A 144,179-nucleotide genomic window follows, 5' to 3' on the forward strand; every position below is an offset into this window, starting at 1 on the left:
ATAAGTGAGACTCTACTGTATTGCCGTTGCCATTCAAATACTTGAATATTTGTATTTTAAAATTATTTATAACTATAGAATGAATGCAGTTTGACCCCACTGGGATTGTGATAGCCCAGTGCTATGGAATCAGGGTCTTTACAGTCCAAAGGACAACTTCAAGGAGCCCTAGCAGTTCAAACTGGATTCATTCCACAGTGTATAGATCAAGCATGGGCAAACTTGAGCCCTCCAGGTGTTTTGGACTTCAACTCCCACCATTCCTAACAGCCTACCGGCTGTTAGGAATGGTGGGAGTTGAAGTCCAAAACACCTGGAGGGAAGGCCCAAGTTTGCCCATGCTTGGTATAGATGCACCCTGAGAGGCAAGCCCTCACAGCTGGGCAAAGGGTGTGTGTGTGTGTGTGTGTGTGTGTGTGTGTGTGTGTGTGTGTGGTGGCAAGGCGGAGCTGGAGGCGCAGTTCCCTCCCTCGCTTCCCTTTGAGCCGGGAGAAGTGCCTCCTGCCTCCAGAGCTGGGCAAAGGGGCCACGGGGCCACGGAGGAGAGCAGAGCAGAGCAGAGGCAGAAGGGCAGCCAGGGCTCCTCCGGGCTTGCTCGGCCTCCTCTGCCCTCCTGCTCCGAGGCGCGCTCCCACCTGCGGGCTTCTCCCATGTGCGGCCATGCGGACAGCGCTCCCGTCCCGGCTCTGCGCCGCCGGGCTCCTGCTCCTCTCCGCCGGCGCCTTTCTTTGCACAGGTAACGCTTTGACTCGAGTTGGTGCTGCTCCTGGCCCCTTGGAGAGACAGGCATCGGCGCCCGGCCCGGAGCATTCGCTCTCTGCATATGCTCAGAGGCAGCCCCTCCTTTGGCCAACACAAAAGTCTTATGTCCCCCTCCTCCTCTTCCTCTTCGTCCCCCTTCTTTTCCTCCTCCTCCTCCACCTCCTTTTCCATTTCTTCCTTTCCGGCCTCTTCCTCTTTTTCTTCCTCCTCTTCCTCATCCTTCTCCATTTCTTCCTCTTCCCCTTCTTCCTCTTCCTCCTCCTCTTTTTCTAGTTCTTCCTCCTCCCCTTTTTCCTCCTCTTTCTGCTCCTCTTTTTCTACTTCTTCCTCCTCCCGCTCTTCCTTCTCTTCTTCCTGCTCCTCTTTTTCTACTTTTTATCCTTTTTTTCTACTTCTTCCTCTTTCTCCTCTTCCTGCTCCTCTTCCTCTCTTCTTCTTCTCCTTCTTCTTCTTCTTCCTCTTCTTCTTCTTCTTCCTCCTCCTCCTCCTCATCCTCCTCTTTTTCCTCCTTTCTTCTTCCTCTACTTCCTTCTCTTTTTCTACTTTTTCCTATTGTTTCCCTTCTCTTCCTCCTCTTCCTTCTCCTCCTCCTTCTCTTTTTCTGCTTCTTCCTCTTCCTCCTCTTTTTCTTCCTCTTCCTCTTTTTCTACTTCTTCTTCCTCTTTTTCCTTTCTTCTTCGTCCTCCTCATCCTTCTCTTTTTCTTCTTCCTCCTCTTCCTCTTTTTTCTTCTTCCTCCTCCTCTTTTTTCTTCTTCCTCCTCTTCCTTTTCCTCCTTTCCTCTTCTTCCTTCTCTTTTTCTACTTCTTCCTCCTCCTCTTCCTCTTTTTTCTTCTCCTCCTCTTCCCCCTCCTCTTCCTCTTTTTTCTTCTTCCTCCTCCTCTTCCTTCTCTTTTTCTACTTCTTCCTCTTCCTTCCCTTCCTCCTCCTATGGCTCCTCCTCCTCTTCCTTCTCCTCTTTCTCTTTCTCTGCTTCTTCCTTTTCCTCCTCTTTTTCTTCCTTTTCCTCCTCCTTTTCCTGCTCTTCCTCTTTTTTCTTCTTCGTCCTCTTCTTTTTCCTCCTCCTCCTCCTCTTCCTTGTCCTTTTCTACTTCTTCCTCTTTTTTCCCTTCCTCCTCCTCCTCCTCCTCTTTTTCTACTTCTTTGTCTTCCTCTTCCTCCTCCTCTTCCTCTTCTTCTTGCAGTAGACTCAGTTAACTGTAACTCAAGCAACTAGAACTCCCAAGCAAGCGGCACAAAGCCGAATGCATTTTTTAAAATAAAAAATCCCCTCTTTTTACAATACGTTAATTTAAATTTGTCTTTATTTGCATTCAGTTCCTGTATTTCAATATTAATATCACGTTAATACAGAGTTTATGCTATGGTATAGCACAGGGCATAGTGTTATTTTCTCTTTTTAATAGTACAGTAGAGTCTCACTTATCCAACCTTCGCTTATCTAACATTCTGTATTATCCAACACAGTCTGCCTTTGTTTTTGTAGACAATGTTTTCAATACATTGCGATGTTTTGATGCACAATTCTTAAATACAGTAATTACTACATATTGTATTGAACCGCTTTTTCTGTCAGTTTGTTGTAAAACATGATGATGTTTTTGTTGCTTAATTTTTAAAATCATAATTTGATGTTTAATTGGCTTTTCCTTAATCCCTCCTTATTATCCAACATTTTCGCTTATCCAACATTCTGCCGGCCTGTTTATGCTGGATAAGTGAAACTCTACTGTAACTCTCAAACAATCAGAAGCTACATTTATCCGGCAACTAGCAACCACATGGGTGCTGGTGATCTTAGAACCTATTGCTCTGTTGTTGTTGTTGTTATATTGATTTATATCCTGCTTTCCTGTCTTAAAAAGACTCATGTGGGGGAACTCCATATGCAGTTTGACAGCACTTTAAAAGTCATGGCTTCATGCTATGGAATCCTGGGAGTTGAAGTTTGGTGTAGCATCAGCACTCTTTGGCAGAGAAAACCCGGTGAAACTATTAACTCCCATGATTTCATGGAACTGAGCCATGGCATTTAAAGTGCTGTCAAACATCATGAATTCTACACTGTAGATGCTCCTACATCACAAAAGAGAAATAAGTACAGGACTGGCCAGGGGGGCATTTATACTATAGAATGAATTGCGTTTGATATCACTACAATCACTATGGCTCAATGCTATGGTGTCATGGGAGTTGTAGTTTTGCCAGGTCTTGAGCCTTCTCTGCCAAAGAGTGTTGGTCTCTCACTAATCTACAGTCCCTAGAATTCCATAGCATTGAGTCCCAACAGTTCAAGTGGTGCCAAACTGCATTCGTTCTGCAAGAAAAGTTCAGGATTCTCAAGGTATTGTTGGTAAGTAAACTCTCTCTGACAACGGCACAACTTTCCGTATTGAGGAACCAATCCAGATTGGATCCTGATGAAATTCATGTAAATATAAACTCAGGGCGGCGGCAGTTTACAGCTTTGAGGGCAAAGGACAGCCGCAGTTGGCAGCAGAAAGAGTTTTTTTTTTTAAAAAAGGACCTTTTGCAAAGCTATTCAATGCTAATCGAGGTGATCAATTGAAACATTCACACTTGCGTCCAACAGACAAGAGTTCTTTCTCTCACCCTGGAGATTATTCCAGAGATATATAAACCCCATTTGCCTAGTTTCCAACAGACCTCAAAACCTCTGAGGATGCCTGCTGTAGATGTGGGTGAAACGTCAGGAGAGAATGCTTCTGGAATATGATCATACAGCCTGGAAAACTCACAGCAACCCAGACCTGTCTTTGATTTCAAAACTGCTCCATAGCTGCTTTCAATGCTAGGGGTTACATCCCCAGGTACATCTACACTGCAGGATGAATGCAGTTTGACACCCTTTTGATTTCTATGAACCAATGCTATGGAATCCTAAAGCTGGTAGTTTAGTGAGGATACAACTCTGAGGATACCCAGGCATTGCGGCAGGGCAGTTAATGTGTCAAACTGCATTCATTCTACAGTGCAGAGGTGTGCAGAGCAAGGTGTTGGCTCTTGCTAAGTGGTAATGATGCACTGCATATTTTTAGAGATTGTGAAGGCTATTACTGCTTCACATTGGAATCAAAAGCATAATTTGGAACAACCCCCCCCCCCCCAAAGTGTTAGATTTCCTGCTTTATTAAAAAGCAATAAGACTATGTGTGAAAGGATGGGCTGATTGGTCTGGTGGAAGTGAATTTGGTTCTCTAGTGCCAGTGGCAGTCAGGCGGCTGAAAGAAAATGGGATATGTGTGGGTCTGTGTGAACAAAAAGTTTCTTATAGGGCACTTATAAAGTATATTGAAAATATACATGTGAGGCCGTAGTGATCTATCTTAGAAGAGAGCTTTTTAAAATCATCTCAGAAGTGACTTGAGAACATACTGCAAGTCGCTTCTGGTGTGAGAGAATTGGCCGTCTACAGAGACGTTGCCCTGGGAATGCCTGGATGTGTTACCATCCTGATGAGAGGCTTCTCTCATGTCTCTGCAAGCTAGAGCTGACAGACAGGAGCTCACCCCGTCTCGTGGATTTGAACCGGCAACGTTCAGGTCAGCAGTCCAGCTGGCACAAGGGTCTAACCTACTGTGCCATCGCAGCTCCATAGAAGAAAGCTGTCTAAGGAGATAGAAACCAGCATAGTGTAGTGATTTGAATGTTGGAATAGGACCCGGAAAGAAACTCAGAGGAGGACTTTGGGCAAGTCAAACTCTCTCAGCCTCTGATGAAGGCAAGGGAAACCCTATCAAGAAATAGGAAAATCCTAGGATAAGTCAGAATCAAGGCACATAACAACATCAATAAAGGACACAGAATGTCAGATCAATAGGTAAAGGTAAAGGTTTCCCCTGACGTTAAGTCCAGTCGTGACCGACTCTGGGGGTTGGTGCTCATCTCCATGTCTAAGCCGAAGAGCTGGCGTTGTCCGTAGACACCTCCAAGGTCATGTGGCTGGCATGACTGCATGGAGCCCCATTACCTTCCACTGGAGCATTACCTATTGATCTACTCACATTTGCATGTTTTCAAACTGCTAGGTTGGCAGGAGCTGGGGCTAACAGCGGGTGCTCATTCCGCTCCCGGGATTTGAACCTGGGACTTTTTGTTCTGCAAGTTCAGCAGCTCAGCGCTTTAACACACTGTGCCACCATAGAGCAAATGCAGTGAATGCATATTTTTTGTATTGTAGTGAATGTGTATGCTTCTTGTAATGCAGATGAAATAACTCAGCCAAGGCTCTGCCAGGAGCGAAATCACCTCTTCCCTTGGTATCACTGGAAAATTTCCTTGAAATGAAATTAACAACTTTGTAGAAACAAACCCATCTTCTTCCAAGCTTGGCAGAAGTTGCAAGATATTGCACATAATTAATTTTACTGCCTTACCTCCAATCCTGCTTATGCTCACTGCATCTAGAAGGCTATTATTGTGGATATGTTTTTATTGTATTTTATATGCCTTTGATTTTATATGTTCATATGTTTTAAATGTACCTTGTTGTATTTTGTGGTTTATTTTGATCTTGGTCCCCATGTGAGCTGCCTCGAGTCCCTTCAGGGAGATGGAGCAGGATACAAGAATAAAGTGATGATGATGATGATGATGATTATTATTATTATTATTATTGGCAGTAGTTCCCAACCTTTGGTCTGCAAGGTGTCTAAGACTTCAATTCCCAGAAGCCTCAGCCAGTTTGGCCAACTGTCAGGAATTTTGGGAGCTGAAGTCCAAAGATTGGGTCAAAGATTGGGAACCACTCATGATGTATGTATGGAAGTGAATTATGTACAGTCATTGGAGTGACAGTGGTTTATGGACAGGCATGGGGTGTGTGTTGGTGGGTACACATGCTTCTGTGCCACATTATCCAAAGGCTAGTCCTCCTTGAAGGATCAGTTCCTCCTAGATCTCTTCTGCTTCAAGCAGCCACTTCTGTTCTCTTATTACTTGGTCTGGTTCTCTATTCATGGCCCTTGTATAAAATTGGACAACACATGCTACAGCTAAGTGATTGTATATTGGTTACGGCATGCTTTCAAAGTCACTTCTGATATATGGGAACTGTAAAATGATCATATCACAGGCAAGATTTATTCAGAGGGGGTTGCCTTTCTCTGAGGCTAAGAGTTTGTGACTTGTCCAAGGCCATTCAGCCCCCTTCCACACAGCTGTATAAAATCCACATTGAACTGGATTATATGGCAATGTGGACTCAGATAATCCAGTTCAAAGCAGATATTGTGGATTATTTGCCTTTTTTCATGTCAGGAGCGATTTGGGAAACTTCAAGTCGCTTCTCACACCAGAAGCGACTGGCAGTTTCTCAAGTCGCCCCTGACACACACAAAAAATCTGCCTTGATATTCTGGGTTATATGGCTGTGTGAAAGGACCCTCAGTGGATTTCCACGGCCAAGTAGGAATTCAAACTCTGGTCTCCAGAGTCATAGTTCAGTGCTCAAACACTTCACCAGACTGACTCCCCATGACTCCATATATCATTTTTTAATCACTGTTGGTTTCTGTGCATTAAGATAACTTTTATTCTGTGCTATGGCCCCTTCCACACAGCTGTATAAAATCTGCATTGAATTGGATTATATGGCAGTATGGACTCAAGATACTCCAGCTCAAAGCAAATATTGTAGATTATCTGCCTTGATATTCTGGTTTATATGGCTGTGTAGAAGGGCCCCAAGAAACAAATCTGTATCCTGTAATAGATCATATAAATTTGTATTGTTATTTTATTTACCATATTTATATCCCACCTCAACCCCTGGTGGGGCTCAAGGCAGCTTACAAATGGCACTACATAGTAGTGCCTACAACATAAAACATAAAAAGTTACATTAAGATTAAAATAAGCATACATACAAACATATTTAAATACAATCCAATGTTAAAACATAGCATCCAAAGACTAGGTTTAAAACCGATCCAGAGTCAACTGCACGATTTCAAGTAAATTTATTGCCCAACTAGAAAATCTGTAGATTTTTCCTTATTTTGCATAAGTGTTGGGAACACTGGCTTCTGGAGATTTCACTAAGTATTTTCCCACTTTGAGGTCTACTGAGTCTGTTGTCTGTCTGTTCTGCCTATCTCAGTGGTTCCCAACCTTTTTTTGACCAGAACCCATTTGACCAGAAATCACTTTGACCAGTGCCCACTTGACTGGGACCACTCTCTAACATTAGTACCAAAAGGGTTACGAATCAGTTTTTGGTCAACTTTAGATTCGGTTTGGTTATTTGTGGTGCCGATTCAGAAAATTGCATTGGATAGACCACATCAGTTTCATCTGTGCTGACGATCGTGCCATCACCGCCCAAGCAGGGAGCTTTGAAATGGTTAAACAGAAGCTCTCCGAAGCTTTAGGTGCTCTTACTGCCTATTATAGGGAAAATCAGCTGATCCCTAATCTATCTAAAACACAGATGTGTGCTTTCCACCTTAAGAACAGACAAGCATCTCGAGCTCTGAGGATTACCTGGGAAGGAATCCCACTGGAGCATTGCAGCACACCAAAATACTTGGGAGTTACCCTGGACCGTTACAAGAAGCACTACATTACTACCAAGTAAAAAGTGGGCTCTAGAAAAAAGTTCGTACAAAAGCTGACTGGCACAACCTGGGGATCACAACCTGACACAATGAAGACATCTGCCCTTGTGCTTTGCTACTCTGCTGCTGAATACGCATGCCCAGTGTGGAATACATCTCACCACGTTAAACAGTGGATGTGGCTTTTAATGAGACATGCCGCATTATCACTGGATGTCTACGTCCTACACCAAAGGAGAAATTATATTGCTTAGCCAGTATTGCACCACCTGACATCCGCCGGGAAGTAGCAGCCAGCAATGAAAGGACCAAGGCATTGACATCTCCGGCCCACCCCCTGTTCGGATATCAGCCAGCATGTCAACACCTTAAATCAAGAAATGACTTTCTAAGATCTACAGAGATACTTGTAGATCTTAGAAAGTGGCAGGCTAAAACCCGGAACCTTAATCAGTGGCCGACGCCAGATGAGAGACTTTCCCCTGGGCACACAGAAGGCTGGGCAACTTGGAAGGCGCTGACCAGACTGTGCTCTGGCACCACTGTCAGAGTAATTTACACAGCGCAGCAGCAGTTGAATGGAGTCAGTGGAACAGAGAACGAAGAGACATCAGAGACGATGGTAAAACTATATATAAGTTTTACTGAAAGCAGTAATAAAGACAAATAGACTTGCAGACAATGGACACAGGACTTGACTCTCAGCAGATAGCACCCGACTCAACTCATAAAAGAACAGAACAGAACTGATGCAATCAGCAATGCGCACACACTTGTGTCTGGACACTCCCTGGTTCCAGCCACACATCAAGGACATCACAGCTTCTTAGTAATTAACTCTTTCCAGACTATGTTACACTCTGGATGATGCAATCAGTATGCAATACAGGCAAGACACACATTTCATTTAAACACTGCCAATACACAAACCCCACATTAACAACCACGAGATGCAGAGCCAACCTTAAGAAATGGGGCTACAAAGTGGAGTCCACCACATGTGACTGTGGAGAAGAGCAAACCACAGACTACCTACTGCAATGCATTCTGAGCCCTGCTACATGCACAATGGAGGACCTTCTAACAGCAGCACCAGAGGCACTCCAAGCTACTGGGCAAAAGACATATAGTATTAATGCCATTTTTTTTCTTTCTTAAAAAAAATCTCTATGTTTGCAAATCCATTACAACTTGTACCCTCGGTTTGCTTCTGACATGAGAAATAAACAAACCACATTGTTTCTCATGCAGAACATATGCTATTCAGTAGTCACCATCTGCTTGCCCACTTAAAACCATATTTAATAATCTAGAGTTGATGTGGTCTGTGAAAAGGAGCGGAAATAAAATAAATAAATAAAGATTGGATTTTTGTTTTCGCGGCCCACAGGTTGGGAACCACTGGTCTATCCCTATCTATCTATCCATTTATCATCCTGCCTTTCTCCCGATGTGGAAGCTTGCCTTCTCACCTTTTAAAAAAATATGGCAGCTGACATCTGCAGAAGTATGGTATCTTTCCCCTAGTTCAATATTTCACACTTCTGTGGGGACGACAAACCATTAAGCTGCGATGAATGGTCCGGGTGTTTCTGTGGCCAAAGGTTGTCATGCAACGTAGACAACCTTTGCATTGCCATTCACAGTTAAAGTAAGAACACCAGACTCAATTACATTGCTTCTAAATTTATATCCTAGCTGCCTCATTGAGAAAAGTTTGAGACAGGGCCACGTGGCTCAATTTTTGGAGAGAAATTTTATGGATACACTTGGGCAAGTGTTTGTATATGAGTGAGCTCTGAGCTTCAAGTTAGACTGGGGGGTGTCTCTTGAGAAATCATTGCGCTGGCAAAGGACTGCCTCCTCTTGCCGTTGCTTAGCTTCATTCGGCATGTTCAAATTCTAATCTTCTTAAACAAAAGGTGCTACATAAAGGCCAGAAAGCATGTTTGCCTGTGAATGTACGTGACGAGCCTGTGTCCTACAGAGAGTTATTGCATAATTCAGCGGGGTCGCTAAGCCTGACTTTTTTCTCACTCACAGCTCACCTGGACTCATTCATAATATTTCCCATTACAATGTGTTTTAACATTTTTATCTTTAACAAACATATAATCCATGCATCCCCCCTATCCTTTCTTTAACATATTGTCCCTGTAGCTTTGACAGCTGTTTGTGGCTGCTGTGCCTTCATTATTGTTTCTCAGAGATGTTAAGAAGCTTAATGCACTTAATTATTATCAATGAATATATAATAGAACTAGGTCAATTAGGTTTTAGTGGTAATAATCAGGCAAAAGCTATTAAGTGGACTAGGCCAGTCCCAAGTTGTTATCATATTAGTGTCTTGGGCAGAAAACACAAGTTCATTTAACTTTACCTCATATGGAGTAAAAACAGTATGAGTTAGAAGTTACTATTTGAAGGGGTTTATTTTGTAGGAAATGCAGGGTATTAATTATTTGGAAAAAAAGAAGGAAAGCAGGAAGGATGGATAAATAAATGAACAGAGATGGCATCTTTTTAAACACACACATATACTCAGGGATGATTCATTGGACACAGAGATAACCCAATGTTGTGTTATAACAACAACAACAACAACTTTGTGTTGTCGAAGGCTTTCATGGCTGGGATCACAGGGTTGTTGTATGTTTTCCTCATATGGAGTAAAAACAGTATGAGTTAGAAGTTACTATTTGAAGGGGTTTATTTTATAGGAAATGCAGGGTACAGTAGAGTCTCACTTATCCAACGTAAACGGGCCGGCAGAACGTTGGATAAGTGAATATGTTGGATAATAAGGAGAGTTAACGATGCATGTCTTATTTCAATATACATAATACCAAAAGTAACTAATGCTTAAACGACATTTTAAACGATACTTTGGAATGTAATGTAACTAACATTTTGTTAATTGTTGGAATGTAATAAAATTGTTGGAATGTAATAAAATTGTTAGAATGTAATAAAATTAAAAAATTAATTTAAAAAAACCTGGAAAAAAATAAGGAGAGTTTAAGGAAAAGCCTATTAAACATCAAATTAGGTTATGATTTTACAAATTAAGCACCTGTCAGGACCCAGGCTGCAGAGCACCAATAACCATACACAGAGGCCAGAATCTATCTAATATCTTTATTGAGGAAATATATAAAGTTAATAAAAGCAAGTGTAGGAAATAGTTCAGAAGTAGACCTTTCAGGAAAGGTCAAAATTAGTCCAAGAAAACAATGTCCAATATGAAATATTAAGGTCCAAAGTTGTAATCCAATAACCGAAACACTCACTTTGCCAAGCAAAGTGAGGGGCGATGACAAGGTCCTTTAGTCCATGGAGCTTAATGCAAGGCTAGGAAGCAAACTAGATTCTTGGCAAACAAGGCTTGATTCAAGGCAACAAGAAGCGAGGAGCAAGAACAGGGTCCGTGGCAAAATCCGTGGCGAGGTCCGGGGAACAAGGCAGGGCTGGAATGAGAGCAAGGTCCTGGAAACTGGAGTAGCGTAGTCCACACACAATCTACTCCCGAAGCTGACGAATTGACTCCGCAAGGAATCCTTGTGGCCAAGCATCTATATAGGATCTTGTTTTCCCGCCAAAGCAGACTTTCTCTGGGGAACAAGAACCGAAACCTAAACTGTCCAGATGCAGGACTCCTTAAACTTTCCCAAGGGAATCAGACTTAATCATCTAATTGTCTGGCAGCTATCCGGGCGCTTCGGCGAGTCGCCTCCCGCGCGTGTCTATCTTGATTATAATAAAGGCGGCGAGAAAATGGGGGAGATTTCTCCTCAAGGCTTGTTTGTGTGACTTCTTGTGGGCAAACATCCTGCAGCTGCAAGGGCTCCAAAACTGGCAAAAACGGTGGGAAACCCAAGTTTTCCTCTTCATCTGTCACAACAGTACTAGGAACGGGACTACATGGCCCATAAGTCATCACAGCACCAAAACATCATGTTATACAACAAATTTGACATAAAAGGTAGTTCAATATGCATTAATGCTATGTAGTAATTACAGTATTTACGAAGTTAGCATCAAAATATCATGATGTATTGAAAACATTGACTACAAAAATGCGTTGGATAATCCAGAACGTTGGATAAGTGAGACTCTACTGTATTAATTATTTGGAAAAAAAGAAGGAAGGCAGGAAGGATGGATAAGTAAATGAACAGAGATGGCATCTTTTTAAACACACACATATACTCAGGGATGATTCATTGGACACAGACATAACCCAATGTTGTGTTATAACAACAACAACAACAACTTTGTGTTGTCGAAGGCTTTCATGGCTGGGATCACTGGGTTGTTGTATGTTTTCCGGGCTGTATGGCCATGTTCTAGAAGTATTCTCTCTTGACATTTCACCCACATCTATGGCAGGCATCCTCAGAGGTTTACTAAGCAAGGAAGGTTTATATATATCTGTGGAAAGTCCAGGGTGAGAGAAGAACTCTTTGTCAATTGGAGGCCAGTGTGAATGTTGTAGTTAATCACCTTTATTAGCATTGAATAGCTTCATCTCCTGGCTTTTTCCTGCCTGGGGGCATCCTTTTTTCGGAGTTCGTTAGCTGCCCCTGGTTCCCATGTCTGGAACTCCTCTTTATTCTTATATCCCGTCCCATCTCCCCAAATTGACTCGGGGCGATTTATATGGGAATCAAGCCCTAAAAACACAATGATGCATAGCATAGAATTACATTCCAAAATTAATACATAAAATATATAAAAACATTGAACATCATAATTCAATAATCCAACAACTAATCAGTGCCATGGACATATTCAGAATTGGGGAGAGGGATAAAATCTGTGTATAGTAGGAATAAAAGCCATTGCTAAGGAGAGGCATAAATCAGTGCAAAGCTATAGGTGAGGTAGAGATGTGCCGATTTAATCGAAAGCACATCGGAATAGCCAGGTTCTCAAGTTTTTCCGGATAGAGTCCAATGTGGGGAGTTCCAGAGCAAGGAGGCCACAATTGAGAAGGCCATTTTATGTTCCATTTTCTCACAAAACTCCCTTGGAGTCCCAGTGGTGCAATGGTTTAAACCCTTGTCCTGGCAGGACTGCTGACTGAAAGGTCGGTGGTTCGAATCCAGGGAGTGGGGTGAGCTCCCGTCCGTCAGCTCTAGCTCCCCATGCAGGGAGATGAGAGAAGCCTTCCATAGGATGGTAGAACATCAAACATCCAGGTGTCCCCTGGGTAACATCACTGCGGACAGCCAATTCTCTCACACCAGAAACGACTTGCAGTTTCTCAAGTCGTTCCTGACACACACACATACACAAACCAGAACTCCCTAGAACTTGTGGGAGAAAGTGTAACTTACTTGCTCTAGCTTTTTCCCATCTCACCTCCTGAACTCCTTTCCAGAGTGCTACTGAATATGCTCATGTTCCCCCAGCTATTTAGAGATACCCAGAAAGTAGATGCGGGAAGAGAAAAGGCAAGGCATCGGTAGCAAACAATCTTTCTGCCTCTCATAAACTGATAGATTTGAATAGCTTGGAAATGCCTACAGCTTGGAAATACTCTTGAAAAAGTGAATATGTTAGTGGGTTGCTGTGGTTTTTCTGGCCTGTATGGCCATATTCCAGAAGCATTCTCTCCTGATGTTTCACCCACATCTATGGCAGGCATCCTCAGAGGTTGTGAGGTCTGTTGGAAACTAGGCAAGTGGGGTTTATATAGCTGGTACAAAACATAACAGAGGCAGTGGAGGTGTAAATGAAACTTGGGGTGAGTGGCAGGCTCTTTTTTTCTCTGTGTACTCTTTATGCCCCCACACTACAGCACTTTAGAAAAGAATGAAAAACGTGGCTGTTTCAGCAGGCTTTGCATACTGTTTAGACAATTGTGAATCTAATTGCCATTATAATAGCACCTTACCTTGTTTAAGGTAATACAGTTGAGATGCTGAACTGCTGTATGGATCTTTCAATTATGGCTACGACCATATTTTATTGTCTCTACTTAATTGAGGTTGCTTTTATTAATTTTATATGTCGATTTTTTTCTATTGTGTTCTGAGTGATATATTGTCGTATTGTATTGTACATGTTATGGCACTATTATGTGTCATTGTGCAACCTGCCCCGAGTCCCTATGGGAGATGGAGGCGGGGTATAAAAAAGGCTTATTATTATTATTATTATTATTATTATTATTATTATTATTATTATTATGCTTTCTCTCCCTCTTTCTGGCTCTGTTTTCTGAGGTGGACTGTTTATCTCTCTCTCTCTCTGTGTGTGTTTTCTGTGAGATCCAGGACCATAACCAGAAAAAAAATTCGAGGGGGGTGGTTGAAACTTTTTTATTGAATCATGAAGAGTAGTTCTATAATGCAAAATAATTTAGAAATCAGGCTCCATCAATAAACTTAAGTGGAAACTCAAGACAGATAAACTTCAGTAGACACTCATGGGGATTTGGTTAACCAGTTAAAATTCATGAGTAAACCAGATTGTTTTTAAAACCTGAAAAATTTCGGGGGGGGGGGGGGGGTAGGGGTTCAACCTACAGGGCTACAGCCCTAGTGAGATCTATGACAGAATGGGGGCCAGGGCAGCTCAAGACTAGGCTGGGGAGAGCTGATCTCTCCCAAATATAACCTGGAAAAATTGGACCACCAAGACTCTTGTATAGATGAGCTTCCTGGGAATTAATCTGTCAGAGGTATACTTCATGATCATGCATCAAGAAATACTAAGGCAAGAACTGATGTTGAGCTCTCAAAGAATAATGAAGGGTGCCCTATGCAGTTTGTGAGTAAACTACACTCATCACATGGAGAGTGATCTGGGGACACATTGTAGCTTGTCCAATGGCCAGGGATTCTGAGAGCTGAAGTCCAAAACATCTGGACAGCCAGAAGTTTGGCACCACTGTCCTGAGCAATCTGGCCGTTATTTTTGTATGGACATGAATTACATAGGAGTGTTTTCTAGGTATCTCCCAAAGGGAGTGAATTCTACATTTTTTTTTAGAATTTGCTGTTGCCAAATCTAGAAATTGTGGTGCTGGTGCTTTTTGTTGTTACATTACCCAACTATAATGCCACCTGCCAGTTTTGCAGGCACCCTCTTTTATTTAGTGTCTATCCCCTATTGCAATGAACTTCAAACAGAAATTGTAATTGGCTCCTAAGCTTTTGTTCTGATTTCATATTTTGCGCTCTTGGGATGTATGGTGCTTTAAATATATGAAGTGTAATAACTTTTGTGTAATGCTCTTTCATTGCAAGCAGCGACATTTTTAATTCAGTACTTCTGTTCAGTTTATGCATACTTGACAGGCAACTTGACAGCACATACATATATACTTATATTCATTTGAGAGCCAATTCATGTTATTACCAGCCCTGTGGGAAACTGTCTTATACTACATCAAACTAGTGGTCCACTATGATGAATAATAATACAGCGTTCCCTCACTACTTTGCGGTTCGCTTTTTCCGGATTCGCTGTTATGTGGTTTTTCAATAAACTCTAAAATAATATTATAAATCATAAGAAATAACAATTTACAGCCTAAGGAAGAAAGGAAGGAAGAAGCCAAAGGGAGAGAAAAGGAGCCCAAGTGGCAACGGGAGGAGAAGGAGGTGATTTATCAACACATGATTGGTTGATAAAGACTTAAAATAGTGTATAACTACGAAAATAACGTATAAATATATAGTGTTCCTACTTTGCGGATTTTCACTTATTGCAGGTGGTCCTGGAACCTAACCTCCGCGGTAAGTGAGGGAACACTGTAATATTATTGATAATAATAATATTTATTATTTTATGTGCGTTAAAGCGCTGAGCTGCTGAACTTGTGGACCAAAAGGTCCCAGGTTCAAATCCCGGGAGCGGAATGAGCGCCCGCTGTTAGCCCCAGCTTCTGCCAACCTAGCAGTCCAAAAAAATGCAAATGTGAGTAGATCAATAGGTACCGCTTCTATGGGAAGGTAACGGCGCTCCATGCAGTCATGTCGGCCACATGACCTTGGAGGTGTCTACGGACAACGCCGGCTCTTCGTCTTAGAAATGGAGATGAGCACCTACCCCCAGAGTCGGTCACGACTGGACTTAACATCAGGGGAAACCTTTACCTTTTTACTATGTCAAGTCATGTCAACTATGGTTTCTCCTTATCTACCACTTTATCTTCTTTTTGCCCTATTTTTAAAAAATAGTCATGCCAGTGAATTTGTCATCTTCTGTGGCCAAAGCATGATCTTTCCTGCTGAACTATATCCTCTCCCCTGGTGCTAGGACTCTACCTAAAAATCCTGTACTTGTTGGCTCCTCTCCATGTTAAGTAGTCCCATGTTAAGATCCTTTTCACACTACACAATTATAGTGCTATGATCCCATTATTACCATAGTTCTGTCCTATGGAATCCTCAAATATGCAGTGTATGAAGGGACATTTAGAATTCGCAGCCAAAGAGCTGCAATGGTGCCTCACTAGATTGCAAATCCATAGGATGTTAGAGGCATTTAGTGTGGAATCATAGTACCATACATGAAAGGGCACGAAGATTAAGGTTTCTGTATGTATTGTGGAAAACCTAGGCTGTATGAAGTATAGCCCCCGATGGCGCAGCGGATTAAACCACTGAGCTGCTGAACACGCTGAATGAAAGGTTGGCGGTTCGAAACCGGGGAGCGGGGTGAGCTCCCGCTGTTAGCCCCAGCTTCTGCCAACCTAGCAATTTGAAAACATGCAAATGTGAGTAGATCAATAGGTACCACTTCTGCGGGAAGGTAAGGGCGCTCCATGGAGTCATACCGGCCACATGACCTTGGAGGTGTCTACAGACAACGCCGGCTCTTTGACTTAGAAACAGAGATGAGCACCAACCCCTAGAGTCAGACATGACTAGACTTAATGTCAGGGGGAAATCTTTACCTTCACCTATGAAGCATTGCTCTTCCTCCATGGAAGGGAAGGATCCAGTGTAAGTGGGTTGGTATGATCTCTTTTTCTTGCTGCAAACCCCTTTAAAGCAGCAGGCAGGGGGAAAATAAGATGTTCAGTCTAAAAGACCCCAATCCCATGAGTTTCTACAACTTTCCCCAATCTTCTGTTCAATCAGCAGGAAGGGTCTTTGGGTGGAAATTGTAGGTTTTACAACCTGCAATTACAAAACAATTGTACAAAACAATTACAAAATTGTAATTGTGTTGAAATCTATGTATGATTGAATTTTGAACAGAAAGATGCTGGAAACTGTGGTCGGCCCATTTTCTGTTCCAGTGTTTGTCTGTATAAAATTTTAACAAGTACAGTAGAGTCTCACTTATCAAACATTAGCTTAACCAACGTTCTGGATTATCCAATGCATTTTTGTAGTCAACGTTTTCAATACATTGTGATATTTTGGTGCTAAATTCGTAAATACAGTAATTACTACGAAGCATTACTGCGTATTGAACTACTTTTTCTGTCAAATTTGTTGTATAACATGATGTTTTGGTGCTTAATTTGTAAAATCATAACCTAATTTGGTGTTTAATAAGCTTCTCCTTAATCTCTTCTTATTATCCAACATATTTGCTTATCCAATGTTCTGCCGGCCCGTTTATGTTGTATAAGTGAGACTCCACTGTAATACACATTTAAACGGCACTCCATGCAGTCATGCCGGCCACATGACCTTGGAGGAGTCTATGGACAATGCTGGCTCTTCAGCTTAGAAATGGAGATGAGCACCAACCCCCAGAGTCGGACATGGCTAGACTTAATGTCAGGGGAAAACCTTTACCTTTACCTAATACACATTTATGTACTTGAATGTTACAAAGATATAGAATCATAAAGCTGGAAGACGCCACAGGGACCATCACGTCCAATACTATGTTAAGCAGGAATATTCCGTCAAAGCACTTCAGCCTCTATTTAAAAACCTTCCTAGATGGAGACTCCACCACACCGCAAAGCACATTGAGCCGAACAACTCTATCCACAAGAAAGTTTTTTTTCTAATGTTTTAGTGGAAAGTCTTTTTCTGTAGTTTGAATCCATTGCTCCATGTCCCTGGCTTCAAAGCAGCAGAAAACAAGCTTGCCTCATCTTCAGTATGACGTCTTTTCAGATATTTAAACAGAGCTGTCATGTCACCTCTTAATCATCTCTTTCCCATGCTAAATATGCCCAGCTTACTTTAAAGCCAGATGAAGAATCATGAAAAAGCTTGGTCATATCAAAGGCTTGATTTTGTCTTTGCCTTTTCTTTAATTGACCCCAAGTATACTGTTCCTTTGAGATTATTTAAAATGTTGCTAAACGTTCCAAGTTCTCCTCAAGGATATATATAATTTCTAATTATAGAATTCTTTTGTTACAGAGCAGTTATGACGGCAAATGTGTAGTTCATAAAATTTCAGATCAAAAACACTACCCACTATTTCAGCTTGCTTTCATGAACAGATAAATGATTAACCAGCTGTAGTTCAAAGGATTTTTAAATGCAGGTGGTGGTGCAGCGGATTAAACCGCTGAGCTGCTGGACTTGCTGACCGAAAGGTCCGTGGTTTGAATCTGGGGAGCGGGGTGAGCTCCCGTTGTTAGCCCCAGCTTCTGCCAACCTAGCAGTTCGAAAACATGCAAATGTGAGTAGATCAATAGGTACTGCTTCAGCAGGAAGGTAATGGCGCTACTTGTAGTCATGCCAGCTACATGACCTTGGAGGTGTCTACGGAGAACACTGGCTTAGAAATGGAGATGAGCACCAACTCCCAGAGTCGGACAGAACTAGACTTAATGCCAGAGGAAAACCTTTACCTTTTAAATATATTATAAACTAAAATGTTACAATGTATTTAGTTAGGCAAATATTTTCCTATAGAGGAATTTACAGAGAATAGCCCTATTAGTAGCTAAGAGCCTGAGATCATAAGAGGAACCTGGCTGAACTAGACAAAAGTATTTTTCAACATTTTTTAACATGCACACAGTAGAGAATTAGAGGCCAATGGGAAACTCACATGTAGGACATGGCGGCTATATAATCTAAGAGTAATCTGCTGGGAAAAGGGAAATGTGAGGGATAGTAAATTGATCTGTTTGGAAATGTGAGAGATACGTAATAATCTTGCAAGCAGACTAATGAAACTGGCAAGGCAGAAGCTGAACAACAACCAGCCCCACTCCTACACAGAGTGCCTTGGGAAAAAAGGATTAGCATTCTTTGTCAAACATATAAAAATAGCTGTACTTGCAATAAATTGTGCAAAATAAAAGATATGGTCTAATGCAGGAGATGCAGAGAAGACAAAATGGCAATAGGTGATGTAGCAATTTGCACATTTGTATGAAGTCAGCAATTGTGCAAATTCACAATTGGTATAGACACACAAGTTTACTAACTCTATCTAGCCGTGATGTCATTAAGACTGGTGTCAAGCAATGCGGTAAGTGATGATGGACCTCCCATTCCAGACCATATCATATCACAATATTGTAGCTAAAATACCAAAAGACACTGTAAAAAAAAGCGGCAATAAAAACAATAGCATGCACTTGAAGCACAGGCAGGTAAAACCACATGATTTAAAGTGTCATTGTAACTGGGTAATAATGGTAACTGACTAGATTGCATGTGCTTTAGAAGGTTCAAAAAGTAAATTAGAGTTTTACCTTTGTACGTATATTGATACAATACATATATGCTGGGTTTATGAAACAGGTTTTTGTGGCTATATCTTACTACAGCGGTGGTTCTCAACTTGTGGTGTTTTTGGCCTTCAACTCCCAGAAATCCTAACAGCTGGTAAACTGCTGGGATTTCTGAAAGGTGTAGGCCAGAAACATCTGGGGACTTCAGGCTGAGAACCACTGTAAGGTAAAGGTTTCTCCTGACATTAAGTCCAGTCATGTCTGACTCTGGGGGTTGGTGCACATCTCCATTTCTAAGCCAAAGAGCCGGCGTTGTCCATAGACACCTCCAAGTTCATGTGGCCGGCATGACTGCATGGAGCGCCCTTACCTTCCCACCGGAGCAGTACCTATTGATCTACTCACATTGGCATGTTTTCGAACTGCTAGGTTGGCAGAAGCTGGAGCAACAGCGGGCGCTCACTCCGCTCCCGGAATTTGAACCTGGGACCTTTCGATCTGCAAGTTCAGCAGCTCAGTGCTTTAACACACTTCGCCACCGAGGCTCCTATAGTAGTAGTACAGAACCACTGTACTACAGGGTAATGTCTTACGGCAGCTAAAATGTGGCACAAAAGTTTTACAGATGATCATTTTAATGTCACACCCTCTGATAGGGCCACCTGCTGCAGTTGCTATCTAGCAAATGACACGGGTATCAAACATAAGGTCATAGGTACTATACTGAGGACTCTGCTAAACTGTCCATCCCACATGGCATACAAGTTATTGAACTATCATGACTAGAATGTCATCTAGGACAAAGGGTCAGATTCCGCAAGCAATACTACAGTGCAGTAAGTATTTAAGAGGTTCAATTTCTGTTTTGCTCACTGACTTTGTACAAGGGATGGACAGGGCTGAGAGTGTAGTTTACTGATTGATAACTGGCAAATAGAGGGGGAAAATGTGGAGGCAGTGACAGACTTTGTATTTCTAAGTGCTAAGATTACTTCGGAGGCAGACTGCAGCCAGGAAATCAGAAGACGTTTACTTCTTGGGAGGAGAGCAATGACCAATCTCAATAAAATAGTGAAGGGTAGAGACATCACACTGGCAACGAAGGTCCTCATAGTTAAAGCAATGGTATTCCCCGTAGTAACCTATGGATGTGAGAGCTGGAACATAAGGAAGGCTGAGCGAAGGAAGATAGACTCTGTGGTGGAGGCTCCTTCTTTGGAGGTTTTTAAGCAGAGGCTGGATGGCCATCTGTCGGGGGTGCTTTGAATGAGATTTTCCTGCTTCTTGCAGGGGGTTGGACTGGATGGCCTGTGAGGTCTCTTCCAACTCTACGATTATATGATTCTATGATTCTACTTTTGAACTGTGGTGTTGGAGGAAAATTCTGAGTGTGCCTTGGACCACAAGAAGATCCAACCAGTCCACACTCTAGGAAATAATGCCCGACTGCTCACTGGAGGGAAGGATACTAGAGGCAAAGATTAAATACTTCGGCCACATAATGAGAAGACAGGAAAGCTTGGAGAAGAGAATGATTCTGGAGAAAATGGAAGGAGAAAGAAAAAAGGGCCTACCAAGGGCAAGATGGATGGATGGCATCCTTGAAGTGACCTTGAAAGAGCTGAGGATGGCAACGGCTGACAGGCAGCTCTGGCGTGGGCTGGTCCATGAGGTCACAAAGAGTCGGAAGTGACTGCACGAATAAACAACAAACAAGACATAACATGGCAGGTTGATTGTATAAATAGTTCGATGTAATTTTCAGATGGGACTGATGTTTTTTAAACACACACACATTCCCACTGTTATTTTACAGAGGGACACTTGGCTGCCAGGTTCGAGAGCGCAGATGAGCTCCCTCTATCAGCTCCAGCTCCATGCGGGGACATGAGAGAAGCCTCCCACAAGGATGGTAAAAACATCAAAAAAACATCCGGGCAATTTTCATTTTTCTGACCCGCCGGGTTTGGAAAATGATGAAATTTTCCAGAAAAAGTGACCTCTGCCAAATCTGGAAAACTTGCCAAATTTTCATTTTTCTGACCCGCCGGGTTTGGAAAATGATGAAATTTTCCAGAAAAAGTGACCTCTGCCAAATCTGGAAAACTTGCCAAGTTTTCATTTTTCTGACCCCTGGGCAACGTCCTTGCAGACGGCCAATTCTCTCACACCAGAAGCAACTCAGGTTGCTCCTGACACAAAAAAAAATAAAAATAAAAATAAAATTGGCTGCTCATCGCTCACCATAGATGTCTATTACCATCTGCTTGTGAAGGGCCAGCAGAAAGTCACAAGTCTTGCCCCGTCTTTCAGATGGTAGAATCAGCATGCTCTGTTTGTCTTGGTAGACTTTCTTTGGTTTATATTTGTTCAGCAAAGCTGTATTACAGTAGAGTCTCACTTATCCAAGCTAAACGGGCCTCCAGGACCTTGGATAGGCGAATATCTTGGATAATAAGGAGGAATTAAGTAAAAGCCTATTAAACATCAAATTAGGTTATGATTTTACAAATTAAGCACCAAAACATCATGTTATACAACAAATTTGACAGAAAAAGTAGTTCAATACACAGTAATGTTATGTTGTAATTACTGTATTTACGAATTTAGCACCAAAATATCACGATATATTGAAAACATTGACTACAAAAATGTATTGGATAATCCAGAACCTTGGATAAGCAAGTCTTGGATAAGTGAGACTCTACTGTATTGAGAAACTATTATTTAAGATTTGAGACTTCTGTAGCCTCTGTAGCCAATCTGAAAGTTACATTATCTGCAGAAGTGTTTGAATCACATGGAAATTAGATTTGCAAAACCCTTGTATAATCAATTCTATACAAGATAAGACAAACAAGGAACATAAAAAACTGCAATTTTGTCTCAATGTTTTGTAGCTGTACTTTAATGTGCTAATATAGTAAAACATTTTTTTGATATTTTTGTTTAATATGAACTAGGTAAACATGCTAAATTGTAAACAACATGGAAATAGGCTTGAGTCATTTTATAAGTGGCTAAAACGGAGAAAAATAAATGTTTATCTCAACCACTAAATCATGGTATAGAAAAATGTAGTAAACAAGCACATGATCATTGCTGCCTTACTCTGACAGGTCATTTCAAAGTCCATTAAACTTATCTGCTGACCTCCTGGGGAAAGCCAAGCAAATATCTTTGGATTGAAGATCACTTCTAAGTTTAAGGCTTAAATAGCATGCTGCTGACTTTTACAAGAAAAATATGCATTTTCTATCTCTTTTCAGAAACCTTTTTATTTCTATAACAAAATCAAAGAGAGCACAGAGAAAATAAACAGATAAAATAAAATAAAATAGTGTTGTTTTTTTCCATGCACTGCAAGTGACGTCTTGTATGTCTGCATTTGGCCAGATAAATAAGGGCCCTTCCAGACAGGCCCTATATCCCAGGATCTGATCCCGGATGATCTGTTTATCCCAGGTTATCAGGCAGTGGGGACTCATATATTCCAGTTTAAAGAAGATAATCTGGGATCAGATCCTGGGATTAAGGGCAGTGTGGAAGGGCCCTTGGATTGCAAGACTGGAAGGTGGAAGGAACTGGCAAAACCACTCCTGAATATTTCTTGCTTGAAGGTCACCAAAGATGAGTATTTTCTGTTGGTCATGGGGGTTCTGTGTGGGAAGCTTGGCCCAATTCTATCCTTGGTGGGATTCAAAGGACTTTTTGATTGTAGGTGAATTATAAATCCCAGCAACTACAACTCCCAATTGTCAAAATCTATTTTCCCCAAACTCCACCAGTGTTCACATTTGGGCATATAGGGGTATTTGTGCCAAGTTTGGTCCAGATCCATCATTGTTTGAGTCCACAGTGCTCTCTGGATGTAGGTGAACTACAATCTCAAAACTCAAGGTCAATGTCCATCAGGGCTGTAGCCAAGGGGGGGGGTGGTGGTGGTGGTGGTGGTGGTGGTGGTGTTGTTAGGGGTTCAACATCCCCCCCAAATCTTTCAGATTTTTTTTAAAAAACTGCTTTATTCATGAATTTTAACTGGTTAACCAAATACCATGAGTGTCCACTGAAATTTATCTGTCTTGAGTGTCCATTGAAGTTTATCGATGGAGCCTGATTTATAAAATTATGGAACTGCCTTTCATGATTTGCTAAAAAATGTTTCACCCCCCCCCTTCGAATTTTATTTCTGACTATGGTCTTGATGCCCATCAAACCTTTCCAGTATTTTCTGTTGGTCGTGGTCATGCCAAGTTTGGTTCAGTTCCATCGTTGGTGGAGTTCAGAATGCTCTTTGATTGTAGGTTAACTATAAATCCTAGGAACTACAACTCCCAAATGACAAAAATCAATCTCCCCCCCCCCCCCCCAAACCCCACCAGTATTCAAATTGGGGCATATTGGCTATTTGTGCCAAATTTAGTCCAGCGAATGAAAATATATCCTGCATATCAGATATTAACATTACAATTCATAACCGTAACAAAATGACAGTTATGAAGTAGCAGCAAAAATAATTTGATGGTTGGGGGTCACCACAACATGAGAAACTAACTGTATTAAGGGGTCACAGCATTAGGAAGGTTCAGAACCACTGATTTAAGTGGATTATAAATAAAGTTCTAAACATCTTCAGCCTGATCTGGAACTTTATTTTTTGTTGTTCAGGACTTTTCAATTTTCTGTTCTAATAACTCAAGCAACATGGACTAGGTTCAGACAAATTTGTTTTGCTTCCCATTGTTTTTTTTAAACAAATTCTTAATTATCTTTTCAGGTCTAACATGTGTGTGCCAATTGTGTGAAAAAACAAACTTCACATGTGAAACAGAGGGAGCCTGTTGGGCTTCAGTCATGCTAACAAATGGTCGGCAAGAGGTAACCAAGGCATGTGTGACCCTACCGGAACTGAAAGCACAAATCTTCTGCCACAGTTCTAAAAACATCACCAGGACAGAATGCTGCTATACTGATTTCTGCAATAACATCACCATTCACTTGCCCACAGGTAAGAACGGCAGGGAAATGCAAGGAAATTTACTGTGACTCTAAGATCTTATTATACTGCAATTCTCTTTAGCCATAACTAACATCAGGCCCCTGGTGGTGGCGCAGTGTTAAAGCGCTGAGCTGCTGAACCTACCAAATCCGGGGGACTCCTGAAAAAACAGATCAGGACCCCCACTAAAATCCAGGACACCAAAACGGATAGCGGTTTTTCCGGATTGCACAAGCCACTTCCTAATGTTAATGTTTAGATAGAACCTCATTTCTTCTATTTTGAGTCCAATGTGCATATATTTAGCTGCCATATGTGTGGACGCACTACTCAAGAATTGATTGTGTTACTTTAGTTTGGAGTGTAACCCATACAAAATCAAAGAGTCTGGCATTGGTAAGTCCAAACTGGAGCCCCTGATGGCTTAGTGGACTAAAGCCTCATGACTTGAAGGTTGGGTTGCTGACCTGAAAGCTGCCAGGTTCGAATCCCACTTGGGGAGAGTGCGGATGAGCTCCCTTTATCAGCTCCAGCTCCATGCGGGGACATGAGAGAAGCCTCCCACAAGGATGGTAAAAACATCAAAAAAACATCTGGGCGTTCCCTGGGCAACGTACTTGCAGACGGTCAATTCTTTCACTCCAGAAGTGACTCAAGTTGCTCCTGACAAGAAAAAAAGTCCAAACTAGAGTAGCTTCTCAGTCACTATTCACTTTTTAGGTGCTATTGGTAGACTCTGAGGTTCTATTAAAATTAAATCTGCAGGTCCAGCCACTGTTAATGTGTCTGTATTGCAAGAGGGCTTCATGTTTCTCATCCTCTCTCACTGCCATATGAAGACCCCAGTGGCAAAGATGTAATGCAAAGCAAGTTTACACCTGCTTTACTTCAGAGTAAGTCCTATTGGACTATAAGTAGGCATTGCCTTGGGCAGATGGATTTCGCATGATAAAGACTTCTTTATTTTGAAGTTTGTGCAGTTGCCAACCAGCCTTAGCTCATGCCACACAGAAGCTAGTCTGCCCAGAACATGGAAAATGTATGTACTTGTTAGACAAGTATGTCAGAGTCCCCTAGTTAATCTCACTGTTGTCCTTGGGAGTTGAGGGGTTCTGGGAGTTGTAGTTCAGAAAGTGTCTTTTCCACGATTTGACAACTTCTAACCATGTTGCATTGCCTACAAAATCTCTGGTTGTTTGATTATCATACTGTGTTGATTTTACTGTTAATGTTTAATACTTTTTGGCTTCTTGTTTCCACTTTGGGCTCTTGCTTGATGACAAGGGAATAAATTTGTCAGTTTTTATTTTCATTTGAGAAGTACAAGGTCTGTAAGCTGCCTTGAATTTTGGCAGACAGCATTTAGACATATCAGGCCACAGGGGTTATAAAGTGGATTGGATTTCAAATAGCGTTTATTTAATGCTGGATTATGTTTTTCCTATTGGATAAGCATAGCCTAAAGTCAATGTTCAGTGTAATCAGACAGAAGGTGAAGGAAAGGAGGATTGTTTACCTGACAAACAGTGTATTGGCCAAGCCGTGTAGCTGGATGCATGAATCCCCACCATAGATTAGCATGAATTAGAGAATTGGAAATGCCAGTTCTGTAGTTTCTGTCAACGTTTTACGAGGGTTGAATGAAAAGTAATGCCTCTACCTTTGTTACTTGGTTTTGGATGGGAATATTTTAATAAATCAAATGCAGAAATAATCCCTAGAATGTGCTCTTTAACTACCACTATTCACTTTTCCACATAATCACCAGACAATTGGATACATTTCTGCCAACAATGAACAAGTTTTCTGAAGCTGTCACGGAAGAAGTCAACACTCTGTTTCCTCAACCAGCATCTCACAGTACCCATCGTGCACAGATCTTCCGATAGCCGAGCAAAGCAATAATGTGACCCACACGTCCTTGTGAAATGCCAATTATGCTTGAAATTTCTCCCTGAGTGATATGACGATCGTCCTGAATCAATCTGTCAACCTTTTGCTTGTGAAACTCAGTGGTTGCTGTCACAGGACGTCCAACTCTTTGTTTGTCACGCAAGTCAGATGTTACCAACTCAACATCTTTAAACTTACTCGCCCAACGACACACAGTACTCACATCAACACAATCACCATAAACAGCTTGCATTCTCTGATGAATCTCTTTCGGGGTGACACCTTCTGCTGTCAAGAATTCAATGACTGCATGTTGCTTAAGTCGCATTGACCGACTGTCTGCATAGGGTTGTATACTTCACACTTTAACAACACAACCGTTCAATGCTAAGGCTTCCTGCCAAATGGAACTATAGAGGAGAGTCTACTGAACAAGCCAGTACCTGCTGCATACCTGCACTGCCATCTGTTGAGGAGTTACGAAGGTGGAGGCATTACTTTTCATTCCACCCTCATAAAAGGCTAAAAATAAATAATTTTACCAAAAAATCACTCTCAAAAACTGAATCTATTTATATACAAGGCACAGTGCATTAAAGCGCTGAGCTGCTGAACTTGCGGACCAAAAGGTGCCAGGTTCAAATCCCGGGAGCGGAATGAGCGCCTGCTGTTAGCCCCAGCTCCTGCCAACCTAGCAGTTCGAAAACATGCAAATGTGAGTAGATGAATAGGTACCGCTCCGGCGGGAAGGTAACAGCGCTCCATGCAGTCATGCCGGACACATGACCTTGGAGATGTCTACGGACAACGCCGGCTCTTCGGCTTAGAAATGGAGATGAGCACCAACCCACAGAGTCGGTCACGACTGAACTTATTGTCAGGGGAAAACCTTTACCTTTACCTAGGTGCTGGAATAGGAACCCATTGTGAAGGCAGTGACAAGAAACAGAGCATATAAACTTCTACCCATTGCCCGTCTCTTGTTTAAATAAGAGGGAAAAAAGGAAGCCTTCCCTCTTTCCTCACCTTTTTTGCACAAGAGAGGAGTAATTGGGTGCCTCTAATCTGCTGAGCCCTTGATGGCGCAGCGGATTAAACCGCTGAGCTGCTGAACTTTCTGAACGAAAGGTTGGCACTTCGAATCCGGGGAGTGGGGTCAGCTCCTGCTGTTAGTTCCAGCTTCTGCCAACCTAGCAGTTTAGAAACATGAAAATGTGAGTAGATCAATAGGTACTGCTCTGGCGGGACGGTAATGGTGCTCCATGCAGTCAAGGAGGTGTCTACTGACAATGCCGGCTCTTCGGCTTAGAAATGGAGATGAGCACCAATCCCCAGACTAGACTTAATATCAGGGGAAAACCTTTACTTTTTCACTATTGCCTTCACAATGAGTTCATATTCCAGCACTGACCTATATACAATTAGATTCAGGTTTTTGAAGATATCAAATGATATAACTCAGTGAGAATGTATATCACAGGTCAGAAGAAATAGCACTAAGAGTTCTAGATGTCACACTGGTATGGTTGACATGAAGTGCCAAGGAAACTTTTTGAGAGAAAGAAGACTTCCCCTAGAAATTGAAAGTTTGAGTTGAATAAATCAAATGAAAAGGAACACAGACTTGAACAAGGAAATGCACGTGAACAAATTGGGAGATTTAGAGGAGCCCATTGCAAACAACACAAACAAAACATAATCCTTTATGTTTAGTAATCCTTATGTACATGGATCCTTTATGTTTTGATAAACAGGAAACTGGCTAGGAGACAACTAGACCATTAGGAGTTCAAAGAATACTAAAGGAGACTAAAGAGATTACACAGAAGCTGTACTAATTGTATCTGTCTTCATTGCAGAAGACATGGTGCATCAGCCTGTGTTAAGGAAGGTAAGGTAAAGGTTTTCCCCTGACATTAAGTCTAATTGTGTCCGACTCTGGGGGTTGGTGCTCATCTCAATTTCTAAGCCAAATATCTGGCGTTGTCTGTAAATGCCTCCAAGGCCATGTGGCCGGCATGACTGCATGGAGCACTGCTACCTTCCCGCCAGAGCGGTACCTATTGATCTACTCACTTTTGCATGTTTTCAACTGCTAGGTTGGCAGAAGCTGGAGCTAACAGCGGGAGCTCACCCCACCCCCGGGTTTGAACCGGCAACCTTTCAATCAGCAAGTTCAGCAGCTCAGCGGTTTAACCCGCTGCACCATCGGGGGCTCCTTAAGGGAGTGGTTATGAAAAAATGAAGTAAAAGGGGATTGCAACAGATTAAGCGATATACTTTATTAACAAATTGAACATTGAACAAATAATGGGGTCCAGATGGTATCTGCCTTGGTAAAAATGTGAAATTCACAGACCTTCAAGTAGCATGTGCCAAAATTGTCCTGTGTGCCAGAGAAGTGAATAGTAATCAATGTAAAGCTAAGCTTCACAATATGTTTAATATCCGCACTAGGAAAAATTGTGGAAAGCCACATTTTCAGGCAGATAGAAGGACAAGTTCTTCTGGAAAAAAAAAACTCCAGGAGGTTTAAGAAGCCGAGGGTGACTCAGGCCCCTTCCGCACAGCTGAATAAAAGCCCACATTATCTGCTTTGAACTGGAATATATGGCAGTGTGGATTCAGATATCCCAGTTCAAATTAGATATTGTGGGATTTTCTGCCTTGATATTCTGGGTTATATAGCTGTGTGGAACGGCTCCAAGTGGACACTATTTAAGGACTTTCAAAAATCTATGGAGTTTTAAAGGGCTTTTGATCAAAGTCCCTCACCAAAGACTGTCCTGAACAAATGCCAGAGTTATATGATAATGGGTTTTTGTTAGGCTTGATAGCTGTTTAAAGAACAGCAAGTGAAGAGCAAGCATGGAAAATCAGTGTAATAAGCAGTGTAAACAGTTGGACAATGCACGGATTGGTGCATTTTAATATATTCCTACATTATCTGGAATTTACTGTGAGCTATGAAGTGGCTGAGTGTGGTGACAGGAGCAAATAGTTTAGGATAAATCTGATAGGGTAGTGCAGTGGTTAGAGGTCCTGATTAAAGAGCAAGACATCAATTGTTTCTGGTGTATCTGCACTGTAGAATTAATGGAGTTTTAGTCCACTTTAACTGGTGGAGTGGGATGTCCTCCCAAGTGGGCTCAGGCAAAAACAAGCTGCTGCAAACTCTCTGTTCTTCCTCATTAATAACTTTTGTCATCTTGACCACACTGGTGTTGCTTAACCACACGTGCCTTGGTTTCCATCAGTGAAATATTGGGAGGGTATGCAATTAGTCATGAATCTAGCTTTGTGAGCATCGTAATTATAACACAAGGGGAAAGATGTCTCTGCAAAGCAGTGGTTCCTCAACCTTTGAGCCTCCTGGTGTTTTGGACTTCAGCTCCTGCAATTCCTAAGAGCTGGTAAGCAGGCTGGGATTTCTGGGAGTTGACGTCCAAAACACCTGGAGTTCCAAAGATTGGGAACCACTGCTGTAAAGTAAGAATAGACAACCTATGGCTTTTGACCTGATTTCAAAAGCCCCTTGGCAAGTGAACAGTTTGGAAATCTTGTAAGAATTATTTTCCCTTTTCCAAAGCGCTCAGAAAGAAGAGCAGAAGTCGGAGTCAGGAAGGAAAGCTGGAGAAAGAGGGTAACAAAATAAGTGAGAATACGGGTGGTACCATCCACAAAGGACATGTGGCCATTTCCTCTTGTCACAAAAAAGTCATTCCAAAAGTAGCCTTTCATCTCAGCTGAGGGAAAGTGTGGTAGTAAATATTTAGCTTCTGGAAAAGTTGCAAAGGATATAACGTGAAGCACCTAAATCTGGAAGTGCAAATGAAACCTGCTAAACTCAATTCAAAGTAAGTGTGCTTAAGTCTGGGATAAATCTGGCTTCAAATGAATGCACTAGTGGGTTGCATAGTGATCTTTCCAGCATCAAAATTTCTTATGTTAAAGTAATACTAGAATTGATGATGATCTAATCCAACAGAAGGAGCCCCCAGTGGAGCAGCAGGTTCAACTGCTGAGTTGCTGAACTTGCGGACCGAAAGGTTGGCGGTTCGAATACGGGGAGCGAGGTGAGCTCCCGCTGTTAGCCCCAGCTTCTGCCAACCTAGCAGTTAGAAAACATGCAAATGTGAGTAGATCAATAGGTACCAATCCAGCGGGAAGGTAACGGCACTCCATGCAGTCATGTTGGCCACATGACCTAAGAGGTGTTTACAGACAATGCTGACTCGTCGGCGTAGAAATGGAGATGAGCACCAGTCCCCAGAGTTGGACACAACTAGACTTAATGTCAGGGGAAAACCTTTACCTTTACTTTACCTTATAATCCAACAGACCTGAAATGTATGATGACTCCAAATGAGTAACCCAGAAGTAGATGAGCATTTAACAAGACTCTTTTTTTTTTGCAACCCCTCAGTGCTACCCTTTCCCAAATTTGTTTTAAAAGAAGAGTGATTATTTCCATGCTTCTGGAGGCTTCATGGGGTTTTACATGGAGAGATTTTTGTGGCAGCGATCACTTTCAGTATACCCAGGCAAAACCACTATATACCCCAAAATCCAAACCAAAAATCTACCATTTCCAGAAATGTGGGGCATTATTTCCTCAATTAAATCTTACTTGGATTACTACGATGCACTCCCTTTAAAAGGCTCATCCACTTCAGATGGCCCAAGAATTGCAATCAGATATTAACTTGAGATAGCTATGGGACCTATCTACTCTCTCTGATGTTTTGTGCTTGTCTTAATGTTTGTCTATCACCTTGGGTCCCATTATTGGAAAAAAGGAGTGTAAATAAAAACAAATATATATTATAATAATTGAAGTGCATCTCCAATCAAAGCACACACGTCTGGTTGATTAGAACAAATTGCATGTGACCCCCATGCCAAAATAATGAATAACAGCTTAGCTTCCTTTAGTATTGTTCAATAAAATATGCCAGTCTCTTCTGGTGGTCTCTCAAGGCAAAGTGTTAGCTTAAAGTGCAACCTGCTGCTTTTGCTGCTGTATATGTTGCAGGAGAAATAGCTCCACATGTCCCCAGTATGTTATACAAGCTATTCTGAGTAGGTATATTCTGAGAACCCTACCCACAACCGTTCTCCTTTTACAACACAATGCTGTGCATGTATATCCAGAAGTACGTTCTGTGGACTTAAGTGGGGTTATTCCAAGGCAAATGGGTATAGGGTTGCACTGTAAGATATTTCACGTACTGTATGATCAGTTTCCAGTGCTGTGGGTTCTGCAGTTTGGTAGTAATGCAAAGTAGTTTAGCATTGAAACTGTAAGAAGGTTTGAGAGGATGACTGTACCATGTCAGCAAAATTACTAGTGATTGTGCTTAGGAAATATTGAAGGATGCATGACACAAGGCTGGCAAGATGACTACTTTTGAGAGTCTATTTTGTCATTTTTAAATTGGCCACATTTTAAGTTTGTCGGAGAATGTAACCCACATTGTTGGAGCCTCCAATAGCATAGTGGACTAAAGCCTCGTGACTTGAAGGTTGGGTTGCTGATCTGAAAGCTGCCAGGTTTGAATCCCACCCGGGGAGAGCACAGATGAGCTCCCTCTATCAGCTCCAGCTCCATGCGGGGACATGAGAGAAGCCTCCCACAAGGATGGTAAAAACATCAGAACATCCGGGCGTCCCCTGGGCAACGTCCTTGCAGACGGCCAATTCTCTCACTCCAGAAGCGACTCAAGTTGCTCCTGACATGAACCCCCCCCCCCCACACACACACATTGTTCTATTCCTTTTAGGGAGATACCTTGATATGGCTTTGTGTGACGGCACCCTTTATTTTCAAATGCATATCTTGTGATGCCTTCTGATCCACAGAGGAGCCATTACTTCATGGCAGAGGATGCTTTTGTCTTGCGTGTTGAAAGCCACAAACAAAAACTTTAGTATCTCTACAATTAAATATATATTTTTTAAAGATTTTCAAGTATTTTAAAAACTACATCAGCTCACAAGACAGTTGCCAGTCAAATACAGTTGGAACACATGGGTTGTTGGTCTTAGACATGGTACAAAGGAGCTTCCTCGAATTAATGAGAGGATTTATTTGCTGGTGGGATGCATGACAATGAGTTAAAATCAGGTGTACTTCCTACCATTCTCTAAAGCACTCCCTTCTATTTTGCTGTGTTATACTATGCTGGTGGTGGCACAGTGTGTTAAAGCGCTGAGCTGCTGAAATTGCAGACCGAAAGGTCCCAGGTTCAAATCCCGGGAGCGGAATGAGCACCCACTGTTAGCCCCAGCTCCTGCCAACCTAGCAGTTAGAAAACATGCCAATGTGAGTAGATCAATAGGTACCGCTCCGGCGGGAAGGTAACGGTGCTCCATGTAGTCATGCCGGCCACATGACCTTGGAGGTGTCTACGGACAACGCCTGCTCTTCGGCTTAGAAATTGAGTTGAGCACCAACCCCCAGAGTCAGACATGACTGGACTTAATGTCAAGGGAAACCTTTACCTTTACCTATAACTATGCTGATTTTCAGTAGGAATTGGTATTTACCAATATAACAGCTGGGATATCATTTTGTGGACTATAAATGCTTGTGTTATCAGCTAAGGATGTCCAATATACTCTCGAGATTCCATGAATGATGGATACATCTGTTTATTCTGGTTTTGATGCAGCAGGTCAACAGAAATGTGACAGTAATGCTGGTTTAAGGTTTTTATTTGTCACAGCAAGTTTGATTACTGCCCGTTAAGCAAATCTATCATTATTTGTTCTTGGAAATCTGTCTTTCTGGACCCGCTTTTGTAGTCAAATTGTATGGATTTCATTCCGTGTTGATCCTAATGGAGCGCCCCCTCCCCAAAGTGTAAACAGGATTTCCTCAATCTGATTAGAATAATGAGATGATTAGATGTGTAGCAAACTGTTGCCCTTCTCTCTGGTTTAGTGTTAATATGTTTTGAATTAGATCTTAGAAAAGCTTGAGGAGTCTGACTAGCTGCTTACAGTCACACGGGGAGTGAAGAGATGGGAGTCTAAAACTTGCTGTTATGGCTGCCTTCACCAAGTAAGATGATACACAAAACTTACTCCTCCATTAAAGAACTCTGATGTCTTCTGCTTCCAGAATAATGCTCAGCAGCAAGAGGGATGAGGATTTCTTTCCCCATTGCATCAAACCACCATATTGGGCTGGTGCAGAGCCAAGCACATTTTATATAGGTGACATGTAAGAACCATGCTTCCACTGGTGACATTTTAAAAACTGGACAGTGTTGTGCTTTAATTTCTAACTGTGGACCAAGAGAAGTTTGTTTGCATCATTATATCACAATGTGGAAGTAATAATTAAACACTGAGGTGTAGAGTTGGCCCTCCACAATTGCGGGTTCAGCTTTTGCTGATTTGATTATTGATGGATTTCTTTAATATATTCTCACTAGGAATCTTTTGCAGTGGAAGTTGATCATAGAGTTGCAATGGAAGACCTGGGGATTCCTGAAGAGGAAGCCTCGCTAGAGTCTTAATAGAGCAGAGCTTCTAAAACAGCATTTCTTAACCTGGGGGTCGGGACAACTGGGAGGGGGGTTGCGAGGGGGGTGTCTGATGAGTCACCAAATACCATCAGAAAACACATATTTCTGATGGTCTTAGGAACCCCTTTGGCAGAGAAGGGTGAAGATCTCTACACCTGTCTTTTTCTTCAAGGTCTACTTTCCCCAAACTCCACCAGTGTTCAGATTTGGGCATATTGAGTATTTGTGCCAAGTTTGGTCCAGATCCATCATTGTTCGAGTCCACAGTGCTCTCTGATGTAGGTGAACTAAAACTCAAAAACTCAAGGTCAATGCCCACCAAAACCTTCCAGTATTTTCTGTTGGTTATTGTGCCAGTTCAGTGTGCCAAGTTTGGTTCAATTTCATCGTTGGTGGAGTTCAGAATGCTCTTTGATTTTAGGTGAACTATACTCCCAAATATCAAGGTTTATTTTTCCCAAACTCCACCAGTGTTCAGATTTGGGCATATTGATTATTTGTGCCAAGTTTGGTCCAGATCCATCATTGTTTAAGTCCACAGTGCTCTCTGATGTAGGTGAACTAAAACTCAAAAACTCAAAGCCAATGCCCACCAAACCTTTCCAGTATTTTCTGTTGTTCATGGGAGTTCTGTGTGCCAAGTTTGTTTCAGTTCCATCGTTGGTGAAGTTCAGAATGCTCTTTGATTGTATGTGTGCTACAAATACCAGCAACTACAACTCCCAAATGACAAAATCAATCCCCACCAGTATTCAGTTTTGGGGATATCAGGTATTCAAAATTTGGCCAGTGAATGAAAATACATTCTGCATGTCAGATATTTACATTACCATTCATAACAGTAGCAAAATTGCAGTTATGAAGTAGCAATGAAAATAATTTTATGGTTGGGGGTCAGCACAACATGAGGAACTGTGTTAAGGGGTCATGGCATTAGGAAGGTTGAGAACCACTGTTCTAAAACTTTTTCCACTTACAATCCTTTTCTGCCTGAGAATTTTTTACATGATCTCAGATATATAGATATCTATAAAAATACAACATTTACTAATAATAAATCAACATTTTCATATCTTGCTGGACAAACTGATTTTCCTTTTGTGGAGTATAGCTGAAGCATTTTCTGTTCACTGTAAACACTTCACATTTTTGCTAACAGATTTGTGTAAATGGGTGACATTCAGGAACTTTTCAGTGCTGTCAATTTTTTTGTGATACTAACATTGAGCTAAGAAGACCTCATTTGGGGTTGGGGCCCATAGTTTAGTGACCTCACCCACGCTAAGGTGCCTGTCTTATGCTGGTTCCTCTCTTTTTTTGCCATGGAGCCCATTACACGATGTACATCTAACGGTGGGGCTCTGTAGCAAAAAGGGAGAGGAAGCGGCATACACTGCCGCTGCAGCAACATGCGAAATCTAAGCAATGCCTCAGGTAAAAGTGAATTTATTCGAGAATGAAGCATGTAAACCCTGCTTTGTCCCGAATTCATTTCATACCCCATTAGATCTGGACCTTCCTGAAAAGCCCAGGTCTAAAGAGGTATAGGGCCTGTGGGGACTCACCCACAGGTACCGTGTTTCCCCGAAAATAAGACAGTGTCTTATATTAATTTTTGCTCCCAAAGATGCTCTAGGTCTTATTTTCAGGGGATGTCTTATTTTTCCATGAAGAAGAATTCACATTTATTGTTGAACAAAAAATATATGAACATTTATTATATACTGTACAGTAGTTGTCATCACAAACCAGCATAACCAGACAAACTCTGAATCCTATCAAGAATTTCTTATTACTTAAATGTATATTTAAATGTATAATTATGTATATTTTAATGGATATTCTTAATTTTATTGTAATTTTTAATCTTGATGGATTTTTAAATTTGATGACAACTGTTTTTAATGTGTATGTTTATATTGTAAGCCGCCCTGAGTCCCCTGATGGGTGAGAAGGGCGGGGTAGAAGTGATGTAATAAATAAAATAATAAATAAATTACTACCATTATTTCCATGTATATGGTACATACATTTATTGATCCTGCATGCTCTGGTGTTCTGTTTGGCAGGCATGCTTCCAAACAAAACCTTTGCTAGGTCTTACTTTCGGGGGAGGCCTTATATTTAGCAATTCAGCAAAACCTCTACTAGGTCTTATTTTCTGGGGATGTCTTATTTTAGGGGAAACAGGGTAGTTCCATGAGTCACCATTTCCTATTTCCCACCTCACTTCTTCAATCTTCCAAAAGCCCGAAGAAGCAAAATGACACCCTCCAACCCCCCCTCCCCACAAGCTCTTAAAAGAAAAAATAATTTAGTGGGCCACAATGAAGATACTACTAGAGTCCTTCTGGGGGTAGAAATGATGCACCAGGAGACAAGAGAGTTATTTTATGCCAGATGTTAGGGATTCCTCTTCTTCAGAAGAGGAAGGGGAGCAGGAAAATGTTCATGAATCTGAGGGTGAGTTGGAATCTGAGGAGGAGACTTTGCTAATACCCTCATTTCAGGAGAGGTAAAAGTCAACAGAGCAGAGATGTCGTTCAGCTAGATTAGCTGCCAGAAATGCAGCTGAGTAATTAGGAACTGCCCTAGCAGCTGTGAGGGGACTCAGGGCTATAAAGCAGAATCAGGTGCAGCCCGCTCTTGCAGGTAACAAACTGACTCTAATGCCTTCGCTCTCCTGGTGCCTGCTTCGAATCTGCATCTGGATTTATTTCTGTTTCTTTGTCTGAAGTAAGACTGCTGTTTGATTTGGGAGTTTATCAGAGACTAAGAACTGTGCTTGCCCTATGACTTCCTTGCTTCCTTTTGCATTATTCCACTGAGTGTGCTGTACTTTTATGTTTTGCTGAAGTAAAGCAGTTTTCATTTACTTACCACAGTGTTTTAAGGCTGTTCTTGAAAGACAAAACAGGACACCAGGAGACCGAGGGAACCGTTTTTGGGCACATATTTGATTGCTGTCTGGAGGGGCCCTTATGACCTCATCAGACGGCAACCGGTTCATAGAGGGGCATGAGGAACCTGGCGCCCCATGCTCGCCTCGCCCAGCTTAAGCTGATGGTGGGAAGCATGAGCGCACATCTTCCCCCCTTGCATTTTGATGGCAACATGGGAACCCTCCTGCATTGGTCTGGCAGTGGCATGCACCAGCTCCATCCTCCTTCACCCACGGAGCTGCATCGGCATCATCAGAAGGGAGCTGGCCGGCTAAATTGGCGCATGCTGCTGAATTTAGCCCCATGTAAAGAGCCCCCCCCCAAGTGACACAGCAGGTTAAACCGCTGAGCTGCTGATATTGCTGACCGAAAGTTTGGCAGGTTCGAATCTGGGGAGCACAGTGAGCTCCCTCTTTTAGGCCCAGCTTCTGCCAACATAGCAGTTTGAAAATATGCAAATGTGAGTAGATCAATAGGTACCATTCTGGCAGGAAGGTAATGGCACTTCATGCAGTCATGCTGGCCACATGACCTTGAAGGTGTTTTGGAGCCAGCTCTTTGGCTTAGAAATGGAAATGATCACCAACCGCCAGACACGACTAGACTTAATGTTGGGAAACCTTTACCTTTACTAAAGAGGTCATAAGTCTTAGGACACAGTGGGACTTAATTCTCAGCAAACTTGCATCTGCTTGCATTGCTGGTTTAGTGAACTTCTCGAGGCAAGCTCAGGGCCTCCTTTAACATATGCATGTTAAAAGCAGTTTTATATACTAATGTGTGTTTCCCCCTACTAATTACAGAGAAATTACTGCTGCTGTGCATTGTACCATGTTTTTGAATTATTATTTTGAATTGCTTAGCAACTAAATAACATCATTGTCCACTATTGAAAAAATGGTCTTCATTAGGAGAGCACAGTCAATGCTTTATGTAGTATTTTGAATCCACCAGGCACTTCTCAGATTGTTGAATTGATTGCAAATTAATTTTTGAAAAGCCTCTATTTTTGAACCAGAAATAACGGGATGGTTTTAAATCCAGAGCTGCAAAACCTGTCTTGTTTAGTGATGTCCATTAGTGGCTTCAATTGATGAAATAGAGATTGATTTTATATTTCCGATAAAAGAAACATAGTGATGATGGCACAATGTTGAGTCTCATTTTGGTATGACTTGAATCGTACCATATCTCTTAGTAGCAATGCACTATTAATGTTTTCTTTGCATTTCCAATAGAGTTCATGAGTTTATGCTCCTCACATTTTGGTGCCTCTGATGACCTGCCTCTGTGTCAGGGTACAGGCTTAAAAATAAACTTTGTGTTCAGTAGGCAGAAAGTTGTTTTTCAGGACTTTCTTGTGTTTTCTTCTTCTCTCCAGACAGAGCCATCAAACTCTTGATCAAATTCCCAGGAGACTAATGTCTGACATCTTACCTACTTACTTGGAAATGTATTCAATAAAAACCAGTGGTCTATGTTTCCAAGTACAAGCACTGGGATGTAAGGAAAGAGCAACGGTCAGATTTCTAATGTGAAATGTAGTCCTCATTGGTCCAACATTTGAGGATACTCTGATCATGGTTAAGACTTAAAATGAGATCTGTCGGATCAGACCAAAGTTGTTTTTTGGCTAACAGCATGCTTCATATCATAATAATGCCATAGAGAGCCATGAAAGATTGTCGCAGACACTAGTTTATGGTGGTTTTGTTCCAATTGGGGACTACATGTTTGACCCCTGGCAGTTTTGCTATATTGTATGTGTTGGTTTTTTTTTAGGACGGGGACAGGGATCTCCAATACTCTTTAGAATCTGTATCAAGCTACTAGGTATGGCCATTATCTGTTTGGGGAGACATGCTGTTTGTATGCTTAATGACATTCAGCTGTATTTTCCCTTTATTTCTCAATCAAGAGAGGCCTTGCATGACCCAGGCTGGGATCCAAATGAGTATTTGTTCTGATTGAGAAAGCTTGTCAGTGGATCTAAGAGGATATAGTTTCCCTCCCCACACAGTCTATGTATGCTTACAGTTGGATGCTCTCCTTGTTCTTTCCCCCCAACAATTGACTGTATTTTTAGAAACTGCCCTGAAGGGTATCCCAACCTTCCAGAACCAATACAGAGGACACGTGGGATTGCTTCCTTCTAGATCCACTGTTGGGCTTAGTCAATTAATTCAAATACCCACTTGAGGCTTAGTTCTTCAGTGAGTATTGGTTCAGTGATGGGCTGGATGAGAAGAAATATGTCAAAGCAAAGTAGTAGAGCAGACACTGGGTATGTGGGTTGGAGGTTTACTGAATCTCCCTGGATCAACAATCTTGTCATTTGGAGGTGTTCCAGTATCAAGGAGAGGGGGAGAAAGAGATGTTCCTGAACTTACCATGGAAGCAGAAAACCATGGATAATAGTGGACCCCAAAATGCTGTAAATAAATTTCCACAGTAATTCTGAAGAGGCAGATCAATTGGTGGTACAAAATAAGACAAATGCAACCACATAGACTCCCAGCCATATTTATTTATTTATTTATTTACAGCATTTATATTCCGCCCTTCTCACCCCGAAGGGGACTCAGGGCAGATCACATTACACATATAGGCAAACATTCAATGCCTTTTAACGTAGAACAAAGACAAGACAAACATAGGCTCCGAGCGGGCCTCGAATTCATGACCTCCTGGTCAGAGTGATTCATTGCAGCTGGTTGCAGCTGGCTTGCTCTCCAGCCTGCGACACAGCCCGGGCCCTATAATAGCCATATGCCTATTAGAGCAAGAAAACCACAAAGAATGGTCATCATGGCTAAGCAGACTCGGCCACACTGTCGGTAAGTTAGGTTTTGCCCCTCTCGAGCTAATAAATAAATTTGGGGCTAAAGTGTGCTCAATTGTTTACCAAAGAGCCCTTGACATTGCTGCACAAAATGATCTTATGATCATAGCGTAAGCTAAAGCCACTCCATACCTGGCTAAATTTAAATGCAAGGTGGGCATAGAAACCTACCTATTTTTTACACTTCCTCTATATATTAGAAAACTTTTTACCCAGGCTAGATTCGAGCAACTCGACATTAAGTCTAAGCTAGGTAGACATCAGAATATCTCCTATATGAAGAGAACCTGTGGGTGCCGTGAGGTCAATGCAGAAGTGGAGGACTCAGAACACTTTTTCTTAAAATGCCCCTATTACAACAAGATTCAATCTTTCTATTTAGAGCCTCTGCTGGAGAACCATACTCATTTAGAGAATAAGGAGAAATTGAACACCCTTTTACAGGGTTCAGATAAAAACACTATTTTAAAACTGACCCTTTTTACGCAAAAAGCGCTGCCCATCCGCAAAAAGATGGAAGCGGACAGCTGTGATATTAATGCCAGTCACAAAATCCAAATTTAAAATTTACTATGGACAAGCCACTAGTTTTACTTACCCTTGCCCCCGCTTAAAAATAAAAAAAGATTATTTATTTATTTATTTATTTACATTATTTATATTCCGTCCTTCTCACCCCGAAGGGGACTCAGGGCGGATCACATTATATACATATAGGGCAAACATTCAATGCCCATATACACATAGAACCGAGACAGAGACAGATGCAGAGGCTATTTAACCTTCTCCTGAGGGGATGTTCGATTCTGGCCACAGGGGGGAGCAGCTGCTTCATCATCCACTGTGACAGCACTTCCTCATTCCAACATCGTAAATTAGTTAAATTTGCCTCCCCACTTTATAAGTGGTACCTTATTTCCTACTTGATAGATGCAACTATCTTTCGGGTTGCTAGGTCAGCAACGAGCAGGGGCTATTATTTATTTTTTAATTGAAAGGTGCTTACCCCGCCATGGACTGGCCTCGAACTCATGACCTCATGGTCAGAGTGATTTATTGCTGCAGGCTGCTCACCAGCCTGCGCCACAGCCTGCCCCAGTGGACTCTATTGAAATGAATGACTTCTGCTGGAAGTTACTATTTTTCTCTTGAGACGTAGAACTTATAAATGACTGTTTGTTCACTGATGCGTCTATGAACCATAATAAAAATTGTTGTTGTTATTGTTGTATTTTTTCATGTATTTTGTACTTCAAATAAGATATGTTCAGTGTGCATAGGAATTCATTCATTTTTTTTCAAACTATGGTCTGTTCCCCCCCCCCCCCCCCCAACAGTCCGAGGGACCGTGAACTGGCACTCTGTTTAAAAACTTTGAGATCCCCTGATCTACACTGTAGAATTATTGCAGTTTGATAGCATTTTACATGTACACTGTTCCCTCACTTATCGCAGGGGTTATGTTCCAGGAAAATCCGCAAAGTAGGGACACTATATTTATTTTAATATTTATACATTATTTTAGTAGTTATACACTATTTTAAGACTTTATCAACCAATTGTGTGTTGATAAATCGCCTCCTTCTCCTCCAGTTGCTACTTGGGCTTCTTTTCTCTCCCTTTGGCTTCTCCTTCCTCTCTTCCTTAGGCTGTAAATTGTAATTTTTTAATGATTTATTATATTCTTTTAGAGTTTATTAAAAAACCGCAAAACAGCGAATCCGGGAAAAGCGAACTGCGAAGTAGTGAAGAAACACTGTAATGGCTTTTGTTGGAGCTTGGTCCCTGCTAGCACCCTTTCCCTATAGGGGTAAGAATATGAGTGCAAACAAAAGCCAAGCTCCAACAAAACACAACAAAACAAAACATTAAAATCAAACAATTGAGGGAAAGTGTGGATCACTTTTTTCATGTCAGGAGCGACTTGAGAAACTGCAAGTCGCTTCTGCTGTGAGAGAACTGGTCGTCTGCAAGGACATTGCCCAGGGGATGCCCGGATGTTTGACGTTTTGCGATCCTTGTGGGAAACTTCTGTTATGTCCCCGCATGGGGAGCTAGAGCTGACAGAGGGAGCTCATCTGTGCTCTCCCCGGATTCAAACCGGCTACCTTCAGGTCAGCAACCCAACCTTCAAGTTAGTAGTCCAGCCAGCACAAGGGCTTAACCTATTGCACCTCCATGGGCTCCAGTGTGGGAAATGTTAGGCAATGTTGACGGACCCTACCGTAGAAAATTTTTAAAGCAGTTTCTCTAGGCATTTGCAAAGTTCTTTAGCACAAACCTATGGTAACCTCTGGGGAAGCATGCCACATAATCATCTTTTTTTCTCTTTTCTGATTCCTTCCTCCCTCCCTCCCTCCCTCCCTCCCTCCCTCCCTCCCTCTTTCTCTCTCTCTCTCTTTCTTTCTTTCTCTCGTTCTCCTTTTTTTCTTGTCACCCTCTCCCTCCGCCTTTCTCCCCCCCCACCACACATTGATGTAAAATATTAAAAGTAAATAAAAGTTATATTTTAAAAAAAGAATCAGCTGGATAACCTAGGAAACGCTTAAAGAGGATGTATTTTGTCAGATGCGGGTACTGGTTCTGTAGGTATGCGGGTGATACTGTAAATGGGATCTTAAGTGACGTCCAAGGTCAATTATTAGTTTAGGCTTATAACTTGACTGAACTTCTTCCTATATAAGGATATTTTTATTAAATTGCTGTAATGCTGTTGGATTGCTGTAATGATGTATATGGACCTATCCCTAAGTTGTTAGCTAGTATGGAATGTGGACCTTAGGTTACTGACATTTAGTTGCATGCGAGCAGCAGCAAAGATGCTGAATAAAAGGAGTAAGTGAAGGCTAGGATTTGATAGAAGGCACCATATGTGATAAAGTGGAAGACAAAGTTGACTTAAAAATCAGCTGAATCCAGGGAACAAATAGACTATGACTCTTGAATGGAATGAGAAATAGGATACTAGGGGTATCCTATTACTATGAAGAAGCACAACAGAAATAAGATGATGATCAGACAAAGGAAATTTAACTGAAAAGTGATATAGAACAAGAGCAAGACAATAGCTAAGGCAGTGGTTCTCATCCTGGGATCCCCAGATGTTTTTGGCTTACAACTCCTAGAAATCTCAGTCAGTTTAACAGCTGTTAGGATTTCTGGGAGTTGAAGGCCAAAAACATCTGGGGACCCCAGCTTGAGAACCACTGAGCTAAGGGACTATGCAGATGAATAAAAAAATATAAGACACCAAGATCATAGGAATCATTGGCATGAAGACAGGGAATATGATCTGAGATAAAGAAAATAACTCAGGGATCAAAATTAGGAATAAAAGTTGAAAATGGACCAGGTGGATGGTAAATGTCTGCATTCTGCAGGTGAAGAGGTAAAAAGGGCTTCACAGTACGGAAAAGCATATCCCCTAGCTTTAGTGACAAGCTGTGTTATGTTTTCAGTAGATTGCGTCATCTTTTTATGGCGATGTTGTGAACCACTTGGGCAAATAAGAAGTGGTATGCAAATATTTCTAATAAATAAACCAATTAATAATACCGAAGAGTGCTACTTGAGCACTCTGCCTGGTTACTCATTGCCTGAAGGCTCTTCTCCATCTGCTGCACTTTTCATTCATTTACTCTGTAACAGCTTGTTCTGCATCTGTTTTTGAAGCAGTGTGTATTAATAAAGCTGCCATAGCACCTTCCATTAAATAAAATAATAATAATAATAATATAATAATAATACCATATTAATAACGATACATTTAGTGTTACATGCATCTGTTTAAACTTAATATAGGCTAGAGCTTTGAATTAACTTGTTGATTAGCTGTCACATTACCAACACACTAGTTTTCCCTAGTGATTTCACCTAATTGAGGTTCCCCATTTAATGTTGAAGGTAAATATGCTTTAGAGAATTAGATAATTATTTGTATTTGTTAGGGCAGGATTTTCTCTTCTGTCATTTGTATTAAAATAGAAAGGTCTGAAACCTCAGGAAAAGAAATATTAGCACTGGAAAAGAAATATTCTGTTGAACAAAATAATCTGTGTACTTTCTTTGAAGAGATAGCAGGAGGGGATGGGCGAAAGAGAATTCTCTGTAGCCCAGAGTGAGGTATTTATTTATTTAATGCATATCCCTCCTTTCTCCCAGTATGGGGGTCCAAGGTGGCATACAACTTTTGAAAAACACATAATACAGTAGAGTCTCGCTTATCCAATGTAAACGGGCCGGCAGAATGTTGGATAAGCCAGGGGTCCCCAAACTTTTTAAACAGGGGGCTAGTTCACAATCCCTCGGACCATTGGAGGGCCAGACTATAGTTGGCCACCAAGCAACAATAATAATAATAATAATAATAATAATAATAATAATAATAATATCAGGACCTCAAGATCAAACTTCAAAGGCTCTGGCAGAAACCAGTGCAGGTGGTCCCGGTGGTGATTGGCACATTGGGTGCCTTGCCAAGAGATCTCAGCCGGCATTTGGAAACAATAGACATTGACAAAATCACGATCTGCCAACTGCAAAAGGCCACCCTACTGGGATCTGCACGCATCATCCGAAAATACATCACACAATCCTAGACACTTGGGAAGTGTTCGACTTGTGATTTTGTGATATGAAATCCAGCATATATATCTTGTTTGCTGTGTCATACAACATAATAATAATAATAATAATAATAATAATAATAATAATAATAATAATAATAGAGAAGAGGAGAACCCTTGGGTCATTTAGCCCAACCCCCTTCTGCCTTTGTGGCATGGGGGCACGATAAATGGCTTCGATGGGCCACATGTGGCCCCCGGGCCTTAGTTTGGGGACCCCTGGGATAAGCGAATATGTTGGATAATGAGGAGAGATTAAGGAAAAGCCTATTAAACATCAAATTAGGTTATGATTTTACAAATTAAGCACCAAAAAACCCATGTTATACAACAAATTTGACAGAAAAAGTAGTTCAATACACAGTAATGCTATGAATTGTATTTACGAATTTAGCACCAAAATATCACGATGTATTGAAAACATTGACTACAAAAATGCGTTGGATAATCCAGAACATTGGATAAGCGAGTGCTGGATAAGTGAGACTCTACTGTATAACAAAACAACTATCCAGACTATCTCATGGGGAAAATTTGGGGGCAGCCATAACCTATGTTTCTTCATTCTCCCATGGTGGTAATACAGGTTATCGAGCACCTGTGGTGATTGGAAGATATCAGATAAATGTAGTTTCTGGTTGCTTGAGGGTATCCAGCAGTTGAATCTCTTCCAGCAGCTCATTCAACAAGCATCTGAAGAAAAAGTCCTATCGTTGACAGTTGCCAGCCTGGTCCTGGCTGATTGAAGTAAATGCCACCCAGAAGACCTGAATGTAACAGAACAAATTATGCAGAGGGTGATCCTGTAGGAAACCTGGACCAAAATCATATAAGGCAGTGGTTATCAACCTGTGGATCCCCAGATGTTTTGGCCTTCAACTCTCAGAAATCTTAACAGCTTGTAAACTGGCTGCAATTTCTGAGAGTTGTAGGCCAAAACACCTGGGGATCCACAAGTTGAGATCCACTGATATAAGACCATTACTAGATCAAACATTAACATGGGTCCCTTCTACCTGAAAATGCGGGCTTGATCAGGCACCCCATCAGTCAAGTGAGTTTTTCAATGTCAATCCCAAGCGATCAGCTCGATCTAAAGAGCCCATCTCATCAAGGTCAGCTTGCTCATTTTTTCGCTGAGACTCATTATCAGGCTGAGAACATTCCATCCTCCCTTCCTCCTTTCCCGAGTCAGTGTGCACCTGGCTGGGTTCAGTAGTTTCAGAGTCATCAACACCAACCCTCTCTGTGGGAAATTGAACTTGCATTCTTTGTTCCTCATCTTCTAAAGTTACAGGCCTTTCGGGGATATTCTGAATCTGAACCCCTGTTTCCTCATCAGAGTCAATCCTAGATTCTAGCTGAGTCACAAAAGTTTAGCATCATTTATTATTGGAATGGTTGGCTTCAGGGATAAGAACAGACAAAAATATATACTACAAATGCCATAGGGTTTATATGCATATCAGGACCTCATCACATGGGGCTAGAGCTCTGTCGTATGACGCTCCCAGGATGGAGCCAGAATGGACCTTTCTGGAGCCCATCACATGACGCAGGGCTACTTTTGGTAGGGCCCCATCCGGGCATAGGACGGAGCCCTGACAACATGATGACTACCCATGTTCTCATTAGTTAAGCAGGGGATGGTACGGGGGAAGCCAGGCAGCAACAGTTTTCCCCATGTGATGGGGAAGGAGGTGATGTGGGGTACTTAATTCCGGTTTCCCCTGCTGCCCGACAGATTTGTCCCGCTGTCCCCCAGCTTAAGGACCTCAATGTGATGAGTTCCTTCCTTAGTCAAGGTACACCTGCATCAGATGATCTGAAAAGATGCTGAACTTCAAAAAAAAAATATAGTACGTATGCACACAGGAATACTTGTTTAAGAAAGCACCCCATATCTGTCTCTAAAGGCAAAATTGGAGTCTTGTTTTTCTAGGTGGAGATCAGATACAAATTAGGTGTTGTCCTTGTAAATAGGGGTAGTTTGCTCATATGATGCAACATATCTGGATGAGGATTCTGGATGAATGGATTTTAATCTTGGACATTCTTAAAATTTTATATAATGTGATTTTATTTTGTAATGGTATCTGTTTTATATGAACTGTTGTTTTGTAGATTGTTTTATATGAATTGTTGTTTTTACATTGTTTTTAGGCATTGAATTTTTGCCTATTTACTTTAAGCCGCTTTGAGTCTCCTTGGAGAGAAAGGCAGGGTAAAAGTGATGTAAATAAATAAATAAAATAAATTATTGTTGCATTTGCTCCCAAGGTATCCTGAGAGCACAGATGATTTGGGTTTCATCTTACATGCTCTTGGGTTTTTTGAGTGGCAGAGGAACATTAGAATGCCTTCTTAATTATTGGAATATGTAGATTACAGTCTTCTATTGTCTGTGTGAATGTTATTGGATTGATATGTGGGGCTGGTTCTGATACACTTATCAGCATAAGCCTTCTACATGCTGTTCTATGTTTATCTAGGGCTTTTATGCCAACAGTGTACCAGTGCTATGTGCAGATAATCTACTTTGCGTCTTGGTTGTGAGAAAAAAGTGGGATACAGATGATGATGATGATGATGATGATGTAGTATAAGATGTGATAGTAAGGAGGCAGCCCTGCCCTGACATTAATGTGGCCTTCCTCCTCCTTCCAGGATTTATTCACAATTAATGTGGATACTATAGAAAGGTGAATCCTACCTTTTTAGACTTCCTTAAAAGAAAAAAAAATACATCAAAACTCAATACATGGCTGAGGAGTGTACAGAAAAGCTAGTAGTGCTCTTTACAACATGTGAGCAATGTATGAATAAGGTCCATACTAGTGTCCTTGGGACATTTCTTTTTCATGAAGCACTGGGCAACAGGTCTCAATGCTCATCTTATCAACTGTGACATTCCATTTACTGGGGGATTTATTGACAGAAACTCAGTGCTTGCTTGCACACAACAGAGCAATTGGCTAAAATTAGGGCAGTAAGTGTCACTTTATCACTGTGTATCTTCCAGTTGAAGTTGACTTGTGACCTTTTGGCCTCCCTATATTTATTATTTCAGTGCAGTATGCAGTGTTTTTCATAGGTAATAAAACATGTTTCTTACCATTTCAGTAAAACATTATGCATGCTAATGTGGCATATAATCCCACTCCCTCTCCAAACATGTTCATCAGGTGTACGTATAAAAGGAAAATATATTTAGCCAGTTGCTAATGTATCGCCAAGCAATGTCAGGATTTGGTCAAGATGGCAAAGATGATTAATGAGAAAGAACACATGGGATTGAAGAGTCTGAAGGCAATTTTAAGGAAAATATGTTTGAAGCAGTTTATGTACACTGAACCATCAGAAAGAAAGGTATTGTTGACAGTTTCAGATTTTGGAGTACTAGTATTTCAGATTCAAAATTCAAGATAAAAGATGCTCAGTCTATATCAAAGCATGTAGTTTTACTACTTCCCATGGTGCTGCTGAAACATGACATCTTCAGCATGGAATTACTAAGTGTATGGTCTTTCCTTACTTAACTAATCTACATTAATTTTATATATGAATTTTCCCCTCATATGTTTGCAGGTCTTTGCAAATCCTTTATACATATAGATCCATGTACCTGTGTATCTGTAGCCATACACATACATTATTTTTATATATGAATTTACCCTCATATGTCTGCAAGTCTCTGCAAATATCTATATAAAGAGAGATGTCTGGATAGATATGAATATATTCTTACCTAGCTATGTATAGGGCTTGGAAATATTACAGGGGGGAAATGAACACACACACACACACATATATAGACATATCTAGATAGATATGAATGTGTGTGTGTGGCTTGCAAATATTGTAGGGGAAATGCACACACACACACACACATAGGGGGGTTTGCAAATGTTTCAGGGGGAAATGCATATGTGAAATTAGTATATATAATTATAGATTTATATCTAGCTCTGCATTGTTTATGTAGGCTTTGAATGTTTACCTGTTACTATGTTGGAAGCCGGCCTGATTCCTCATGGGGAGATAGGGTGGGATCCAAATGATGTTTATTATTATATTATTATTATTATTATTATTATTATTATTATTATTATTATTATTATTATTGATACCATATTTTTGTTGCCCCTACTTTTCCACTTATAGAGCTAGTTTATTGTTTTTCTTTGAAATACGGTAAATATTCAAAAACATTTAACCTACTGATGCCTCGATTAATGAAATTTTATTGGTATCTATTTATATTTTGAAATTTACCCATAGCTGCTACATTTCCCACCCTCGGCTTATACTCGAGTCAATAAGTTATCCCAGTTTTTTGTGGTAAAATTAGGTGCCTCGGCTTATATTCGGGTCGGCTTATACTCAAGTATATACGGTAGGTGGTTATGGCCGGTGCCTATGTATGTTAATCCTTGATGGTGTTTGTTTTCAAACAACATCTTATAGGAATGGAACAGATGAACAAAAACGTATTTATTTATTCGGTGCTTCAGCTTCTACTAAGGAACATATAAACTTAATAAACTTAATTTAGTGTCCCACTCACTGCTCTCATTGTTATTCACTGCTTGGAAGATTTCCTTTTAACAGTAATAATTAGTTCCTGTAACAGTGATGTAAAAGGATTCTTGGTAGCTCAGTCCTTTGAATGCTATAAAATTATTTTTATTGTTATTTTATTGTTTTATCCCACTCCCACCCTCCCCTCCTTGTATATGCAATTTATTCAGCAAACGACAGAAGTTATATTTGAAATATCAATCTCAATCTTACTTTTTCCACTCCACATCTTTGCACATTCTCAAAATAATTCCTAACTGGTTCCCACATCCTCTTAATTATTGTAACAAATTGGTATAAGTATATAGTTAATATGTTAAATGTGGAAATAACAAATTGCCAATGGAACAATATGGATAAAATTGAAAAGGTTAGAATGCTATAAAATTCTTACCAAAAAATGTAAAATGTCCTGGAAAAGTAACTTTGAAAGGTAACTGAAAACCATGAAAAACATTTCATTAATAAAGCCATGCTGTTCTCCTTCATTTTGCGTATTTTGAAATATAACTTTGTGATACTTATGTGAACAAAAGGTCACAGAGGGAATACAAAGGACACTGTGTTACATCATCTCACTCATTTTGAGTTCTGCTGTCACCCCTGCACTCACAGACACCAAAATAGTTCTTCCTATGAAAGTCTGTTTCTCATAAACAAACTCATCTCATGGTTACATGCCACTCACCAGAGGTCCCTTCTCAACACATTCAATTTTGTAGTATTCTCCTCTCTCACTAGAGGTCCTCTATGAACCATCCAGCCTCTTTTTTCTCTCTTCACTGTTCAAGATGTTTTCAATATTTCATTACATATTAATAGATATAAAAGGTTGTCGCTCTTGATCAGAAACTTGAGAGACAAGTGTTTTTATACAGAGGTTTTACCGTGTAGTTGCACTGGTTCATTCATGGAATTTTATAAATGTTGCGTGACTTTTACATGATGCCACCTACCCATGATTTATGGTTGTATCTTCAGATCATTTCTGATTTATGGAGGTCCTAATGCAAACCCCTATGATGGAGTTTTCTGAGGCTACAAGTTCATGACTCACCCAAGATCACTCAAGAAGTTTCCATTGCCAAATGGGAATCTGAATCTGGACTCCAGAGTAGAAGTCCAGTGCTTGAACCACTGCACCACAACCTCCTGTATTTTCCAGCTAATTCTTCTGTCTCTTTTCTCTGGTGGAATAGCTGTTCAATGCCAGGAGCTCTTTGTCTGTAATAACCCAATGATTAAAGTGAACACCCGTTCCCTGTCTTTTTTTTTTTTACTGAATCATTTGAAGTTGGGGTGACACAGAGGTCTTCATCAAGCTGATGGCCAAGTTCACTTTTCTTTGTGAGAAGATAGTGAATTGCATGCTGACTCTGTTTTGTCTTTTTTCAGGTCCAGATACTTCGATCAAACCTAAGCTGGGTCCTGTAGAGCTAACAGTGATTATAACTGTGCCGGTATGTGTCTTGTGTGTGGTTTTAATGCTGGCTGTGTACACATGCCAAGGCCACAACTGCAAACTGAGGAAGAAAAGAAGGCCCAATATTGAAGAACCACTCTCTGAATGCAATCTAGTGAATCCAGGGAAAACCCTCAAAGATCTCATTTTTGATATGACAACATCTGGTTCTGGATCAGGTACATGTGTGCATTTGGAAGAATCAGAACTTGCATGAGTTCCATATCCATGTGTAAATGTATGCTCCAGATGGACGACAATAAATAGCCAAAACCCAATACATCCCAAAATACATCCCAAAACATCAAAACTTACAAAATCAAGGCAGACCTTTAACCATCTGTATCAAGGAGAAGGGAATGTACAGCAATTGTGTAGTAATGTGTGCAGGTTGAGTACCAAAACCTATCCTTCAATTCTAAATACAGTAGAGTCTCACTTATGCAAGCTAAATGGGCCTACAGAGGCTTGGATAAGCGAATATCTTGGATAATCTGAATTAAGATTTCTCATTCTTTAATGCAGAACTTTCCAAACATTTCATGTTGGTGACATGCTTTTTAGACATGCACAATTTCACAACACAGTAATTGAATTTTTCTAGCAAACGAGATGAAACCAAACTCTTATAAGAGATACAGACACATACATAATTTGTAATCACGAAATGCATGGGGTCACAACATATTTCACAAAACCTTTCATTTATATTTTTAAAAATATGATTTGTAAGAAAATAACCTACAGTAGAGTCTCACTTATCCAGGCTAAACAGGCCGGCAGAACCTTGGATAAGCGAATATCTTGGATAATAAGGAGGGATTAAGGAAAAGACTATTAAACATCAAATTAGGTTATGAATTTACAAATTAAGCACCAAAACATCATGTTATACAACAAATTGGACAGAAAAAGTAGTTCAATACGCAGTAATGTTATGTTGTAATTACTGTATTTACGAATTTAGCACCAAAATATCACGATATATTGAAAACATCGACTACAAAAATGGCTTGGATAAGCCAGAAACTTGGATAAGCGAGGCTTGGATAAGTGAGACTCTACTGTAATGGGAGCTGCTGTAGACCTGTTTCTTCCTGTGTTGTGAGATTCCAAACCCAAATAAAAATAGGGTTGTTGTATGTTTTCTGTGCTGTATGGCCATGTTCCAGAAGTATTCTCTCCTGACGTTTTGCCCACATCTGTGGCAGGCATCCTCAGAGGTTGTGTGTCACAACCTCTGAGGATGCCTGCCATAGATGTGGGCGCAACATCAGGAGAGAATACGTCTGGAACATGGCCACATTGCCTGGAAAACATACAACAACCCTGTGATCCCTGCCATGAAAGCCTTCGACAACACATCAAATAAAAATGTGTCATTGAAAGAAATCCCTCCTGTGATACAATTGCCTCATCAACTAGGCAGGAAAGATGAACTAGAATTGTTTGTTGATTTTCTCCCTCCCTCCCTTCTTCTATGCCATTTCACATGTTAAGAAGTCCAAAAGTGCTTTTCAGTGAGCTGGGAGGCATTATATATACAATTTTATAATAGAAGAAACAACATAATAATTTGTGGTTGTTATTGTTTTGTGCCATTCTTGCTATGAATAAGGCAACCCTATCATCAGAATTTGTCCAGAGGAGGTTTGACTTTGCCTTCCTCAAAGGCTGAGCACCACGTTATGGTTAACCAACCTGACACTTGACTAGAGCATGAGTAATAGTTCCTCAGCTAGTTCCTTCAATACTCTTGGATGTAGCTGATCTGGTTCAAGTCCCCAGGGCCAGATCAGCTACATCCAAGAGTATTGAAGGAACTAGCTGAGGTTATTTCAGAACCACTGACAATTATCTTTGAGAGTTCTTGGAGAACAGGAGAAGTCCCAGCAGATTGGAGGTGGGCGAATGTGGTCCCTATCTTCAAGAAGGGAAAAAAGAACGACCCAAACAATTACCGTCCGGTCAGTCTCACATCGATACCAGGCAAGATTCTGGAAAAGATCATTAAGGAAGTGGTCTGCAAACACTTAGAAAAGAATGCGGTCATTGCTAATAGTCAACACGGATTTACCAAAAACAAGTCATGCCAGACTAATCTGATCTCTTTTTTCGATAGAGTTACTGGTTGGGTCGATACAGGGAATGCTGTGGATGTAGCGTACCTGGATTTCAGTAAGGCCTTTGACAAAGTCCCCCACGACCTTCTGGCAAACAAATTAGTAAAATGTGGGCTAGACAAAACTACAGTTAGGTGGATCTGTAATTGGCTAAGCGAACGAACCCAAAGGGTGCTCACCAATGCGTCGTCTTCATCTTGGAAAGAAGTCACGAGTGGAGTGCCGCAGGGCTCCGTCCTGGGCCCGGTTCTGTTCAACATCTTTATTAACGACTTAGACGAAGGGTTAGAAGGCACGATCATCAAGTTTGCAGATGACACCAAACTGGGAGGGATAGCTAACACTCCAGAAGACAGGAGCAGAATTCAAAATGATCTTGACAGACTAGAGAGATGGGCCGAAACTAACAAAATGAAGTTCAACAGAGATAAATGCAAGATACTTCATTTCGGCAGAAAAAATGGAATGCAAAGATACAGAATGGGGGTCGCCTGGTTAGACAGCAGTGCATGTGAAAAAGATCTTGGAGTCCTTGTGGACAACAAGTTAAACATGAGCCAGCAATGTGATGCGGCTGCTAAGAAAGCCAATGGGATTTTGGCCTGCATCAATAGGGGAATAGCATCTAGATCCAGAGAAGTCATGCTCCCCCTCTATTCTGCCTTGGTCAGACCACACCTGGAATACTGTGTCCAATTTTGGGCACCACAGTTGAAGGGAGATGTTGACAAGCTGGAAAGCGTCCAGAGGAGGGCAACTAAAATGATCAAAGGTCTGGAGAACAAGCCCTATGAGGAGAGGCTTAAAGAACTGGGGATGTTTAGCCTGCAGAAGAGATGGCTAAGAGGAGACATGATAGCCATGTACAAATACGTGAAGGGAAGTCATAGGGAGGAGGGAGCAAGCTTGTTTTCTGCTGCCCTGCAGACTAGGACACGGAACAATGGCTTCAAACTACAGGAAAGGAGATTCCACCTGAACATCAGGAAGAACTTCCTCACAGTGAGGGCTGTTCGGCAGTGGAACTCTCTCCCCCGGACTGTGGTGGAGGCGCCTTCTTTGGAGGCTTTTAAGCAGAGGGTGGATGGCCATCTGTCAGGGGTGCTTTGAATGCGATTTCCTGCTTCTTGGCAGGGGGTTGGACTGGATGGCCCATGAGGTCTCTTCCAACTCTACTATTCTATGATTCTATGATTCTAATAGACACACTGCCAGCTCCTTTCTTACCCGTGTTGCCTGAGTTGGGTAAGAAAAAGTGCAGCTGCGTAAGTTCTTCTGATGATCTAAAAATAGACTCTTCACTTGTGCTCCAGTTCATGAGATGTTGCAAAGGTTGGCCACAGTTCAGAACACACTGGTGTCATGTGAAAAATTCTGTTTGTTATTGTGTGTTTTCGAGTTACTTTTGACTTATAGGACAAACCTCTCATGGATTTTTTGGGGGGACCTGAAAGTGTGTGACTTGTTCAAAGTCACCAGTGAGTTTAATACCTGAAAATGGAATCAAACTCTGATCTTTAATTGCAGTCCAACATTCAAGCCTCTATGGCACACTGGCTTTCTATTACAGTAGAGTCTCACTTATCCAACATAAACGGGCCGGCAGAACGTTGGATAAGCGAATATGTTGGATAATAAGGAGGGACTGAGGGAAAACCTATTAAACATCAAATTAGGTTATGATTTTACAAATTAAGCATCAAAACATCATGTTATACAACAAATTTGACAGAAAAAAGTAGTTCAATACGCAGTAATGCTATGTAGTAATTACTGTATTTATGTATTTAGCACCAAAATATCATGATGTATTGAAAACATTGCCTGCAAAAGTGCGTTGGATAATCCAGAATGTTGGATAAGCGAGTGTTGGATAAGTGAGACACTACTGTACCTTGTTTTTAAATCCTACCTCCAGTACAATACCTGTCAGGGCTTTAGCGGGGGGCAGGCGGGCGGTTGAGGGGTTCAACCCCCCCCCCCCGAAATATTTCAGGTTGTTTTTTTTTAAAATCCTGATTTATTCATGAAATTTAACTGATTATCCAAATCCCCATGAGTGTCCGCTGAAGTGTATCAGTCTTGAGTGTCCACTGAAGTTTATCGATGTAGCCTGATTTCTAAATTATTTTGCATTATGGAACTATTCTTCATGATTCACTAAAAAAAAGTTTCAAATCCCCCCCCCCCCATTTTTTTGGTTATAGCCCTGCCAGGCTATAAGGATTATAGGTAGAATCTCATCTATTAATGGTATAATAGACACATCAGTGTATATTGTACAGTTGTTTGGATTTATAGTGCCATACCAAATAGACTTCTAATTTGTCATGAAGATTCAATATGGTATATTATCCAGAACAGTTGTGTAGTATTGTACATCTCTTGTTTCTTCTCTGAGGCACATCCTGTTCTTGAAATGTATATAAATACAACCCCCTCTCTCCCATATCTATGGATTCTGCATCCAAATAATCTTAAAACAAACCTTGATTTTGCTATTTTATATAAGGGATGCAGTTTACGGCACCATTGTACAGTAGAGTCTCACTTATCCAACACAAACAGGCCGGCAGAATGTTGGATAAGCGAATATGTTGGATAATAAGGAGGGGTTAAGGAAAGGCTATTACACATCAAATTAGGTTATGGTTTTACAAATTAAGCACTAGAACATCATGTTATATAACAAATTTGACAGAAAAAGTAGTTCAATACGCAGTAATGCTATGTAGTAATTACTGTATTTACGAATTTAGCACCAAAATATCATGATGTATTGAAAACATTGACTACAAAAATGCGTTGGATAATCCAGAATGTTGGATAAGTGAGACTCTACTGTATATGATAGGACTTGAACATCTACAGATTTTGGTATCCATGAGAAGTCTTGGAACTCAACCCCAGTGGATATCAAGGGCTCTCTGTACATATGTATTCCTTGCCTCTTAAATAAGTAACAAGAAAAATGACTTAAAGGCAAACAAATAATATCGACTTCTTAGAACCACTGTAATTTGGGGGAGAAAAATTATTAGTCAGGACAAAAACATCCCAAATGCCCTTAGTTACAAATATCTGCCTTTAACATAGTCTGTGTATATCTCCATTGACATCACATTTACCAGGAAAAAGTATTGTCTTTCCAGTGATATCTGGCTCTAAGCCAAATATGGAAGAGGCCCATGATTATTCAACTATAGCAACTGAAGTCTTTGCAGGATTTCTAGACTGTTTTATGTATATTTGTGAAATACAGATGTTTGTTTCAAAGATCAGGGTCATGCTGACAGTTCATGGGTGTTTCTTGAGCCAGAAATTTGAAAATGGTTTTGAAATAAGTGTAGATTGAGATTAATGTTCTTGCTTCACGCCATGCCTTATGTGTCTTGAGGACAGGACTTGACATTTCATTTCTTCTAGGCTGAATATATCTTAAAGTTCTGGCCTCCCAGAGGACCAATTGGTCAATTGTCTTTCTTAAAATAGAATTAATTTTAATGGCACTATTTGTTAATCTTGATTAGCACCTTCAACACTTTCCATAGCCACTGCCTTTATCAGGCACCAATAGGGATTTGGAAAGAAAGAAAAAAATATATATATATATATATATATATATATATATATATATATATATTTATTCATTCTTTCCTTTCCTTTCCTTACTTAGTTTATCCATACCTCACAACCTCTGAGGATGCCTGCCATAGATGTGGGTGAAACGTCAGGAGAGAATACTTCTGGAACATGGCCACAACCCCCCCCCAAAAAAAAACCCTCCCCAAAGCAGGAAAAAAGACCCCCACCATTTATTTGCGAGCCTTCACAACTACAGCCCTCATTCTGGATGCTATAATTTTATCAGTCCCACATTTTAAATAATCGAAGATTGAAATGACCACAACAAACATTCTCTATCAATCTCTGGAGAGTCAGATAAAATTTGCTGTTGATATGAGATGTGATCCCATAATATGTGATTAAGATGGGTGGGTATTTTCCACCATTAACGTTCATAATATACATTGAATGAATGTATCAGTACATACAGAAAATCTATAAACACTAGCTGTGCCTGGCCACGCGTTGCTGTGGCGAAGTATGGTGGTATGGGAAATAAAGTATTGAGGAATTTGGTGGTAGTTAAGGTAAAGGGTAAAGGTTTTCCCCTGACATTAAGTCCAGTGGTGTCTGTCTCTGGGGGTTGGTGCTGATCTTGAGTCTACACTGCCATATAATCTAGTTGAAATCAGATAATCTGTATTTTATAGGCAGTGTGGAAGAGGCCGGATTGAAGTGGCCCTGGGCTGAGTGGGTTGCTAGGAGACCAAGTGGGTGGAGGTTAGCCTTCTAACTGACAGCAGACCAAGTGGGTGGAGCTTAGCCTTCTAACTGGCAGCAATTGGATAAAAACAATTATCCCTCTCCCTCTAATTAGGACTTTATTTTTCTTTTCTTTTTGTTGTATGAACGTAGAGGCATGGATGACGGGTTGTGCTGCCAAGTTTAGTGTTTCTGGGATGTGTAGTTTTGTTGTTTTGTCCTAGGCCAAAATTTCATTTCCCTTTTATATATATAGATGTCTTTTAAAATGATGCATTTGAATGACAGACAACCCTAAACCTTGTCAGCCCACTTAATGAAATTAGATATTTTTAATTCCCACAACTGGGAATAAGGCTGTTATTCTAAGGCCCCTTCCACACAGTTGAATAAAATCCCACATTTTCTGCTTTGAACTGGGATATATGGCAATGTGGACTCAGATAACCCAGTTCAAAGCAGATTTTGTGGGATTTTCTGCCTTGATATTCTGGGTTATATGGCTATGTGGAAGGGCCCTCAGTTCTCATTAGGGTGCTTGTGGGAATAATTTTTACCCCATCAGGCCCACAATGTCCCTGTTATATTTCTGCAAGCCTCAGAAGACCTCCATGTCAATAGAAGGCATACAACTGAAGAGGAATCTGCTTTATGCAATGAGGATTGTCCTACTAATTTTAACACATTATGAATTTTATAGATCAGAGGTAGCTTCTGTACTGGAAATATTGTGAGACACTGATATTTCGTAGGTTTTAATGAAATTTTAAATAGTGAAGACTATATTATACAAACATTTGTATTTCTGTGTTGTCGAAGGCTTTCATGGCCGGGATCACAGGGTTGTTGTATGTCTTTCGGGCTGTGTGGCCATGTTCCAGAAGTATTCTCTCCTGACGTTTCGCCCACATCTATGGCAGGCATCCTCAGAGTTTGTGAGGTATGGATAAACTAAGTAAGGAAAGGAAAGAATATATATCTGCATAGAGTCCTTTGTCACTGGGAAGCCAGCATTAATGCTTCAATTAATCACCCTAATTAGCATTGGAAAGATTTTGTCTCTTGCCTGGGGGCATCCTTTGTTCAGTCATTATCTGTCCTCTGCCCTCAGAGTGTTGGTTCCCATCTATTGTTTTGATTTTAGAGTTTTTTAATACTGGTAGCCAGATTTTGTTCATTTTCATGGTTTCTTCCTTTCTGTATTTCTGTCGACAGGTTTACCTCTGCTTGTGCAAAGAACAATTGCCAGGACTATTGTTCTCCAGGAATTAGTAGGAAAAGGTCGATTTGGTGAAGTCTGGCGTGGAAAATGGTGTGGTGAAGATGTAGCTGTGAAGATCTTCTCCTCAAGAGATGAGAGGTCTTGGTTTCGTGAAGCAGAAATCTATCAGACAATCATGCTGAGGCACGAGAATATCTTGGGGTTTATTGCTGCTGATAACAAGGGTAGAGTACTTCCAAACAGTTTCACAATGTTTGTCCGGTGCTGGATTTGCGTGGTGGATTTTTTTTTTCTTGGGCGCTCATGGGAGAGAAGGATTTATGGAAAAAGATTGAGATGCGTAATTCTACTTGTACAACAGATTAGGAAAGCCTGATTTATGGATATCTGGAGTTAGTGAAGAAAGATAAGTTGCATTCCGTGGTACTTCAGCAAACTCCTCATAGTTGACCCTAACATTACACAGAATCAGGCAGCTGTCTAAAGGATAACCTCTGGCCTGCTTCTCCTGAGCTCCCCGGTCATTCTTCTCTGTCTGGGGATGGAGCTGTGTTAGTCACTTAATAATGTCCACTTAAACTCTTCTGTTCCTTCAAGTATGCAAAACATCATTCCACTATCATATGGTAGTTGTCCCTCACAGGGAATGGAGAAAGGGTGCCATAATAATAATAATAATAATAATAATAATAATAATAATAATAATAATAATAATAATAATAAAAGATCTCAGCCGGCATGGAGTTTGGCTTGGACAAATGTTCGACAGTGGCATTGAAGAAGGGAAAAATCATTGAAAGTGAGGGCATAAATATGCCTAATGGCCAAACAATAAAGTGTCACCAGCCAGAGGCCTATAAATATCTGGGCATATTACAGCTGGACAACATCAAGCATGAACATGTGAAGACTGTGGTCAGTAAAGAATACACACAAAGGGTCAGAAAAATTCTCAAAAGCAAACTCAATGGAGGCAACACCATCAAAGCCATAAACACCTGGGCCATACCTGTCATAAGATATACTGCTGGCATCATAAACTGGACACAGATGGAATTGGACAATTTGGACAGAAAAACAAGAAAACTCGTGACCATTCATCATTCACTGCACCCTCGCAGTGATGTTGACTGGCTATATCTGCCTAGAAGATCAGGGGTCAGAGGACTCTTACAAGTAAAACAAGCAGTCAAAGAAGAAGAACATGCCCTGGCAGAATATGTAAAGCAAAGTGAAGAACCTGCTCTGATTGAAGTAAAAAATCAGAAACTCCTCAAAGAACAGCAGACAAAAAACCTGTACAAGAAAATCGCACTACAAACTAGAGCTGACAGCTGGCACAACAAAACATTGCATGGAAAATTCCTTGACAAAATTGAAGGAAAAGCTGATAAGGAGAAGACCTGGCTCTGGCTCACGAATGGGACCCTGAAGAAGGAGACAGAAGGCCTGATCCTTGCAGCCCAGGAGCAAGCCATCAGAATAAATGCAATTAAGGCCGAGATCGAAAAATCAGCTGATGACCCAAAATGCAGACTGTGCAAGGAAACCGACGAAACCATTGATCATCTCCTCAGCTGCTGTAAGAAAATTGCACAGACAGACTACAAACAGAGGCACAACTACGTGGCCCAAATGATTCATTGGAACTTATGCCTCAAGTACCACCTCCCAGCAGCAAAGAACTGGTGGGATCACAAACCTGCAAAAGTATTGGAAAATGAACATGCAAAGATACTGTGGGACTTTCGAATCGAGACTGACAAAGTTCTGGAACACAACACACCAGACATCACAGTTGTGGAAAAGAAAAAGGTTTGGATCATTGATGTTGCCATCCCAGGTGACAGTCGCATTGACGAAAAACAACAGGAAAAACTCAGGACCTCAAGATTGAACTTCAAAGACTCTGGCAGAAACCAGTGCAGGTGGTCCCGGTGGTGATCGGCACACTGGGTGCCGTGCCAAAAGATCTCAGCCGGCATTTGGAAACAATAGACATTGACAAAATTACGATCTGCCAACTGCAAAAGGCCACCCTACTGGGATCTGCGCGCATCATCCCAAAATACATCACACAGTCCTAGACACTTGGGAAGTGTTCGACTTGTGATTTTGTGATATGAAATCCAGCATATCTATCTGGTTTGCTGTGTCATAATAAAATATAATAAAGATCTCAGCCAGCATTTGGAATAATAGACATTGACAAAATCACGATCTGCCAACTGCAAAAGGCCACCCTACTGGGATCTGCACGCGTCATCCGAAAATACATCACACAGTCCTAGACACTTGGGAAGTGTTCGACTTGTGATTTTGTGATACGGAATCCAGCATATCTATCTTGTTTGCTGTGTCATAATAAAATATAATAATAATAATACTAATAATAATAATAATAATACTTTATTTTTATATCCTGCTCCCATCTCCCCCAGGGAGACTCGGGGCGGCTCACATGGGGAACAAGCCCAATGTCACATGTAATAAACAGTCATACATTAAAAACAATATAAACAATGTAAACAATAAAACCATAAAACAGGATAGAACAGCATATCAGAACAATGAGTCTGAGCATAGTGCAATATATATAGAGGCAAAAATTATACAGGTGTTTCTCTCAAGTTACAACTTTATTTGTAGAAAACAAGGTCAGGTTTATAAAATGCAGCAACACAAACTGTATTGTAATCTAGATGTTTAATGCTGTCAAAAATCTTGTCCTTTGTCTGAGATGGCAACATTGTCTTGTGCTCTACCTGGTATTGTCAGTACAGTAAAACCCCATAACTGTGGGACCCATATCTGTGGCTTCCAGGGGAAAATGGTCTCTTTATAAATTTGCTTGGCTTCCCCTGGAAATCACCATAGAGCTGTGTTGGAGGGTCTAGCATATTTCTAGACAGAATACCTCTTCAAGATAACTCTTTGGTATGCTGGGACTCGAGGTCAGTAGCTTAATGGTGTTTGGTTATATCCAGTTTCAGATAGCCATGGCCTAGGATGGAATGTACCTTTCATGAATATGGGGGTCTTATGGTATTCTCATATGAACGTGGTTGATGGTCATGGTTACCATTTGAGACCCCTCATGGTTTTCCCTTCCCAAACGGACATTGGATGGTCACCAGAGAGAAAACCTATTCTCTGGTTATGCCCTGATGATCGAATTCACAATCAAGGAAATTCCTATTTGTTGCTTTGCTCATTATTCTCTAGGAGCTGGGCAATGTCTACTCTGTGTATTTGGGCTTTGGGGACATCCTTTGATAAGACTTTTTAAATATTATTTCTCATGCGAAGCCCTACTCCCTATGGTAATGGTTTTATCACTGATTTTGATACTGTATTTCATTAATTCATTGCATTTTCTGTCTACGTGCCCTGTGAAATACACAGTAAAACATTCAACATAGTGTTCCTCAACCTGGGGGCCGGGACCCCTGAAGGGGTCACAAGGGGGTATCAGAGGGGTCACCAAAGACCACCAGAAAACACACATATATGATGGTCTTAGGAACCCCTTTAAGGAGCCCCAGTGGTGACGTGTGTTAAAGCACTGAGCTGGAGACCGAAAGGTCCCAGGTTCAAACCCCGGGAGCGGCCGCTGTTAGCTCCAGCTTCTGCCAACCTAGCAGTTCGAAAACATGCAAATGTGAGTAGATCAATAGGTACCGCTCTGGCGGGAAGGTAACGGCGCTCCATGCAGTCATGCCGGCCACATGACCTTGGAGGTGTCTACGGTCAACGCTGGCTCTTCGGCTTAGAAATAGAGATGAGCACCAACCCCCAGAGTCAGACATGACTGGACTTAACGTCAGGGGAAACCTTTACCTTTACCTTAGGAACCCCTTTAGCATAGAAGTCTGAAAATTTCTCCACCTGTCCAGGGTTCTCTGGATGCAGGGAGAACTACAATTACCATCATGCTGGGTCAGTCCACTCTCCCCCAAACCCCACCAGTATTCAAAGTTGGTCATATTGGGTATTTGTGCCAAGTTTGGTCCAGATCCATCAATTGGGTGCACATTGCTCTGTCGATACGAGTGAACTATAACACTTAACCTCTGAGGTCAGTCCCCTCAAAATCCCACCAGTATTCAAAGTTTGACATGTTGGGTATGTGTGGGTATATGTGGCAAGTTTACTAGTTCCATCACCAGTTTGGTACAGAGTGTTGGTGAACTACAACTCTCAGAATTCAAAAACAGCTCCCCAAGCCCTCCAGTATTCAATGCTGGCCATGTAGGTAGTGTGCCAAGTTTGGTGCAAATCCATTGTGGGCTGGGTTCTAAGTGCTTTTTGATTGCTTGTTGTTGCTTATTTGTTCAGTCGCTTCTGACTCTTCGTGTTCTCATGGACCAGCCCATGCCAGAGCTCCCTATCAGCCGTCTCCATCCCCATCTCCTTCAAGGTGAAAACAGTCATTTCAAGGATATCATCCATCCATCTTGCCCTTGGTCGGACCTTCTTTCTTTTTCTTTCCATTTTCCCCAGCATCATTATCTTCTCCAAGCTTTCCTGTCTTCTCATGATGTGGCCAAAGTACTTCATCTTTGCCTCTAATATCCTTCCCTTCAGTGAGCAGACAGGCATTATTTTTCGGAGTATGGACTTGTTGGATCTTCTTGCGGTCCAAGTCACTCTCAGAATCTTCCTCCAACACCTCTTTGATTGTAGGTGAACTATCCCAGCAACTACAACTCCCAAATAACAAAATCAATCTCACCCAACCCTCCCAATATTCAAATGTGGGTGTATCGGGTATTTGTGCCAAGTTTGGTCCAGTGAATGAAAATACATCCTGCATATCAGATATTTACATTACGATTCGTAACAGTATCAAAATTACAGTTATGAAGTAGCAGCAAAAATAATTGTATGGTTGGGGGTCACCACAACATGAGGAACTGTATTAAGGTGTCACGGCATTAGGAAGGTTGAGAACCACTGATTCAACATTTCACTTAAAGATAATGGTGTCAGGAACAACTGTAATCATAATATACTGATGACTGAGAGCAGCATTACAGTTGAAGAATGATGAAAGGTTTAAAGTACAGTAGAACAGCATTGCCCATTTCAAACAAATTAAGGAAGCAAACAATTCCTCCTTTTAGCTTTTCTTTGGGGATTCCACAAAACTAGGTTTTGCTACCAGAAAGATTGCATCTTAAATATCCACCACCCTGGTCCTTTGTGTTTTTGGGACATGTAACTCTTTGAGTGTCTGTGTCTAACTGTAAATGGTATGGGGATTACTTGGGCATGAGATCAAGTCCTGTTGAAGGCCTAATCAAATAGAAAGGTAGGCCAATCAAATCTGAATTAGGATTTCTCATTCTTTAATGCAGAACTTTCCAAACATTTCATGTTGGTGACATGCTTTTTAGACATGCACAATTTCGCAACACAGTAATTGAATTTTTCTAGCAAACTAGATGAAACCAAACTCTTATAAGAGATGCAGACACATACATAATTTGTAATAACGAAATGCATGGGGACACAACATATTTCACAAAACCTTCTGTTTATATTTTTAAAAATATGATTTGTAAGAAAATAACATACAGTAGGTGGAGCCCCGGTGGCGAAGTGCGTTAAAGCATTGAGCTGGAGACCGAAAGGTCTCAGGTTCAAACCCCGGGAGCAGTGTGAGCGGCCGCTGTTAGCTCCAGCCCCTGCCAACCTAGCAGTTCAAAAACATGCCAATGTGAGTAGATCAATAGGTACCGCTCCAGCGGGAAGGTAACGGCGCTCCACGCAGTCATGCTGGCCACATGATCTTGGAGGTGTCTTCGGCTTAGAAATGGAGATGAGCACCAACCCCCAGAGTCAGACATGACTGGACTTAACGTCAGGGGAAACCTTTACCTTTAACATACAGTAGAGTCTCACTTATCCAAGATAAACAGGCCGGCAGAACCTTAGATAAGCGAATATCTTGGATAATAAGGAGGGATTAAGGAAAAGCCTATTAAACATCAAATTAGGTTATGATTTTACAAATTAAGCACCAAAACATCACTTTATACAACAAATTTGACAGAAAAGTAGTTCAATACGCAGTAATGTTATGTTGTAATTACTGTACTTACGAATTTAGCACCAAAATATCACGATATATTGAAAATATTGACTACAAAAATGCATTGGATAATCCAGAACCTTGGATAAGCGAGTGTTGGATAAGTGAGACTCTAGTGTATTTCTAAAATGTTTGTCGCATCTTGTTACCTTTATGCAACACGCCTACACACTTCAGCCAACACACTAACATTTCGTGATATTGTTTCAATAGCTTTGCTTTAATGTATTGATTTTCCAAACAATTCAGTAAGTCAGATTTGGTATGTAAAATTTCATTCTGATATAATTGATGCTTCCATTTAAAAATGCTGTATTACCAGATAACACTCCTTTGAGCAATACATAGTTTTTTTGCAAATCTAGTGAATGTTGTATTGATCAAATTGTTGTGCCTTGCTGTGCTGCTCTGCCTCTGCCTGGTTTTAAATATCAATATGTCTCTTTCTGCAGATAATGGTACTTGGACTCAGTTGTGGCTTGTATCTGAATACTATGAACAAGGCTCTTTGTTTGATTACTTAAACAGCAATACTGTCACGGTGGATGGGATGATTAAACTGACCTTCTCCATAGCAAGTGGTCTGGCACATCTTCACATGGAGATTGTCGGCACACAAGGTAGAGAGGTTCTTTCATACAGATGTGGCCACAATAAATTCACTGCAGATGGGAGCAGAGAGTGACTTGGATGGATTTAGCTTGTAAAGTTTGCACAATATTCAGTTAATTTAATTAACATCTTAAGTGAAGCTGGGACTTAAAAATGCCTGGGGAAAAACAAGAAAATTGGGATGTTTTAAGTGGGATTTTAAAATATCATATATACTCAAGTATAAGCCGACCCAAATATAAGCCGAGACATCTAATTTTACCACAAAACCTGGGAAAACTTATTGCCTCGCGTATATGATGAGGGTGGGAAATGCAGCAGGTACTGGTAAGTTTCAAAAATAAAAACATACCAATAAAGTTACATTAATTGAGGCATCAGTTGGTTAAATGTTTTTGAATATTTACATAAAATTTTAATTTAAGATAATAATAAGGCTTTAGTAAGATAAGACTGTCCAACTCTGATTACCTATATATTCAAGTATAATAATAATAATAATAATAATAATAATAATAATAATAATAATAATTTTATTCTTGTACCCCGCCTCCATCTCCCTGTGGGGACTTGGGGCGGCTTACAAATGCAGAACAAAAGTACAATAACACCAGGAACCGAACAACAACGCAAATAAAAATTTAAAAAGACATAAATAAAATGACAACCATTAATAAAACACAGGTTAAAATACAGCAATAGAGTCATAAAAATGGACTGGGCAAAAGTGCACTAAGTAAGACTTGTAAACATGGTGGAAGTTAAAGTGCTTTAAGATCATGGGAGAGAAACCTTAAAAAGGGTTTAATATAAGCCGGCCAGAACCCTCACTCGAGTATAATTCTAGGTGGGCTTTTTTAGCCCTAAAAAGGCTGAAAAACTCAGCTTATACCCAAGTATATAAGAACCTTCTCACCCCAGCAAGTGCTCACTTTTATTGTGCAGTAAATTCCTTTGTGTTCCCATTATATTCAAAAGGAATTACTTATTAATAAAAATATTCATATGTTAATACTGTAAATGAGTATCACTGCTGAATGAGATTTGAAATTTGGGAATCTAAAGTTTTATATTCTGTTCACAACTTCACAGTACCTTATTCTATCAGCATGAGGGATAGTACTTTATTCTCTTAGAATATTTAAAACAATGTTTTAAAAAACTAATGAGAGACATTTTTAAAGTCCTGTGCACTTTGGTCTTAATTTCATGAAAAAATACACCAAACAGCTACATCCTTATACTAATTTGCTGCACCATGGGAAGGTTGTTCAATAAATGTGTAATATATATTTATTTGCATTTTATATGTAAATATGTGGCATACACTTAAAGGAGGGGTGTTTATAAAATTGTAAAGATTGAACTGGATAATTTAATTGAGGGGAAGTAATATGCTAAACCAATATAGCCGAAGAAGTGCAGTGAAAAGGTATTTCTGACATTTCTGGTGTTGTCTTTCTGTTTCTCTCCTATCTCCCTCACTCTTATGAACACAACCAGCCCTCTACGTTAGTGAGTTTAACTTTTGTGAATTTGATTGTTCATAGATTTGATGAATATGATATCTTGGGTAATCTTAAGTCATTTAGTACTACTCTGTGGTCAACTTCTGCCAGTAGAATGTATTTTAATCTTAATACATTTTATGCTTTGCAGGCAAACCAGCTATTTCACATAGAGATTTGAAATCTAAAAACATTTTAGTCAAAAGGAATGAAACCTGTGCCATTGCTGACCTGGGTCTGGCTGTGAAACATGACTCTGCATTAAACACAATCGACATACCTCAGAATCCTAGAGTGGGAACCAAGAGGTAAGGCAATCTATTTATCACTGGTTGCAGAACAATATTTCCCGTTTCAAAATGGTGTGCTTAACAGGGTTGATCTGAAATCTCAGGCTGTATTCAGTAAACCCCCACTCACCAACCAGAGTTCATGGCCCTTATGACAGGTGAAAAAGTTGGCTGGCTCCATGTTGAAAGCATCCTATGATGGAGCCCTGAGAACATAAGGGAAATAGGAGAGTTCAGGGGAAGCTAGATGGTGACACTTCCCCACATGGGATGGGGAAGGGGGCGATGCAGGCGATGCTCAGTGACAGGTTCCTACACTGCCCACTGGATTTGCCTTGCTGCTCAACAAATGTCCCAGCTGTTCCCTGACTTCAGGACCTCAATGTGATGAGGTCCCTAGTCCCATTCCCTTTACTCTGACTTGGCTTAGTGCCTTCATTGTGTGGAAAAATCTGAGCCCCTTCATAGGCAGAAAAAACAAACACTCATAAAGGCTCTCTTGACTTGTGTATCACATCTCCTTTTGGTTTTCCCATTCAGCATCAACTACATTCCAATAAATCCCTCTACCATTCATATAGTTATCTACTTATTTGGTCTTTAGGCAACATCTTTCTTTCTGCTTTTGTCCCCCAGTAACCATCATAAAAACAGAACTTGTCATCTTAACTTCACTCCATCCATCTGTTGAAGCAAACTTATATCTACAAAAGCTTATACTACCAACATTTTCTCTGAGTTTGTCCCAAAGGCACCACAAGTTTCCTTTTGCGAAGATGCAACCACCAAAGACTCAGAGAGGAGAACTTTTAATTTTTTTTCTTTCTTCTTCTTATTCACTTTAGATGGTAACACAACTTGGTTTATAATATATGCGAGAGGCTTAGATGTTAGAGGAACAATAACAAGTTTATTCAGGCACAGAGCTTAGTGGTTACAATGTTGTTTCTCACTTAGAGGCACTTTTATTAACAGTTACAATACTAGAATGAGGTGAATCAAGCTCCCTAAAGTGTCACTTCTTTTACTTAAAGTAGTTAGAACTTCTTCCTCTGCTAAACCGCAGTCACCCTGTGATATAGGATCACAGATTCTCTGTTCCTTACCAGGACACAGACTACATTAAATAAGTCACCAAACTTATTTTAAACCGACTCAAAAATGAACAATTGAGTCTCCTTGATCCCCTCAACCTAGGATCAATCTTCCCTGTGCCTCATCAGAGCACAGACTGAATCCCCTTTTTAAACTCTGCACTTTTTCAACAAAACGGCAGTTGGCTCCGCCTACTTCTCCATGGCAACCAGCCTCCGAGTGCTGAGATGCAATAACTGTAATACTTACCCCTTTAAAACACAAACACACAATTAAACATAACATCTGCGAACCAAAAATTCATACTTCATTACACCTTTGACTCCTGATATTCCACACAAATATGTCTGTGTCTTTGAACTGGAAATATATGACAATCCAGATGTTTTGGAAGTTTCTTTTGTATTACTCAAAATGTATTGCTATGTAGTATGTTGGAGTGCCTCAGTATCAAATTAAGGAATTCTTCAGACTGAGCCCCTCTCTTTTGTTCCGTTTTGCCTGCAATAACCTGCAAAACAGAAGGCATGTGTGGAGCCTTGTGGAGACTCACAGACCGTCCCTCCTTCTCCCATCACATGGCAGAATTGTGGCAAGACACTTGCCACATTTGTGCTTTACCCATAAGACAGGAAAACATCAAAACCGTGAAAGAAAACAGAGTACTAGCTAGTGGCAGGCTTACCGTAGTGGCGAGGAAGCCTCTTTGCAACACTTCTCGCTGCTACGACAACTGATGGGGAAGGGCCATGGCCTGTGTTGTCTGATGGGATACATCTGGAGCTGTGGCGGAAGAGGAGCCACAACATGGTCAGGGGCAAAAAAAGCCCCTGTGTGATGAAGTCCTAAGTGTGTGGTTTGCTGTTTCATGTTAGCCTTTCTTTTGTTTTTCTCTTAAAATAGTCAGTAGATGATGAAAGTATCATGTTTAGGTGTACCTGAAGTTCACTCGTTCCTCTATGCTCATGCACAAGCACCCCTTCATTTAATGTCTCTGAAGGGAAGGTGATATTTGTTCTGATATTTGAGACAAACTACCGCTTCAGGGCCATGGCTTTCATTAGACATGAATTTCTTCTCCCTGATGTCTTGAGTATGATCACCCATCATCTTCATTTTAGCCTCATCATCACTGTTAATTTTTATACCCTGCATTTCCCCACTAAATTAGAAAGTGGTGCCCAAATACATACACTATAATCAAAGCATGCAAAACTGCAAACTGCAGATCCCAGTATTCCATAGGATGGAGCTATAGTACAGTAGAGTCTCGCTTATCCAATGTTCTGTATTATCCAACATTCTGTATTATCCAACACAATCTACCTCCCACCCAGATCCACAGCTGTTTCTCTAGGCAGCAATGCGCCATCATGCACAAAAACAACACAAGTGCAGCCACGCTCCCAAACAAGTGGCAGACTTGTTGTAAAACGTGATGTTTTGGTGCTTAATTTTTAAAATCATAACATAATTGGACGTTTAATAGGCTTTTCTTTAGTCCCTTCTTATCTAACATTTTCGCTTATCCAACGTTCTGCTGGCCCGTTTATGTTGGATAAACAAGACTCTACTGTAGTTAGACTAATATGAAACTATGGCAACTATACAGTGTGAATTAGAGAGCACATATAGTGTGGAAACAAGCTTTCTCTTCTTCTTAAAGGGTAGTTTCTTCTGACCAGCCCCTGAGCCTTTCCTCCTTGGCTTATGTGTGTTGAAACTGTACACATTAATTATATGAAGAGAAGTGAAGCCCAGCATTATTGGCAAGATATTTGAATAATGAACTTAACTCCTTTCTCTCAAACAATTCAAGTTCATAAAGCAATATAAGTGAATATATACTATGTTATAGTCCTTTTTAAATTATCATTCCTTCATTTTAATCTTTGTTTGTGGTGATTGCTCCTCTGATAAATCTCTAAATTACACTTTTCCTGTATTTGGAAGGTACATGGCACCAGAAATACTTGATGACACAATGAATATGAATATCTTTGAATCCTTCAAGCGGGCAGATATCTATTCTCTTGGGCTGGTGTACTGGGAGATATCCCGAAGATGCTCAGTTGGAGGTATAATCTCCCTCTGTTATTAACAGCATTAAGGCTTCACAAATTTTGGATGTAGAATTCATTTAGTTAAGAACTACAAAGGTTGAATGAAAAATAATGCCTCCACCTTTGTTGGGTTTGGATGGGAGTATTTTAATAAATCAAATGCAGAAATAATCCTTAGAATGTGCTCTTTAACTACCACTATTCACTTTTCCACATATTCACCAGACAATTGGATAAATTTCTGCCAACGATGAACATGTTTTCTGAAGCCGTTACGGAAGACGTCGACACTCTGTTTCTGCAACCAGCGTCTCACAGTACCCATCCTGCACAGATCTTCCGATAACCAAGCAAAACAATAATGTGACCACATGTTCTTGTGAAATGCCGATTATGCTTGAAATTTCTCTCTATGTGATACGATGATCATCCTGAATCAATCTGTCAGCCTTTTGCTTGTGAAACTTGGTGATTGCTATCACAGGATGTCCAACTCTTTGTTTGTCATGCAAGTCAGATGATCCCACCTCAACATCTTTAAACTTACTCTCCCAACAACACACAGTACTCATATCAACACAATCACCATAAACAGCTTGCATTCTCTGATGAATCTCCTTTGGGGTGACACCTTCTGCTGTCAAGAATTCAGTGATTGCACGTTGCGACCGTCTGCGCAGGGTTCCATACTTCACACTTTAACAACACAACCGTTCAATGCTAAGGCTTCCCGCCAAATGGAACTGTAGAGGAGAGTCTACTGAACAAGCCAGTACCTGCTGCATACCTGCACTGCCATCTGTTAAGGAGTTACAAAGGTGGAGGCATTATTTTTCATTCAACCCTCGTATGTTTGCCACACTGTTGAATCTTTATGAGATCATGAACTAGATTTAGGATCTCATAACTTTTGGGATTCACGGATATGGTCACAAATACTTATGGTCATTATAATCATGGCCCCCAAAATGTACCTCATAAGCTAGGTAGAACCTTACCTGAAATGTTTCCGAGACACTGCAAGTCAGGACTCTGGGAATTTTTATGACTGCAGCCATGCTCTCCCAGTCATAGGGTGCATTGATACTAGTAGTTGCAAGAGAAGCACAAGGAGTCTCTCCAGCTGCCCATCTCAACTTATTTATTTATTTACAGTATTTATATTCCGCCCTTCTCACCCTGAAGGCGACTCAGGGCGGATCACATTACACATATAAGGCAAACATTCAATGCCTTAACATAAAACAAAGACAGAGACAAACGCAGGCTCCGAGCTGGCCTCGAACTCATGACCTCTTGGTCAGAGTGATTTGTTGCAGCTGGCTGCAGCTGGCTGCTCACCAGCCTGCGCCACAGCCCAGGCCTTGCCCCAGAACCGAAGAATGCTAGAAATGCCATTTTTCAACACCTTCATCTGCAATGCTTTGGAAACCCTTTGGTTTGGGTTTCTTTGGCTAGGCTGAAAAGAAAGGAGGCCTTAACAGAAATAGCTATGACAATGGAGAGCCATTGTCATAGCAATGCAGGATCACTGCCAGGGTGTTGAAAGTATGAACATACAGTACTAACAAAAGACCTTTAGAGTGATGTTCCAGCAAGCTGATGATTGATCAGGGTTCTTTGCTACATCTGTATGTTTTTGCCAACTTGTTTCCCATGAGGTTTAAAATGGTCCTGATAAAATGATACTTGTACTGTGTATCCTTCTCATAGGGATTGTTGAAGAATACCAGTTACCTTATTATGATGTTGTGCCTTCTGATCCTTCAATAGAAGAGATGAGAAAGGTTGTCTGTGAACAAAAACTGAGACCTAACATCCCCAATCAATGGCATAGCTGTGAGGTATGTTTTTTCCCTTCATCATCTTCTCATTGCAGCTTTTACTGTATATAATCTGAAAAACGTACATTTAAAATCAAACTAAAGTATAGAAGCAAATCAGCAAAGAACATTTTCTTAAGTGGTTACACATTCATTTCTACTGATGTGAAAGGATCAGTGTGGGGCAAAATTAGCTCTTTTCTCTTTTCCAAATTGCTGGGCTTGTTATCAGCTGGAGCTGTACTTTTCTTAGCGTTGTGCTTTCAAATGTTTTAAATATGGTTTAATCTAATTTCTTTATTAATCATTTTGTTTTGTGCTATAATTATGTACTTCATTTATTTAATTTGAGCTCTCTTGAAAACCTTAAAGTAGAGCTTTCCAAACTGTGTGTCATGCCACATTAGTGTGTTGGCCGCAGTGTATCGGTGTATTGTGTGAACATAACACAAAACCCGAGTCTATGTGAAATAAGCAATATATCATTATATATGGTGCACCAGTGGCGCAGTGGGTTAATCCTTGTGCCAGCAGGACTGTTGACTTGTTAATGGGGCCCCAAAGTTGCCCCCCTCATTAAGCATAAGAAGGAGGTGATGCTCCCCCTCCTGAAGAAGAAGGAGACTCTTCCTAAATGCCTCCCTTCCCTTCTCTGTCAGTTAGCCATCCTCAGGCCTCAGGCCTCCCTGCAGGCCTCTTCCACCTCCGCCCTTGCCTGAGAGGTGATTTCCATTGTGGCCTGTCTCCAAGGTGAAGGGAAAGGCCCTTCTTCCCCTCCGAGGCCGCCTTCTCTTCTCTTTCCCCCACCGCTTCCAGTTTTCTCCCAGCCCTCACCATCTCTGTGTGCCCTTCTCCTCCTTCCCTAAACAGTTGTTTGTAGTACAGCAACCGTTGCTTGTTTGTCCAGCAGATGGCGCTATTTGTGAACCAAAGAATGATTTTACCTGTCTCAGGTGTGACAGGTGTGTAAAAGTTGGTATGTGAATACCTTAAAACACTTGCCAGTTCGAATGTTACATTATGGCCAAATTGTGAAGAAATCGGTGAAGTTGTTTGGAAGATATGAGGTCCCTTACAAATGGACATTACATTTTTTATTTATACGGATAGTTTAACTTTTCTTTATGCTTTAATTATTGCAATTTAAATTGGATACTGAATTCTTTGCTGTTCATGGTAGACTTTTCTACCTCAAATTCCCTCTGTCTGCTCTTGGGGGTTTGGAAGATTATCTGGAATATGATGTCCTATTTCAAATGGAAGAGGTTACATAAGGAAGGAGAAAATGCTGAAAATTAGAGCCCCCCTCCCCCCCCCACTGGTGCATACATTTATAGTTCCAGTTAGTGTAGATAGATGTCAATACAACTTAGCTTTGAGTTGATTTATCAAATACCCATTGATTCTATGACTCCAGCTTAGACTAACAAGTGGATGGGGGAATGCCTTTAGGGCAAAGCTTTCTAAGCATTCCATGTTGGTGACTCACTTTTTAGATATGCATAACTTCACAACACAGTAATTCAGTTTTACTAGCAAACTGGAAGTTAAAACAGTTTATAATGACCATCGGGGATACAAACATGGTGCCAGATTCAGAACAAATGATGCCATGTGCTAGTTAGGTTATGAAGCCCCTTCCTTGGGCCCTGAAGGAGGGAGGCCCGATAGGCCTACACTGCCTGTTTTGTGACACACTCCCATAGACTATCAATCCCGTCTGAATCGCTCTGAAAAAGAATGCCTTCAAATGTAGAATTGTACCACATAAGCAAAATCCATCATAATTTTTTTTGCCAGGAAGATGGGCCCCCCTGGCCAATGTGATTAAGCACACCTAAACACAATGGTAAATCTAGCACTGCAAATACATAAATTGTAGTGATGAATTGTATGAGGATATATCTCATAGAAATTTCTCTCTATAGATAGATAGATAGATTTAACCAATAAATAAAAACAATTTCAGTCACACCCTTGGATGATTCGAGAGCCAATGGGTATAATATATAAAGTGAACAAGATGGCAATATGGGCCAGGATAAAACTAACGTAATAAAAATAGGCATAAGACAGGGGTAAAGTGTGGCTGATAGCAAAGCAAACCTGCTCTTTATCTGTCCTTTCTTTCCCATTGAACCAGACTAGGCCACAGCAACGCGTGGTTGGGTATAGCTAGTAATAAATATAAGTTCATTTGATTTTGGGGCACTTAAAAACCTTCTCTTGGTCACTTACCATTTTTATACTGTCTTGAAATCCTATAACGATTGTGATTATCCTTTTTTGCATTGTCTTTGCTTTTTCTTTAGGCTCTCAGAGTAATGGGCCGCATCATGCGTGAGTGCTGGTATACCAATGGGGCAGCTCGTCTGACAGCGCTTCGCATCAAGAAGACCATTTCTCAGCTCTGTGTGCGAGAGGAGTCCAAGGCTTAAGTTTGCACACCCTGTAGAAAAGTAGAAGGAAGGAAACATATTGCCTCTTCTTTGATTTTGCTCTACCTCACATGATGTTAAGTACAGTATTTAAGTGCCCAAATCCCAGAACAGAAGATACAGAAAAGCAGCTTCTTTAGTGATTCCACTACATTATTTTTGTCTTTGAAGGAGGATTATGGGTGAGCAGCTTGACCGATAAATTAGAAGTGTTTTGTAAAAGGAACATGACACATTATCCAGTAAAGGGCCATTGGCCTTGGGTTTTCTGGTGTTTTCTGCTATCAGCATCACAAAACCCTAGGACTTATCTAAGGACCAAGTATCTAATGGGTAGGCTGTGTCACTATTGAAAAGGCCTATTGTGGTCTCTGCTCATGGCGTATCCTTCAGGATTTCACAAATGAAAACCAGGAGATATATGCCCAACTATCATCAGATGGCTAAAGATATTAAGATGGCAAAATATATTAATGACACACGATTTAGAAGAGACATAGCAGTTTTATTTTGCCTGAGCCTATTGGGAAGGTTCTGCTCTTCCTCTCCTCTTTCTCCTGTCAACTGAGCGCAGTTGACTTTTGCACTTTGAACTTAGTTTGCAGCAAATGAAGTAAGCTGAGAACAAAAAGGGAGAGTAGAAAAAGGAGAAGAGAAATGGGACATTTTAGAAGTGGCACAGAGCATCAGGACTGTCCTTCCAAATTGAGGCAGTTGGAGGGGATGTTGTGAGAAGTAAAAGGGAACAGGAGCATTAATTGCTTTAGGTGGTGCTTCCATGCTGACTGTATTGGCTCTACACTAACTGATCTCATTTGCCTGAACCTTTTATCCATTCTGGACATCAAATGAATATATTTTCAGCTCAGATGAATAACTGAGATCTACCCCATGAAATCTCCCATGGTGTTAAGAGAACTTACTTTATTATTGACCTTTTGGATCACAATTCCCAGAAATTATCCAGTGGCCACACTAGTGATTTTGATGGTGTTTTGGGATGTTAGGCCTGGCTCCATTCTCATGCCAACTCATGTACAGATCAGTGGGCATTTACCGAATAAGACATAGGATTTTGAAAATCAGTGCACAGCCAGAGGGATGTGTTTAGCCTTCCATATTCCTTCTGGTCTGCTGAAGGGTCTTGGAGGAGTGATGTACCTCCATTCTCCCTCACTTCACAAGTTGTTGCCAGGGAGGACAGGCGCTCCTGCTGATGGAAATCAGAATCTACTACCCGTCTCTGTACTGAACTAAGGGTGCCTCTACACTGTAGAATTAATGCAGTTTGACACCACTTTTAACTGCCACCATGATTCCACAGCACTGAGTCATGGCAGTTGAATGAGGACAAACAGTATCAATTCTGCAATGTAAATGCACCTTAATATATATAAGTCACATTTGATGACCAAAGAAAATGTGTGTTAAGTCAACCACATATTCCTTGCATCTTTGATGAAAGGATCAGGCAGAAGTTGACCTGAAAATTTCCGCCTAAGGCCTCTTCCACACTGCCCCAATATCCCAGGATCTGATATCATATTATCTTCTTATCCCAGATTATAAGGCAGTGGAAATTCATATAATCCAGTTTAAAGCAGATAATCTGGGATCGGATCCTGGGATATAAGGCAGTGTAGAAGGGGCCTAAGATTCAAGAGGGAGTCAGTCAAAACAGGCAGAACTTGAAATGAACCAGTCGTTTGGACTGGAAGAGGAGGCACAGTAGACCAGTGGTTCTCAACCAGGGGTCTCCAGATGTTTTTGGCCTTCAACTCCTAGAAATCCTAACAGCTGGTAAACTGGCTGGGATTTCTGGAAGTTGTAGGCCAAAAACATTTGGAGACCACAGGTTGAGAACTACTGCTTTAGACCTCCAAAACAAAGACCAAATGAATCATTTTTCACAGCTATTTGTAGAGTAGTTGGTGCCATGTGTGTATAATTCATTTGTGCATATAATTAATATAGCTCATTTTTGTTTAGCCCTTTATTAACCAAATATGAGACATTGAATGGAACATAAAAACTGTGAAGTGAAACTTTCCCTTTTTTGACTTGCCTTCAAAGTAGCCATTGATTCAAACCTTAAAGCGCAAAACATCAGAAAGTTTGTGTTTCATGCTTTTTGTATTTAGACATCTAGTTTCTAAGTATTCCAGAATCGAAGCTAGGTACCAGCATTGTTCTTTTAGGCTTGTGTTGCATCTTTTGTGGTGTTGTTTCCTGGCAAAGGGAAGACACAATGTTGAAATAGCCAGTGGCCTTGCTAAGCTCTTTTACACAGGGTTGCATCAGTCCATAATGAACAAAGGAATGGCAGATATAATGCAAACTTGGGCAATGAGATAAATATTTTTAAATATTTTAAAAAGAAATCAAGTCTGTAAGGATCAGTAAGAATCAGGGAGCACTCCAGATGTCCTGGACTACAACTCCCAGTATCTTTCATCACTGGTTGTGGTGTCTGGGGCTGATGGTGCTTGCAGTCCAACACTATTTGGAAGGTCATATGATTCTCACCCAATACTGAATGCCGAAATATGAAATATGAACTTTGTTTTAAAAGTTCTTGTCTTTGGAGTAATTCCATTTTTTCTAGAGGTTGCTGTGTTGTATATGGCTCAATGAAGGACTGACTCAATAATAGCAATAGGGCTGCACCTTCAATGTAGTTCAGGGCTATACTCATGCATCTATCAATAAGGATGGCTTTTTATCACCTGGTTATGTGCAACTGCAGGTTTTGTGATATTAATGTGGACAGGATAGAGCAATTCCTATGCCATCAGTACTCTCCCACCAGTGGGATTCTCAATGAGTGACAATAGCCATTGTGATTTTCCTTACTCAGCTCCATATATTAGTCACACATGGGCTCTGTTGCTGTGGGATTACATTGCCTAGTGCAATTCCCACATGACTCTGGATATACTGGATATTCCACATGTTCTTCTTGCCTAGTTTCCAACAGAACTCACAACCTCCGAGGGTTTTTTTTCTCATTGAAATTGAATGTTATGAGTTATACAATTCCAGTTGCATAACAATATAATTATTGGATACTTAATTTAGAATATATGTTGCTTGTTTGGAACAAATTCTGCAAATAGATTAACATTAGTTGTTGGATATACAACAGGGACAGGGTTATGGTTTATCACTGACTTCATTTAAATCCAGTTCAGACTTAAGTAGGTACGTCACCACAATCCCTTTCTTAAACAAGTTGGATATGAGTTGGTGTTACAGATTGGATATATAAAAGATTATATCACTATAGAAATATAGAACTCATAAATTAGTTACTTTAAACTATATTATATACCATACTTTTCCTTTTTTAAAGTTTTTTTTTTATGTCAGGAGTGATTCGAGAAACTGCAAGTCGCTTCTGATGTGAGAGAATTGGCCGCCTGCAAGGACGTTGCCCAGGGGATGCCCGGATGTTTTGATGTTTTACCATCCTTGTGGGAGGCTTTGAGGATGCCTGCCATAGATGTGGGTGAAACATCAAGAGAGAATGCATTAGTAACATGGCCATACAGCCCGCAAAACTCACAGCAAGCCAGTGATTCCGGCAATGAAAGCCTTCGACAACACATTGCCTACTGGAACTTTAGATGTCTAATCTGTCTAGAGAGAGATGACATATAGTTTAACAAGAAGGTAGTGCTTGTACAGTGAGCTACATGCCGGCTTTAGAAAAGTGAATTTTTGAATAACACTTTCAAAATACTCTATAAACACTCTGTTATGTGAGTATGTAAGTTATAACTTAGAATATAAGGAGGAGAGAGCCACCAGTGGCATTACTGAAATGCAGGAATGTACCTTGTACCAAGTCTATATAAAGCCAAAGTTTGCTCGAGAATCGCCATCAGTCACACATATGAATATCTGATATCTATCTGTCTGTATGAATAATGTGGATTATTGTTAAGCATAGCTTCTTTATCCGTTATCTTGATTTTTGTCAGGTAGGCACAAATTGGAGGTGCTAATTAACTTGTTACAATGAACAAAGTGAAAGAAGAACTTGGCAAAGTCTTCTCTCTTTGCCTCCCTTCTCAGAAACACAGATTGGACCATTTCTGAACATTAATAAATAACTTTCCACATGTTATTCAGTGATTTTCCTACATTGAAAGGTTCTTTGATAATCTTTCTCCCACACTGATTAATAGTGAAACATTAGCGTGGGCCCAGATATTATGCATCTATAAGTATGGCTGTGTGTATATATGCTTTTTGGCTCCCATACCTCTCCATACCACACCTTGCACCATTCTCTTTGGATCTCATGACTGTTTAAGAACAAGGGCTCTTGAGAAAAAAGAATGGAATGGAAGTTAAGATGAGAGTGATTATTATTGGTACTGTTTGCTTTTAGTTTAAGATTCCAAAAACTGTACACAAATATCTTTAATATTCTGTCAGAATTTTTTTTTAAGAAAAGAAGAATCTGTACAGATCTATGCACTAAAGAAGAGATAGGGTATGTATGACCTTGCATATGTTTTTGGACTGTAGCATCCTCCATCCACCCTCACTGACCATGCTAGATAGGGCTGATGGGAGTTTCAGATCAAAAATAACTTGGGGATCTGTATTTCCCAACTCTGCTTTACACTCAACACCTGAGAGTATGATTTTCAAAGAGGTTTGCTTCTTTCTGTAACTTATCCCATACAACAATAACAGTATGAACCTGTCGGTTGTCATGGTCCCATTGATTCATCAGAGGCCCAGCTACACTGTCATATAATGCAGTTTGAATATCAGTTCACGGAAGTTAAACTTTATTATTTGAGTCTATACTTATATAGATGGTACCTAAGAGCCAAAACAGATGTTAATGGTGTGGTTAGCAGTTATTTCTTTGTTTCTGTTTTTCTTGAGAACCAATGTAATGTGAAGACTTCAGTGTTGGGTGAAAGACATCATCAGATGGAGGTCCATAAGTTGGGGGATAGTGGGGGAAGTCCGTGCGGCAGCAGGGGAAAGCGTGGGGCTACACATCACTTTATCCTTTTACCTTCATATGACGTTTTCTGGCTGCCCCTGGCTTCCTCCCGCACTGTCCCCAACTTAGTGAATGAGAACATGGATAGTCACTTGTGTTCTCAGGGCTGCTTCTAACCATGCTGCTGAGACGGAGCTGGGACAGAGACCCGCCAGAAGTAGTCCTGTCTCTGTCCTGGCTATGTCTTGGCAGCATCCTAGGATGGGGAAAAAACCCCGTGTGATGAAGTCTTAAGTCTGTAAGAGGCAAAGGTCCAAATTCTGATTTGGCTATGCTTTTTCACCTTTAGTGGAAGGTAGTAGCAAATCTCACCTGAAGAAATTTTGCCAAGAAAACCCTATGATAGGTTCACCTCAAGGCGGTCAAAAATCAGAAATGATTTGAAGGCTCCTAACAACAAAGCCCTGGTGGCAAAGTGTGTTAAAGCACCGAGCTGCTGAACTTGCAGACCGAAATGTCCCAGGTTCAAATCCCGGGAGCGGAGTGAGCGCCCACTGTTAGCTCCAGCTTCTGCCAACCTAGCAGTTCGAAAACATGCCAATGTGAGTAGATCAATAAGTACCACTCTGGCGGGAAGGTAACGGCGGTCCATGCAGTCATGCCGGCCACATGACCTTGGAGGTGTCTACAGACAACGCTGGCTCTTCGGCTTAGAAATGGAGATGAGCACAAACCCCCAGAGTCAGACATGACTGGACTTAACATAAGGGGAAACCTTTACCTTTATATTTAACAACAAAGTGCAGCCCCCTTTCCTGATCTCAGCACAGGCCCTCATGCGTGGAAGAAGAGGGATTTCATCCTTTGCCTGGATTGGTATAGGTCTGAACAGAACCACACAATCTACAGACAGTATTGCAGAAATGGTGGTTTGTTGCTCTAATGCAGTAGTTCCCACCCTTTTTTTAACCAGGGCCCACTTTGACCAGGGACCCCTCTCAAACATTAGTACCAAAAGGGTTACAAATCAGTTTTTGGTCAACTTTAGATGTGGCTTGGTCATTTAGGGTGTTGATTCATAAAATTGCATTGGATAGACCACATTAGCTCTAGTTTCTGATGCAGAACATATGCCACCCAGTAGTTGCCATTTACTTGCCCACAGAAAACCATATTTAATAATCTAGAGCTGATGTGGTTTATCCAATGCAATGGTCAGCTTTGTGGAAAGGTGCGGAAAATAAAATAAAGAGGAAGGAGGTTCATGGGCCAGATTTTCGTTCTCGCGGCCCACTGCTGAGCCGCGGCCCACAGGTTGAGAACCACTGCTCTAATGTCTGATTTAGTCCTGAATCCTTCTAGCTCGGGATAATTCTTGGCATTGTGTTGTCAACCCATTGTCCTATACCAGCATGAGAGTTCATATTACTTTGTGTGCTTGGTGAAAATGTAGCAGGCTGTGGTATTTATGTAGACAGGAGGGTCATTTTCCCCATCTGAGAGTTGGTTCATACTTACACATATAATGGCTGATAACTCCCACTGTCTTCTAATGTGTAGACCAATGATGCAAACAGTTTAATCTTCAGTATTTATCTGCAAAAGGTGCATTCATACATGCAGGTCATTGTTCAATGCTTGCAATCTAGAGTGCAGAAATATTACTTTGCGGGCTACAATTCCCATGCTGGATTGAGGATTGTGGGAGTTATAGTTCAGTGGAGAAATATTTCCAAACTCTGTAAGCAGCCAACAAACGGTAAAGACTGCATGTCTGAACTGCATTAGTGGGTCTGAAAGTAATTGAAGCAGCCCACACTTTTTCTCCTCCGTTTTCTGAACTGGATGGTCGCCCATCTGTTTGTCATCTTTCCATACTTTTGTTGTGGCAACTAGTGAAAATCCCAGAAATAAGAGGTGCCTTTTATGTGACAAATGCTGCTTCTCTTCCTTAGTTTTCAGTCATTATTGGTAGAATCTGAAATAATGTTTTATTCAATGCTTACACCTATCAGTTCGATTATTATGCCATTTCTCATGTGAATAGTAAACTGCCTTGTAGAAAAGGATGCATATCAAGCTGCAGATTTGTTTCTGAAATAGTTTTTTGTTATGAAAAAATACCCTGTGCCATGATATTGTTATTTGTATGAAGCTTTTTGAAAGGAAGATAAAAACATTCCATCCCGACAGGCACTAAACATTTAGGGCTCTGTTGGCAGGAAAAAGTATTAAAACTTACAAGATATTTGTGAAGAATATGATGAAAGTGCAATAAACAAATCTGAAGAACCTGCTGTGTTATTCAGTTGTACAGGCAGTCCCCAAGTTACAAACAAGTTGAATTTGTAAGTCAGAACAGGCTTGTTGTGGAAACAAGGATTGGTGATAAAGCTGAAGCTGAGACAACTTTCCCCCATGATAACTCTTTCAAGAGTGAATTTCCCTCCCTAGGGGTAGATTTCTCTTACATTTTGTTGTCTCAGCTTCATTCTTCACTGTGAGTCACTTGCAAATTGAATGTATGTGACTCGGGGACTGCCTGTATATGTCTTATGTCAGAAGAAAGCACATGTCTTTAAAAGAAATGCTTTCTGATGGGGCAGAGCTCCTCTCCAGAGGGGACAGTGTAGTATTTTGAGTCTCCACAAAAGCTGTGCATTTTAGAAAAACTGGATTTTTAAAAAATCTTCAGTTACAGATTAGTTTCCAACACAGTTATGAAACTGAATTATGAAGTCAGTCTTCATATTGTACATGGTATAACCTAGTCTGTACTGTAACAAGAAAAAATATTTATTTTTTAAAAAACATTGCTTTATTATTGCTGTTGCCTTTGTTTGTAAATAATGTATTTGATGATTGTATTTTTGTATACCTGCTTATTTCCTCCTGAAAGTGTATTTTTGTAAAGCGTTTATATTTACTACATACATTCTCCTTTGCCATTTGTCTTTGTGATGCTTAACTTCACTTAAATAAAAAAAATGATATTTAGGATATGTGTTCTTTCCCTCCTACAGTTTCTTCTGAAGTACCTCTGATTGTAAGATAAGAGTATGTCTCACTCAAGAGTGTGGACGCAGAGAACACCAGCAATTCTGTGTTCACTTCGAATTCTGTGATAGCACTTCAATTGCTATGACTCCACTCTACAAAATCCTGGGATTTATAGGTTAGTGAGATTTTTTTTTCGTGTCAGGAGCAACCGGAGTTGCTTCTGGAGTGAGAGAATTGGCTGTCTGCAAGGGCGTTGCCCAGGGGATGCCTGGATGTTTTAATGTTTTACCATCCTTGTGGGAGGCTTCTCTAATGTCCCCGCATGGAGCTGGAGCTGATAGAGGGAGCTCATCCACACTCTCCCAGGGTGGGATTCGAACCTGGCAGCTTTCAGGTCAGCAACCCAACCTTCAAGTCACGAGGCTTTTATCCCCTAGGCCACCGGAGTAAGATAATTATCAAGGTACTCTGGGACTTCCGAATTCAGACAGGCAGGGTTTTGGAGCACAATACTCCTGGCCTCGTGATCATGTTAAAAGACAAAGTATGGATTGTCGATGTTGCAATCCCAGGTGACAGCAGGATTGAGGAGAAACAACTGGAAAAGTTGACACGATATGAGGATTTAAAGATCGAACTACAAAGACTCTGACACAAGTCAGTCAAGGTGGTCCCAGTGGTGATCGGCATACTGTCCTTGGCCTGCACTTAAACACAATCAGCACTGACAAAATTACCATCTGCCAGCTGCAGAAGTCCACTTTACTGGGATCTGCTCGCATTATTCGCCAATACATCACATAGTCCTAGACACTTGGGAAGTGTCCGACGTGTGATCCAATTCAACAGCCAGCAGAGTGTCTGCTGTGGACTCATCTTGTTGTGTTTCAAATATTATTATTATTATTATTATTATTATTATTATTATTATTATTATTATTATTAATAATCCAGACTGACAAAGTTCTGGAACACAACACACCAGACATCATAGTTGTGGAAAAGAAAAAGGTTTGGATCATTGATGTCACCATCCCAGGTGACAGTCGCATTGACGAAAAAACAACAGGAAAAACTCAGCCGCTATCAGGACCTTAAGATTGAACTTCAAAGACTCTGGCAGAAACCAGTGCAGGTGGTCCCGGTGGTGATGGGCACATTGGGTGCTGTGCCAAAAGATGTCAGCCGGCATTTGGAAACAATAGACATTGACAAAATCACGATCTGCCAACTGCAAAAGGCCACCCTACTGGGATCTGCACGCATCATCTGAAAATACATCACACAGTCCTAGACACTTGGGAAGTGTTCAACTTGTGATTTTCTGATACGAAATCCAGCATATCTATCTTGTTTGCTGTGTCATAATAATAATAATAATAATAATAATAATAATAATAATAATAATAATAATAATAATAATAATAATAATGTGCAAGTATCCCCAAATCTAATCGCCCCCCAACACAAAATATGTAATACTTCTGGTACCAGGAATGCTCAATCTTTATCATCTGACTGCACTAGTACTGTAATCTTCTATATAATATCACTGCAAAATGTTTAATTTTCACAGATGTGGCTTTATAAACATACCAAAATATCTTTGTAAGTCGGATAAATGACTTAGAGCAGCGGCTAAGCTTTCTTTTAGTCTTTTAGCAGGAGGGCAGTTTAGCCCACCTACGGATATGCAACTGCTGATTCTCTTTTAATGAGAATTGTATGCCATCTGCTGGAAACAGCAGGAAGTCTCTCTCCCTCTCTCTGTTTAATGAACCAAACTTGTTCAGGGACAGGTATAGGAGGTTTCAAAAGATGGGGCTGCTGCTTAGTTTATAGGAGTTTTAGTCCAAATAATCTGGAATGCATAACGTTGTTCCAAAATCTGTTCTATGCACAATGTGATTATTTAATAATCTCTTTTGTGTTTATGAATCAGTTATTTCTCTGGGTTGTTGTGTGTTTTCCGAGCTGACCATGTTCCAGAAGCATTCTCTCCTGATGTTTCATCCACATCTATGGCAGGTATATACCTCACAACCTCTGAGGATGCCTGCCATAGATGTGGGTGAAACGTCAGGAGAGAATGCTTCTGGAACATAGCCATACAGCCCAGAACACACACAACAACCCTGTGATTCTGGCCATGAAAGCCTTTCTCCCTTAGTCTCAATCTAATCTCTTTCTCTCTGGTGGCCTGTAAAGGAGGGGAGAGTAAAGTCCTACATGAATGTCACTGCATGACTAGAATGAGACACCAGCAATAACTTGAAATCATAAAAATGACTACAGTAGAGTCTCACTTATCCAACACTCGCCTATCCAGCGTTCTGGATTATCCAACGCATTTTTGTAGTCAATGTTTTCAATACATCGTGATATTTTGGTGCTAAATTTGTAAATATAGTAATTACTACATAGCGTTACTGTGTATTGAACTACTTTTTCTGTTAAATTTGTTGTATAACATGATGTTTTGGTGCTTAATTTGTAAAATCATAACCTAATTTGATGTTTAATAGGCTTTTCCTTAATCTCTCCTTATTATCCAACATATTCGCTTATCCAACGTTCTGCCGGCCCGTTTACATTGGATAAGCGAGACTCTACTGTATTTGTTGTTGTGTCATTGTTTGTCATCAACCCAGCTTTATTTTATGCCGACCCTATGAACAAGATATCTCCATGAGCCCTGATCATCAACAGCCCTACTCAGGTTTTACAAACCCAAGATCATGACTTCACTAATTCCTCAAGGTATCTACAATATAGTCTTCCATTTTTCCTGTTGCCTTTAACTTTGTTGTCATATGTCTTCAAGTTATTTCCAGCTTATGATGAACCTTGCTTACAGAAGAGGTCTATTCAGCAAGCTAAGCTATAGTCCAATGGTTCTCAACCTATGGGTCCCCAGAAATTCAACTCCCAGAAATCCTAACAGCTGGTAAACTAGATGGGATTTCTGGGAGTTGTAGGCCAAAACACCCAGGGACCCACAGGTTGAGAACAACTGCTTGAGGGCCCTTCCACACAGACCCATATCCCAGAATATCAAGGCAAAAAATCCCACAATGTCTGCTTTGAACTGGGTTATCTGAATCCGCACTCAGATAATGTGGGATTTTCCACCTCGATATTCTGGGATATAGGGCTGTGTGGAAGGGCCCTCAGATAACCCAGTTCAAAGCAGATATTGTGGGATTTTCTGTCTCGAAATTCTGGGATATAGGGCTGTGTGGAAGGGCCCTCAGATAACCCAGTTCAAAGCAGATATTACGGGATTTTCTGTCTCAATATTCTGGGATATAGGGCTGTGTGGAAAGGCCCGTAGTCCCTAAGAGTTACAGCACTGGAAGAAACGGGAATCCTAAATCACAGGTGGCAAATATGCCTATGACTCTGACCCTAGTAAGTTATACAGAGCTTTTAAGTAATAAAGAGATTAATGCTAATCTGCTCATGGGGAAGTTTGTTCTAGTTGACAGACAAAATATTTCTGTTGGAGACCGGCACACTGTACGTTCTCCCTGTGGCTTCTGCAGACTCCAGTGCCTGGAATTATCTATAATGGAAGAAGCTTTTGTTTGCTTTGATTTGATATGTCTATGGCACTTTTCTAACAAGAGGTTGAGCTCAAAGTGGCTCTTGACAAGAACAAAACATTCCATAAATAGTAGCACCGTCAATACAGCCATCTAATCATATCAAAATCACAGTAACATATGAGTAAAGCAAAAACAAGCCATTCAATTAAAACAATGGAGTCCAAATAGATAATAATTAATTAGAAATGGTTGCTGAGCACCAACCCTGGGCCTGCTAATGTAATATCTGAGGAAGGGTTGCTTCCTTCACTCCAGGCAGATGAATTGTAGAGCTGGAAAGGACCGCAAAGGCCATACAGCTCAACCCGCCAGCTAGCTAGGAATTGACTGCAAAAGCATCTTGACATGTGACTATCTAATTTCTACTCAGAAACTTCACCATCAGAGTAAGCTATTGTTACTGCCAGAAAGCTCTTCTCAAAGTTTATTCAAATTCTTCTTTCTTGTACAATATGCCCTCTACCTTTGCAGAGGTTAGAGTAGTAAGATTCCAGTGAAAGTGGAAAAAACATGAACTAAAAACACTATTTTAATTAATCTGAGAGAACAACTGCTTAGGAATCTCTAGGTCTTCAGTACAATTCTATGGTAGACCTGGCTCTTCCAAAAGGCCTTCGACGATTAATTATTAGGCTGAACTATCTGCCCATCCAACTACAGGATTTTCTGCCACTACTATTTTGCACTTTACTGACAAACTACCTCTCCCATTTTGATATATTCTGCACTTTGGCCCAGATCCTTGTTTTACTCTCCCGCTTTTAATACTTTATGCTGTATGTTGATTACTATGATGGTTTTATTGATATTGATGTTTTACTGTGGGAATAATTGTTTTATCATTTTATTGTTGTATGTTTCGGGCTTGGTCCCCATGTAAGCCGCTCCGAGTCCCCATTGGGGAGATGGGGCGGGGTATAAAAATAACATTATTATTATTATTATTATTATTATTATTATTATTATTATTATTATTATTTCCACTAGAACAGTGGTTCTCAACGTTCCTAATGCTGTGACCCCTTAATACAGTTCCTCATGTTGTCGTGACCTCCAACCATAACATTATTTTCATTGCGACTTCCCAACTGTAATTTTGCTACTGTTATGAATCGTAATGTAAATATCTGACATGCAGGATGTATTTTCATTCACTGGATCAGATTTGGCACAAATACCTGATATGCCCAAATTTGAGTAACTGTGGGGTTGGGGGGTGATTGATTTTGTCATGTGGGAGTTGTAGTTGTTGAGATTTATAGTTCACCTACAATCAAAGAACATTTTGAACTCCACCAATGATGGAACTGAACCAAACTTGACACACAGAACTCCCATGACTGACAGAAAATACTGGAAGGGTTTGGTGGAAATTGATGTTAAGCTTTGGAGTTGTAGTTCACTTACATCCAGAGAGCACTGTGGACTCAAATAATGATGGATCTGGACCAGATTTGGAACAAATACTCAATATGCCCAAATTTGAACAAATGGTGGAATTTGGTGAAAATAAACCTTGACATTGGGGAGTTGAAGTTGCTGGGATTTATAGTTCATTTACAAAGAGCCTCTTGAACCTCAGCAATGATAGAATTGGGCCAAACTTCCCACACGGAACTCCCATTACCAACAGAAAATACTGGATTCCTAACACCATTAGAAATATGTGTTTTCTGATGGTCTTTGGCGACCCCTCTGAAACCCACCTCGTGACCCCCCAGGGGTCCCAACCCCCAGGTTGAGAAACACTGCACTAGAAGATGACCATGGAGTCACGGTGGAGGTGCCTAGAAGAATATGACAATCATATTTAGAAATACAGTAGTCTCTCACTTATCCAAGCTAAATGGGCCGGCAGAACCTTGGATAAGCGAATATCTTGGATAATAATGAGGGATTAAGGAAAAGCCCATTAGACATCAAATTAGGTTATGATTTTACAAATTAAGCACCAAAACATCATGTTATACAACAGCTTTGGCAGAAAAAGTAGTTCAATATGCAGTAATGTTATGTTGTAATTACTGTATTTATGAATTTAGTACCAAATATCACGATATATTGAAAACATTGACTACAAAAATGCCTTGGATAATCCAGAACCTTGGATAAGCAAGTCTTGGATAAGTGAGACTCTACTGTAATCGAATCCAGAAAAGTTAAATCTGCAAATATAAATGGCCAACGGTAATCTGAATCTATTGTTTCCAATGATTCCACCTTTTGGGACAGCAGAAAATAACTTCAGTCCACCATCTACATGACAGCCATCATTGCTTTGAGCCACTGCCTAGCTTTTCAGCAAAATGTGAAAGCTGTTGCGTTGATAAAGCCAGTGTTAAGAACCAAACCAGTGCAACAGCCTTATACAAAGCTGAATCAATGGCTTATCTATTCAGGGACTGCTTACTCATTGACAACAATTCTCCAAAATCTCTTATTTAAGGTGAACCTTGCACATGTAAAACCTGTGCACCACTAGTAAATTATATCTCCTGCTTAGTTTTGATAGGCAAAACAGCCAGCCATTAGTTGGAAGCATCTCTAAGGAGAAAAATAGTAGAATTTTGTGCATGCTGCTTTATGACTTTTCCATTCTCAAACGAGATGGCTAATAATCAGCTGATTATTTTGAGTAGGTTGTATGACCAACATAGGGTTCAGAGAGGATACATTTTATTTTCAATGTTTTGTGATTATGTTTTTTTTCTCCCCCACCATGTCGGTAATACCAATCTTCTCCTGTTGTCTACTTCCATCTCCTACTATGCTATCCCACAGCGAACTTCCACCAATGAGTCACCAACTCACTGACTCAGACAAGTCTTTTTGGTCCACGGCGTCAGTGTTGTAAGATTATTGTCAATTCTTTGCCGACTCCAGTATGGGCAGACATACACATTGAGCAATAATTGCATATGTACATCCACACATTGAGTAACCTGCTTTTGTTTTCAGAAGCCTAGGTAAAAACAATAATAATGCATCAAACTGATTTTAAAAGTTGCCTTTTAATTCAAGACAAGAAATGGCAGTTACTTCAAAGGTATCCCAGCCTCTTGCTTGCCAAAATCAAGATATCGAAGGTCATCAGGGGCAGGGCATGGCATCTGATCGTTTCCAAGAGTGCATCTACACTGCAGAATTAATGAAGTTTGGCACCATTTGAACTGCCATGGCTCAATTCTATGGAATCCTGGGATTTGTAGTTTGAATGGGGCACCAATACTCTTTGGCAGAGAAGAATAAAACTACAGTTCCCACGATTTCATAGCATTCAGTCTTAGCAGTTAAAGTAGTGTCAAACTCCATTCATTCTAAAGTGTAGTTGCAACCCATGTCAGTAGGATAGAGAACTCACTCTGGTTTCTGCCCAAATATTATGGAAGTAAACCAAGGCCCTTTCTACACTGTCATATAAAATCCAGATTATCTGCATTGAATTGAATTATATGGCAGTGTAGTTCAAAGCAGATAATGTGGATTATCTTCTTTGATAATCTGGATTATATGGCAGTGTAGAAGAGGACCAAGGTGCTGAACTTTCTTCCCTAAAGGGGTTTGATACATTGGAAAGCACCTTTAAAGTTCAGGCTAAAGCAAAGATCAGATTCAGCAACCCAATCACATGGAAACTACCAGCTTTCACTGAAGTTTGTTTGTTTCACAGAAAGGTGAAATGCAGTGTATTGGACTGTTCTTTACACAGGATTTTGCTCCTTCAGCTACGTATAATAGCAGCATTATTAACATGATCAGGTTTTTTTCCCCCAGCATTCTTTACTGACTTAGCTTAGTTGCAAGAAATACACTGTGAATTTTTGCTAAGGGAGGGGAGGATGGGACTGGTGATGCCCATAACAATCCCATCCCATCCTCTGGCTGAATGTGTGAAATATTGCAGGATAAAAGATCTTGACAGTGTGCCCTTGAGATTCAACTGAAGATATTTGCTTTAGCCTGAGGTTGGGGGTTTCTTTTTTGGACTTCAATTTCCGGTATCCTCTAGTAGCCAAGCAGGCACAGGATTTCTGGGCGCTGCAGTCTAAAAAAGCAAAAAAATAATATAAAAAGCAAACCCCCCAAAAAAACAAAAACAAAGATAAAGCAATGTTCTCCAGCTCTGGGCTCAATGCAAGTTGATGTTTTGCAGCAAACCTTAATAATAATAACAACAAAACAACAACAAGAACAACAACTTTATTTTTGTATCCTGCCTCCATCTCCCCAAAGGGACTTGGGCCGCTTACATGGGAAGAATCCCCACAACATAGCTAAAATGTGACATTAAAATTCATAACAACATCTTAAAGGTAAAGGTTTTCCCCTGACGTTAAGTCCAGTCATGTCTGACTCTGGGGGTTGGTGCTCATCTCCATTTCTAAGCCCAAGAGCCGGCGTTGTCCGTAGACACCTCCAAGGTCATGTGGCTGGCATGACTGCATGGAGCACCGTTACCTTCCCGCCGGAGTGGTACCTATTGATCTACTCACATTGCAATGTTTTCAAACTGCTAGGTTGACAGAAGCTGGAGCTAACAGCGGGCGCTCACTCCGCTCCCGGGATTTGAACCTGCGACCTTTTGGTCTGCAAGTACAGCAGCTCAGTGCTTTAACACACTTCGCCACCAGGGCTTAGGCCAATATAAAACAAAAACAACATGACACAGTATGAAACAGTCATCATCAACAACCAGTGAACCTAGGCTTGGGTGGGTGAACCAGTGCAACTCAATTGTGAGGACAGGGCTGATGGATAAAGTGCAGATGTCAGATGGGAAAATTTAGGGATAGAGTGCATACAAAGTAAAGGACTATAACTCTGGGTAGGATACAATAGTAAAATGCAAGGACAAGATTTTAGGTCATAGCTCATAGCTGGGGCGAAGATCTTCTGGGGAACCTTTATTTAATTTTCTGTGCAAAGTAGCCTCTTCATGTCTGAGTAACCTGATGATTATCACAACATTTTAAAGCATTAAGCAAAGTGCTTTCTTTCTCATTATTATTAGTTCATTGAGAAGGAGTTGCATTGCACTTCCATGGGTGAGGACATGAAATGATGAGGCAAGGCTGCTGAGTTCATGGTTTCACATCCTCCTTCCATATGTAGCACCATGTGATGGTGGGATAAAATGCCTCACTTTGGAATAGGCACCTGAGGAAGGAAAACTTTACAATTTTAAAGAGAGACAATCTAATTCGCTATATGTTGACTGGCAAACAACGAAGAAGAGTTATCCTTAGACTGTGCCCATCTTTGAGGCCGACACAAAAATCCCTTTGTTTATAGTTTTATTGATTCAAGATAGGATGGCGGTCAGCACTGAGCATGTTGCATTTTTTTTTATGTCAGGAGCGACTTGAGAAACTGCAAGTCGCTTCTGGTGTGAGAGAATTGGCCATCTGCAAGGACGTTGCCCGGGGACGCCCGGATGTTTGTTGATGTTTTTATCATCCTTGTGGGAGGCTTCTCTTATGTCCCCGCATGGAGCTGGAGCTGATAGAGGGAGCTCATCTGCCCTCTCCCCGGGTAGGATTCGAACCTGGCAGCTTTCAGATCAGCAACCCAACCTTCAAGTCACAAGGCATTAATCCACTATGCCACCGGGGGCTCCAGCATGTTGCATTACAGTCACCCTTTTCCTGCACATGTAAGAAAAATATATATATACACACACCATTATAAGGAAAGTGCAGTGTGACAGCTTATTTCAGTTCCGGAACTAATATTCTTCATCATTTTAACTACAGTGTTCCCTTACTTATCACAGGGGTTAGGTTCCAGGACCACCCACAATAAGTGATAATCCACGAAGTAGGGACGCTATATATTTATACATTATTTTAGTAGTTATACATTATTTAAATATTTATCAACCAATTGTGTGTTGATAAATTGCCTCCTTTTCCTCCTGTTGGGCTTGGGCTCCTTTTCTCTCCCTTTGGCTTCTCCTTCCTTGCTTCCTTAGGCTGTAATTTGTAATTTTTTTATGATTTATAATATTCTTTTAGAGTTTATTGAAAAACTGCGAAATAGCAAATCCACAAAAAGCAAACCGCGAAGTAGTGAAGGAACACTGTATTTTATTTTATATCCTACCTTTTTCTCAGGGCCATTCTAGACAGGGCCCAAAATACGAGGCCTGTCGGACTTTTCCTGGAGGTGTTCAAACGATGCCTCTGGCAAAAGACAGGAATAAAGGAGACTTAACCTGTACTACTACTTAAAAATCCATATAATTCTAAAGTTGGAAGTGAATTTTAATTATTATTTAAATTTTAAGATTTGAGCCAGTTGGAAAAAAAAACCAAAACAGACACTGAGCAAGACCCTTGCTTCCTGAGGAATCAGTTTGTGAAAAAGGTCTTCCCCTGCCTACAGAAGAGAGCAAGGAGGACACCAATCTAACCTCTCTAGGAAGGATGTAAAACAAAACTCAGCCCTGGAGTTGGCCGTAATTCATGTCCTTAGCCTCAAGTCTTTTTGCATGAGAAAGGGCGCTGGGAAGGGCTGTCTCTGTGTTCCACCAGATGTACTTGGGAGGGTGCTGGAACAGAGAAAACTGTCTTCCTTAGAAGACTTCAAAACATGGAGAGGCTCACATGGGAGAACACAATTCTGCACATTCCTCCCAACGATCCCATTATACATTTTAAGTAGTATGGAAGACTAACTGTTGAGAGAGCTACAGGGCTGAATGGAAATCCCCAAGCACAGCTTTCTGGGTTTATCCGTCCAAGAAGAACCATTATGACAAAAGTGTCCCCAAGTCTCATCCTAGAGAAGCAGCCCAGAATGCCATGGTCAATGGTATCAAAAGCCGCCAAGGAGCCCAGTGGAAGCCACAGGAGCACATTCCTCCAGTTCCTGGCATAGATAAATCTGCCTTTTGTTGAAAAGTAAAATGTCATATACAAAATATGTTTCCCAGTAAGAATCTTGGGCTTTTCTTGTAGGCTGTGGGTCACAATTTCTGTGTAGAACAGACTTAAACTCATTACAAATTGACCCACATATGCAGGGCCATAGCCAGAAAAAAATGTCGGGGGGGGGGGGGGATTTGAAACTTTTCATTAGCGAATGATGAAGAGTAGTTCCATAATGAAAAATAATTTAGAAATCAGGCCCCATCAATAAATTTCAGTGGACACTCGCAATAGATAAACTTCAGTGGACACTCATGGGAATTTGGTTAATCAGTTAAAATTCATGAGTAAACCAGTTTTTTTTAGGGAGGAGGGTTGGACTCTTAACACCTGCCACACCCCTGGCTACAGCCCTGCACATATGGGCTAAATAAATTTCTAACTGACATAATCATATGATAAAATAATATTTTGTGCTTTTTTTTGTATTTGATAGGAGCCCCGGTGGCGAAGTGTGTTAAAGCACTGAGCTGCTGAACTTGCAGACCAAAAGGTCTCAATTTCAAATCCCAGGAGCGGAGTGAGCGCCCACTGTTAGCTCCAGCTTCTGCCAACCTAGCAGTTCGAAAACATGCCAATGTGAGTAGATCAATAGGTACCACTCCAGAGGGAAGGTAACGGCACTCCATGCAGTTATGCCGGCTACATGACCTTGGAAGTTTCCACGAACAATGCCGGCTCTTTGGCTTAGAAATGGAGATGAGCACCAACCTTTAGAGTCAGACATGACTGGACTTAACATCAGAGGAAACCTTCACCTTTACCTATCGAGAGCAAATGATGCTATTGCCTGTTGTTTTGTTGTTGTTGTTGTAGTTCTCTAAAGCTAATCTGGATATATCACAGAAAAAAGGACTTCTATGGTTTAATATTTGAGTACATACTAGACTCCTTGGCTATTCCTCACTCCTCTTCACAGAATAGGAAGGAAACAAAGAAGGTTCTTTATGGAGTGTAAAGTTTTTAGAACGGTGTTCCATTAAAAGGAAAGGTGTCGTCATGTGAACCTCACATAGTCAATAGCAAGCAAAGGCACTGTAGAGCTCTGAATGATAACTGGCTAGAACTGCTGACAGCATCATAACATCTAGATCAGTGGGTCCCCAGATGTTTTGGCCTACAGCTCCCAGAAATCCCAGCCAGTTTACCAGCTGTTAGGATTTCTGGGAGTTGAAAGTCAAAACATCTGGGGATCCACAGGCTGAGAACTACTGACTGTCCTAAATGATAACTGGACAGATTCCTAGCCATGACATAGCTTCCTTCATTCCCTTCTATCACTCCCCTCAACTTCTTCAAGGACTGGAGGCTCCAGCAGATGTAAAAGCATCAAGCGATAGTGAACTAGTAATAAGTGACATTCTCTGTGTGAACTAGTAATAAGCGACACCCTCTTTGATGTAGCCTGGAAGAGCCCATAGTGTACATGTTTTACATAGATGGAACAATCATGTATGACACAGTTGTCATACATGACTTTTACTAAAATCTTTTACTAAACCTGACCCAGATCAAGAAATCAGATATAAGGCCTATCTAATATATTTATCTTATGTAATGACGTGGCATGTTAAAAATCTAAGAGAATACTCCCCTGTTACTCATACAGATAATCTAATTTGAGTCACCACACGGTTCAGGAATTAATTTGTGAGACAGAAAACACCAGATGATGCTTTCTGTTTCTGATGCATGTATTAAGTCATATAAAAGTCAGCTTTTTAAAGTTGCTTCTTGAATCTACCTGTAACGAACCACACAAATACTTCCAGGATTTATAATATAGTGTTCCCTCACTACTTCACGGTTCACTTTTCGCAGATTCGATGTTTTGCGGTTTATCAATAAACTCTAAAATAATATTATAAATCATAAAAATTTACAATTTACAGCCTAAGGAAGAGAGGAAGGAGAAGCCAAAGGGAGAGAAAAGGAGCCCAAGGAGCAATGGGAGGAGAAGGAGGCGATTTATCAACACACAATTGGTTGATAATGACTTAAAATAGTGCATAACTACTAAAATAAAATATAAATATTAAAATAAATATAGTGTCCCTACTTCACAGATTTTCACTTATTGTGGGTGGTCCTGGAACCTAACCCCTGCGATAAGTGAGGGAACACTGTATTTAGTTCACTGATTAAAGAATTTATACCAGATCAATTTGTTTCCTTTTACTTACTTACTTACTTACTTAGGCGATCCCTTGTAGCCCGAGGATGATGGCCCTCCAAGTGTAGTGTCTTGGCGATGGATGTGGAGACCTATTCTTGACCTGCTTATTCTGCAGTGAATACATTGGTTTCCAGACAGAAGGCGCCCTCAGTCAGGGTTCGCTTGATGCACCTTCCTCTTGGCACATTTCTTCCTTAAGCTCTCTATTCATGCCTCTTTGAATTCTGCAGCACTGCTGGTCACAGCTGACCTCCAGTTAGAGCACTCAAAGGCCAGGGCTTCCCAGTTCTCGGTGTCTATGCCACAGTTTTTAAGGTTGGCTTGAAGCCCATCTTCAAATCTCTTTTCCTGTCCAGCAACATTACGTTTCCCGTTCATGAGTAGGGAGTATAACAACTGCTTTGGGAGACGGTGATCGGGCATTCGGATAACGTGGCCAGTCCAGCGGAGTTGATGGCGTAAGAGCATCGCTTCAATGCTGGTGGTCTTTGCTTCTTCCAGCACGCTGACAGTTGCCTTTTAATCACTTTCTTGACAAATGAGATGCAGCTGCTGGCTGTTGATAGACTTGAGCTGTTGATGAGGAGATAATACATATTTCCACATCATTAAAAAAGCATCAGTCAAAAGCAGATCACCTTTCTGCCATTGAAGGGCCTCTCAACACAAGCAGCCAACTATCCAAAAGCCCCTTGGAAGGAAAAGGTCTTCAGCAGAGTTCAGAAATTTTACTCTTGGGGCCACAGTTCTCAGGATCCTCTAGCCACATGGATAGTGATCATGTATCAGGATGTGATCGTCCAGCATTCACACTAGCTGAACTGTTCCCATCCTGCCAAAGCAACTGGGGTGGAGATAGCCTAAATGATAAGGGCCATCTGGCTAGGAGGATTGATTTATGACCTGCTCTGGTTTTCAAGCCTGGGAAAGGACTATCCGACAGATAGGTGTGAATGTGGAAGGGGGGCTGGGGGAAGTAGTAGATATTCTGGGGTCTGGGCAGGAATTGGTTAGTAGTAGCTTTGTGCTCATCTTGGCAAGAAGGATTTCAATAAAGTGTTTCCACGGAACTACCTGTGTGAGCTTGCATTGTGTCCTATAGCTTCCAAGGACTGACATCATGCTAGCTGAAATGTTCTGTGAGTTATAGTTAAAAATATCATATAACATCATGCAGGGCAAATCTACTCAAGACACTTTGTTGTGACCACTTAATGGAACTTCCATGTTCAAGAGCAATGTACTTCAAGGGGAAAGATCCCTATGATGTTCTTTGTGTTTTGTTTATTATAGGAGCAGATACAACATGAGGCACTGCTATAGTGCTCCAGGAAAAGCATGAACTTCCTTAAAAAGTGTCCACAAGACAGTCTGTTCTTGTGCCATTAATTTTCCACTTTCACCTTATATTTGCTTGTCTTCATTTGGGTTGCTCTTTCTGATGTATATATAGAACTATTAGGTGCTGAACTTTCTGATATCCATGCTCGAGATGAATTTGAAGTGTTTTTTCCCCCCCTGCTACTGTTAAATCTTAAATGTGTTTTTCTCTTGTGGCTCACAATGTTAAAAGCCTCCCCATTTTAACATTTAAGGGATGGAAATGCACAATGATTGTTGTCTGGGATACACAACAAAACAACCTCAAAAAAAGGGGAAGACGGCCTGAGTCATTGAGTGCATTAGTCATCTCACTTAGGCAAGTAGAGAGGTGATGATGTATCCAAGAGAACAACCTAGTTGGTGTTCAGCAGAAAAACAAGCAACAAACACATGGTTCACTTTTAGCCTACAAACACAGCTGTGTGTCTTATACCTCTGCCATTTTGTGCATCTGGCAATAGCATAACTTCTAACATCATAATAATAATTGTATTTCTTGTCCACCTCTCCTCATGGCTTGAGGTGGGCTACAACATGTCACAGATGGAAACTGGATTATATGTGCCAAACAACATCAGAAAAAAGTATTAAGAGGCAAAAAGAGCAAGATTTCACCTGTTGTTTCTGCTCTCGCTGCTCCACAACTGTGATCCCACTGAGGCCCCTTCTACACTGCTATATAAAATCCGTATCATCTGCTTTGAATTGGATTATATGGCAGCGTAGAGTCATATAATCCAATTCGAAGCAGATAATATTGATTATCTGCTTTGATAATATGGATTATATAGCAGTGCAGAAGGGGTCTAAAAAAACTCAGTAGTATCGGAGAGGATTAATTGACACCATCCCTGGGTGCATCTACACTGTAGGATTAATGCAGTTTGATGCCACTTTAACTGACATAGCTCAAAGTATGGAACCAGAGCCAGTCCAACAATGAGGCGAATTAAGTGGTCGCTTGGGGCGCAAAACATACGGGGCGCAGTCGAGACTGCTTTTTCTGTTGATTTGTTGTAAAACATGATGTTTTGGTGCTTAATTTGTAAAATCTTAATGTAATTTGATGTTTAATAGGCTTTTCCTTAATCCCTCCTTATTATCCAACATTTTCGCTTATCCAACGCTTTTATTTTTCAGTGATTGGTTTTTTGGGGGGGGGGCGCCAAAATTCTGTTTGCCTACACTTGAAAAATACCTAGGGCTGGCTCTGTATGGAACCATGAGAGTTGTAGTTTTACAGGGTATTTAGCCTTCCTTCCCAAATAGTGGTGGTGCCCACTAAACTACAACTCTCAGGATTTTTTTTAGCATTGAGCCACGGCAAAGTGTTGTCTAACTGCATTAATTATACAGTTTAATGCACCCTCAGTCAAATTGGGACAGCTGTAGGGTAGGAGCCCCCGGTGGCACAGTGGGTTAAAGCCTTGTGCCAGCAGGACTGATAACTTGAAGGTTGGGCTGCTGACCTGAAGGTTGCTGGTTTGAATCCAAACTGGGGAGAGAGCGGATGAGTTTCCTCTATCAGCTCCAGCGGGGACATGAGAGAAACCTCCCACAAAGATGATTAAAAACATCAAAACATCCAGACATCCCAATTTTCTCACACCAGAAGCCACTTGCAGTTTCTCAAGTCGCTCCTGACATGAAAAAAAAAATGGAGGTTATGTAATTGCAAGAGGTCAACCTGTAACTCAGTGGCAGTTTGTGGGAGTGAGTGACAGTTTGTGGGGGTCAAATCTGCTACCCCATCCTTTCACCATGGACCTGGATTTCTACTGTTTAATTTGCAGTTTCCTGGATTTAGCTACTGCTGATGAGTAGGTGGTTTTTTGCAGCTATGGCAGCCAGCCATTGATTGTTGCTTTCTGGAGGCTGGCAGTAGGGCTGATAGCTACAAGGATTGATTTGCAAGGCTGCTAGACATGTTCTCAGCCTGAGTTATAAATAACAGAGTGGATGAAAAGAAATTGAAAGAAAATGGCTTCAAGGCAGGAAGACAGGAAAGAGAGGAAAAGAGAGGCGAGAGAACTTTTTTTTGTGAAAATGTTATGCATTATTTATTTAATAACAATTATACTGATCCATATACATTTCCTTCCTCCTATATAAAATACTGTATTGTAATTTTTTTAAAAAAACATCTCTCTCTACTGCTTCCTTCTACCCTCCTTTTGTCATAAACCTTATCCCTGCCAAACACCATGAATATAAATTGTATTCCAAATCATATGTTGTTTGCATCTTAATCATAATCCTCCATAACAATTTTTTCCAAAATCTCTCCTGATCTAAAAGAGGTTTAAATCCAATATTGCCTTGATTAATATAAACAACAAATTGCTTCCAAATAATCTCAGATGTTTCTTTTATGTCTCATCTTGTTACTCTTACTTTATATGTTAATTTTTCTGCAAGAGCTATAAACCATAACTTATTTAACCACTTCTGAACTGAGAGATTTCCATGCTTTAGCCATTTCTACTCTTGCCGCATACCTTTTGCTGAGTTTTTATTTTCGCTTTCGAGTTTAGAAATTAGTAATAGTGTCTCTCTGAAGTAGACCTTTTGGCATGACATTTAAATTATCTATCCGAATCTAGGCTTGCAGGATCCATATATTTTTGACACATTAACCACACATTCTTCCAGTCACCTATTTTGCCACAACTTCTTCAACATAGTGTTGATACTTCATTATTAATCTTACAGGGTTTGTGGGGATAAAGTAATGGTGAGGAGGGTGGAGGTCAGAGGATTTTTTTTTCGTGTCAGGAGCAACCGGAGTTGCTTCTGGAGTGAGAGAATTGGCTGTCTGCAAGGACGTTGCCCAGGGGACGCCTGGATGTTTTGATGTTTTACCATCCTTGTGGGAGGCTTCTCTCATGTCCCCGCATGGAGCTGGAGCTGATAGAGGGAGCTCATCCGCTCTCTCCTTGGGTGGGATTCGAACCTGGCAGCTTTCAGGTCAGCAACCCAACCTTCAAGTCACGAGGCTTTTATCCCCTAGGCCACCGGATGGATGAGGGAATAAAAAGTCAATGATCCAGAATAACCTACTGGCATTTTTTTAATATATATATTTTTTTGCTTAGAGAAGCAAAGCAAATGGGTGTGATGCTTGTAGGCAGAAAATGACAGTTCACCCACGAGGTTGGGACTTCCTCTTGCTGTACATGATCCAAGATTTGGGTGGATGGGTTGTCTGATTCTTGGAATGTATGATGAGGCTATATTTCAGGGGAAGGAATTAGAAAAAAAACCACCTCTAAATATTCCTTGCCTAAAAATACCGGATTCGCCATAGGTTGACAGAAAACATGAAGGCACATGCATACGTATATTCCACAACTGTCACACAACTTTCAGATCTCTGAAAAGATTATTGCATCCACCTCAATTGATAGACGGTTAATTCATCTCATCTGTCAACTTCACAAAGGGATGTCTCTCAAAATAAGATGCAACCCTCAAGGCCACCTCACCAATGCTGTTAGAACAGAGAAAGGTGTTAAGCAAGGCCGCATCCTGGCCCCATTATTATTTAATCTATACATCAGCTCCATGGTGGACCACTTGCTTAACATGGACTTCCACCCACCAAAACTTGCAGGTAGACTCCACGCTATGTTTTGCTGATGACACTGCTCTACTCACAAGAACACCAACTGGACTTAAAAGAGCACTGAGAGCTCTGGCATGATATTGCACTGTAGACCAGCTACAACTCAACTACCCAAAAACTAAAATCATGGTGTTTGTCCAAAAAACAAAAAACAAAAACAAAAACAAGCTTAACCTCTGGAATATAAATGGAAACAAAATCAAGCAGGTCCCATGCTTCAAATATCTGGGGATAATTCTCCATTCCTCCAGCAGCAGAAAAGCTCATGGAACCCATGTGGCACAAAGAAGCTCGTCTGCTATACTAAAATATCTCAGGTCAAGAGATGAGACATACCCGTGACACTCAAACTATTTGATACCAAGCTAGTTGCACAACTCCTAGATGGTGCCCAGTTAGGCCCCTTTTCAGACTTCACCACATTGGAGAGTGTACAATCCAAATTCTTAAGATTGGTCCTCCAGGTACCAAGGTGTGTTTCTGGAGACGGACTTCCTGAGAATTGAGGCCAGGGTGTGGGTGGTTATACTGAATTATTGGCTTGGATTATCCCTCTCTCCCCTTGGCCTAGCACCAGATGAGAAAAGGCAATAGCAGTCAAAATTTCATCCCTGGGCTTCTTTCCAGGACTGCTAACCAGGATAGGCAATAACCAGGCCCGGCCCAACACGGGAAGCCGACCACATCCCCGCGTTGGGCGCCATGTTCCTGGGGGCGCTATCAAGCCCCCAGGAGGCGGGGCCAAACCTGGACCCGCCTCCCACACCCTGGCCCTGCCTCCCATGCCATGCACCCTGGCCCCGCCTCCTGCTCAGCGTGAGAGGCGGGCCCAGGGCACGCAGCATGGGAGGTGGGGCCAGGGCGTGCAGCGCGAGAGGCAGGGCCAGGTCTGGCCCCGCCACACGTCCTGGCCTGGCCGGCCTGGCCCAGCCAGGCTGCGGTGGGAGTCTTTCCAGGCCACAGCCAGGCCTGGGAGGACTTTTCCGCCGTGCCCTGGCTCCGCCTCCAGCGCAGCGTGAGAGGTGGGGCCAGGGCGTGCAGCACGGGAGACGGGGCCAAGTTTGCCCCTGCCTCCCACGCCGCGCACCTTGGCCCAGCTGGCCTGGCCCAGCCAGGTTGCGGCGGGAGTCTTTCCAGGCCACAGCCCGGAAGGACTTTCCCGCTGCACCCTGGCCCCGTCTCCCGCACAGTGCGAGAGGCGGGGTCAGGGCACGCAGCATGGGAGGTGGGGTCAGGGCACGTGGCATGGGAGGCGGGGCCAAGTCTGGTCACACCTCCTGCATCGTGTGGCTATGCCTCCCGCGGCACAGGGGGGGCACAATTTTTTTTTTGCGTAGCCTTTTTAATTACCTTGGGCCGGTTCTGGCAATGACCAAGCCAAATCCCTGATTAAATAACAGATATTGAGTGCCAATCAGACTTAGTCAGTGCCCCATCCTTTATCATCAATGTAGTCTGTAGGTTTTGTACCTCCCCTATGAAATAGCTAACCATGCTGGAGATTTCCAGTCATCGGAAAGCCTTCACTCTGGCACGTTGCTATGCCCTCTGCCGTATTGAAAGGCCGTTACCGGAAGAGCCCATACTCCGACAGACTGTGTCCCCATGACTCAGGACACATAGAGACAACCAAACATGTGCTTCTTCAGTGTCTGCTCTATAGAGATATTCGATCCCGTCTCATTACGCCATGACTATACAAACACCCAGGACACTCTGGACAATTTTACATCTCCCTGCTGCTTTCAGACATTGACTTGGCTATAACTTATAATGTTGCCAAGTTCTGCACCCAGCTATGCTTGCACGGGACTATGTCCCTCTACTCTTGACCTGGGCATTGATGGTAATAAAGTGAACTTGAACTTAATTGCATGATTCCACTGAAAGAAAGCAGGTTGTTTCTCCCAATGTGATCATAAAGCAGGTCGGCCAAGTGGTCCTGAATCATGTTCACTTACTGAAGAGTGCCCATGACTTCAGGAATGATAAATGTATTGACATCCATACATGAAATGTTAATAATAAATAAAGAAAAACAAGGAAGGAAAAAATAACCCTGGCTTTTTTTGGACCAGTATTTCAAACACACCTGAAATATTTAGTAAATATTTAGCAATAATAAATACCTAGACCTGAACATTGCTGTTGAAAATAGGGTGACTTGGAGAGCTCACATTCATGGGTGTGCCATAAATTCAAGTTGATGGCAGTTAAAACAACAGATTTTTAGCACTTTGTCAATTGTTTCTGTATCAAGGAATGTACACTATACGAGACATAGTGGACAAAGAGTAAATCTGTTCCAAGGCTTTAGCAAAAACTAAATGTCACATTAAAAACTTGTAACAAAAAGAGTTGAAATTAGTTGGAAATCCCAGTGATTGCTGGTAGGTCACAAAGAGCTGCTTCTATCATACAGATGTGTGCTACTGCAGAAGAGCCTTCTGAAAGGTGCACAACCACATCCCCGCTGATGGTCAGATATCCGGAGTTTACAGGAAAGAGACAAGCAAATGAGACATGTCTTCTTCATGCAAAGGTAGATACAGGAAACCATAGATGAGCAGGGAACAGGAAATAAAAAGGACCGACTTGACTAAAAGCCGATTTAAAAGAACTGAAACTAAAGGTGTCATCTTCAAAAAAAATGTGCCAACCCTAATTTTTCGACATTTGGGGGACCTTCCCAAAAATGATGTGAATTTTTTTTTCATATAACAACACCCCAATCGTGGGAAATTGAGATGCAGTTCCTCAATCTTCTGCTGTGGGAATATAATAAGAGCCAATATCTTAGGCAGAAATATTTTGCTACTGGGAAAATGTGAACTTCACTACTTAGTACCAAGGAAGGATTCTTTGGCCATTAAGATGTTTTGTATCTTTCTCTCCACCATGATAATCTTTATACATCACCATGAAGATGAGAACGGAAGGCCAAACCAGGGCCAAAAGTCCCTCATTCTTGATCTAATGCAGTGATTCTCAACCACTGTCATATTTAATTCTCACCAATCACTTTGTCTGAGGCCCCATCTACACTGCCATATAACATCCAGATGATCTGCTTTGAACTGGGTTATATGGCAGTGTAGAAGAGCCCTGAGTCTTGCCATAACAGAAACAGAAACATCTCAAAAGGACATTTACAGGTGCATAGGAATTTTTTTCTTTATTTCAATTACAGTAAATTGCTTCAAATTACAGTAAATTTTAAAGCATTAAAATTACAGTTGTATTGTTGGAAATAAAGTAAACAATACGGATTACATTCATAATGGGAAATTGTACAAATTATGTCTTGATTTGTAAAATTTATGTTGGCATGCATTATACGCCTAAAGGTAAAGGTAAAGGACTTTTCCCGGAGAAGTTCAAATGATGCCTCTGGCAAAAGAGAGGAATAAAGGAGACTTAACCTGTACTGGTAAGGTAAAGGTAAAGGCTTTCCCCTGACATTAAGTCCAGTCATGTCTGACTCTGGGGGTTGGTGCTCATCTCCATTTCTAAGCCGAAGAGCTGGCGTTGTCCATAGACACCTCCAAGGTCATGTGGCCAACATGACTGCATGGAGTGCCGTTACCTTCCCACCGGAGCAGTACCTATTGATCTACTCACATTGGCATGTTTTTGAACTGCTAGGTTGGCAAGAGCTGGGGCTAACAGCGGGTGCTCATTCCGCTCCCAGGATTTGAACCTGGGACCTTTCGGTCCGCAAGTTCAGCAGCTCAGTGCTTTAACACACTTCGCCACCGGGGTTCCCCATTATACGCCTAGTGTAACTGTAAAACAAAAATAATGTGAATTAAAAATGAAAGCATAATTATTGGGAATAATTTTACTGCTAGTACAATCTGTGTCTCACCGAGACTGCTTCTGTCTCTCAATGGTTGAGAAACACAGTTGTGTGCAGAATGGAATATAACTGTACAAATGTGACTGACAGGACAGCAGGCAACAAAGGTTGGGCTACCTCTATGCAGATACCCTCACTGATTGATTTTGCAAACTTCACGGCTACTTAAATGCTAATTCAAGCTTGCTAATTATAACATTCACACTGTCCAGAGTGGGGTTCTTTCTCCCACTCTGGATATTCCACAGGTATATATACACCCCACTTGCCTCACTTAATACTGTATCTTGGCCCCAAGGCCAGTCATACTATCTGTCTTCATCGTGCTGCAGCCATGAAACAAAGTTCTGGTCATCCAGCCAGGCAAAGCCATTCTTACCTTTGTCAATCAGAGAGTGTGTGTATCTCTCTGATTTTTTCTAATGCGGGTCAAAACCATGTTAACTGGTTTTACCCTACATGGGGGTTTGCAGGCCCTGAGCACTTCAGGGATGCTCCAGAATAAATTTTCACCCATTTTGTGGGCCCTTAGAATCTGTTACACATGTTTACTAATTGTATCAATTTTAACTTTTAAAACCCTTTAAAAGATACAAAGCGAAAAAGTTCAATTCTCATGCACTTGACCCTATTGAAATTGTTCACCTCGGCCCCCAAATGGACTTTGTTTAGCATACTGTATAAATGCGATTGTTAATACTAAAGTTAAAGGATGATTAAATTACAGCTCTGCATTTAGAAAACTAATGGGTTAATATTAGTTAATAAAGTATATTAATTTTATAATGTTTATCACTTCAATATTTTATTTACTTTAATAATCTAGTATTATTAACACTCAATTATTATTGCTGACTGAAAGGTCAGTGGTTTGAATTTGGGGAGCGGGGTTGAGCTCCCACTGTTAGCCCCAGCTTCTGCCAATCTAGCAGTTCAAAAACATGCAAATGTGAGTAGATCAATAGGTACCGCCCTAGTGGGAAGGTAACCACGCTGCATGAGTCCTGCTCAAATGGAGATGAGCACTAAACCCCAGAGTCGAACACGACTGGACTTAATGTCAGGGGGAAACTTTTACTTTTACCTAATTGAATATTAACTTATTACCCTTAATGTTAAAATTCCCAGTCTGTTCCACTGGATTTCAGTGTTTATATATTTAATTGTTAAAGGTAAAGGTTTCCCCTGACGTTAAGTCCAGTTGTGTCCGACTCTGGGGGTTGGTGCTCATCTCCATTTCTAAGCCGAAGAGCTGCCGTTGTCCGTAGACACCTCCAAGGTCATGTGGCCGGCATGACTGCATGGAACGCCGTTACCTTCATGCCGGTGCAGTACCTATTGATCTACTCACATTGGTATGTTTTCGAACTGCTAAGTTGGCAGAAGCTGGAGCTAACAGCGGGTGCTCACTCCGCTCCCCAGATTTGAACCTGGGACCTTTCGGTCTGCAAGTTCAGCAGCTCAGCGCTTTAATACGCTGAACCACCTGAGGCTCCTATTTAATTGATATAGAGCCTACTTTTCTTTCAAAATGCAATCATGATAAGATTAAGAACAAGTGGAATTAAAAGGCTGGTGCAATGTAGACATTCTTTTGTAAACTAGTATCCCGAGGTCCTCTGGAACTGACCAAAGAACTCTAGGAGAGCAATTCTCACCTATGTAAAAGAATCACTATTCAACATTTAAGTAATGCTTTAAATCCATTCATTATGTTTAACCATTTTATTAATCTGAACCACACTATGGAAAATGATGTCTTTGTTTTTATAAGTAAACTAGCATGTATAAAAGCAGTGGGCGGGGGGACCATCAAATTCAGGGACACTTGAAACTAAAATTGTTTTTGGTCACCAAGTATCAAGGGACATAAAACAAATCTAGCATAATGAGAGTTACTTCTGTTTTCCTCAGTAAAGGCTGGAAGGCGGGAGAAAGGAAGAAATAAGCAGATTGCTTAAATTGCAAGATCCAACTCTTGTAAGCTTAAAAAGAAACATTGGGTAATATTGAGGGCTCAGTGAGAAGAGATTTATGTAACCTGCACCTAAACCACAAGTCACATGGGCTCCCCCCTCCCTCCCTTTGAGACTTTTGCTCAGAGCAGAGGTTATGTTTTTAACTTGCTTCCTCCTCAGTTATGCAGTGCCAGCCTGGGGTGAGTGACTTCAAGCTGAGTCCAAGATGTCCTTAAAGAGGCTTATTCAGCAGAATCGCAAGGCCAGCTGCGGGAGGTATGGAGTGAGTTCAGCTTACAGCCCCGGCTTGGAAACCATTGATAGCCCAAAACTGAACAACAAAAGCACCGAGATCTTCCCAAAGTCAGTGGAGACTTTGTCCAGGGACCTCAAGCAGGTATGTTCCACTTCAAAGTTGTGCTGGACCTAATCCGCACCCACCCTTCAATCTCCTATATTGTTGGATCCACATTCAGTTTTATTTTCAAGGTTTGGCTAATGAGAGAATGAAGATGCCAATGACCATCAGACAACCTATTGTGTTTCTTCAGTTCTAAGATGTGCTTTCCCCTATCTATCTATCTATCTATCTATCTATCTATCTATCTATCTATCTATCTATCTATCTATCTATCCATCTATCTATCTAAAATAATAGGCACTGCCAGTCTGATAAATATTTTGATAATACAGTAGAGTCTCACTTATCCAACATAAACGGGCCGGCAGAAGCTTGGATAAGCAAATATCTTGGATAATAAGGAGGGATTAAGGAAAAGCCTATTAAACACCAAATTAGGTTATGATTTTACAAATTAAGCACCAAAACATCATGTTATACAACAAATTTGACAGAAAAAGTAGTTCAATACGCAGTAATGTTGTGTTGTAATTATTGTATTTACGAATTTAGCACCAAAATATCACGATATATTGAAAACATTGACTACAAAAATGGCTTGGATAATCCAGAGGCTTGGATAAGCGAGGCTTGGATAAGTGAGACTCTACTGTATTTGACAAATAACGTTAGTGGCCGGGCGTTATGTATATCTTTTAATGGTGCTTGCTGTACGTTTTTCAATTGTTTTATTTGATACGTTAATTGGGTTTTTATATTGGGATATGATGTTTTAACTGATTATGTATTGTGGTCAGATGTATTTGTATGAATTTTATATTTGTATGAATCCCACCCACAGGAGAAAAATGGGATAGAAATGAATAAAAAATAGTAATAAAAACGGGCATGTCTTAAAATCGTGGGTGATACCTTGTTTCCCCAAAAATAAGACAGGGTCTTATATTAATTTTTTGCTCCAAAAGATGCTTTAGACCTTGTTTTCGTGGGCAGTCTTATTTTCCAAATTGCCTTTTGAAATGAACTATACCTAGGCTCAGTGTGTTAAAGTGCTGAGCTGCTGAACTTGCGGACCAAAAGGTGCCAGGTTCAAATCCGGGGAGCGGAGTGAGCGTCTGCTGTTAGCTCCAACTTCTGCCAACCTAGCAGTTCGAAAACATGCCAATGTGAGTAGATGAATAGGTACCGCTCCTGCGGGAAGGTAACGGCATTCCATGCAGTCATGCCGGCCACATGACCTTGGAGGTGTCTACGGACAATGCCGGCTCTTCGGCTTAGAAATGGAGATGAGCACCAACCCCCAGAGTCGGACACAACTGGACTTAACGTCAGGGGAAACCTTTACCTTTACCTATACCTAGGGCTTATTTTTGAAATCGGCCTTATATTTCGAGCATCCTCCGAAATGCTGAAAAATCATGATGGGTTTTATTTTCGGGGTCGGTCTTATTTTGAGGGAACCAGGGTATATATATTGTTGGTGGTGCTGAAATTAGTGTGCATCTTGCAATCAATTGTGTCTCAGAATTGAAGAAATATGTAATATGCCAGATTAAATTCTATGCTAATCTTACACGCTGTCAGGTCTGGCCCTGCCATTAGGCAGAGTGATGCAAGAGCCTTTTGTCAGCAGATTTGGGGTGTCGTGAATGGGCAGCAAATTCCTAGTTAAATTACTTTGGTCTCTCTGTATTTTTATCTCCAGGAATAGGGAGAAGCGCTTGTGAGATATTGTTTTGCATGCCGAAGTAATTTATTTGGGTTTGTGTTCATGGTGCGCAGCCTCAATAGCAAATTTTCTGGGATCAGCCCTGCTTCTTGTGTCTGTAACATTTGCCTGAATCCCCAAAATCTGGCAGAAGAAACTTTCCTCCACTGTTTATTTCAACACCTGGGGATCAAGGATGGACCCCCTTGCTCCATATCCATTCATCTGAGTGTTTCTGGGCCCTTTCACACAACAGTACAACCCAGAATATCAAGGCAGAAAATCCCACAATATCTGCTTTGAACTGGGTTATCTGAGTCCACACTGCCATTTATTCCAGTTTCAAAGCAGATGATGTGGGATTTTATTCATATGTGTAGAAGGGGCCTCTGATAGGCATAGACTGGCACAGGGCCAAACCTGCCATAAATCAGAATAAGTAAGATGCTCTGGCAAATGTTTTGCTGTGTCCTGAGTGGGTGGCAATTTATTACTTTTCAGTCTGTTGTTGTTGTTGTTGTTGTTGTTGTTGTTGTTGTTGTGGCGGAGAAAATAACCTAGGGGATTTGTCTCAAGTGCCAAAATAATTTGAGCAGTTTCAGGCAGTGATGGAGCTATGAGAAGGCAAAATGAACATTGCCCCCCATATAAATTCTGCCTCCCCCAGAGGACACTTTTATTCAGTTCTTTAGAGGGACATAAAAATTATTCACATGTAGACCATACCAAGAATATTTGCTGTGTTTACATTACCCTTGGTAACTTTGCCCGCTCCTTTTCTTTAGACACAAAAACTCCAGTTCTAAATGCTGAACTGAAAATTTAAGTTACTGAATGCTAGAAATTGGGGAGCTTGCAGAAACTGTCATCTTGGGAGGCAATGTCCTCATTTTACCCCCATCCTGAAGTAGCGTAAAGCATCAGTTGAACATCCTAAGATAAAGGCAGGAAAAGTGAATCTGAACAAGTAACAATAATAGTTTTGAACATGAGTGATTTTCAAGGTCTTACTCTGGCCCCTTCCACACAGCTGAATAAAATCTCACATTTTCTGCTTTGAACTGGAATCTATGGCAGTGTGGACTCAGATAACCCAAAACAGATATTGTGGGATTTTCTGCCTTGTTATTCTGGGTTATATGGCTGTGTGGAAGGGCCCTCTCTCCAATGGTAAAAATTCAGGGGTTCAAGGGAATTTTTATGGGGGTTATTCTTATGGGAGACAATGCCCTCTTTCTGCACTCGCCTGGCTTTAGGCATAATATCCTCTGCTTATATGTGGTTATGTGAGTTTGTGGATACCATAGCTGCCTTGGATCTCAATTTAAAAAGGAGATGGGATATAAATTCAATGAGGCAACAAAGGATTCAGAGGACCCTTCCACACAGCCATATAACCCAGAATATCCAGGCAGAAAATACCACAATATCTGCTTTGAATTGGGTTATCTGAGTTCACTCTGCCATATATTCCAGGTAAAGCAGAAAATGTGAGATTTTATTCAGTTGTGTGGAAGGGGCCAGAGTTTTCTCTGGCTCACTGAAGACATGGCAACTCTGGGTGATTTTAGTGGTGTCACTGGGAGAATGATCAGCAAAGACGGTAGGATGTGCTTTCACTCTGGATAGATCTTCAAAACAACCAGTCACCATGGAGTTTGAAATCAAGATCAATGTACAGTTCAGACAGTCACTAACAAGAAGCTCAGCAAGTTCTGTTGCTGCTGCCATTAGCAGCAGCTATCATTTTAAAATGTGCTCCTTTTTCAAATCAAGAGATTTTGTTGCTTTTATAGTAGAGCTCTGGACAAAATAAATCTGCTATTACAAAGCTAACTAAATATTCCTATTAACATCACTAATAGCCATAATTGCAGATTATGACATCATTAGGTTTACTGTTTCTAGTCTTTATTTTTTTTTACTGTTTATGTGTTTGGCCCAACACAGCAACTTTAGCAATCTGATCTCCTCTTGACGATGCTTCCAAGTTTGAGCAAACAGTATTCGTGCTGAGTTGTTGTGCATTTTCCGGATTGTATGGCCATGTTCCAGAAGCATTTTCTCTTGACGTTTAGCCCAAATCTACGGCAGGCATCCTCAGAGGTTGTAAGGTCTGTTGGAAAACTAAGCAAGGGAGATTTATATATCTATAGAAGAAAAGCAGAATCTGAAAAAAAACAGAAAACTAAGTTCATCCCCATTGGTACATTCAGCAGTTGGCGTCCAGCTTCTTAGAGGGACAAGTGAAGGTCCAGAGTGGGAGAAAGAACTCTTGTCTGTGGGAGGCCAGTGTGAATGTTATAATTAATCACCTTGATTAGCATTATTTATTTATTTATTATTTATTTACAGTATTTATATTCTGCCCTTCTCACCCCAAAGGGGACTCAGGGCAGATTACAATGAACACATATATGGCAAACATTCAATGCCAACAGACAAACAACATATATAGACAGACACAGAGGCATTTAATATTTTTTCCAGCTTCACGATTCCGGCCACAGGGGGAGCTGTTGCTTCACTGTTTACTAGTGGCATTAATGGCCTTGCCAGCTGCATGGCCCGGCTTCTTCCTGACTGGGGAATCCTTTGTTAGCTGCTCCTGATTTATTCATGTTTGGAATTCCTCTGTTTTCAGAGTGTTGTTCTTTATTTACCATTCTGATTTTAGAGGGTTTTTTAAATACTGCTAGCCCGATTTTGTTCATTTTCATGGTTTCCTCCTTTTTGTTGAAAGGTGGATTTTAATGGCTTCTCTGTGTCGTCTGACATAGTGGTTGTTATAGTGGTCCAGTATTTCTGTGTTCTCAAATCATATACTGTGTCCAGGTTGGTTCATCAAGTGCTCTGCTATGGCTGACTTCTCTGGTTGGATTAGTCTGCATTGCCTTTCATGTTCTTTGACTCGTGTTTGGGCAATGCTGCTACGTTTGGTGGTCTGTATGTAGATCTGTCCACAGCTGCATAGTATACGGTAGACTCCTGCAGAGGTGAGAGAATCTCTCTTTTCAAGTGGATCTGTAGATAGTTTGTAGGTTGTGTTTCTTCATCAGCTTCCCTATGTGGTCAGCTGCTGTTATCATGACTCAAAGTAGTAATTGTGCTGTTGCGCCTGGGGCTATAATTCTTAGTGAAAGAGGCATGGACGTGACATCTTTCCCCAGGGGATTGCTTCTTGCCCTCCTTTAGGGAAACTGGAACTCCCAAGGACCAAAACACTGTAGATAACTCAAAACTGGTTTTATTGTTCACAAAAGGTTATCTCAATAAGCTGGAAGTTTCAAAGGGGTAAAGGAAAATATACATTACAGTCTTTGGTTGTTTTAAGTTCAAGGAGCTCTGTAGCTGAGAAGCTTTTCCAGGTCCCACTTTCTCAATGACTGTGAATGCCGGAGCAAACTCAGCCTCAGTTCAAATGGCCTATGTTTGAAGACACAGTCTTCCTCTGTTGCCAAAGGACTGATTTGAAGGCGCTTGAGACTCCTCAACGTCATTCAGGTTGGCCCTGAACATGAAGCGTAAGTCTCAAGGGTAAGAACCTCAGAATTGGTGCTGAGAGGTAACTTAATCAAGGGCTTTTAGAGCCAAGTCTCTCTCTCACGTCCATCTGGTAGAAAGCTTGATGGTGGAATGAAAAGAAACACTGTCCTACTCCAGGAAAGGGTGGAGTCAAACAATTGAGCTGAGTGAGCAATATAACAGGTGCAAACAACATTGATTGACAGATATAAATAACCAATCCAACTACATTTACAGGGTAAAGGCAAAATCAGGCATAATAAAACAATTCAAATCTTGCAACTTACAGATCCATATATAGATGGCGCCACTCGCGCCGTCACAGTAATCTATATTTTTTTATTCTTCATCCATAACCATTTCTGGGAGAATTACAAACTTTATATGTAAATATTTTGAATTTACATATGAATCAGACCAGTAACTTTTTTGCCTCCTTAAAAGTCCACCCCATATAAAATACAGAACTTTCCTTATTTTGAAATAAGAAGCTCTTCATATTTTTTAAACCAGCAACAGTTTGAAACATTCAGGGACATTTTTGTTAGCTTGTTTGGATGCCATATATGCCATCTTCTATACAAGTTTTATTTTAAATGGCTGCATTAAGCAAACTTTATATTTGGAGCACATTTCCTCCCATATAGATATTATGCTCAAATGTTTGGGCTCATCTTCGCATGTATTCTTTGTACAGGTTCATTTTCTGTCTCTAGTTTCAAAAACAATGTACTGTATATCCTTTTGTTCAGAGCAGAGTCTTTAAACAACTCTAAACAGGACTCTAAACAGAGTATTTACACAACTCTAAACATGTCCCATCTACACTGCCATATAATGCAGTTTAAATGAATTCAAAGCGAGGTTCTTGTTTTTTTTACCTCAGGGAGTTAAGGTTTCTTTCCTTTAACTTCAGGCAGTGGAGACATTGATGGCCCAAGAGAGGCTGTTTCACAATTATAGCAAAAGCTGATTAACATTACCCAAGTTTTCATACAATAATGTGGCATTAGACAAATTGTTGTCTAATATCTCATCCCAATATTCCTTTCCTCATTTTTAGGAATATAGTTTTATATCTGTCATAAATGGCATGAATCACCCCCTCTGCCTCCCACACATTTTAGTACAGTAGAATCTCACTTATCCAACACTCGCTTATCCAATGTTCTGGATTATCCAACACATTTTTGTAGTCAATGTTTTCAATATATCGTGATATTTTGGTGCTAAATTCATAAATACAGCAATTACTACATAGCATTACTGCGTATTGAACTACTTTTTCTGCCAAATTTGTTGTCTAACATGATGTTTTGGTGCTTCATTTGTAAAATCGTAACCTAATTTGATGTTTAATAGGCTTTTCCTTAATCCCTCCTTATTATCCAACATATTCGCTTATCCAAAATTCTGCTGGCCCGTTTATGTTGGATAAGTGAGACTCTACTGTACTTTAATTGTGACCAATCTCTGCTTATATTAGTTGTATCTGACCACAGTCTAATATGAACAGGTAATTTCACTGCTGGGAATGATAAGAAAGCTCCCCGTGATAGAAAAGGAAAATGTTTGCTAAGTCAGAAGAACATTTTTCATGAAAAAGAGTCTTGTATGAGAGGCAAAGAACCAAGAATAAAGCAACCCACAACATACATGTCATCCTATCTACCATAGTTACTCCACTAGATGGAGTTAAAACAGTCTGTTTACTTTGGAAAACTTTTTAAAAAATAATTAATAGTAGCACCTTGTGATACTTATTAATAAACCAGAGCCAAATTCAGTCATGTTTAGATTTAGATAGATTAATGGTATTGGTTGTTACTTGGTTCTGGAATAAATTTTTGATCACTATTCGGGTTGGGAACAAGGATTGTGGAGTGAATTACAATGCTGGGCCATTAATTTATTTGCATACTTATTTAATTTGTATATCCCTTTTCTCCTTGCAAGTGGATGTTTTACTACCCTTTAGTAGGTAGTTAGAGATGTTTGATTTTCCTGGGTTTTTCAGTAGAAGATCTTGTGGATATTGGCAACCATTGACTTTGACCAAGGAGTGATTTATTGTTTATGCAGCTAAACCTTTGACAAACCCATGACTATTGTCTGGGTGCATTGGATTTTTCTTTTTCAGTGATGACCTTGCCTTGAGCCCTCAGAACAATGTGGGTAAATCTGCATGATGAAAAGAGAAAACTGAATATAACTGCCCATTATAAGTTCTCTACGTGTTGAACTGCAAACCTAAATGTTTGTTCAACATTAAAACCCCCACATTGTCCAGTACACAACACAGTACAAAACAGTGCTCTTTGGCCAGCATAAATGTGACAAAACAAGATGAGTCACTAGTTAGTCCTGTCTGTGGGTGTTTAGTCCTTTTTGAAATGTTTCCAAAACATGCAAAACCTTTGTTTGGTTACAATTCAGTCACAACAACAGGACAAAATAGATATGTGTACAGTGGCCCCTTGGTACTGCTCAGTTAAATGACATTCTCACAGCAGGCCACACAGCCCGAAAGACATACAACAACCCTGTGATCCCGGCCATGAAAGCCTTCGACAACACATGGTATTTAAATTGTTTTTATGTTTGGAATTGTTGTTTTTGTTTCCAGTTTTATTGTCTTATATTGTAAACTAGCTGGCCACGCGTTGCTGTGGCGTTGTCTGGTGGTGTCTGTATTTTATAGGCAGTGTGGAAGAGGCCTAAGTGAGGCCTAACTTTGCCTGTCCCCCTGGGCTGAGTGGTTTGCTAGGAGACCAAGTGGGCAGAGCTTAGCCTTCTAACTGGCAGCAATTGGATAAAAACAATTATTTCTCTCCCTCTAATTAGGACTTTATTTTTCTTTTCTTTTTGTTGTATCAAGCTAGAGGCATGGATGAGGGGTTGTGCTGTCAATTTTTGAGGTTGTGGGGTGTTTAGTTTTGTTGTTTTGTCGGTCGCCAGGATTCCATCACTCTTTTATATATATAGATTGATAATTATGTCAATGCCAACTCATGATGAACAACAGTGGGAGAAAGCCACTACTCTAGTGTTCTACATGTGGGAATTGTTAAAAGGATGCTTGACTTATACTTTCTATACATAACTGAGCAAAACATGGCTTGCTAGCAGCCAAGGTCCCTCCCGATGAACTATTACTCCCCTCTTCTCTCACTATTGGCAAGACATGCTTTGACTGGAAAAGAATGGATTCCAGCCTCCGGCAGGCCACAAAATCTCCGACTCGGATCCATCATAGGAATGAATTTTGTTTTATAGAGAACATTAAATTGCTAATAAAACTGACTGTCTTCTCTTTATGCCTTTCTCTAGCTTGCTTTAAGCAGAACAACTTCTTTGGGTGACTTTTCTGGCCCACAAAGGTAAGGAGCATTTCACTTTTCCCCATTAATACCAACTGATTTCACTGTGCAATATTTGCACCCGCCTTTTGGCCAAAAAAAAAAAAAAAAAAAAGGAGAATGTGACTATTATGTGGTGGTGACTATTATGTGATGATGACTATTATGCCATGAAAAACTTTCCAGCTATGGGGCATCACAAGGCTGACTGCTGAGTGAAGTCCTGTTGTTGCAAAGGGGGCAGGTGTGTGGGCAAGTCGCATCCTTCATTCACTTGCCCAGGCAAGTGAATAAAGGGTACGCCTATTATGTGAGGAACAGCTAAAAAACCAATTTTGCCACTGAAAAAATGGTGGTGTGACTATTATTGCGGTGACAACTATTATGTGAGGGGCCGGGCTGTGGCGCAGGCTGGTGAGCAGCCTGCTGCATTAAATCACTCTGACCATGAGGTCATGAGTTCGAGGCCAGCCCGTGGCAGGGTGAGCACCCATCAATTAAAAATTAAAAAAAATAGCCCCTGCTCATTGCTGACCTAGCAACCCGAAAGATAGTTGCATCTATCAAGTAGGAGATAAGGTACCACTTATAAAAAGTGGGGAGGCAAGTTTAACTAATATACGACGTTGGAATGAGGAAGTGCGGTCAGAGTGGATGATGAAGCAGCTGCTCCCTGCTCCCCCCTGTGGCCAGAAACTAACATCCCCTCAGGAGAAGGTTAAATTGCCTCTGTGTCTGTCTGTCTCTGTCTTGGTTCTATGTGTATATGGGGATTGAATGTTTGCCCTATATGTATATAATGTGATCCGCCCTGAGTCCCCTGAGAAGGGCGGAATATAAATACTGTAAATAAATAAATAAATAAATAAATAAATAAATAAATAAATAAATAAATACAGTATACTACTATTGATAATACAGTACAACCACTGTATCCACAGGAATATGTTCTTGAACCTAGCATGGGAATAGGAAGCCATTGATAATAGTGAACCCTATTGAAATGAACAACGTTTGCCAGAAGTTATTACAGAATTATGCTGAAAGACTTAAAAATTTCTGGAGAGGTATCCTCTTCAAGAATTTGCCGGTGTGACTTTATGGCAACATCTGACACAAGCATATCATAGAATCGCTTGGAGAACTCTGCAAATTCCTATATTGCACATACAGTAGAGTCTCACTTATCCAACATTTGCTTATCCAACGTTCTGGATTATCCAACGCATTTTTGTAGTCAATGTTTTCAATACATCGTGATATTTTGGTGCTAAATTCGTAAATACAGTAATTACTACATAGCATTACTGCGTATTGAACTACCTTTTCTGTCAAATTTGTTGTATAACATGATGTTTTGGTGCTTAATTTGTAAAATCATATCCAAATTTGATGTTTAATAGGCTTTTCCTTGATCCCTCCTTATTATCCAACATATTCGCTTATCCAACGTTCTGCCTGCCCGTTTATGTTGGATAAGTGAGATTCTACTGTATATAGTGGGATAGGTGAAAATATGGATACTGGTCATGTGGGTCCAGGGATCATACTGTTTAGTTTTTGTTTAGTTTTGTTTTGTTTTTCGTGTCAGGAGCAACCAGAGTTGCTTCTGTAGTGAGAGAATTGGCTGTCTGCAAGGACGTTGCCCAGGGGACGCCCGGATGTTTTGATGTTTTACCATCCTTGTGGGAGGCTTCTCTCATGTCCCCGCATGAAGCTGGAGCTGATAGAGGGAGCTCATCCACACTCTCCCCGGGTGGGATTCGAACCTGGCAGCTTTCAGGTCAGCAACCCAACCTTCAAGTCACGAGGCTTTTATCCCCTAGGCCACCAGAGGCTCCTGTACTGTATAGTAATTAGTTATCTAAGCATACTGAGGCATGCATATTAAAATGAAAAGATCCAAATGTTAAACAGCAACAACAGTGAAATCTTTGAGATGGAGAGTGATGGGGAGACTGAAACAACTCAATAACCATGATCAACTATCATACTAGACAGCAGTGTTGTGAAATGAAGTATTAGCAATAAGACATCTGATAATTTCACCTGTCCACACCATTCTAGGGTACATAGGAAAAGGCTCCTCACTCTTCCTGTCTAGTGGTCTAGTTCACATAGTTAAAGAGGAAAACTAGATGTGTGAACCTTGCCCAAAAGAAAGCCTTTGGAAACTACAGTCACAGTGCTAACTTTCCGCTGGGAAAATAGCTTAGACAGAAGATGTGCGAACCAAATGGATGTGTGAATCAAGCAATTGTTAATGCCACAATGAACCCACAACTCAACATGTCTTTACACCAAAGCTGCTATTTGAAATGATGTTATGGAGGTAAAATGTAAGCTACAGAAGAGCACACCATGACTGTCACCATGGGCTCAAATTCCATTTAATTAGCATTATCACTATAGTCTGTTAGTCATGTATATATGACTTATAGGAGCCACCGGTGGTGCAGTGGATCAAACCGCTGAGCTGCTGAACTTGCTGACTGAAAGGTTGACGGTTTGAATCCAGGGAGCAGGATGAGCTCTTGCTGTTAGCCCTAGCTTCAGCCAACCTAGCAGTTCAAAAACATGCAAATGTAAGTAGATCAATAGGTACCGCTCTGGTGGGAAGGTAACGGTGTTCCATGCAGTCATGCCAGCCACATGAACTTGGACAACGCTGGCTCTTCGGTTTAGAAATGGAGATGAGCACCAACCCCCAGAGTCGGACATGACTAGACTTAATGTCAGGGGAAAACCCTACTCAAAAACCTAGTCCAAGTGATCTTTGGAGAAGTGCGGCATGGGGTAGCGAGTTCTGAGATTCATAATATTTCCATAATACCATAGCTGTTGTTGTGTTACCATATACAGTAGAGTCTCACTTATCCAACACTCACTTATTCAACTTTCTGGATTATCCAACGCATTTTTGTAGTCAATGTTTTCAATACATTGTCATATTTTGGTGCTAAATTCGTAAATACAGTAATTACTACATAGCATTACTGCGTATTGAACTACTTTTTCTGTCAAATTTGTTGTATAACATGATGTTTTGGTGCTTAATTTGTAAAATCATAACCTAATTTCATTTTTAATAGGCTTTTCCTTAATCCTTCCTTATTATCCAACATATTCGCTTATCCAACGTGCTGCCAGCCCGTTTATGTTGGATAAGTGAGACTCTACTGTAATTACAAAAAGAAAAATTTTCCAGGGCAATGCTGGTGCATGTGAATGGTATATTTATTTTAAATTACATCTTCAAAACGTTGACTGTACTGTTACTAACCTTGATGCTTGTTTGATTCTCTGCAGAAAGTCACTTAAAATCTTTAAAGAAGATAATGAAACGTTTGGATTTGAAATTCAGGTAAGGCATTAACACTGTGAAAGGAGGAAAACTGTGGCTTTGACCTATTAACCTGAATAGACTATGAAACAGAACTTAGCAGGTTCTTTGGAAAATTGGAATAAATGTTCAACCTCCCCCAGTGTCATGGTCCTGATCAGACTTTCCACCTCTTTTTCCCACCTGGCAAATGACACTATGGATTTTCTACATTCTAGTAATAACAAGTGCATAAAGAGCCTAAAGTTGCCAGATCCTGCCTGATCTTGGAAGCCATGCAAGGTCAGCTCTGGTTAGTACTCAGATGGAAGACCACCACCAGCTGCTGTAATAGACTATATTTCAGAGGGAGGAACTAGTATTAAACCACCCCTGAATATTCCTTTCCTAACGAACCCCATTAAAGTCCACTGGTCGCCATAAATCAATAGATTTAAAGGCTTGTGCACACACAGTAATGATGTTTTGTCGATCTCTTTTTTCTGTATTGTGATGAATAAAAAGGAAAGTCATTCTTTCTGAGAAGAGGGTGAACGGAGCCTATGAGTCTGGGTCTTTTTACCTTTTTGTTTCCCTGAATTGGGGGAAAGAGAATAGCTTCCTCCAAGTGCACTTTCACGCAGTTTGGTAACTTTAGAAAGAGAACTGCCTTTTTGGGTGGGAAGCTTAAAAAAAACACACACACATAATAAAAAGGACAAAGAGGAAGTGCTTCCTTTCACATGAGGAGGGTGCGTGCAATTTGTGGGTACGTAAAACAAGCCCACGAGCTCTGCTGGTAAATGAGAAAAGGAAGATGTGCACTTACCCATTGGCAAAAAAGAGGAAATGTGTTAGCAAAAGAAGATTTTTCTCAGATTCACATAAACATAGCATCTACTGGCATGGGGGAAATATGGCTCATAGCTGTGTGCAAACTTTGAGACCCCCACTGAAGCCCTCATTCAGCTGTCTAATGCTCATAGGTAAAGGTAAAGGTTTTCCCCTGATGTTAAGTCCAGTCATGTCTGACTCTGAGGGTTGGTATCATCTCCATTACTAAGCTGAAGAGCCGGCGTTGTCCATAGACACCTCCAAGGTCGTGTGGCCGGCATGACTGCATGCAGCGCCGTTACCTTCCCGCCGGAGCGGTACCTATTGATCTACTCACATTGGCATGTTTTCGAACTGCTAGGTTGGCAGGAGCTGGAGCTAACAGCGGCCGCTCCCGGGGTTTGAACCTGGGACCTTTCGGTCTCCAGCTCAGTGCTTTTACACACTCTGCCACCGGGGCTCCTTAATGCTCATAGACCTCCTATTTTTAAAAAATCTTAAAAAACCCTTTCTTGCAAAAGAAAAACAAAAAACCAAGAAAACAGGAAATTATTACCGTTTTGCCCCCAACCCCTCTGCCTACCATGTCCCCAAAAGTAAATAGATAAATAGTGGCTGAAAAATAACTAAAATCAAAACTGGAAGTAAGGTCAATGTCACTTTTAGTTGTGCAGTTGCATCCTGCTATGGAAGGCATAGGACTGAAAATTTTCTCCCGCTCCCTCTGCATTAGCCCATCTTGATATAGAGATATATGTGGAAATTCAGAAACATATTGTATCTTTAAATGGAAATGCAATAGATAAAGGTAAAGGTTTCCCCTGATGTTAAATCCAGTCGTGTCTGACTCTGGGGATTGGTGCTCATCTCCATTTCTAAGCCAAAGAGCCAGCGTTGTCCATAGACATCTCCAAGGTCATGTAACTGGTATGACTGCATGGAGCTCCATTACCTTCCCGCCGAAGCGGTACCTGTTGATCTACTCACATTTGCATGTTTTCGAACTGGATCTGACTAAATTGAATGGGGGGGGGGGGGGGTAGGATGACGAGAATACTATAAACGGATAACCTGTGTGCCTGTTTGGTTTCTTCCTATGTGCCAATTCTTGATGAGCAATGCCATTGCTCTTGGTCTTTAAACTAGACTTAGAGTGGAGTTCCCATCAAAGAGAATGCTGTCATGTGTAGCATAGCATACATGCCCACCATAACACAGAGGTAAGACTCTGCAAAATCAGGTTCTCCAACTAATACAGTGCTTCTGACTATTTACAGATATTGCCTTTCCAGTGGCACAGTAATCACTTATTGGAAACATGTGTTTATGTTTGCAAAGTGAAAGAAGGAAGCCGTGCATCACTTTCTGGACTTCAAAATGGTAATTACTCTTTCCTTCTCCCACCCAGCCGAAGCCTAACCTGCTTTTTGGGGAAAGAGAGGGATCACAGGAAAGAGTCTCTTTGGTGGTTGCCCCCAAATTCTGAAACTCACTCCTCAGGGAGTTTACACTGGTGGCCAATACCCTATCTTTCCACGGATATAGTGAACCTTGTTGAAATGCATTACTTCTGCCAGAAGTTCTCATAAAGTTGCATTAAGGTAAAGGTTTTCCCCTGACATTAAGTCTAGTCGTGTCCAACTCTGGGGGTTGGTGCTCATCTCCATTTCTAAGCCGAAAAGCTGGTGTTGTCCATAGACACCTTCTAGGTCATGTGGCAAGCATGATTGCATGGAACACCGTTACCTTCCTGCTGGAGCAGTACCTATTGATCTACTCACATTTGCATGTTTTCGAACTGCTAGGTTGGCAGAAGCTGGGGCTAATAGTGGGAGCTCACCCCGCTCCCCGGATTTAAGCCACTGACCTTTTGGTGAGCAAGTTCAGCAGTTCAGTGGTTTAACTTGCTATGCCATATGAGGTGTTAGAGGACCTAAAATTCATAAAGATCTATTTTTGTAGGAATGTGCTAGGCCCCCTAATGCAACTCTATAGTAACTTCTGGTAAAAGTATGCCATAGTATCACATGGAGGCCTGAAAAAATTCCTAGAGAGGGCATATTTTGTCAGATGTGGGTACTGAACCCATAAGTATGGTGGTCATTTTGTACAAATATGCCAATTCCACTAAAAACAACAACAGTAATATGCTGAAAATACAATATCTCACTTCTTCTGTTTTGCCGTGGTTGCAGGCTACATTTTGATGACTATCAACGGAGTGAGCACGTTGGGCCTCAGTCTCAAGCAAATGGTGGACATGTTCAAATTATCAAGGAATCTTTTAAGGTAATCAAAAAGCTTTACATGTATGAATAAAAAGGCAAAAGGGAGGCTATTTTGGGAACTGTTAATTATTAGTGCTTTTGTTACATTATTTTTTCAGTGCTGAGTAAGGAATGAAATTGCTGCTGAAAAGAGCAACCACTCCCATGGTACAAAAATTGTAAAATATCAAAGGCAGAACAGAGTTTACACTGATGGATCAGTCAACTTGGTCATGAAACATCTGGAAAGATTTGGAGCTTTACAGATTTTCTGGAGATTCTGGGGAACACAACACAGCCTGGAGAGTTTATTGATTCTATGGGACATGTCAATGAGATTGAAGCCAGTGGTAGCATAGTAGCTGGGTCCAAAAAGAGAGTTGAGTAATCTCTTCATTGTGGAATATAGTTTTGAGGATCCCACAGCCAGAATGGTTGGTGGGCATCCTAGTTGGGGAAGTCTGAGAGCTAACCATCCAAAAAATAACTTAACGTTCCCAGAAAATAATACTTTTTCTCCTAGATTTTCTCTCGTTACATCGCAATCCTAGAAGATCATTTCCCCATGGCCATTCTTGGGGAGTTGTTGTATATCTTTCGGGCTGTGTGGTCATGTTCCAGAAGTATTCTCTCCTCAGAGAATGCCTGCCATAGATGTGGGCGAAACATCAGGAGAGAATACTTCTGGAACATGGCCACACAGCCCGAAAGACATACAACAACCCTGTGATCCTGGCCATGAAAGCCTTCGACAACACATTCTTGGGGGCATTATTCTCTTGCATTTATCTACAAATGATGCTTGTGCTGCTTTGTGTTATTAAGAATTTATCTTCAAGCAACTGACTGACTGGCTAGGAGAAATTGACAATCAAGTAAAGCATCATACTTCTAATTTCTCTGAACTAACAGAACTTCCATTTACTCAGGAATGACAAATATGTAGCCTCCAAATGTTGTTCAAGTCTAGCTGTCTGACTGGCCTGGTAAATCGTGAAGAATGATGGGAGCTGGAGTCCAACCGCATCTGAAGGACCGCAGATTTCACATTCCTACATAAGCCTGTCATCCCAGTATGCCTGTGCCACTTAATAATAAATATTTAAATACTCTGTGCAATGATTCACAGAAAACTAGATTTTCAAAGAGCTAGGCACACATTCTGTTGGAGTTTTACACATATATCAGTTCCCTTACACATTCAGTTGTACTTTTTTGGCTGTAAGTATTCAGTTTGTAGAGTCCCGGTGGTGAAGTGTGTTAAAGCACTGAGCTGCTGAACTTGCAGACTGAAAGGTCCCAGGTTCAAATCCCGGGAGCGGAGTGAGCGCCCACTATTAGCTCCAGCTTCTGCCAACCTAGCAATTCGAAAACATGCAAATGTGAGTAGATCAATAGGTACCGCTCTGGCGGGAAGGTAACAGCGCTGCATGCAGTCATGCTGGCCACATGACCTTGGAGGTGTCTACAGACAATGCCAGCTCTTTGGCTTAGAAATGGAGATGAGCACCAACCCCCAGAGTCGGACACGACTGGACTTAATGTCAGGGGAAACCTTTACCTTTACTATTCAGTTCGCAGTTGTGTAAGCAGACTTCCACAAGCATAATAATTGTCTATGTATTCTTGGATAGTGTGTAATGACTCATCAGTGTATCATTTGAATTACCAAAGACAACAGTTGTACATCCCCCTTTTTCACATGGGGCATAAGCAGGCACATTTGGAAAAAACACAATTGCCTGCACAATGCCAGTATTCAGCAAAAAGGTAGTATATATAAGTGGAGATTTGCAATATGGAAGCACAGTGTAGTGTTTTGGCCAGAGTGTGTCCATATAAAAATAAAAAGGTGGTGCCATTAAGAAAAACGGATTTATGCTAGCCCAAGATCTTGTGCATTAGAATCTATTTCCTGAGATGGACTGACTTCTGTCTTCAACTTTCTCTTGTGAGCTACTCATGAGCATTTGTTTAAAACAGAGTGTGCACAAAAAGTAAATTTGGATCACTTCTGTTGTTAAAAAAAAAGGTTTCTCTTGAGCCAAAAATCTGATGAAAGTGATGCCACTAAAGCAGTGGTTCTCGGCCTGTGGGTCTCCAGATGTTTTGGGCTTCAACTCCCAGAAATCCAAACAGCTGGCAAAATGGCTGGGATTTCTGGAAGTTGTAGGCCAAAACACCTGGGAGCCCACACATTGAGAACCACTACACTAAAGACTGCTGAGGGTAAAAATAAATATTTTTTTCAAGATGTGTGTAGTTTAAGTGTGCAGTCTTCTGAGATTTTCTGCAGGCGGCAATTTGGCCTCTAAACTTTTGATAACAATATGTAACAAAGTTTAAGAGATTTTCTGTTCCTGGCTTGAAAGTGTTAATTCCTGTTTAATTTTGTGGTACATAATTTGTAAGTAGTTGTTATACTCCAGAAACTTTGTATCTGTGGCTGCCACAAACTATGTTGAATTGGTTGAGACTCGAGATATTAATTGAAAAACGATAGCAAAATGTGCCACAGGATGTCCTGCAAAAATAAAGTTTTGCAGTTTAATAAACCTTTCCCATGTTTTTATGATAGAACCAATTTGGAAATGACATTTATAACCCAGGGACAAAAATCATGTTACATAGCATAATTGTCTACCTGGCTTAAAGAAGGGGTGGACATATTTTACCCCATTTTTTTTACCTGATGCAAGCTGTTCTGTACATACATATATACATGAGGTAATTGCAGCAGAGGTTCTGCTTCTGCATAATGCACTGGAGAAAGTTCACTTGGGATGACAGGAACATCATTCAGCTGTTTCATGATTGACAAGGGAACAGCTGTTTCTGCTGAGTAGTGCAGAGGAATTGGGGAAGTTGGGTTGGGATTCACTATATAGCAGTGGTGGTTCCCAACTTTTGGGTCTCCAGGTGTTTTGGACTCCATTTCCCACATTTCCTAACAGCTGGTAAGCTGGCTAGGATTTCTGGGAGTTGAAGTGCAAAACATCTGGAGGCCCAAAGGTTGGGAATCACTGCTATATACCTTTGCAACTACTGTGATTATGTAGCAATTCTAGCCAACAACAACAGAAGCAAGGATTAAATAGATCTTTGACTTGAACCAATGCAGTACCTTTAAATTCTTATATCTTGTTCATATGTCTTTGTGAATACGTAGTTATTTTTTTAAAAGTACATGTATCTCATCATAATAGCAATAATCATAAATAATAATAATAATATGTTTGCTGTTTACAGGTTAGATGTTGTGAACGAAGCCTTGATCATAAAGCAAATGGAACTTGAAACTAAGTTGCAATTATTGAAGGTACTATTTCTGCATAAAATTGGAGAAAAAGTCACTATTTCACTATTGCTTTGCATTTAACAATTCTTTGGTTGCCACTGCAAATAATAATAATAATAATAATAATAATAATAATAATAATAATAATAATAATAATAATAATATTTTTGGACCTTCTCACTCTGAAGGGGACTCAGGGCGGATCACAATGTGCACTTATACCGTAGAATCTCACTTATCCAAGCCTCTGGATTATCCAAGCCATTTTTGTAGTCAATGTTTTCAATATATCATGATATTTTGGTGCTAAATTCATAAATAAGGTAATTACAACATAACATTACTGCGTATTGAACTACTTTTTCTGTCAAATTTGTTGTATAACATGATGTTTTGATGCTTAAATTGTAAAATCATAACCTAATTTGATGTTTAATAGGCTTTTCCTTAATCCCTCCTTATTATCCAAGATATTCGCTTATCCAAGCTTCTGCTGGCCCGTTTAGCTTGGATAAGTGAGACTCTACTGTAATGGCAAACATTCAATGCCATATAACATAGAGACAGAGACAGAGATGCAGAGGCGATTTAACATTCTCCAGCTTCCAGCTTCCTGAGGGTATGCTCGAATTCCGGCCACAGGGGGAGCTGCCGCTTCATCATCCACTTGTGATGCCTATTCCTTGATGGAGTACTTCCACATTCCAAACACTGCTGGATGATTTTTATGGTGTCGCAAATTAGTTAATTTAGCCTCCCCACATATTTATTTATTTATTTATTTATTTACAGCATTTATATTCCGCCCTTCTCACCCCGAAGGGGACTCGGGGCGGATCACATTACACATATAGGCAAACATTCAATGCCTTTTAACATAGAACAAAGACAAGACAAACATAGGCTCTGAGCGGGCCTCGAACTCATGACCTCCTGGTCAGAGTGATTCATTGCATCTGGTTGCAGCTGGCTTGCTCTCCAGCCTGCACCACAGCCCGGTACCGGTAAGCGGTACCTAGATTTCCTACTTGATGGACGCAAGTATCTTTTGGCTTGCTTAGGTTAACAATGAGCAGGGGCTAATTTTTTATTTTAATTGTCGGGTGCTCACCCTGGCATGGGCTGGCTTCGAACTCACGACCTCTTGGTTAGAGTGATTTATTGCAGCTGGCTACTTAACCAGCTGTGCCACAGCCCGGCCCCACGGGCTGCCACGGATGTAGTTGGATGAGAAACTCTCTAGCTGAAGACTCTAAATGTCAGTTCTAGGTTTCCCTAGGATGAAACCACAATGATTAGGGTGGAATCGTAATGGTATCTGTGCAATATGTATGGGTCCTTAGTCTTGCGTTATTTCCCCTTGCTTCTCTCCTGAGTTGATTGAATAGATGATAATTGGGCAGGAACGGGGTTAATGTTTTCTCCAGCACAATTGTTCCTTCATCCTGTTTGGAGCATTTAGTTGTTGCCACCAAATGATCACAAGGCGCCACCCCAGGAGGACTGCCAATACCTAGTAGAGTGTATAAGGGAATGGTACATCCAGCCACTGCTGTTGCTCGCTCCAGTGTTTCCCTAACCTGAAATAAACCCTTTAAGAGGGGCAAAGAGGGATGTGTCTGCGGAGGCCACATGCTCAGCTAAACCCCTTATGTAACATGGAGGTACCACCTGATATTGACCTCCAACTGATCCTGGTGCCTAGGATGGTTGCAAGCAAGCACACTTTGATTAAAGCAGCTAAGCAGGCTAGGATCTCCCGTCTGCCGTTCGGCCCAGAAACTGCTAAAAGCAAGTTGAACTGTGCTGCCAGGTCTTTCCTTGCTGGGATTAATGAGAACACAGCATTTGATTATCATGAGGCTTGGCAACTAGTTAGAATGCTGTGCGGATTCCTGACCATTCAGTTGTCCAAGCTTGGACAAACTGCCAGATGATCTTTTCTTTTCTTTGAAAGAAAGCTTTTCAGAGGCGCTGGGAATTTGTTTGAAGGGAGCAAGCCATTTGCTACAGTTTGTGATAGACACTTATTAACAAAACTTTTAATACAGTTGGCCCCAATGCAGAGAAATCCAGAGGATCAGCTACTCACAATCCCAACTGGTTCAATAATACAATTACAGTAGCGGTATTAGGGAAAAGAGGAAATGGGAAATAAAAGAAGCAATAATTGAATGTGCACAAGCAGTAATAGTATTAGGGTGGAAAGATAAATCCAAATGGTCAGTAAGTAAATGGTACCACTATATGGTGGAGCAAATGGAATTTGAAATTATGAATGTGAAACTAAATGTTGTAAAAAACTAATGAAAATAGAACAAGAGAAATTGAAGAAAGATGGACAAGGGTTAAGAACTATATCATGAATCAATCTGGAGATCAAGCCATAAGAAATAAGATACAAATGTTATATAGTATACTAGTTGTGCTCGGCCACGCGTTGCTGTGGCGAAGTATGGTGGTATGGGAAATAAAGTATTGAGGAACTGGTGGTAGTTAAGGTCAAGGGTAAAGGTTTTCCCCTGACATTAAGTCCAGTCGTGTCTGACTGTTGGGGTTGGTGCTCATCTTGAGTCTACACTGCCATATAATCCAGTTGAAATCAGATAATTTGTATTTTATAGACAGTGTGGAAGAGACCTGATTGTAGTGGCCCTGGGCTGAGTGGGTTGCTAGGAGACCAAGTGGGTGGAGCTTAGCCTTCTAACTGACAGCAGACCAAGTGGGTGGAGCTTAGCCTTCTAACTGGCAGTAACTGGATAAAAACAATTATTCCTCTCCCTCTATTGAGGACTTTATTTTTCTTTCCTTTTTGTTGTATGAACCTAGAGGCATGGATGAGGGGTTGTGCTGCCAAGTTTAGTGTTTCTGGGATCTGTAGTTTGGTTGTTTTGTCCTAGGCCGAAATTTCATTACCCTTTTATATATATAGATAGGATGGAAATGGATAAAGATAAAGATATAAAGATTGTCTCACAAAGAAACAAATATGTAAAAAGAAAACAATCCTCGTGTTGGTGGTGGGAATTGTAAATGTTTTGTATGTCTAAGGTATATATTTTTTGTGTTTTAAAAAATAAAAAAATTGTATAAAAAAAGAATACAATTACAGTAGAGTCTCGCTTATCCAACGTTCTGGATTATCCAACTCATTTTTGTAGTCAATGTTTTCAATACATCGTGCTATTTTGGTGCTAAATTTGTAAATACAGCAATTACAACATAACATTATTGCGTATTGAACTACTTTTTCTGTCAAATGTGTTGTATAACATGATGTTTTGGTGCTTAATTTGTAAAATCATAACCTAATTTGATGTTTAATAGGTTTTTCCTTAATCCCTCCTTATTATCCAACATATTCACTTATCCAACATGCTGCCAGCCCGTTTATGTTGGATAAGTGAGACTCTACTGTATATTAACTTTTTAAAAAATGTATAACATCCCAGATTGATCCAGGTGTGATCATGATCACTGTTTGCTTTTCACAGAAAACTTTGCAAGAAAAAGTAATAGAATTCCAGTCTCTGTGTTTACAAGAACAACGCCTTGCAAATGGTAAGTCTGAATATCCTGTTATAGGAAGTACAGTGTTCCCTCACTTATTGCTGCGGTTAGGTTCCAGGACTACCTGAAATAAGTGAAAATCCGCGAAGTAGGGGCGCTAAATTTATTTTAATATTTATTTTTTTGGGGGGGGGGGGATCTCTGGTGGCACAGTGTGTTAAAGCGCTGAGCTGCTGAACTTGCGGACCAAAGGTTCCAGGTTCAAATCCCAAGAGCGGAATGAGCACCCGCTGTTAGCCCCAGCTCCTGCCAACCTAGCAGTTTGAAAACATGCAAATGTGAGTAGATCAATAGGTACCACTCCGGTGGGAAGGTAACAGCGCTCCATGCAGTCATGCCGGCCACATGACCTTGGAGGTGTCTATGGACAACGCTGGCTCTTCGGCTTAGAAATGGGGATTAGCACCAACCTCCAGAGTTGGGCACGACTGGACGTCAGGGGAAACCTTTACCTTTTATACATTATTTTAGTAGTTATACACTATTTTAAGTCTTTATCAACCAATTGTGTGTTGATAAATCGCCTCCTTCACCTCCTGTTGCCATTTGGCTCCTTTTCTCTCCCTCTGGCTTCTCCTTCCTCCCTTCCCTAGGCTGTAAATTGTAATTTTTATGATTTTAGAGTTTATTGAAAAACTGCAAAACAGCGAATCCGTGAAAAGTGAACCGCAAAGTAGTGAGGGAACATTGTAATAGGTCATTGAAATGACATGAATAATGGCAATGTATCTGAGGCAATTTAATAATAATAATAATAAAACTTTATTTATACCCCGCCACCATCTCTCCGGCGGGGACTCGGGGCGGCTCACATGGGGCCATGCCCAGAGCAAGACAATATAACAAGTATAAATACAACATAATAGAGAGCAATAAATGATACAGTAAATAATAATATACAATATACACTACAACGCAAATCACAAAAACAGTAAAAACAGGGCCGGCCGCATGAATACAAAAATTAAAACTCGGGTGAGAAAGATAAAGGGAATGGAGACCACTGGGAGCAGGGATATACGAAAGTGGAACCAACTAGAGGAAAGATGTTGGAGAGGCGCAAAAGAAGAATAAAAACAGTTACTCTCCAAAAGCACAGCGGAAGAGCCATGTTTTTAAATCTTTTTTAAAAGCTAACAGAGTGGGAGCTTGCCTAATTTGATTCCAGTTTTGGTCTGCTGTGCTCCTGCCCCACCCCTGCTCTAACCACTACAACACCAGTTGTCATGTTGGCTTGGCTAAAATAATGCCTGAGTCTTGCAAGTGTTTCACACAAAGTGCCAGTACTTGGCTGTGCATAGCTATGGAGAGTGGTGGTCTTGTAAGTTCCTTCACTGTATGGATTGAGGAAGCCCTACATTTACTTACCCTGCTGCTCTACCATTCAAAGTGACAAGCTCACAGAGACACAAATTCATGGCTGAGACTAGATTTTAACCAGGAGCTGGAAACTTGTTCAATAATTTATGTATTTATTTAGTATTTACAGTATTTATATTCCGCCCTTCTCACCCCTAAGGGGACTCAGGGTGGATCACAATGCACATATACATGGCAAACATTCAATGCCATTAAACATACAACATACAGACATAGATGCCATTTAACGTTCCAGCTTCTGGCTTCATGAGGGTATGCTCAATTCTGGCCATAGGGGAAGTGGCCGCTTCATCGTCCACTTGTGACACCGAGTCCTTGATGGAGTACTTCCTCATTCTTCTACACGCTGCTGGAAATGTTAATGGTGTTGTAAATCAGTTAAATTAGCCTCCCCACATAAAGTGGTACCCATTTTCTACTTGACAGATGCAACTTAGGACCACAGCGAGCTAGGCTATTAATGGTCAGGGGCTCAATCCAACCTGGGCTGACTTTAAACTCATGACCTCTTGGTCAGCAGTGATTTATTGCAGCTGGCTACTAACCAGTTGTGCCACAGCCTGGCTGCAGCTGGTTAGTAGCCAGCTGCAATAAATAGTTACAGAGTCATAAATCTGCCTTAAACCATTTCAGCTCATTTTAATGGTAACTTCAGATTCAACAACCAAAAGTCTCCCAAAACCTACTTTTTCAGCAGTTTATTAATCCCTATCACCACCCTATACATGGCTTTCTGTGTTCTCAGAGAAGTGGAGGATGAGTGGGGTCATGTCCTGCCCTTTTCCCAGTAAGATATACTGTTGAAAAATAGGGTTTGAGGGACCGGTGGAGTAGTGGGTTAAAGCCTTGTGACTTGAAGGTTGGGTTGCTGATCTGCAAGCTGCCACGTTTGAATCCCACCCGGGGAGAGCGTGGATGAGCTCCCTCTATCAGCTCCAGCTCCATGCGGGGACATGAGAGAAGCCTCCCACAAGGATGGTAAAACATCAAAACATCCAGGCATCCCCTGGGCAACGTCCTTGCAGACGGCCAATTCGTTCACTCCAGAAGTGACTTGCAGTTTCTCAAGTCACTCCTGACACAGAAAAAAAGGGACCTATGAGAATGTAACTATCTCAACCAGTGACTTCTTGATTTGTAATTTAGACTTCTTAATTGCCGCTCTGTTCCACACTGTCATATTTGTGTAACATGTACCTGGTAGAAGACGAAAATAAAATACAGTAGAGTCTCACTTATCCAAGCTAAATGGGCCAGCAGAAGCTTGGATAAGCGAATATCTTGGGTAATAAGGAGGGATTAAGGAAAAGCCTATTAAACATCAAATTAGGTTATGATTTTAGAAATTAAGCATCAAAACATCATGTTATACAACAAATTTGACATAAAAAGTAGTTCAATACGCAGTAATGTTATGTTGTAATTACTGTATTTACGAATTTAGCACCTAAATATCACGATATATTGAAAACATTGACTACAAAAATAGCTTGGATAATCCAGAAGCTTGGATAAGCGGAGCTTGGATAAGTGAGACTCTACTGTAAGTCCTTTCATTCCCAGAATTTCAAATAGCCTTTTCTTTTCCCAATGATATTCTAGATCAGTGGTTCTCAACCTGTGGCTCCCCAGATGTTTTGGCATTCAACTCCCAGAAATCCTAACAGCTGGTAAACTGGGTGGGATTTCTGGGAGTTGTAGGCCAAAACACCCAGGGACCCACATGTTGAGAACCACTGTTCTAGATAGATCAATACTGATACTTTGTTTTGGTTTGTAAAACTAAATTTTCTGTGATTTTTCTGTTCTCTCTCCCCCCCCCCCCCCCCCGCTTTCTCTAGGTGAAGAATACTCACCTGTTGATTCAGCGTGTTTAGAAGAATCAAACTTACTAGTAGATTGCATTGGGTTGGAGTCAATATGGGCAAACAAACCTCGCTATTCCAGTGAAAGCAGTTGTTTGAGTCGCTTGAGCTCCATGACAGTGGACAGTGAGGACAGCTTCTATCAAACCTGTGTTTTTGAGGATACTTCCAGTGAGCGGTGTAGCCGGCAGTCAAGTATGGAGGATGACTGCTTTTTGCCAAGGGACATTGATGTCATTCCTGGGAAGACTTCACTCCGAAGATCCAGGAGCATTAGTGTGTCTAGCAATGGACCCGGCTCACCCTTGCCCCAGGATAGAGGGAGCACCTCCAGTGTTTTTGGGACACTCCCACGGAAAAACAGAAAGGGAAGTGTTCGAAAGAGGCTGTTGAATTTCATCCCTGGCCTTTACCGAGCTGTGGAAGAGGAAGAAAGCCGAGTCTGATGGCTGAAGCCACTTTGGAACTCTATTCACAGGTGGACATTTGTAATGCCAGCTTATAGTAACTGTACTTCAGACTTTTGTTCAGCGAAATCAGCATATGTCCAACAAACATTTCATACTGAGGGACTTTCATATTTCCTGAAACAGTACTGACAACAGTGTTGTTGTATACATTTTTTTAAAAAAATACATATTTTTGAAGACAAGTGTGGGGATAGGCGTTTACTATTTACTAATAAAATTAGTACTGTGGGTTTGGCAGGAGTAATATACTGCAATGACAAGAAATGCATACCCCGTTTCTCCGAAAATAAGACAGGGTCTTATATTAATTTTTGCTCCCAAAGATGTGCTAGGTCTTATTTGCAGGGATGTCTTATTTTTCCATAAAGAAGAATTCACATTTATTGTTGAACAAAAACTGATAATTTATCATATACTGTACAGTAGTTGTCATCACAAACCAGCATAACTATACAAACTGAATCCTTTCAAGAATTTCTTGTTACTACCATTATTTCCATATACAACTACAGTAGAGTCTCACTTATCCAACATAAATGGGCCGGCAGAACGTTGGATAAGCGAATATGTTGGATAATAAGGAGAGATTAAGAAAAAGCCTATTAAACATCAAAATAGGTTATGATTTTACAAATTAAGCACCAAAACATCATGTTATACAACAAATTTAACAGAAAAAGTAGTTCAATACGCAGTAATGTTATGTAGTAATTACTGTATTTATGAATTTAGCACCAAAATATCATGATGTATTGAAAACATTGACTACAAAAATGAGTTGGATAATCCAGAACGTTGGTTAAGTGATTATTGGATAAGTGAGACTCTACTGTATCTGTGGTACGTACATTTACCGATCCTGCAAGCTCTGGTGTTCTGTTCATTGGGCATGCTTCCAAACAAAAACTTTACTAGGTCTTACTTTCAGGGGAGGCCTTATATTTATCAATTCAGCAAAACCTCTACTAGGTCTTATTTTCTGGGGATGTCTTATTTTTGGGGAAACAAGGTATATCTTGACTGTACTATTTCCCCAAGTATTTTTAGTATTAACAAGAAAATTAGACATAGTTAGCCATCCCATATCTATAAAGTGTTCAGACCACAATGACATAAAACTGCAAATATTGAATACCATTACATTACGTGATTTCCAGTAACAGTGTTGCACAGAAAGACCTAAGATTTATAGAGAGGTATCATATCTCTACAGAGATTATTTTTTCTGGGCACAGGTTTCACTATATTGGGGGGTCTTAGTGTATTATTTTTTAGGCTGATTCTATACTACCACATAATGCAGTTTGAACTGCATTATGTGGTTTACACTGACCATATAATGCAGTTCAAACTGCATTATATGACTATGTAGATCCAGTCATAGTCCACTCAACTGGTATTAGCACTGTATATTCTTTCTGCTATTGTTAAGGACTCATGACTGTCCATCCTTGGTTTTCATATCATGTGGAATAATCAGGACTAACTGTATTCCTTGAGCCGCAGGGAGAGGCGGGTAAGAAATAAAATTATTATTATTATTATTATTATTATTATTATTATTATTATTATTATTATTACTATTATTACAAGGCAAGGTAAAGAAGTCATCTTGGATATCATACACCACACTGTATATGTTTGTTTCACCATTTACTCCTCTAAGTCTTGAGCCATTTTCCTTTGTTAGAAGTAGAGTGTGATACTTGGCTTGGCCAGAGTATTGTTAACTGGCTGCTGCTCTCAGGTGCAGTTGCTGCCAGTGTGGAAGTAAAATTCAACTATTATCTGATGGTGGTGAAATGCTATATTGTTCTTCACCTTAAGCAGCAAAATGCTTTGGCCATGGGGAAAGTTACACGTAGATAAAAAGTACACACGTATTCTCAGGAATGAGTTAATTTCAGAGAAGGCAAAGAAAACCCACAAGGAAATTGTACTGTAAGCATAGAAAATAATACAATCTCGCAAGCAAAATTCACATATTAATTTTTCCATGCAAGTCTGAAAACGTGTTAAGGAAACATGAGCAGTAGTACTGATCTCAGTGCATAGTTACAGCCATATTTAGCTACAAGACATGTTCTGTAATATCCACAGAAACACACCACCACCACAACTGCACTGTAAGATAAAATGATTAGCTATAAAGATTGATTTCTTCTTTTGTTTTCTGTTTGAAGAAGAAGATTGATATGGTATTTCACATGTGTGCTTACATATCACACTGTAAACATTTAAAATTGCATATAGCATTATATAAGGAGGTCAACAAATGACAAATACATTTGGGCATTCATCAGAAATATTAAAAATTGGAAATATTTTAAATAATGAAATATGGAGTGCATTCCAGTACACCATGATAGGAGTTCGATCTCATTTATAAATATATTTATATTTATATAAATATTTATAAATATATGCATGCTTATCTAAGGATTTAAAATATTTCCTAAACTTGTTCTAGAATAGTTTACACCGATGGTTCTCAACCTTTTGTTGAATTTCAATTTTCAGAATCCTTTCCCATTTACAATATGGTTTGGAGCTTCTGGAAATGTAAATCCAAAGCATCTAAAGCAGTGGTTCTCCCAGAAATCCTAACAGCTGATAAACTGGCTGGCATTTCTGGGAGTTATTGGCCAAAACGCCTGAGGACTCACAGGTTGAGAACCATTGAAGTCGAGGATGAAAAGTTGAGAACAAGAATATCCTGTACTGCTTAACCTTCCTTTACTCACTCCATCCATGAAGTCAAGGCTGCTCTAGAAATTGGAGTGGTCATCACCTGAGTCTTCTTGTTCTATTGAGCAAATCATTGCTTGCTAGCTAAAGCAGTTAGATCTGACAAAGTGTTTGTATGTGTGTGGACATTTTCTGCCCTTGCCTTTTTACTTGTATTCAGAAGTCAAAATTAGGGGGAGGAATGCGGCTCTGGCTTCCACAGATTTGCCCAAATCCCATTTTTTAAAAAAAGTAAATATATATATAAAAAAATCACCCTAAAATCTGGATTTGGCCCAGTAATTGCACACTGAGGCTATAATTTTGTTCCTAAACATTCTCTCCACAGCAATAATAATAATAAAATAAATTAAAACATTAAAATTGACTTAGGAACTGGAATATTCCTGCTGTCTTCCAAAATGGCACCAGTGCAGTTTGGGATAGAGAGGTGCACAAAAGAACTTCCAGTCATTTGTACATACTTACACCAAGTTAAACATACAGATCCATATACTGGAGTCCTGGAACTGGGTAAACAATTTGGAAAAACCCAGAAGTGTTGTATCTGGTTTAATATCCTTCAACACCTCTAAAAATTACATTTTAGACTACAGTTCCCCAAACAATCCACGTGGCTAGTGATCCAAGTTGTGATATCACCGCAAGATAGATATGACTCACCATCCCTGACTGTAGACAGCCCTGGTGTTACATTTTGGTAAGAACATGATTTCTGTAGAAGCATTCTCGGTTTCTTGCTTAGAATAGCAGGAGAAAGAGAGGAAGTGGTTTCCTGCCACATCACTATGCAAACGTCAACTGATGCCACAATCTCACCCGCCTTACGATAATGAGCAGTGCTGAAATGAGGGCGGTCAACTGTAAGTTTCCCTTACTGGGCAATGGTCCTTTGAGCAAAATCATTCTGGGAGGGGAAGAAGGAGCTCTGGGTAGTTGCATTAACTCAATCTCTACAAACCTCTTTCTAAGGAAGACCAACATGGTTCCAATCTGTGGTCGAAGGCTTTCATGGCCGGGATCACAGGGTTGTTGTATGTCTTTCGGGCATACAACATGGTCACACAGCCCGAAAGACATACAACAACGCCATGGTTCCAATCACATGTAAATGGGGTGAGATGGTTCCCTCTGCTTTCCCCTGCTTTCTCCCCACCCGTCTGATGAGGTTCTTGGTCTGTTCAAATGTTATATAGTTTTCATCTTTTCCTACTCACTTCTACTTTATTAAACATTATCTGCCTAGACACTGCATACTTCGAGTTCAATTAACAAGTAAACTCCCTCCCTCTCTTCTCACATATACACACGCTGAGAGACAGAGCTTTCCCCTGATTTGATCCCCAAAAACCCGTGATCTGGGTTTGGCTGAGAGGCCATTATTGGTCCAGGAAGTTCACAGAGTAAATTTGATGGCTGATAGGGTCTAGAACAGTAATTCCCAAACAATAGTCCTCCAGGTATCTGAACTTCAACTTCTAGGAGCCTCAGCTACTTCTGGCCAACTATAAGAGATTCTCAGAGTTGAAGCCCAAAACATATGGAAGTACAGAATTTGGGAGACATTAGTTTAGAACCTGGATGTCTCTGGTCCTAGGCCAACATAGGGAAAGGTTTCCCCTGACATTAAGTCCAGTCATGACCAACTCTGGGGGTTGGTGCTCATCTCCATTTCTAAGCCGAAGAGCCGGCGTTGTCCATAGGCATCTCCAGGTCATGTGGCCGGCATGACTGCATGCAGTGCCGTTACCTTCCTGCCGGAGCGGTACCTATTGATCTACTCACATTGGCATGTTTTCGAACTGCTAGGTTGGCAGGAGCTGGGGCTAACAGCGGGCGCTCATTCCACTCCCAGGATTTGAACCTGGGACCTTTCGGTCCGCAAGTTCAGCAGCTCAGTGCTTTAACACATTTTGCCACCAGGGCTCCCAGTCCAACATATTCATTGTGATATCAGGGTTCTATCACCCGTTAATGCTAGGAAAGCAAGCTAGCTAGCAAGTGTGTTGTTTATTATTTATTCGTTCAGTCGCTTCCGACTTTTTGTGGCGTCATGGGCCAGCCCACACCAGGGCTCCCTGTCGGCCGTCTCTGCCCCCAGTTCCTTCAAGGTCAAGTCAGTCACTTCAAGGATACCATCCATCCGTCTTGCCCTTGGTCGGCCTCTCTTCCTTTTTCCTTCCATTTTTCCCAGCATCATGATCTTTTCCAAGCTTTCCTGTCTTCTCATGAAGAGGCCAAAGCTAGCAAGTGTACTGGCCAGCAAATAAACACAGTTGTCAAAATTCAGTATCACAGATGCATTACCTGGAATTATTCATCCATAACTGATTCTTATTCATGATCTCTATATGGTTACATGACATTATGGCCAAACATGTAGCTCTCCTAACTTACTTTGCTGGGCATCAGCTGCAATAAGACATGAAGGTTCATTCTGCTGGCAAGGATAAGGAAGTTTCTATGCCTCTCCTGAAAGCCAGCAATGCTGTGACAATCAGAAACAGGACTCTTGTTTTGTTTTTGTGTTGTAGCCTCACTGGCTGGCAGGAGGACTACAAAGAAGGAGGCTCCTTCTTTGGAGGTTTTTAAGCAGAGGTTGGATGGCCATCTATCAGAGTTGCTTTGAATCCAGTTTTCCTGCTTCTTGGCAGGGGGTTGGACTGGATGGCCCATGAGGTCTCTTCTAACAATATCATTCTAGGGAGGTGGAAACATCATTCATCCACATCTACTTTTCTTGGTGTGCCTGGTAAAGTAGGTTTGAGGTTTGGGGCATATCTAACTGAGAAAACCATTAAGAATTCTGGGCATTGTTTGAAATGCGTTACACTTATTTAAGTGAAAAAGAACATGAAAATGTGAACAGTAGCCAATCGGTGGATAGTATGACCATTGTTACTGATTTTTCTCAAATATGTAAATAAAATCTACCTATTCCTACCCATAATCAAAAGATTCACAGCAAACTAGGTTAACAAAAGCATCACTCTTGATTTTTTCTTGCATTGTCGCATGGGCTGCACATCAAGATATTTAGTGGTTTTGATGTAGCTGGCAAGACAAACAGGAAGTGGGTGTTAGCTATAACAGGGGCTGCTAAAAATGGTTCACAAGAAAAACGTGGCTTAACCACAATAGGGAGTATGCCTTTATGTGCTCTCTTAGACTAGAGGTAAGTGAGCACATGTTGAATCTGATATGTTTTTCCCTATGGATGGATACATACCTCATTGAAATCCCACGTGAATGGTATTTTCAACTTTTTTAACTACTTCAAAAAGTTGCAAAATCTGCTTTGGTCAGAAAATAAAATTGGTTTCAGACTGTTAAAAATATTTGACACTATAGGCACTAATGCTTCTATCATAGCACACCATCTTCAGCAATCTAAAATTTTATTGCCTGTCTAAATCATTAGTATCAAACAGCTAGGAAGTCATGTGTATCACCCTTTTGACTATGTAGTATGATGACCTGTCCTTAATGGTCGTGGAATTTCACATCAGATCCTAGGCCAGTAGTTCCTAACATTTTGGGGATTATGGACCCCTTTCCTCCCCACATAGACACGAATCATAGAATAATAGAGTTGGAAGAGACCACATGGGCCATCTAGTCCAACTCCGTCAACATATACAGTAGAGTCTCACTTATCCAACACTCGCTTATCCAACATTCTGCATTATCCAAGCCATTTTTGTAGTCAATGTTTTCAATGCATTGTAATATTTTGGTGCTAAATTTGTAAATACAGTAATTACTACATAGCATTATTGCGTATTGAACTACTTTTTCTGTCAAATTTGTTGTTAAACATGATGTTTTGGTGCTTAATTTGTAAAATCATAACCTAATTTGATTTTTAATAGGCTTTTCCTTAATCCCTCCTTATTATCCAACATATTCGCTTATCCAACATTCTGCCGGCCCATTTTGTTGGATAAGTGAGACTCTATTGTACATACAAAATTTTGCATACAATTGCATACACTAGAAACTGATTTCCTTCATATAGGCCCCTTCTACACTGCCATATAAAATCCAGATTATCTTCTTTAAACTGGATTATATGGCAGTGGAGACTCATATAATCCAGTTCAAAGCAGATAATGTGGATTAACTGCTTTGATAATCTGGATTGTATTGCAGTGTAGAAGGGGTGATAAACTTTACTGGCATGAACATTTTTCAATTAATTCATTGTGGCAGGAAAAATCCAAACCAACAGGAAGAAAATACAGTAGAGTCTCACTTATCCAACACTCGCTTATCCAACATTCTGGATTATCCAACACATTTTTGTAGTCAATGTTTTCAATATATCATGATATTTTGGTGCTAAATTTGTAAATACAGTAATACTTTTTCTGTCAAATTTGTTGTATGACATAATGCTTTGGTGCTTAATTTGTAAAATCATAACCTAACTTGATGTTTAATAGGCTTTTCCTTAATCTCTCCGTATTATCCAACATATTCATTTATCCAATATTCTGCTGGCCCGTTTACGTTGGATAAGCGAGACTCTACTGTAAAATTTATTTACATTTATTTATTTACAGCATTTATATTCCGCCCTTCTCACCCCGAAGGGGACTCAGGGCGGATCACATTACACATATAGGCAAACATTCAATGCCTTTTAACATAGAACAAAGACAAGACAAACATAGGCTCCGAGCGGGCCTCGAACTCATGACCTCCTGGTCAGAGTGATTCATTGCAGTGATTCATTGCAGCTGCTCTCCAGCCTGCGTTCACAGACATCCAAAGTCAAGGAGCCCAGTTTAAGAGTTTCTTTTCTGGTTCAGTTCTCCCTCCCCTCCATGAAGAAATAGCTCATTCTTTTCTTTCAATATACAGGCAGTCCTCGGGTTATAAGCATTGAACTTACAAATGAATCATAGTTAAGAATAGGCGTGAGACAAAAGGGTGAGAGAGACCTATCCCTCGGAAGGGAAGTTCATTCCTGAAAGAGTTCTCATTGGGAAAAGGGGCCTTCACTGAAGCTTTATCACCAATTCTTGTTTCCATAACAAGCCATTTTTTTTTCAAAATCCAATTATCACAGGGAAAGAAAGTGAGGCGAAATCTTCTGAATAGGGGCACAGAGAGCAAAACTAACACCAAAGTGGTGTTAACCCTTTCCTATGCTCTCCAAAGCTCTCTCTCTCTCTCTCTCTCCCCTATATGTTTATGAGTATGAACACATCATTAGACATTTTTCAAGTCCTGGCAAAAATCTTGTAAGTATGCGCACAATGGGTATGCTCTTGCACTGAGTAATTCATTAAATTGTACGCTCTGCATGTTTCACTCTTGCAGATTGGAGCAATTGCTAGTCTGAAGGCATATTTTGGAATCTTCTCTTCTTGCATTCCAATGGCCACTTAAGCCTTGTCTGTTTTTAGCCAAAATTGGCCGCCTGATTGTCCTTGCATTCAATCATTTAGTTGATTTTGTAGAATGCTGTTCCCAAGCTTGTTAGTAGGTGACGTATTAAGTAACACATTTCCAGCTAGAGATGTTTCTAGTTTCTTGCTATATTTTCAACTGGATTTTTTTGCCTAAGAAGCTGTCTTGTATCAGGTCACACTGTATGTCCATCTTGCCCATCATCAAAACTTGTAAATGCCACCTTTCTGAATGACAACCCTATGCAGGCAGTCCCCAAGTTACAAACATCTGACTTATAAACAACTCCTAGTTGAAAACAGGGCCGAGACAACAGAAAGTTGGAGAAATCCACCACTAAGAAGGGAAATTCACTTCAGGAAGAGTTATTATCATGGGGAAGCTTTCTCACCAATCCTTGTTTCCACAACAAGTCACATTTTTCAAATGCAATTCTCACAGAGACAGAAATTGAGGTGAAATCTTCCGAACAGGGGCACAGACAGCAAAACAAACATCACTAGGGTGTTAACCCTTCACAGTGCCATCCAAAGCTAAAAAAATTGGCTGGAGTTACACTTTAAAAATTTACCTGTTCCGACTTACAAACAAATTCAACTTAACAACAAACCTACAGAACCTATCTTGTTTGTAACTTGGGAGCTGCCTGTATGTTGTATATTGAAACTACAAAGACAACGTAGAGAAATGAGAAACAGTCCAACGGGGACAGGAAATTGACACCAATTTAAACTTTCCTACTTGCAACATTACACAAGAGATTTATAACGCAGTATTAAATTTTTCTCCTTGCCATACCCAGTCATTCATTGGCTGGAATCATGTTGGTTAATCTTAACTACAGTAGACCTATTGGATGAATGGTTGAATTGCATGTTAACATGTAAGTAAATTCTAAATACGTGAAGGGAAGTCATAGGGAGGAGGTAGCAAGCTTATTTTCTGCTGCCCTGCAGACTAGGACACGGAACAATGGCTTCAAACTACAGGAAAGGAGATTCCACCTGAACATCAGGAAGAACTTCCTCACTGTGAGGGCTGTTCGGCAGTGGAACTCTCTCCCCCGGACTGTGGTGGAGGCTCCTTCTTTGGAGGCTTTTAAGCAAAGGCTGGATGGCCCATGAGGTCTCTGTTGGGGGTGCTTTGAATGCGATTTCCTGCTTCTTAGCGGGGGGTTGGACTGGATGGCCCATGAGGTCTCTTCCAACTCTACTATTCTATGATTCTATGATTCTATGATTCATTTGGGCTATTGTCTGGAATATAGCAGAGCTGGATAATAGTGCACAGGCAAGCCACTGGTGATGCACTAGTCAACAGCTTCTTAGGCCTGGCATTTGGTCAGGTGTGGTGCCCAGCAGTGGGATTGTCAAAATGATTTATGTTTATGTATGTATGTATGTGTGTGTGGAGCCTCTGGTGGCTCAGTGCATTAAAGCGCTGAGCTGCTGAATTTGCAGACCGAAAGGTCCCAGGTTTAAATTCAGGGAGTGGAGTGAGCGCCCGCTGTTAGCTCCAGCTTCTGCCAACCTAGCAGTTCGAAAACATGCCAATGTGAGTAGATCAATAGGTACCGCTTTGGTGGGAAGGTAACGGTGCTCCATGCAGTCATGCCGGCCACATGACCTTGGAGGTGTCTACGGACAACGCTGGCTCTTCAGCTTAGAAATGGAGATGAGCACCAACCCTCAGAGTTGGACATGATTGGACTTAATGTCAGGGGAAACCTTTACCTTTAGCTTATGTATGTATGTATGTATGTTTTTTTTCAACTTTTTATTTATGGGTTTTTTGAAATACATAACATTAATAAGAACAAGACAAGACAATACAAACATAAAGAAGCAAAGCCAAAAGGAATTTTTTTTAAAAAAAAGAATAACAACAATGGGACAACAATAAACTATACATTGAACATATACTTCTCCCTTCACCTTAATCCACTTCCAGATCTTTTGCATAACCACAAATTGTATCTCTGTTCTGCGGCGCCCCTGAGTGCATTTTGTCCTCAGATGTTTTCTTACCCCCCCCTTTTTTTTCTTTTCTTTTTTTTACATTACCTTAATTAATTCATACTTTCATTCTGTACATACTCTTTTAATTTGGACCAGTTTGTTTCTTGTCTTGGGACATTGTCCTGTTTTATAGTTTGTGTCAATAAATCCATATTTTTAATGTCTAAAAGTCTCAATAGCCAGTTTTCTTTTGTTGGTATCTCTTGTGTTTTCCACATTTTTGCCAGACATAACCTGGCTGCCGTCACCATATAGGTAAATAGTTTTTCCGTATTGTGGTCCATCTGAAAGTCTGTCATTCCTAATAGGAAGTATTCCGGTTTTGTGTCAAATTTCTTTTGGAGTATTTTCTCCATTTCTTTGTGTATGATCAACCAGAAATTTTTGACTTTCCTACATCCCCACCACATATGCATAAAATCACCTATATGTCTCCCGCATTTCCAACATTTCCCGTCTCCTTTTCCTTTACTCATTTTGGCAAGCTTGCTCGGCGTTAGATACCATCTATAGAACATCTTATGCCAATTTTCCTTTAGTTCTACAGCATATGTAAATTTAAGATTCTTTTTCCATATCTTTTCCCATTCTGACATATTTATTGTCAGAATAAATATGACCTCCTTTGCCCATTTAATCATAACTTCTTTGACCTGATCTTCTTCCGTTTCCCAGACCAATAGTTGCTGGTATATTATTTTTATTATTTTCTTATCTATTTTCATTATCCTATCCCAGCAAGTGTCTTTATTTTCGAATCCTGTCTTTAAGTCTTCCTTGAAGCTTTCCTTTATTTGCCAATAATTGAGCTATGTCATCGATGGTTCCATAAATTTTATCTCATCATATCTTTTCAAACTAACTTCCTGATTTTTGACATTCAACAGTTGTCTGTATGTTAGCCATCTTTCCCTTGGTATTTCCCTCATATGTTCTGCTTCGAGTGGAGAATACCACATCGGGACCCTTGTATAAAATCTTTTCTTATACTTATCCCACGTTCTTATTAAGGCTGCTCTTATATAGTGGTTGTTGAAATTTTCTCCTTTTTAGATGTCTCTTTCCACAAATAGCTGCGCCACCCTTTGTTTATGTTATATCCTTCCAAATCCAATGTTTCTTTTTTCTTCAGTGTGGACCACTCCCTGATCCAACTCAGGGTCGCTGCATCGTAGTACAGCTGGAGATCTGGAAGGCCTAGGCCTCCTCTCCTCACATCATCCCTTAGATGCTTAAAAGCAATTCTGGCTTTTTTGCCCTCCCATATAAATTTATTTATTTCTTTTTGCCAGTTATTTATTAATCTTTTATTTCTCAATATTGGTATGTTTTGAAACAGAAATAATACCTCCGGTAGGATCTTCATTTTGACTGATGCTATTTTCCCAAGTAATGAAAGTTTGAGGGATCCCCATTTTCTCATTCTTTCCTTTATTTCCCTCCATTTCTTTTCATAGTTGTTCTTTTGAAGCTGGGCGTTACTAGCCGCTAGCTCTATCCCTAGATATTTTATCTTTTTCACTACCTCTATACCTATTTCTTTTTGTAGATTTTCCTTGTTTGTCTGCGTCATATTCTTGGAAAGTATTTTGGTTTTTTCTCGATTTATCTTCAAGCCTGCCACTTCCCCAAATTTGGTAATAGTCTCCCACCATAAGTCGAACTGTGATAGAGGATTCTCTATCAGACATACTACATTGTCCGCAAAAGTGCGGATTTTGTAGTTATGATTTCTTATTCTCAATCCTTTGAGTTCTTTATTTTTCCTTATTGCTTCTAGGAGAACTTCCAATGTCATAATAAATAACAAAGGGGAAAGTGGGCACCCCTGTCTTGTTCCTTTCATAATATTTATACTACTTGACTGCTGACCATTTGTTATTATTTTTACCGTTTGCTCTGAATATATCGCTTGGACTGCGTTTAAGAAATAAAAGCCCGCATCCATCTCTCTAAGAATTTCTTTGATACAAAACCAATTGACATTGTCAAATGCTTTTTCTGCGTCGAGAAATAAGAAGGCTATTTCCTTCTGTGGGTTTTTGTCGTAATATTCAATAGCATTCAGAATATTCCTGATATTTTCTTTCATGTGTCTACCTGGCAAGAAGCCTGTTTGATCTTCTTTGATCCTCTCTGTTAATACCTCCTTTAATCTTGCAGCCAAAATGCTTGTGAAGATTTTATAGTCTGCGTTGAGCAGTGATATTGGTCTATAGTTCTTCACATTGGTGGTATCTGCTTTATTCTTGGGTAACAATGTTATATTTGCATTCTTCCATGTGGCTGGAATTTTTCCCTCTTCCAAAATTCGATTCATTACCTTTTGTAATGTATGTATGTATGTTTATATGCTACATCAGTGCAATATAGTCACTAAATAACAACGTTATCACATTAGGCAAAAGATTCACTACGCACTGCGGCAAATCTATGGGGGTCCTGGTGGGGTGTGGGATTCAACCCACGCCCTGGGTGGGATTCAACCCACGCCCTGAATCACATGACTTACCCTGACTCCCATCCCATGGGGGGAAGCATGACTGCCTGGCTTCCCCTCCTTGCTCCTAAGACAACACGGGAAGCCTCCCATGTTACGGTGGCAGCAGCGTGTACTGTTTCCGCTCCTCTTTCACCATGGAGTCTGGCCGGAAGTTGGTGTGTGTCGTGGGAAGGGCTCCATGGCGAAAGGGAATAATAATAATAATAATAATAATAATAATAATAATAATAATAATAATAATGTCGCACAGACAGACTACAAACAGAGGCACAACTATGTGGCCCAAATCATTCATTGGAACTTATGCCTCAAGTACCACCTCTCTGCAGCAAAGAACTGGTGGGATCACAAACCTGCAAAAGTATTGGAAAATGAGCACGCAAAGATACTGTGGGACTTCCGAATCCAGACTGACAAAGTTCTGGAACACAACACACCAGACATCACAGTTGTGGAAAAGAAAAAGGTTTGGATCATTGATGTTGCCATCCCAGGTGACAGTCGCATTGATGAAAAACAACAGGAAAAACTCAGCCACTATCAGGACCTCAAGATTGAACTTCAATCACTCTGGCAGAAACCAGTGCA

General features: G+C 40.7%; 2 protein-coding genes across 3 annotated transcripts; both read left to right on the plus strand.

Moving 5' to 3' along the window:
* The first annotated feature begins 416 nt into the window (after positions 1–416).
* On the plus strand, positions 417–81,409 carry acvr1c (activin A receptor type 1C). 2 transcript variants are annotated; one of them, XM_062965476.1, is made up of 9 exons: positions 418–736; positions 23,737–23,967; positions 49,772–50,017; positions 57,506–57,736; positions 64,062–64,229; positions 65,881–66,037; positions 69,068–69,192; positions 70,891–71,021; positions 73,313–81,409. In XM_062965476.1, exons 1-9 carry the CDS (start codon positions 661–663, stop codon positions 73,436–73,438), a joined length of 1,491 nt encoding a protein of 496 aa, XP_062821546.1. In that variant the 5' UTR covers positions 418–660; the 3' UTR covers positions 73,439–81,409. The 2 variants fall into 2 exon arrangements, with proteins under 2 accessions (XP_062821555.1, XP_062821546.1); XM_062965485.1 differs by lacking the exon at positions 57,506–57,736 and having other exon boundaries at positions 417–736.
* Positions 81,410–104,815: 23,406 nt separating this feature from the next.
* On the plus strand, positions 104,816–132,448 carry cytip (cytohesin 1 interacting protein). Its single transcript, XM_008116566.3, has 8 exons — positions 104,816–105,342; positions 113,870–113,919; positions 117,208–117,262; positions 119,332–119,434; positions 120,250–120,343; positions 123,571–123,640; positions 127,114–127,180; positions 130,411–132,448. Exons 1-8 carry the CDS (start codon positions 105,172–105,174, stop codon positions 130,878–130,880), a joined length of 1,080 nt encoding a protein of 359 aa, XP_008114773.2. The 5' UTR covers positions 104,816–105,171; the 3' UTR covers positions 130,881–132,448.
* The last annotated feature ends 11,731 nt before the right edge of the window (positions 132,449–144,179 follow it).

This window comes from Anolis carolinensis, chromosome 1, assembly GCF_035594765.1.
Source record: "Anolis carolinensis isolate JA03-04 chromosome 1, rAnoCar3.1.pri, whole genome shotgun sequence".
Taxonomy (NCBI): domain Eukaryota; kingdom Metazoa; phylum Chordata; class Lepidosauria; order Squamata; family Dactyloidae; genus Anolis; species Anolis carolinensis.

What these genes read in the sequence shown, in the direction of transcription:
- acvr1c (XM_062965476.1), top strand. Translation starts at nt 661, where the DNA reads ATGCGGACAGCGCTCCCGTCCCGGCTCTGCGCCGCCGGGCTCCTGCTC. An exon ending in CGGCGCCTTTCTTTGCACAG is followed by an intron (nt 737 to 23,736) that starts GTAACGCTTTGA and finishes TTATCTTTTCAG; the next exon opens with GTCTAACATGTGTGTGCCAA. An exon ending in TATTGCTGCTGATAACAAGG is followed by an intron (nt 57,737 to 64,061) that starts GTAGAGTACTTC and finishes CTCTTTCTGCAG; the next exon opens with ATAATGGTACTTGGACTCAG.
- cytip (XM_008116566.3), top strand. Translation starts at nt 105,172, where the DNA reads ATGTCCTTAAAGAGGCTTATTCAGCAGAATCGCAAGGCCAGCTGCGGG. An exon ending in GACTTTTCTGGCCCACAAAG is followed by an intron (nt 113,920 to 117,207) that starts GTAAGGAGCATT and finishes GATTCTCTGCAG; the next exon opens with AAAGTCACTTAAAATCTTTA. An exon ending in ACTTTCTGGACTTCAAAATG is followed by an intron (nt 119,435 to 120,249) that starts GTAATTACTCTT and finishes CCGTGGTTGCAG; the next exon opens with GCTACATTTTGATGACTATC.